General features: G+C 55.7%; 3 protein-coding genes across 3 annotated transcripts; 2 read left to right on the plus strand and 1 right to left on the minus strand.

Annotated features, from left to right (window-relative positions):
- Positions 1 to 2,281: 2,281 nt before the first annotated feature.
- On the plus strand, positions 2,282 to 48,284 carry CNNM1 (cyclin and CBS domain divalent metal cation transport mediator 1). Its single transcript, XM_075000404.1, has 12 exons — positions 2,282 to 3,785; positions 26,682 to 26,825; positions 28,196 to 28,336; positions 28,822 to 28,991; positions 29,896 to 29,995; positions 30,512 to 30,559; positions 40,433 to 40,596; positions 44,867 to 45,047; positions 45,207 to 45,317; positions 45,468 to 45,584; positions 46,132 to 46,259; positions 46,817 to 48,284. The coding sequence occupies exons 1-11, from the start codon at positions 2,282 to 2,284 to the stop codon at positions 46,209 to 46,211; spliced, it is 2,760 nt and encodes a 919-aa protein (XP_074856505.1). The 3' UTR covers positions 46,212 to 46,259; positions 46,817 to 48,284.
- GOT1 (glutamic-oxaloacetic transaminase 1) lies at positions 47,988 to 54,873 on the minus strand. Its single transcript, XM_074999365.1, has 9 exons — positions 54,411 to 54,873; positions 52,483 to 52,664; positions 51,193 to 51,316; positions 50,825 to 50,937; positions 50,505 to 50,609; positions 49,653 to 49,803; positions 49,361 to 49,526; positions 49,122 to 49,264; positions 47,988 to 48,676 (listed from the first exon to the last, which is right to left on the minus strand). The coding sequence occupies exons 1-9, from the start codon at positions 54,526 to 54,528 to the stop codon at positions 48,537 to 48,539; spliced, it is 1,242 nt and encodes a 413-aa protein (XP_074855466.1). The 5' UTR covers positions 54,529 to 54,873; the 3' UTR covers positions 47,988 to 48,536.
- Positions 54,874 to 119,726: 64,853 nt separating this feature from the next.
- NKX2-3 (NK2 homeobox 3) lies at positions 119,727 to 122,908 on the plus strand. The gene is made up of 2 exons (XM_075000000.1): positions 119,727 to 120,089; positions 121,885 to 122,908. The coding sequence occupies exons 1-2, from the start codon at positions 119,756 to 119,758 to the stop codon at positions 122,520 to 122,522; spliced, it is 972 nt and encodes a 323-aa protein (XP_074856101.1). The 5' UTR covers positions 119,727 to 119,755; the 3' UTR covers positions 122,523 to 122,908.
- The last annotated feature ends 1,470 nt before the right edge of the window (positions 122,909 to 124,378 follow it).

Genomic DNA, 124,378 nt, shown 5'->3' on the forward strand with positions numbered 1-124,378 from the left:
GAATAGTTGCGGAACTTGCAAATCATCCCCTCTAAGGATCACCTGGCAGCTGTGGCCAGGAAGAGGCCTGGAGCGGCTCCACTGGAGACCAGCTTTCAGGGAGCTGGAAGTGGAAAACCACTGGGGGCGGGGGTCAGTGCTGGTGCAGGAGCCCAAGGGTGCTATGCACGTGGATCTGCACAGATCCCACGGGTCCAGGATCCAGCAGATTTGGGCTTTACAAGGGGAGGAACTCCCTTACAATAGGAAGCTGTGGAAGGGGAAAGGACAGGGCTGTTAGAAAACCTCATGGAGATTTCCATCCCCAAAACTCCCCCACAGGGATGTGGTGACTGAGCCCCTTGCCATTTGTGCACCATGAAAGCACCGCAGCACTAAAAGCTAGATTTACCAGCCAGGGACCTAGAAACGAGGATATGCAGCAATTCGTCAAACTTCTGCAGCAATCCCATTTCCTATGCTCCTTTCTATTAATTTCCTCCCTTACGAGTAACTAACGTTATTAAATGCTAATGCTACATCTCTACTGAGGATTTAAATAATCAGGAAATAGAGCAGTTACGGTTCCTCCAGCATCATTACATTGGCCGAGTACATACCTGGGTGCAGAACAGGTAACTGTGTTGTGAGGAAGAGCTCCAGCTCCTCTAGAACTTTAACTATACAGCTGACCATTCCGACTAGAAACAAGGGTGAACTGTCTCCAACTGGTTTTCAGCTGAAGTCACTGCTTGGCCGTGATGGATATAGAAAGCTGAACAATTAGAGGGTTCATTGTAACACCTGCTGCACCAGAGCAGTATGGGCCTAGAACAGCGGGGAGGTGGCTGGAGTGTTCCTGGGGGGGCACCCCGGAAAGCAGCAGCTGCCGGTGCTCTGGAGCCCTGGGGGAAGTGGCCACTTGTGGCCGCTCGCAAATACTTGAATTGGTAAACCTTAGGTTCGCGAATGGTGAGACCCTACTGTACCTTAAAGATGGTTACATGGAGGAGGGAGAAAAATTGTTCTGCTTGGGCCCTGAGGACAGGACAAGTAGCAACGGGCTTAAACTGCAGCAGGGGAGGTTTAGGTTGGACATTAGGAAAAACTTTCTCACTGTCAGGGTGGTCAAACAGTGGAATAAATTGTCTGGGAAGGTTGTGGAATCTCCATCACTGGAGATATTTAAGAGCAGGTTAGATAGATGTCTGTCACGGATGGTTTAGACAGTACTTGGTCCTGCCACTGGGGCAGGGGGCTGGACTCGATGGCCTCTCAAGGTCCCTTCCAGTTCTAATGTTCTATGAGCCACCAGTGGTGTGTGACTGGAGGCCTGGCCAGATGGGTCTGGTCTTGGGGAAGAATCAGAGGATCACAGAACTAGAAAGAACAATCAAGCCCAGTCCCCTGTAGTCAGGGCAGGACCAAGCACCATCTAGACCAGCCCCGACAGGTGTTTGTCTGACCTGCTCTTAAATGTCTCCAATGACAGAGATTCCACAAGCTCCCTAGGCAGTTTGTTCAGGAGCTAACCACCCTGAGAGGTAGGACATTTTTCCTAATGCCCAACCTAAGCCCCCCTTGCTGCAATTTAAGCCCACTGCTCCTTGTCCTGAGCCCAGAAGCCAAGGAGAACAGTTTCCCCCCTCCCTCCGTGTAAGAATACAGACACTTGAAAACCATTGTCCCCGCTGAGCCCCCTCCTGAGGGAACAATCCCAGGTCTGTCACTCTTCCCTCACAGGTCCCGTTTTCCAGACCTTTACTCATTTCCGTAGCTCTTCTCCGGACCCAGGCAACACTGCATGCGGGAGGGGAGCACACCTCCACCTCCACGCTTCACCCCTCTTCTCAAGCACCAGGCCCCAGGTGCACCAGCCCTGGCCGCGGTTCAGACACAGCCCAGAAAGGAGCCCCAGGAACGCTGCACACACCAGCCAGCCCGGACACCCGCCGCCCGAGCCCGGCAGAGAACGGGGTGACTGTCTGCTGGGAGGGAGCCAAGGGCCCCCACTCGCTCCCGCCTGGGGCCCCCCGCGGCTTGGCCCGTTGCTCACCGGGGTCGCAGCGATCGGGGCCCTGGGGCCGCTCCCGCCTTCGCAGACACTTGGACACAGTCCCGAGGGGGCAGGCGCGGGCTGGGGCCTCCCCGGCAGCGCTGGCCCAGGGACCGGCACCGGCGGGACGCCAGGAGGGGCCGGACGCGGGCTCCCCCCCCCGGCGCACGTGGGCCGGGCCGGGGCTCCCCCCCGCTGCAGCAGCCTGCGCGCTCGGGGGGCGCTGCGGCGCGGCGCGGCGGAGCCATGGCGGTGCGGGCGGCTGCGGCTGCGGCTGCGGCGGGCGGCTGGGGCCGGGGCCGCGGGGCTGTGCTGCTCTTCCTCTTCTCGCTGTCGCGCCGCCCGCCCGCCGGCGCCGCCTGGCTGCTGGGGCTGCGGCCCGAGGACACGGCCCCGGGCAGGGTCTCGCTGGAGGCCGGCGCGCTGGCGGCGGTGGAGGGGGCCAGCTTCCTGCTGCGCCTCTACTTCCCGCCGCCGCCCCAGGGGAACCGCAGCCTCGGCCCCCCCGGCGCGGAGCTCCAGCCCCGCCTGGTCTTCATCGAGGAGCCGCCGGCGGGGGCCGGGGCTGGGGGCGCGGCCGGGGAGCGCTGCCCGCAGCAGAGCGCCTGGGCCTCGGACGTGGAGGTGCTGGGCCCGCTGCAGCCGGGCGGCTCGGCCGGCTCCGCCCTGGTGCGGGTGCGGGTGCGGGAGCCGCGCAAGGGCGAGCCGGGCGCCGGGCCGCGGGGGCGGCTCTTCTCGCTCTGCGCCTGGGACGGGCGCGCCTGGCACCACCACGGCGCCGCGGGCGGCTTCCTGCTGCGGGTGCGGCGGGCGGTGCGGGAGCCGTGGCTCGGGCCGCTGCCGGCGGCGGGCTGGCTGCGGGCGCTGGGCGCGCTGCTGCTGCTGGCGCTCTCGGCCCTGTTCAGCGGCCTGCGCCTGGCGCTGCTCTCGCTGGACCCGCTGGAGCTGCGCGTCCTGCGCAACAGCGGCTCGGCCGCCGAGCAGGAGCAGGCGCGCCGCGTGCAGGAGGTGCGCGCCCGCGGCGGCACCGACCTGCTCTGCACGCTGCTGCTGGGCCAGGCCGGGGCCAACGCGGCGCTGGCCGGCTGGCTGTGCGCCTCGCTGCCCGGGCAGGGAGCGGCGGCGGGCGGCGGGGGGCAGGGCGTGCCCTGGCTGCCCGTCCTGCTGTGCACCGGCGCCGTGCTGCTGGGCGGCGAGGTGCTGCCCTACGCCGTGTGCTCCCGCCACGGGCTGGCCATCGCCTCGCACACGCTGTGCGTCACCCGCCTGCTGATGGCCGCCGCCGCCCCGCTCTGCTACCCGCTGAGCCGCGCGCTGGACTGGGCGCTGCGCCAGGAGCTCAGCACCTTCTCCACCCGCGAGCGCCTCCTGGAGACGCTGCGCGCGGCCGAGCCGCACGGCGACCTGGTGCGGGAGGAGCTGGCCATGGTGCAGGGCGCGCTGGAGCTGCGCACCAAGGCGGTGGAGGACGTGCTCACGCCCCTGGCCGACTGCTTCATGCTGCGCTCCGACGCGGTCCTCGACTTCGCCACCGTCTCCGAGATCCTGCGCTCGGGCTACACCCGCATCCCGGTCTACGAGGGCGGGCGGCGGGACAACATCGTGGACCTGCTCTTCGTGAAGGACCTGGCCTTCGTGGACCCGGACGACTGCACCCCGCTGCAGACCGTCACCCGGTTCTACCGCCGCCCGCTGCACTGGGTCTTCAACGACAGCCGCCTGGACACGCTGCTGGAGGAGTTCAAGAAAGGTGAGTCCCCCCCCCGCCCCCCCCGGCCTGGCCGGCTCCGCTCCCTGCGCCTGGGCGCTCGGGCCCACCTGCCCCTGCCTCCCCGGGGCGCCCGCGCCGCATCCCGCTCCCCCTGGCGGCACAGGCCGGGCGCTCCCCGCTCCTCTCCCGGCCGGCGGGGCTGCCGGGGCAGGGCGCGGCGGGCAGCGCTGGAGCTGGCCCGTCTGAGCCCCTGGGATCCTAGCGAGCCAGCTGCGGAGCAGGACCTGCCCGGGGGGAGCGGCTTCCTCGTTCGGCCAGTCTGCGCCCGCAGAGGGGGGCTGGGCCGGCCGGCCCCTGGCTGGGAGCTGCGGCGGCGGAGCTCTGCCTGCCGGGCACCTCCGCACTCAGCAGCGTCGGCTCCTCGCCCCAGGCCTGAGGGCGGCCGGAGCGCAGCCCTGGATGTGCCGCTCACTTGGGCGGCCCCTGCTGGTGGGACCGGGGCACCTGAGGACCCAGACCGCCGTCCCCGCTGCCAGGTGCGGGACGGGCTAGGAACCCTCAGAGGGGGCGTTTAGCCCCTGGTGCTCTCAGTCAGTGCAACAGAGCATCCCGGTGCTGTAGGTGAGATGCCCGAGGGCCCCCGGGTTGTTCCTCCTGGGGAAGACTGACAGGCGTAGAATTAAAAGCTACCTTAATCTGAAATCAATGATAACATTCAGCACAGACAAGTGAAAGTACTTAGGACAAAAATCAAATGCACAAATACAATTGAAAGTAATTAGCTAGATCAGGGGTCTGCGACCCAAAGAGCAGGAAGAGCCATTTTTTCAATTTCATTTGCAAAATCAGTACCTGAAGAGCCTCAGTGCAACGTGGGTGAGTAGGAAAATATGAAACTGTCCGTTAACAAATAACAACCTGTACTTATCACCCCTATTTTAAGAACAGTGCACACACATTGATTTGGGCCAGTTAGAAAGTTGTTACCCCATCCCTAGGCTTAACCCTCCTCAGCCCCCAAATCTGTCCCTCTTGCCCAAGCTTTAACCCCATCCCGCCAACCTACCCCCCATCCCCAGGCTTAACCCCTCTCAGCCCTGTGGCCACCCTCCTGCTGCCTCCTCCTCCTTCTCGGCAGAGCTGTGCAGCTCCGGCCCGGGCAGGCTCTGCCTCCCCTTCCCCGACGTCTCCTTTGGGCTTAGTGCTTCCCCCACTTGTAGTGCAGGCAGCTCCTTGCCCTGATGTGGCTTTGTTCTCTGGGGCTCCTTGTCACAGCTGACTGTCAGCAGCTCCAGAGCCTGCCGCTACTTAAACAAAAAACAAAAACAAAAACCCACTAAATTCAGTTGGTTTAATGGCAGGCAACTGAATTTAGTTTCTCTGCTTAAGTGGCAGCAGTCTCTGGAGCCACAAGAAGGGTCAGTGGCTGCAGCGCTTGGAGCTGCAAGAGGCTCCTTAAAGAGCAGCAGGTTTCCAACCCCTGAGCTAGATGCTGCTACTACAGAAGAGGCTGTGGGGGTTCTAGTGGAGCCCAGCTGGCTATATACCAGCAATGTGGTGCTCTTGCCAACAGCAAAAAAAGTCATGTTCAAGAGAGTCTTTGCAGGAGTGTTGTAAGATGCAGGTCATTGCTGTGTTCTGGTTGGCACTCAAGAGGTCCCAGCTGGACAGCTGTGTCCAATTCTGGGTACCAACTTGAGGAAAAATGTGGATAAATTGGAGAGAGTCCAGAGAAGAGCCACAGAAAAGAGAAAAGGTTCAGAAAGCCTGACGTGAGGAAAGGGTGAAAAGGCCACGCTTAGTCTTGAGAAAAAAGACGGGGGGGAGGGGCTCTGTTACAAGCTCTTATAAAGAGGACAGGGATCAATTGTCCTTGAGGTCCCCTGAAAGTCAGGAATGAAGGGGCTCAATCTGCAGCAAGAGAGATTTAGGTTAGGGATTAGGAAAATTGTTAATTATAAACAACTCTGAACAAACTAGAAGAATTTAGCCTACCCCACAAATCTACTGTGAAGTGGTTGGAATAGGTAGTACTCAGGTAGTAGTTTTCAGTGGTATGCAGTCAAGCAGGAAGGGCACGTTGAGTGGGGTCCACCCAGGGATCTTTCCAGGTCTCATTCTATCTCGTTTCTTCATAAGTGATGTGAGTAATGGCAGAGAGAATACAGGCGCTAAGTGTGTGGACTATACCGAGCTCAGAGGGGACTGCAGGTGCTTTGGAGGACAGGATTAGAATTCAAATCACCTTGACAAAATGGAGAAATCGTCTGAGATAGGTAGGATGAAATTCAATTAGGACAAATGCAAGGAAGGAATAATGAGTTGCACGCATACAAAGTGGGAAATGACTGTCTGGGAAAGGTTAATGAGCTGCTTCCCCTTGAATGGTCTGGTAGAATATGAGCTGGCTACTTATGCCAAACGGTTTTATTTTGTGTTTAGCTGTGACACTGAGTTCCTTTCCTGAAGAAGAGCTCTGTTATTAGGGACTGGGGCACAGGTGGCCTGGCCTGGTGGCCTAGCTGAGGTCTGTCCACCAATGACAGGTGTCTCAGACCAAATCCTGTAACCAAGGGTCAGGGTCAGTCTGGGGACAGGATCAGATCAGAGCTGGTACAATATTAGAATTAGAAGGCAGCAGTCAGGCAGGCAGGAGTTAGTGACCAGGAGAAGACTTGAAGTCTGATGGTGCAGCCCAAATCTCTGTGATTGCCCAGACAACTCTCTGAAGCAACCCCAGGGTTAAATAGGGGAACGTGGCCAATCAAAGGGCTCCAGGTTACTGTCACTCTGGGCTTCCTGGATGATACTTCCTGCAGCACTTACTCTTCACAGTGCTTCTGGGCTGTACTGCGGCATGGCCTCCTGGTAGCATTAAGGGAATATCAGCTTGCTGCAGCTCTGCAGATATGGGACCTATACCCTGGGCCCTTTCATTGAGGTAGCCCAAAACCTTGTGTATCTTACCAGTTTGCTAAAAGACATTGCTTCACTCACTTTGTTTGCCTAGCGAGGATTAGTGCAGAAAAGGGTCTGCAGGTTACAGAGGATCCCAAGCTAAATACAAGGCCCAAATACTGTAATACTGTGCCCAAAAAACCCTACTATCATTCTGGGATGTTTTAGCAGGAGTGTTGTAAGCAAAACGTGAGACGTAATTCTTGTGCTCTCCCCAGCACCGATCAGGCCTCAGTTGGAGTACTGTGTCCAGTTCTGGGCTCACATTTTGGGAAGGGTGTGGAGAAAGTGCAGAAAAGAGCAACAGACATTAGTAAAGGTCTCAAAAACTTGGCCTCAGAGGAAAGATTGAAGAATTGGGTTTGTTCAGTGTGGAGAAGAAAAGGCTGAGACGTAATCGTATAGAGGTGGTTTCTGAGCCTTTAGCTGTCATCTTTGAGAAGTCCTGGAAGTCAGGAGAGATTCTAGAAGACCAGGAAAGGGCAAACACAGTGCCCATCTACAAAAAGGGAAAAAAGAACAACCCAGGAAACTATAGACCAGTCAGTTTAACTTCTGTGCCGGGAAAGAGAATGGAGCAAATAATTAAGGAATTCATCTGCAAATATCTGGATGAAAGTAAGGTGTTAGGTAACAGCCAGAATGGATTTGTAAAGAACAAATCATAGCAGACCAATCTGATAGCTTTCGTCGACAGTCTTGTGGATAAGGGAGAGGCGGTGGATGAAATATACCTAGACTTTAATAAGGCATTTGACATGGTCTCGCATGATCCTCTTATCAATAAACTAAGCAAATACAACTTAGATGGGGCCACTATAAGGTGGGTGCATAACTGGCTGGATAAGAGAGTAGATATTAATAGTTCGCAGTCATGCTGGAAAGGCATAACAGGTGGGGTTCCACAAAGGTCTGTTTTGGGACTGGTTCTATTCAATGTCTAAATCGTTGATGAAGATATTGTCACAGAAAGTACACGTATTAAGTTTGCAGATGATACCAAGTTGGGAGGAGTTGCAACTGCTTTGGAGGATAGGGTCAAAATTCAAAATAATCTGGACAAACTGGAGGAATGGTCTGAGGTAAACAGGATGAAGTATAATAAGGACAAATGCAAAGTACTCCACTTAGGAAAAAAAAACAATCAGCTTTGTATATACAGAATGGGAAGCGACGGTCTGTGATGAAGTGGGGGATACCTGTGTGTGTGTGAGTGGCTCACAGAGGGTGTGGGGCTCCTGCTGAGGGTAACCCTGACAACCAGGTAACACCTTTGTACTGCAGACAAAGGAGGAGGTGGAGCCTGAGGGGTTTGAATTGGAACTGGGAGTTGGGAAGCAGTTAGTCGGGGCTGGGAGAGAGAGAGAGACAAAGGAGGGGGCAAGGCCCCAGCTCTGGGGGCCTCTCGGGGCCTCCTCTCCCCAACATGGATTGAACTGGCTGTCTCTGCCTGCTGTACTGACTCCTGTGTATGATGCTGTGTCCTGTTGGCTAATAAACCTGCTGTTTTCCTGCTGAGTGAGAGACTCTCCTGCCTGCGGACAGGGTGCAGAGCTTGGGGGACCCCAGAACCCCATCACACGGTCTAGGAAGGATAAATGTGGAAAGGGATTTAGGGGTCATAAAGGACCACAAGCTAAATATGAGTCAATAGTGTGATGCTGTTGCAAAAAAAGCAAACATGATTCTGGGATGTATTAACAGGAATGTTGTGAGCAAGACACAAGAAATCATTCTTCCGCTCTACTCAGTGCTCATTAGGCCTTAGCTGGAATATTGTGTCCAGTTCTGGGCACCACATTTCAAGAAAGATGTGGAGATCCAGAGAAGAGCACCAAGAATGATGAAGGGTCTAGAGAACATGAGCTATGAGGGAAGACTGAAAGAACTGGGCTTGTTTAGTTTAGAAAAGAGAAGACTTGGAGGGGACATGATAGTGATTTTCAAGTACCTCAAAGAAGGTTACAAGGAGGAGGGAGAAAAAAAATTTCTCTCCTTGGCCTCTGAGGACAGGACAAGGAGCAATGCAGCAAGGGAGGTTTAGATTGGACATTAGGAAAAAGTTCCCAACTGTCAGGGTGGTCAAACAGTAGAATAAATTGCCTAGGGAGGTTGTGGAATCTCCATCACTGGAGATATTTAAGAACAGGTTAGATAGACACCTATTCGGGATGATCTAGATGGGGGTTGGTCCTGCCAAGAGGGCAGGGAACTGGACTGTATGACATCTGGAGGTCTTTCAGTTCTAGTGTTCTGTGATTCTATGAGATATATATTTAAAAAAAGAAAAAACTTGGTTAACATGCATGAAGAAAATGGTGGTTGTAGCCTCATATGATGAGGCTCTTGCGTCTGAAAGCACAAAAGCTTGCTGAGGAAAAGCTACCTGCAAGAAGAAGCCTGCACGGGGGAAGAGCTGGCTGGGGATTTTGCGCACCATTGCTCTCTCGTATCCTGCAAGTGAGAGAGCTGGGAGGGTCAGCACTTCTGTGGGGAGGGGACTGCGTAGGAGCGGTAGCGTCTGGTGCCTGTATTTTTTTTTTTTTTGAACATCTTCCCTTGGTGAGAGTCTGGTAGGTGGGAGTATGCTGGGATGGGAATGGATTGAGATCACCAGCTCCTTCTGCACAGGCCTGGAGCAACTAACCATTGTGACCGTTTTGGTTGGCTACCACCTTGGGCACCTGCTCAGTCTTTGGTATGGGTATTGGTTTGGAAATCTGATGCCTTCCTAAAGCTGCAGGGTTTATAGTGTGGCTGCAAGTGTTTATTTTCTGTTAACAGAAAGAACACATGCTCTAATTCTTGAATGTTCAAACAGCCATTCCAGCTGTATCCCAGTTACAGACAAGTTGTATGATCTCTTCCCGAAGTAACATTACCGTATTATTTTAAATAAGCTGCTTCGTTGCTGTTTGAACACCGAGTCAGAAATCTGGGGCTGCTCTTGAATAATTCACAGCATAAAAGTAGTAATTGGCCAAAAAGAAAAAAGTGTCTCTATTAGTCCCAAATGCTGTTAAGTAGCACCTAATGCTCTTTGTAAGGGATTGGTGGTTTTTGGCTGAGTGTGAATGTCATTAACAACGAGCTTGTGGCCAAGAGAAATAACATTTTCTCACCCAAAGAGTTGTAGGAGACCAGATGGCCCTGAGTGTCTGGAAGTAGGTCTTGGCAAACGTGAAGTTCTTGAAAGTTGGATTTTGCTAAGATTTATTCCTGATGAAACATAGCTGCTGGTTTGATGTAGCCAACTCAATTTTTTTTGGTTGCAGTAGTGTTGTGTTATTACTCATTCACCAGAGAGTACAGTGGCCTCATATGTGATAAAGGGAAAGAGTCTTTGAGCCAAAGTGCTGACAACATTTTAAACACACTACAACTGATAAACAGGCACATTTAATAATTTTTTCTAAAGCGTTAAACTTCGTATGATGAGCAGTGCTGCTTGCTGTGGTGTTACGACCTTTCCTTATGCTGAACGGGGCCTGTGACTCTGCCATCTGAAGTCTTGCAAGACATGTCTGGGATTTTCCATTATAAAATAACTCCTTGCTCTTCTGTGTGAAACTGACAATATTGCATGTCAGCTGGAAGATTTAATAGCCTTGGATTTGAGGAGGGGACTTACATTGACCACACGTTCTGCAGGTCCATTATTGTTAGGGGACCAGTGTTCTGGCTGCTTTCCACCTAGCTAGGAGGCCGTCCCTGTACTGAAGCAAACTCAGCCTGACAGATAAGATAGCCTTTGGGTGTATTTGTTTCCTGGGCTGTTTGGTTGTTTGAATTTGAATTTCAGTTACTGATGGATCTCAGTTACTTGTGGCTGAATTTGATTGTGAGGCTTGTTGTCTGAATTTGAATTTCATTTTACTAGGCTGATTGTCTGTGTGAATTTGAGTTTCTGAATCTGAATTTCAGTTTGCTAGGCTGATTGTCTGTGTGAATTTGAATTCTAGTTACTGTAGCCGTTCATTTGTGTATGTGAGTGAGCCCCTCCCCCTGTGACTCACCAGTGGGAGGAGGGATCAAAGGAGAGAAGGCTTCAAAGGGCTATAATTGCAGAGAAAAAAAAGAGGGTCAGGGCAAAACTGAGAGGCAAGATCAAATCAATATCTTAGATGCCTATTTACAAATACAAAAAGTATGGGTAATAAGCAGGAAGAACTGGAAGTGCTAACGAATAAATACAACTATGACATTGTTGGCGTCACGGAAACTTGGTGGGATAATATACATGATTGGAATGTTGGTATGGAAGGGTACAGCTTGCTCAGGAAGGATGGACAGGGGAAAAAGGGAGGAGGTGTTGCTTTATATATTAAAAATATCCACATTTGGCCTGAGGTGGAGATAGAAGTAGGAGATGGACGTGTTGAGAGTCTCTGGGTTAGACAAAGAGGGGTGGAAAAACCAAGGGTGATGTCCTGCTAGGAGTCTATGATAGACCACTTACACAGGTGGAAGAGGCTTATTTTAAACAACTAACAAAATCATCCAGGGCCCAGGATTTGGTGGTGATGGGGGACTTCAACTATCCAGGTATGTGTTGGGAAACTAACACAGTGACAAACAGACTATCTAATCAGTTCTTGGACTGCATTGGAGACAACTTTTTATTTCAGAAGGTTGAAAAACCTACCGGGGAGGAGCTGGCCTAGATTTGATTTTAACAGATAGGAAGTAATTGAGAGGAGAAGGAACTGATTGAGAATCTGAAAGTGGAAGGCAGCATGGGCGAAAGTGAACATGAAATCGTAGCGTTCACAATTTTAAGGAAGGGTACAAGGGAGAACCACAAAACAGAAACAATGGATTTCAGGAAGGTGGATTTTGGTAAACTCAGAGAGCTGGTAGGTAGGTTCCCGTGGGAATCATAGAATGCTAGGCCTGGAAGGGACCTTGAGAGGTCATCCAGTCCAGCCCCCTGCCCTCATGGCAGGACCAAGTGCTGTCTAGACCACCCCGATAGATATTTATCTAACCTGTTCTTAAATATCTCCAGAGATGGAGATTCCACAACCTCCCTAGGCAATTTATTCCAGTGTTTGACCACCCTGAATTATAGTGATTGACCACCCTGAAGCAAGACTGAGGGGAAAAACAATGGAGGAGAGTTGGCAGTTTTTCAAAGGGACATTATTAAGAGCCCAAAAGCAAAGTATTCCACTGCGTAGGAAAGGTGGAAAATATGGCAAAAAACTGCCTTGGCTTAACCAGGAGACCTTGCGTGATCTCAAAATAAAAAAGGAATCATATAAAAAATGGAAACTTGGACAAATTACAAATGGTGAATATAGGCAAACACAGGAATGCAGGGGCAAGATTAGAAAGGCAAAGGCACAAAATAAGCTCAAATTAGCTACAGGCATAATGAGAAACAAGAAGGCTTTTTATAAATAAATTAAAAGCAAGAGAAAGACCAAGGATAGGGTAGGCCCATTGCTCAGTGAGGAGGGAGAAACAGTAACAGGAAACTTGGAAATGGCAGAGATGCTTAATGACTTCTTTGTTTCAGTCTTCACTGAGAAGTCTGAAGAAGGAATGCCTAACATAGTGAATGCTAGTGGGAAAGGGGTAGGTTTAGAAGATAAAATAAAAAAAGAACAAGTTAAAAATCACTTAGGAAAGTTAGATGTCTACTAGTCACCAGGGCCTGATGAAATGCATCCTAGAATACTTAAGGAGCTGATGGAGGAGGTATCTGAGCCATTAGCTATCATCTTTGGAAAAATCATGGGAGACAGGAGAGATTCCAGAAGACTGGAAAAAGGCAAATATAGTGCCCATTTATAGAAAGGGGAATAAGAACAATGCAGGAAACTACAGACCAGTCAGTTTAACTTCTGTGCCAGGAAAGATAATGCAACAAGTAATTAAGGAATGCATTAACAGGTATGTTGTGAACAAGACACGAGAAGTCATTCTTCCGCTCTACTCTGCGCTGGTTAGGCCTCAGCTGGAGTATTATGTCCAGGTCTGGGCACTGCGGTTCAAGAAAGATGTGGAAAAATTAGAGAGGGTCCAGAAAAGAGCAGCAAGAATGATTAAAGGTCTAGAGAACGTGACCTATGAAGAAAGGCTCAAAGAATTGGGCTTGTTTAATTTGGAAAAGAGAAGACTGAAGTGGGACATGATAGCGGTTTTCAGGTATCTAAAAGGGCGTCATAAGGAGGAGGGATAAAACTTTTTCTTCTTGGCCTCTGAGGATAGAACAAGAGGCAACGGGCTTAAACTGCAGCAAGGGAGGTTTAGATTGGACATTAGGAAAAAGTTCCTAACTGTCAGAGTGGTCAAACAGTGGAATAAATTGCCTGGGGAGGTTGTGGAATCTCCATCGCTGGAGATATTTAAGAACAGGTTAGATGAGTGTCTATCAGGGATGGTCTAGTCAGTAGTTGGTCCTGCCATGAGGGCAGGGGACTGGACTCGATGACCTCTCAAGATCTCTTCCAGTCGTAGTATTCCGTGATTCTCTGAAGCCATCTTTATGTGCAGTAAGAAAAGCAAATATGGTAGGCAGCTATCGTGGCTTAGTAGGGAAATACTTGGTGAGCTTAATCTCAAAAAGGATGCGTATAAGAAGTGGAAACGTGGACAGATGACTAAGGAGGGGTATAAACATATAGCTGGAGAGTGGCAGCGGGTAACCAGGAAAGCAAAAGCACAGTTGGAACTGCAGCTAGCAAGGAATGTGAAGGGCAACAAGGAGGGTTTCTACAGGCGTGTTAACAATAAGACAGTTATCAGGGAGGGTGTGGGGCCCTTACTGGATGAGGCAGGTAACCTGGTGACAGATGATGTGAGAAAGGTGGAAGTACTCAATCCTTTTTTTGCCTCAGTCTTCACGGACAAGGTCAGCTCCCTGACTACGGCACTAGGCAATGCAGTATGGGAAGGAGCTGGGCAGCCCTTGGTGAGGAAAGAATGGGTTAAGAGCTAGTTAGAAAAGCTAGATGCACACAAATCCGTGGGTCCGGATTTAATGCATCCAAGGGGTACTGAGGGAATTGGCAGATGTCATTGCAGAGCCTTTGGCTATTATCTTTGAAAACTCGTGGACATCGGGAGAGGTCTCAGATAACTGGAAAAAGGCAAACGTAGTGCCCATCTTTAAAAAAGGAAAGAAGGACAATTCAGAGAACTATAGACTGGTCAGCCTTACCTCAGTCCCTGGAAAAATCATGGAGGGGATCCTCAAGGAATCCATTTTGGAGCACTTGGAAGAGGGGAAAATGATCAAAAATAGTCAACATGGATTAATGAAAGGCAAGTCCTGCCTGCCCAGTCTGATTAGTTTGTATGAGGAGGTAACAGGCTCTGTGGACATGGGGAGGTCAATGGATGTGATATACCTTGACTTTAGCAAAGCTTTTGATACAGTCTCTTACAACGTTCTTGCCCATAAGTTAAGGAGTATGGGTTGGATACGTGGGCTGTAAGACAGATAGAAAACTGGCTAGACGAATGGGCCCAATGGGTAGTGGTCAATGGCTCAATGTCTGCTTGGAGGTCAGTTTCAAGTGGAGTGCACTAAGGATCAGTTCTAGGGCCAGTACTGTTCAACATCTCTATTACTGAGCTGGACGAGGGGATGGATGGCACCCTCAGCAAGTTTGCAGTGACACTAAGCTAGGAGGACAGGTAGGTACATTGGAGGGTAGGGACAGGGTCCAGAGTGACCTAGACAAATTGGAGGATTGGGCCAAAAGAAATCTGATGAGATTCAATAAGGAGAAGTGCAGAGTCCTGCACTTGGGACCGAAGAATCTCAGGCATTGTTACAGGCTGGGGACCAACTGGCTAAGTAGCAGTGCAGCAGAAAAGGACCTGGGGGTTAGAGTGGATGAGAGACTGGATATGAGTCAACAGTGTGTCCTTGTAGCCAAGAAGGCTAATGGCATATTGGGGTGTGCCAGGAGAAGCATTTCCAACAGATCTAGAGAAGTGATTATTCCCCCTCTACTCAGCACTGGTGAAGCCACATCTGGAGTACTGCATCCAGTTCTGGCCCCCCCGAGTACAGAAAGGATGTAGAGGTATTGGAGAGGGGTCAGCGGACGGCAGCAAAAATGATTAGGGGCCTGGAGCACATGACCTGTGAGGAGAGGCTGAGGGATTTGGGCTCATGTAGTTTTCAGAAGAGAAGACGGGTGATTTGATAGCAGCCTTCAACTTCCTGAAAGGAGGCTCTAAAGAGGATGGAGAGAGACTGTTCACTAGACTTCAGCAATGGAATTGCCTGTTGATAATCAGATTAAAAATACTATTCATGGTAGTCCCCGAAGCCAGTCACAAACTATCCAGTTCATAGAACCACAGAATCCTAGGGCTGGAAAAGACTTCAGGAAGTTGAGTCCAGCCCCCTGCCCAAATCAGGGCCAACCCTAACTAAATCATCCCAGCCAGGACTTTGTTAAGCCAGAACTTAAACACCTCTGCGGATGGAGATTCCACCACATCTCTTGGTAATGCACTCCAGTGCTTCACCACCCTACTGGTGAAACAGTTTTTTCCCCTATATCTAACCTACACCTCTCCCTCTGTAACTTTAGACCATTGCTCCTTGTTCTGCCATCTGTCACCACTGTGACAATATTACTTATTTTTTCAATGTTATTTATTTTGATGTTCAAATGTCTAAATAAGTAATGTTGGTCAGAAATCATGTTCACACAGCCACCGCACTGGGAAACGGAGCATTCTCATTTGCAGCCACGGTTCACTGCCACAGCATTGCACAGGAGCGGGTAATAGCTGGAAGGTTTGTGAACAAACCTTCCTTTTCGAATAGTAACAGAGCAGCACTTTAAATACTAACAAAATAACGTATTAGGTGATGAGCTTTTGTGGGACAGACCCACTTCTTCAGATCATAGCCTTACCAGAACACACTCAATATTTAAGGCACAGAGAACCAAAAATAGTAATTAAGGTTGACAAATCAGAAGAATATCATCAAGGTGAGCAAATCATAAAGCAGAGGGGCAAAAGGGGGAAGGGAGTCAAGAATTAGATAAAGCCAAGTGTGCATAAGAGCCCCTATAATGATCTAGAAAATTCCCATCCTGATTCAAACCATGTGTTAATGTGTCAAATTTGAATAGAAAAGGGAGTTCAGCAGCCTCTCTTTCCAAACTGCTGTGAAAATTCCTCTTCAGTAAAGCACAGACTTTCAGGTCATGAACAGGCTGGCCCACTCCATTAAAGTGCTGGCTGACAGGTTTGTGAATCAGGAGTGTTTTTGTCTGTTTTATGCCCATTAATTCTTTGTCTAAGAGAGTTTGAAGTCTGTCCAATAGACAAAGCATCTGGGCATTGTTGGCACATGATGGCATATATAATGTTAGTTGAGGAACATGAGAATGTACCCGTGATTCTGTGCATAACCTGGTTAGGACCAGTGATGGTATCTCCAGAATTGATATGTGGACAAAGTTGGCAACGGGCCTTGTTGCAATGAAAAGTTCCAGGACTGGTATTCCTGTGGTATAGACTGTGGCTGTTGGTGAGGATCCTCATAAGGTTGGGAGGTTGTCTGTCTGTAGGAGAGAACAGGCATGTCACCTAGGGCCTTCTGGAGTGTGGCATCCTGATTAAGAATAGGTTGTAGGTCTTTAATAATGCATTGCAGTGGTTTGAGGTGGGGGCTGTAGGTCATGACCAGTGGTATTCTGTTCCTGGCTTTTTTGGGCCTATCTTGGATTAGCTGATCTCTGGGTATTCATCTGGCCCTGTCAATTTGTTTTTTTTATTTATTTCCTTTTTGACTTTGAAAGGATGGGAGCCGGTGAAAGTCGTTTGCAGAGCTGGATTAATTATTTTGAGGGAAAAGCCCTCTTATATCAAATTATCCTGTGTGGCTGTGTGAACAGTTTGGGTTTGGTTTTTTGTTGCTGGTGGTGGTGGTGGTGGTGATGGTGGGTGTTTGTTTTTGTTTTTTTTTAAATTTTTTTTTTGTGAAAAAACACACAAACACACACCATGGAGTGTAGGCAAGCCCGAGGCAGCAATGACCACAAGAGAGTTGCATTCAACATACTAGGGGAGGGAGGGAACCAACAAGTGACACAGTGGTTCAGAACTTTACATCCTGAAGGGGGATTTCAATAGAATGAAAAAGCCAGACAGAAAGGCCTGAAGTTAACCAGTAAAACCCTGAGCTATGGCTGGGATGCTATTATAAAACGAAATCCAGTTGTCTCAGCGGGCATGTGTGCTGCTGACCAAAAAGGGAACCAGGAATCAAGCCATCTGCTATACATTTTGGAGAGTTTGTCTGTTTGATCAAGAACTCCTCATAAATGGATACCGCTAGGACCACTAAATTTGGTATACCACTTCCTCTTATCATAACTTAAAGCGTAAGGAATTGGTTGTGCCAGGAAAGCAGGATATGCCTGAAATGGGATTGCTTCTCATAAACCCAAGCAGAAAAAAGACAATCTCCAGATCAAGTACAGTTCTCAAAACTGATATAACTGAGTGAGTGTTGAAAGAGACTGAACCAAGAGGAGCCAGGAAAAGAGGATGAACCTGGCATAGGCTTGCTTCTCAGTAACACTTACAGAAAAGAGATAAAACTGAGACATGTGGAGTAGTGCTCTGTCTTGGCTAAATCAGTGCTCTAAGTTTGAAAACTAGAAGAAAATGTTTTGGAAACCAAATTGTCTATAGCTCTTTTTTGTTAAAATATAGTGAATGATAAATGTTTACAGGGAAGAACAAATACACTTGATTAAATTCCCATTTAAAATAATTAAACATGGACAAATTTTAACAATCCCTTTTTCCAAAAAATCTGAAATAAAATTTAACTTAATAAAAATAACTTTTTTGAAAAACATCATTATTTAAATAAATCAGGTACATTTTCCTTTTATTGAAAAAAAAATTTGAAACAAAACAAACCTTAACTGAGTTAAGGACCCAGGTTACGCTGGGAACATCTGCTAGTAAACCAACAGAGCTAAATAGCAGGTTCAAGAGATACTGGAGCCAAACAGAAATGCTTCAACATATGGAAGTGAACCCAAGTGACGCTATGAAAGAGGAGCCTAAAGTATGTCCGGCAGTATGTCAGCTTGTGGAGGCTAAGGTGCCATTCAGAGAACAAAGAGATTACCATAGAAGAGCAAATAAATGTTTCAAACATATCAAAAGCAGGAGGCCTACAAACGAATCAGTGCATCTGCTGGGTCACTGGGTGAAACAGCCCAATTAAGGCAGACACAGACATTGCTGAGGGATGGAATAATTTCCTTGCAGAAGTCTTCATCACAGGGGAAGTTGCAGCCTCAGCTGTTTTATGGTAGGGAAGACGATGTTCTTGCAGAGACTGTGATATCAGTAGAAGAGGGGCTTGAAATGTAGTAGGTCCACTGGCCCAAATCATCCAGCCAAAGATTCTGAAGGAGCCTAAGTATGAATGGCTAAACTGCTGACTAAAAGCAGTCCCTGTGCCAGGGGCTTTGAGGTTAGTAAGCGTTGAATCTGTACTTGAAAAACAGGCTCTGGGGCTAATCCAAGGGGGTGGAGACCCCTAACCTTTACAGTTTTAACTGGCAAACTAATGAAACATCATTGAAGCCAGAATAATAAAACACTTCAAAGATTGTGATACAACAGGGCCTGAAAGCACAGTTGTGGCCATAGAAAACTCATTAATCTGTTACAATTTTCTACACATCAGTAGAGTTGTGGGTGGATAAGGGCCACCTGACATAACACACTTGTTCTTTGCAAAAGCCTTCAGCAATATCCTGCAACAACAGGCAACCTGAGAAGCTAAGTCCAGATGGGGTGTGTGGGAAAGTATTCAGACAATGGCTAGGTGACAGCAAACAAAGAATAGGAGCAGAGGTATCGCTTAGAAGGGTGGGAGAGCTGTAGCCCCCCAGAGTTTGAACTTTTGAATGTCACACTCTAGGATGCACCTGTCTCTGCCTGGGCCCCTACCGCTGACAGGCAGGATTGAGGAGAATACCACCTGCGCCCCAAACTCCCTCACCTGTGCCCCCAGAGCCCTGCAGTCACTCTTGACCTGCTCAGCATCTGCCTCTACGCAGATCCTGGTGTGGCTTTGCAGGAGCTGTGGCTTGCAATTCCCACTCACTGGTATCCAGCTGGGGGGACCCTCCAGTGCGAAAGGTGCCTGCCGGTGGAATCTCTCAGGCGGCAGGTGGGCGAGCTACAGGAGGTGGTGGCCAGGTTGAGGAGTATCTGACTCCACGAGCAGTTCCTGGGCAGTATTCATGTGGAGACAGCTGAGGTAACTGTCCCAGTACACAGGACAGCTGATAAACCACTGGTGGAGGAGGAGGTAGATCAGGGTGGACACTGGCAGCTGGTTACTTCTGGCAGCAGGCAGTGTTCCACCCCTGCTCAGAACCCTCCCACCGTGGTACTGGGAAACCGTTACGCTGCACTTGATACAGGAGACAAAGAATCGCCCCACACGGCAGAGGAGAAGCCTCGTACCCCCAAGGCTGGGAAGTCTGCTGCCACCACTGCGAGGAGGAAATGTAGAGTAGTGGTGGTCGGGGACTCTCTAGCTCTCTCACACTCTTGCTCCTGCATTCTTGTGTTGTTTGCCTATATTCACCCTTTGTAATTTGTCCTTGTTTCCATTTTTTATACGATTCCTTTTTCATTTTGAGATCATGCAAGATCTCCTGGTTAAGCCAAGGCAGTCTTTTGCCATGTTTTCTATCTTTCCTACGCAGCGGGATAGCTTGCTTTTGGGCCCTTAATAATGTCCCTTTGAAAAACTGCCAACTCTTCTCAGCTGTTTTTTCCCCTCAGTTTTGCTTCCCATGGGACTTTACCTACCAGCTCCCTGAGTTTACGAAAATCTGCCCTCCTGAAATCCATTCTCTATTTTGCTCTTTTCTGTTCTACCCTTCCTTGGAATTGTGAACTCTATGATTTCATGATCACTTTCACCCAAGCATCCTTCCACTTTCAAATTCTCAACCAATTCCTCCCTATTTGTTAAAATCAAATCTAGAACAGCTTCCCCCCGGTAGCTTTTTCAACCTTTTGGAATTAAAAATTGTCTCCAATGCAGTCCAAGAACTTACTGGATATTCTGTGCCGCGCTGTATCGGTTTCCCAATGTATATCTCGATAGCTGAAGTCCCCCATAACCACTAAATCCTGGGCCCTATATGACTTGGTTAGTTGTTTAAAAAAAGCCTCATCCACCTCTTCCACCTGGGTAGGCGGCCTGTAGTAGGCTCCTAGCAGGACATCACCCTAGTTTTTTACCCCCTTAGTCTAACCCAGAGACTCAACACGTCCATCTCCTACGTCCATCTCCACTTCAGTCCAAGTGTGTACATTTTTAATATATAAGGCAACACCTCCCCCATTTCTTCCCTGTCTGTCCTTCTTAAGAAGGCTGTACCCTTCAATACCAACATTCCAATCACGTGTATTATCCCACCAAGTTTCTGTGATGCCAACGATGTCATAGTTGTATTTATTTATTAGCACTTCCAGTTCTTTCTGCTTATTACCCATACTTCTTGCATTTGTATACAGGCATCTAAGATATTGATTTGATCTTGCCTCCCTGTTTTGCCCTGACCCTCTTTTTACTCTGACATTGTTGCCCATGCTGCCTCCCATTTCTGACCCATCACCCAGGTTTCCATGTTCTCCACTTGCCTGTGGGCTTTGCTCCCCTGTCACCGTTGAACCTAGTTTAAAGCCCTCCTCACTAGGTTAGCCAGTCTATGTCCAAATACGGTCTTTCCCCTCCTCGAAAGGTGAACACCATTTCTGCGTAGCAGTCCTTCCTGGAATAGCATCCTGTGGTCAAGGAAGCCAAAGCCTTCCTGGCGACACCATCTTCGAAGCCAGGCATTCACCTCTAGGATGCACCTGTCTCTGCCTGGGCCCCGACCACGGACAGGCAGGATTGAGGAGAATACCACCTGCGGCCCAAACTCCCTCACCCGTGCCCCAGAGCCCTGAAGTCACTCCTGACCTGCTCAGCGCCACACCTCACAGTATCATTAGTGCCCACATGCATGAGAAGAATGGGACAGCGGTCAGAGGGCCGGATAATCCTCGACAACACCTCTGTAACGTCTCGGATACGGGCCGCTGGCAGGCAGCACACCTCCCGAGATGAAATGTCAGGGTGACAGATGGGCACCTCCGCCCCCCTCAGAAGAGAGTCCCCGACCACCACTACTCTACATTTCCTCCTTGCAATGGTGGCAGCAGACTTCCCAGCCTTGGGGGTACGAGGCTTCTCCTCTGCTGTGCAGGGCGATTCTTTGTCTCCTGTATCAAGTGCAGCGTAACGGTTTCCCAGTACCACGGTGGGAGGGTTCTGAGCAGGGGTGGAACACTGCCTGCTGCCAGAAGTAACCAGCTGCCAGTGTCCACCCTGATCTATCTCCTCCTCCACCAGTGGTTTATCAGCTGTCCTGTGTACTGGGAGAGTTACCTCAGCTGTCTCCACATGAATACTATCCAGGAACTGCTCGTGGAGTCAGATACTCCTCAACCTGGCTACCTCCTACTGTAGCTCGCCCACCTGCCGCCTGAGAGATTCCACCAGCAGGCACCTTTCACACTGGATGGTCCCCCCATCCTGGATATCAGTGAGTGGGAATTGCAAGCCACAGTCCCTGAAAAGCCACACCAGGAGTTCAAATTCAAACAGTTAAGCACGCTCGCTCGCTCGCTCGCTCGCTCGCTCACTCACTCACTCTCACTCCAAAAGTCAGCACTCTCACCTAGTGGCTTCTTCAGCGGCAGGATCACTTGCTCTCCCTCTTAAACTCCCCTGTCTGCAGCTCCCTATCCGCTTCACTCCCCTGGTCACTTTTGCCTCTGGCTTTTAAAGCCTGCTGGCCTAGGTCAGGCCCATCCCCCTGCGGGTCACACAGGGGAAGGCTGATCAAAGGCAATCAAGGCAATTTAAACTACTCTGACACTGTGCAGGGTCTAAATTGGCTATATCAAATGAGGAAAGGAGCCAGGAGGTCACTGCGACAACACAATGGAGAGTGCTGTGTAGGTGTGATCAGAAAAGCTACTGAGATGTTGTGGTGCAGAAGGACTGGGATGGGGAATAACACAGAAAACAGTCATGTCCTTTAATTATTAATAGCCTCAAGCAGCTATTGTGTGCAGGACTTGTCACTCCTGAAAAACATATATTGCAAAATTAGAGAGGCTTCAGAGAGCAGCAACTAAAGTTCTTAGGCGCTGAGAAGACTCTTATAAATGAAATGAGTATTTGGGGACATCACAAAAGTTCATAAAATAAGGAAACAAAAAAGCAGTCCAGTAGCACTTTAAAGACTAACAAAATAGTTTATTAGATGATGAGCGTTCGTGGGACAGACCCACTTCTTCAGACCCACGAAAGCTCACCACCTAATAAATTGTTTTGTTAGTCTTTAAAGTGCTACTGGACTGCTTTTTTGTTTTGGTAGTATGGCTATCTCCCTGTTACTGTAAAATGAGTGTAACTCAGAAGAGAGTCTGTGCGACTGATAATACAGGAGCAAGGGGACAGTCACTGTAGTTAACAGCAAACTCAAAGCAGATAAAAAGAAATACTTTTTCACACTTTTTTTACTGTCACATGAAGTCACTGAAATTTAACAAGTGTAAATCTGAGGTTGTCAATAGATTGGGAGAAGAAGAAGAAGGAAGAGAGTTCTGGCAGCTGATGCTAAGCCATTTTGGAAGAGACGCAAAGTTTTGTGTGTCAGGGATTAAGCTAGTCTCTTATCTGTCAGGAATGAGGAGGCACCTGCCCCAGAGAAGGGAGCTGATCTCATATCTGCCTAGTGAAGTTTCTTGCACCTCTCTCTTGGGCCGTGGCTCTGGCCTCTCTCGGAGGCAGGATGCTGGACTAGACAGACCTCTGGTTTAACCTGGTCTGTGGTTCCTGAGAGCTTCTCCTCTGCATGGCACTCTTTCTTTTGGTTTGGAGCTGATGGGTTCCCCAGCTCAGGACCCTGGCATGGGGCTTTGTCAGTGTCAGCCTGTGCTCTAGTCTAAGCAGTCTGTGCCAAGCACCTGCTTCAGTAAGAAGGAATAGCCTCTTGTTCCTCTGCTTCAGCTGTGTCTGAAGGTCACTGAGACCAGATCTCCTCCAGGAGAGCTCTGCGCTTCCTTTGCCTTTGACCGCTCACCCATTTGAGAGGGGAGCAGTAAAAGAAGCACAGGAACATAAAAGTGCCTAGACCAGGGGTTAGCAACCTTTCCCAGGCGGAGCGCTGAAATTTGACCTTTTGACCTCTATGTACAGTGCAAGTGCTGGTGATACTTTTGAAAGTCACTAGTAGTCCTACTCACAACAGCTGCATTAATAAATAAACTCAGATGCAGAGTTTTACTGGTTAAAGGCTGAACTATGAAAACACATCGTAAGTTGGAAGGTGGAGAAGAATAGTTAGCAGGATCAACTGTGGCTGAGAAGGAGACTTGTGTCTTTCATTTCTTACAATGTAAGCTGAGATTTGTCTTTGAATCCTAGGAACACGACCCTTTCTGGCTGCCCAGGGGTTTACAAAAGGTCATCCCTGTGGGACCTCATATCCCTACAGCCCCTGTTCCCAGGCAGGTTCAGGAGAACACCGGATGCCTGTATCTCTGCAAAGTCTGCTGGTCAGCCAGCCTTGCCCTCTCCAGGGACAATGCCACTGGAAGGAAGCTTCTACACTGGGCACATGGTGGAAGGCTGGGGCCCACCCACGTATGGGAACAGCTGAAGGTTGGGGAGCAATGGGTAGGGAGGAGCAACCCTTGAATGGGGGGATGCCTCCTGGTTGGTGCTAAGAGGGGTCACAGCTGAGCTTTGCAGAGGTGCTGACAGCCCGTGAACCAACTTGTAACGCTGCATACAATGCTGCAGCCTCCCCACCCACAGTCCCACGGCCTATGGCAGGAGTCAGCAGCCCTTCCTCTCCCCCGCACCCAAAACCTGTCTTGTGCAATCTGAACCTATGGAAATTTCAGTTATATTCCTATGAAAAATATGTCTTGGCGTGTGTAAGAAAATCAGCATGCCTGTCCCTCTCTAGACTGCTATTTTTCAGAAATAATTTGACTATATTGCTACCACTTATCTCTTCAGTGGGTTGTTCAGGGTTGTGCTCTGTAAATAACACACACGATAAAAGTGAAAACCCCTGCGTGCCTCAGCATGAATGATAGGCCATTGTCATGGTTACTGCTCAGTTGTGTGTATTTTATGCTGCTAGACCCACAAGCAGAAAGAACTCAAGTTTTTTGTCTGCCATTGGGAAGCGTGAGGTCTAAAGAAGAGACATCATTCTGCACTCAGCAACGTACAAGCTCTGGATCCCAGGCGGGCCTTGCAATTTGAGTAGGCTTACCATATTTGAATGTTCAAAAAAGAGGACACCCCTGAGAAGGAGTGTATCTCTATCAGTATCTGCCAAATCAGGTTGTATTAATAATCCATTCATCTGTCTGGGCTGTTGGCAGTGAACATTAAATACTGAGTAGAGATCAAGAGAGAAAATGTTTCAGATTGCCAACACAATCCTGCATCCTGAAACTGACAGCAAAATGTCACTACAAGTCCAAAGCCGGATCCTGCCAAGCCTGGCCCAAGCACAGGCCTGACACACGAGAGGAGTTCCACTGAAACACACAGAAGTGTTCACCTTGCTCATCCGTGCTCGGAGAAGCACTGCTCTCCTGCTGGCAACCGCTCCAGGGTGTAAGAGAATGAAACCCTTCCGTAGTTCACGCTCAGTCTCGTTTCAGCAGCCTGGTAAACGTCACAGCAGGTACATTTCCCAGAAGCCCCCTCTCCCGGGGAACTGGTGCTTTTGGGCAGACTGTCCTTCCAGCTGAGTTGTTTTGCTCCCTTTAGAACAGTTTTGCCCGAGTGGCATGGGGTGCTGGTGGCCGGGGGAGATTCCGGTACCTGCCTGAGGACAGCTACTGCTAACCTGTGAGGGCACTGCAGGAAGCTGCAGTCCTCAGGCTGCTAGCCAGCTGAAACATCTCTCCACATCTCCGGCTGCAGGAGGAGGTGAAGCACCTGTGGGGGCTGCTGCAAAAGCCCCAGCTCTGTGCATGGAAATACAAGGGAGTGTGCACAAAGTGCTGAAAGCTTTAATTGTCTTCAAACCTGTGTAAACGCTCGGTGCACGCGCCCTTGCATTTTTCTGCGCAGAGCTGGGGTTTTACAGCAAGGGGCTGGAGGAAATACGAGTGAGGCCCCAGCTACATAGGGGGACAGAAGGGCTGAGCCCCCTCCTGTGGCATTGAAAATAGGCTCATGTGTGACTCTTGGTACAGATGCCAGGGTTGCCAGCTCTGGGTCTGGCTTCCCTGGGGAAACATGGACACTGGCTGTTCCTTTCCCCTTCCCTCTTACTGGAGAGAGAAGAAGGTGCCTGTTGGACACAAGGGACCGTTGGGTGCAGTTGCATATGCAGCTCCCCCAGCCAGGTCAGAATGCTGCACAACATTGGTGTTTCCAAAATACTCCGCCCTGCGGTTCAGCTGCTGGGCTGGGCTGGGCTGGGTAGCACAGCCTGTCCCCTGGCCAGGTAACACCACCGTGCTTTCTGCTGGGGGTGGGGGGCAACCACGGGTTGTTGTCGTGTGCACACATGAGAGGTGGGGGGGGCGTTATGTGATGTGGGGTGAGAGGTGGCAGAGCGGTACAGTGGTAGCCTTGCACACTGAGCACATTAGAGACCTGGTGCATCTCCAGTAGGCCCCTGACCCTCCTGCGGTGTGCTAGTGAGTTACTGGCCTCTCTCCATTCCCAGCGCTGGCCAGCTGGCATCCACCCAAGGGTGTGCACACTACCCATCTTTTCCTTGCAGCCAGGTTCAGTGGTCTGGGGCTTCCCTTTGCCAGTGGGTCACTGTGTGGTCACCTCTGACTGGGCAGCACTTTATGTCATGCCGCTTCTGGAAGTAGCCAGCATGTGCGGCTCTTTGAGGGCGGTTTCTGGCCAATGGGACCTGTGGAGCCAGTGGTCAGCCCAGGGGCAGCATGCAGAGCCTCTCTGGGACCCACAGGGACATGCTGGCCACTTCTGGGAGCCGTGCGGACCCTGCTTTAACCCTGCTGTGGTGCTGTTGTGCTGACAGCAGCTGCCCACCCAGTTGAAAACCAGACACCAGGCAGCCCCACTGGCCAGTACGGGAGCTGCGGCCTCTGCCAAAGGCCTTTCCCTCAGGCCTGGCGAAAGCCTCTTCTCCCCATGCCCCCCCACCCCCCATGAGGGATTTCAGGCCTTGCTTCCTAGCTGCATATCTAGTCGCAGGTATAAAGCAAACCCCAGGAGCCGACTCCCCAGTGAGAGGGATCCCTGGGTGGTATCCCTGTATGCTGTGTGGGGTGGGTCACAGCTGCACCTGCCTGTCAGCGGAGGGTCCAGGGGCTGAGAGGACTGAGACAGCCATTGCAGGAGTATTCACTCAGGCAGCTGGGGGTCGGTTCTCACCAGCTCTGGGGCTCAGTGCCCAGTAGCTCATGTGCAGTTTTTTGAAAACTTGGGCCCTAATGTTGGAGCCAATATCCAGAGTAGGAGCAAGAAAGAGACGTCAGCAGCGCCCACAGGAAAGCAGCCCCTGGTGCCGGGGCAGTACCGGAGCAGGGGAGCCAGATGCCAGCATGTTCTGTGTGAATCTTTCCGCTTTCGCTGTGCACTTTATTCTCCTCCCTCGTCCTCTGCCTCCAGCTGCTTTCCTTGGGGGCTCCACGGCCCAGCACTGCAACAGGACAAGTGACACGCAGGACATGATCCCCAGGCCCTCTCCAGGTCACACCCCCACATCCAGCTCCTAGTGGGTGCGAAGGTGCGGGACAGCCAGCAGCCTCTGGTGCTCAGTGCAGCAGCTCTGCCCCTGCTGGGAGCACCCTTCTCTCTGGCAGCGAACCGTGCCTCAGCCCCGTCTCCGCCCCATGGCAAGGGTATCTCAGTGCTGCTCTGTGCCCTTTCGACAGGTAAATCGCACCTCGCCATCGTGCAGCGGGTGAACAATGAAGGGGAAGGAGACCCATTCTACGAGGTGATGGGGATCATCACGCTGGAGGATGTCATCGAAGAGATCATCAAGTCCGAGATTCTGGATGAGACAGACCTGTACAGTCAGTGTCATGGGCCAGACATTGTGACAAGGGGCCTAGCTAGCCAGGTCTGACAGACAGACAGGCAGACAGACAGACAGCTTGCCCCAGGAACAGAGCCAGCTGAGCTACCAGGAATTAATTTCCTGACACCGAAGGGAGTTTAGCTGCCCTGTGCTGCCGCTCCCTGAAGCATATGCAGCTGGCAGGGCGTGCCCGGGCTGCTGCAGCTCCCTGTACTGGGTTTGCAGTAGGTCTGGCCCCTGCTCAGGAGGGACCCTGACCTGTTCTGCTCACACTGATGCTGCAGGTTGGGATTTGCGTTTGCACCTGGTGTCTTCCTCACTGCACATGTGTGGAGTGACTCAGGACAGCCAATCAGCACCATCGGTGGAAAATTTAAGAAAGTGGGGGGTGGAGGAAGCTCCCTGGCCCCTCCTCCACTGCTCACACCCACCTGCTGCCAGAAGCCATCCCTCCCTCCCCCCACCTGAGCAGCAAAGTGGGAGCTGGCCGGGGGGTACCAGGGAGCCAAACACACCAGAGGGCAGAATCTCTTCTTAGAACTGGTGGGGAAGGTCATCACTCCCCCTGCAGATTAACACAGGCCAGCAGGGCATGTGCTCAGAGGCTGCCCGCTAGACAGTGGGGGGCCCAGAAGAACGGGCACCCACACAGCCCGCCAAAGCCATGGGGTTGCTGGGGTGCCCTGGCAGTAGTCATGCAGGGGAGGGAAGCCCCAAGCCATGGCATAACCTGCACTGGGCAGGAAGGGGAAAGTCCCGGCAGAAGCCTCAGAGTTGAAGCCCAGTGTAAAGAAGACGTCAGTTTAACCATACGGCATGGGGCCCCCGAAATCCTGAGGCCAGCCCTGCTCCACGGGGTCCCCGTGTGTCCCTACAACACTGCGCTTGTGTCAGGAAGCAAGCCCAGCCTGAGCCCTGCTGCACATGCTGCATGTCACAGGCTTGGGTCCCTCTAAGTGCTGACGGACCCGGTGGGTGCTTCTGAGCACAGACTGGGGGTGCCAAGGGAAAGTCCAAGGGCGGGGATCTGGCAGAGGAATTGTCTCCTCAAGAGTAGAGTCCTCATTGCTTAGATCTGGTAGTACTGGCCTGGCCAAGGCGCTAGCAAACAGCCTGAAGGGAACAATCCAGTCCTGGAAGCTGGGTGCTGGTGATGGACTGGAGGGGACCAAACAGCCCTAGCTCTTCTGGCTGGCCCCAGGAGTCAGGAGGCAGCAGCCAAGCTCCAAACTCAGCTGCTCAGATGCATGGGGTGAGCACAGTGCAAATACTCAGCTGCGCTGGTGTGGTGGGGTCAGTTTTGTTCCACGTGGACCAGGGACCCCACTGTCCACGTACGTAACATCTGCCACTCTCTGCCTGCAGCCGACAACCGAAAGAAGGAGAGGGTGCCTCACCAAGGCAGGAAGCCACATGACTTCTCCATCTTCAGGGTCTCAGACAGCGAGATGAAGGTGAAGATCTCCCCTCAGCTGCTGCTGGCTGCACACCGCTTCATGGCATCAGGTACCTGCGTGCCCTGGCACCTCGGGGGCCAATGCCCAGTACCCCCAGCCCAGGTGCCCTGGGGGCTCTCCACCAGCAGGGGCCCATGCTTGTTGTCTCCTGGATTTCTCCCAGTTCATTCCCCACCCAAGGCATGGTTCTCCTTTCACAGACTCCCCAGTTCCTGGGGGTTGCCTCTGGCTCCCAGTGCTGGCCCAGGGCACTGGGGGCCTGGGGAATGGGTCACCACACACAGCTCACTGGAAGGCGCCATCTTCTGCGTGAGCTGCCACCTTGCTGCTGCCCCTGGCCAGCTGCCTGGGTGACGTGACAATCCAAGGTCACTTCAGCAGCAGCGTCAGAGGAAATGCCGGTGTCCCAGCCAACATCTCCTGACGTGGTGGACTGAGCACACGGGTCCTGGTCAGCCCTGCCCTGCGGGAGTCACGTGGGACCGGCAGAGTTCCACAGGCGTCGCATAACCCCAGCTCCTCTCTCCACCCCAGAGATAGAGCCCTTCAAATCCCCTGGCCTCTCCGAGAAGATCCTGCTGCGGCTCCTCAAGCACCTCAACGTCATCCAGGAGCTGAAGTACAACCAGACGAACAGGCGGGCCGCCGAGCACTACCTCTACCAGCGCAACCGGCCTGCGGACTACTTTGTCCTGATCCTACAGGTGCATCCAGCAGGGCTATTTCCCACCTCGGGCAGCACGAGTTGGAGCTCTGCGGGGGTGTCCCTTGGTGGGTCTCACCTGGCTGCAGGTCCTTGGGTGTTCCCAGCTCAGGGTCCAAGGGAGGAGCGGAGCGGTGTGGGGCTGGCCAGAGGTGGAGTAATATAGTGCATTGAGCCTGCCACCCGAGTGCTCACCACCATCTCTGGCATAGGCCTGCAGTATGGCCTTTAGCTCTGTGCAATGGGCCTGCAAGTTCCCAGCTCCGAGAGGGGCTGGGTGTGGAGAAGTGAAGTCTGGGGCAGGGCATGGAGGACACAGCAGGAGCTCTGCAAGCTCAGCAGGGATGGGTGGAGCAGCAGGGTGCTTCTCTCTCCCCAGCTGAATTGTGCTGCCCTGGGGTGTCGCAGCTAGAAGGAGCCCAGGGAATGTCACTGAGCAGGAGTAACTAATACTGTTATTGCTGCTCAGCTGGGATCACTGCAGGCAAGGGGTGAGAAACTTCCCCTCAGTCACCCTAACAGCTGTACCAGAACCCCTCACTCCTTACCCGCAGCCCCTGCCCTTGGCTCCCCTCCACAGCTCCTTGCAGGGCCTTCACTCCTGACCGCAGCCCCTGGCGCTCCAGCCTTGCTGCCTGAAGAGTATTTTTGGCCCTTGTTGTTTCTAACCTGTGCTCTGGCCCCTTTGTGTGCTGGCTCCTCCTGGCCCTGCGAGGGGTGGGAGCACAGGGGACTGGAATATTTTTTAAGTTGGAGAGCTGGGAGCCGCTGCACCCAACTGCAAACCGTGTATAATGGAAACCCCTTGACGTCGGGGGTGCTGCAGCTTCCCCCAGCCCGGTTCCAGCAGCTATGCCGGGGCCCAAGTGGGCCCGGTGACACTGAGCACAGTTACCCTCTTGCAGGGCAAAGTGGAAGTGGAGGTGGGAAAGGAGGGGCTGCGGTTTGAGAACGGAGCCTTCACCTACTACGGCGTCCCAGCCATCATGGCTGCTGTCAGCTCAGGTAACGCAGCGCTGGCCAGTCCGCAGCCTGGACTGCGGGGCCTTCCCGGCCCTGGCCTGGGGATGCGGGGTGAGCAGGCAGGGCCTGGCAGGGGTTGGGGGCTATCCCCATTCAGTGAGATTCCAGGAGTGGCGCCCCAGCCTCACAGCCAAGCCCAGGCCTAAGCCTCTGTTCAGGGTCCCTTCCATGTCTGGGAGCAGCAGGGGCTCGCGCACTGAGTGGGAGCTGGCCGCGTGCACACTGACCTTACGCCTGTGCAGTGAAGAAGCCCCAAGGCCGGCACTGGGCAGCTCTGCTTGGGGCCAGGTCGTTGGGGGCAGGACCATATCTGCAGGGGAACCCCCTCCAGAGAGCAGAGGGACAGAGCAGAAAAGGGCCATGTCAGGGTGGGTGGGGAGGCCCTCAGGCAAAGGGAGTGCTGCTCAGGTACCTGGCAGCTGGCACGGCCTCTCCTGCCTCTGTCCCCGTGGCAACACTTCCCCCACCACTCACATTTTCTTTCACATGTGATTTCAGATAACGACGTGCGGAAAGTGGGCAGCCTGGCCGGATCCTCCTTCCTGTGTAGGTACCTGCCACACCCACCCCTCTGCCACCGAGCAGTGCCTGGGTGCACTGCCAGCGCAGTCCCCCCAAGCGGGTGAGCTGCAAGCCCCTCGTTCACTCCCCCGGATGCCCTGGCTGGGCTGGTGTGAGCCATCTGCTAGCAGAATCGGGCTTGGTACACACTGCGCAGAGCCATGTTCCCTTCCACCAGAGCCTCGGTTCTGCAAACCGAGCCAAGCCCATCCCTGCACCCAGGACCAGGCGGGGGCCCAAGCGGAGGAAGAAGAACAGAGGTGGCTGGGGCTGGGATGCAGAAAAGGAGCTAGTGGAGGGAAAGCTGCTGTTCTGAGCAGCTCCAACTGGGGTTCCGGTTTCTCCAACTTTGCATGTCCTAAAGCAAGCGGCTTGGCCGTGCTCCTGGGCCCAGGGCTGCCAGGCAGGATCTGGGGCCTTAACATTGAGAGAAAAGGTTGGAGGCATTTGAGACGTGCATTCAAACGAGCAGGGCAAGAGCCTGTGCAGCGCCTGGTGTTTTCTCTCACCTTGCTCAGAGTGGAGTGAGACATTGTATAACCTTCCTACTGCCCCCACCCAAGTCACCCTGGTTGGAGAGTGAGAAAACGCCCATTTGAATGTACGATGGGTGAGAGGCCCTCTGTACCACGAGGAGTGCCTGCGGGAGCGGTGTTGAGACAGGGCACCAGGCCCTGCATTCAGCTCTGAATGTGCTGGACATGGCTTCTGACCATTAGTTCAGATTGGGAAAAGACCGTTACGTACTGTGAGATGCTTAAGTGCTTTTAGAACAATACTGACTGTTTGTTGGCTTACATAAAAGCCTGCTCATTTTTTTTAAATATGTTTGGGAGAAGTTGCTGGTAACAGTTTTCAGTTTTTCACACCTGAAAATTGAACACTGGGTGTTGTCAAAGACCTGGAGGGTGCCTGCCAAAATTTCACTGAAAAATTCTCATTTTATCAGAGCCATTTTCTGTCCCTGAGCTATAATTTGGGTGAAAAAAATTGCACAACCCTCAGTTCCCCAGTTGCATGCCCAGGGCCTGACTCACAACACAGAGGTGCGTTAGCGACTGCAGGACGAGGGTCCTGGCCATCCAGAGGGGCGCTGTGGGAATGATGCCGTGTGATGGAGTGGGGGGAGGGCCTGTGTGAGTCAGGCTGGATGTCTGAGGCAAGCAGCAGCTCCCAGTGGCTAAGGATGACCCTGGGGCTACAACTGGCAGGTAACACCTCTGCCCTGAACAAAGAGGAGGGAGGAGCCGAGCTGGGTTTTGAATCGGGGGCGGCAGTTAGGAAGCTGGGGAAAGAGGAGCTGGAAGGCAGCCAGCCTGAGGAGGGGGAAAGCTACACTCCAGAGGGGCACCCTTCGGGGTCTTCTCCCCAGGACGGGTTGGAAGGACTGTCTCTGGCTGCTGTGCTGTCGCTTCTGTGAGAAACTGGGCATCTGTTGCCTAATAAACCTGCTGTTGTACCTGCTGAGTGAGAGTCACTCCTGCCAGCAGATGGGGTGCAGTGCAGGGGGACTCCTGAACCCCATCACATGCCACCAGACTGCCCAAGGTGCAAGGCTTCTCTGCCATCTCTGGGCAGGCGTCTCCCCTGCCTGGCCACAACAGGACCTTTCTGGGAGTGTTTTAAAATCCCCTTTTGCCAAGCAGCCTAGCTGGGAGAGGGGCTGGTTCCTTACTTCACAGTGCTGTTCTGTCAGACCCTGTGCAGGGCTTAGCTTCGAACATACGGCAGTGTCTGAGGGCCTGATTCTGGTGCCTTGCCCTTGGCTTCTGTAGCAGCTAGGGCAGGACCTCAGTGAGCAGGTACGGGGGCCATACTGTTATTTCTGCTGCTGGCATGCCTGGCACACCAGTGCAGAACGGGGGTGCCGCACAGGTGTGTCCACAGCCGCTCACGGTCAGGTCTCCAGGCTGTACTGAGGTGGACAGGTGTCAGATGTAGGCTGACCTAGCGATAGTTCGGGTTCCCTGGCAGCTCTTCGGGGGCGTGGGTGTGTGCTGTTAAAGCCAGGCTGTACTGAGGTGGACAGGTGTCAGATGTAGGCTGACCTAGCGATAGTTCGGGCTCCCTGGCAGCTCTTCGGGGGCGTGGGTGTGTGCTGTTAAAGCCAGGCTGTACTGAGGTGGACAGGTGTCAGATGTAGGCTGACCTAGCGATAGTTTGGGCTCCCTGGCAGCTCTTCGGGGGCGTGGGTGTGTGCTGTTAAAGCCAGGCTGTACTGAGGTGGACAGGTGTCAGATGTAGGCTGACCTAGCGATAGTTCGGGCTCCCTGGCAGCTCTTCGGGGGCGTGGGTGTGTGCTGTTAAAGCCAGGCTGTACTGAGGTGGACAGGTGTCAGATGTAGGCTGACCTAGCGATAGTTCGGGCTCCCTGGCAGCTCTTCGGGGGCGTGGGTGTGTGCTGTTAAAGCCAGGCTGTACTGAGGTGGACAGGTGTCAGATGTAGGCTGACCTAGCGATAGTTCGGGCTCCCTGGCAGCTCTTCGGGGGCGTGGGTGTGTGCTGTTAAAGCCAGGCTGTACTGAGGTGGACAGGTGTCAGATGTAGGCTGACCTAGCGATAGTTCGGGCTCCCTGGCAGCTCTTCGGGGCGTGGGTGTGTGCTGTTAAAGCCAGGCTGTACTGAGGTGGACAGGTGTCAGATGTAGGCTGACCTAGCGATAGTTCGGGCTCCCTGGCAGCTCTTCGGGGCGTGGGTGTGTGCTGTTAAAGCCAGGCTGTACTGAGGTGGACAGGTGTCAGATGTAGGCTGACCTAGCGATAGTTCGGGCTCCCTGGCAGCTCTTCGGGGGCGTGGGTGTGTGCTGTTAAAGCCAGGCTGTCATTGCAGAAGAGCCAAGCACCTGGCTGCAGCTGCTGAACAGTTCTGGCTTGGCCCTGGGAAGGCAGATCTTCCCTGCTCTGTGCTTCAGGCATGTGAAAAGCCCACTCCTCAGAGACACGGCTGGGCTGACTCAATGCCCAACACAGGCGGCTTGGGCGAAAGAGGACCCCTCTGGCGCCCGCCTCTCGCTAGCAGGTGAATCCCTCCCTGCGCACTGCAGCACAGCTGTTGGAGCAGTGGGAGTGGAACATCTTCCCAGTATTAGGACTGTGCCTGTCCCGCTCCTGGGTGCTGGCCCGACGTGCCTCGTGCAGCTAGTGTTGTAATCAGAGACCCACTACCGAACGCCGCCCAGTCATGTGTGTGCCAAGCCCCAGGAGGCCCAGGGAACTCTCCTTCCTTGGGGCTAGTTGTAGGCTCAAAGCCCCACTGAGAGCCTGACCTCCGGGGAAGGGGAGGTGTGGGAAGAGCAAGGGCCTGGAGGCAGTGGTGAGCGGTTCCCAGGGAGGCAGACTTCAGGGAGTTTGTTAGGATCAGGCATTTCTTAGGGGATGTTCTGGCCTGAATTTAAAAAACAGGGACATTTGCATCGATGGGTATCAGGCATCCTCACAGCTCTCGCTGGTTTCTGTGCCACATTCCACGCGGTGATGAAACAAACAGGCTCATCTCCCTCCAGCACCACCTTACAGCCCTGATCCTGCATCTCTGCTTCTCTCTTGGTGGTCACTCGATCACGAGCAGGCCATCTTCACGTCCCCCTCCTGTTTGTGGCTTTGTTGGTGGTTGTCCAGCCCCACGCTGGAGGCACAGGTCTGGTCACAGAAGGGGCAGGTGCTGGCAGCTGTTGGAGGGGCACAGGGCAGTTTTGGACACTCTGCTTCTCCACTCTTCATCTGCACTGCTCCTGCTTAGACATTTGCTTAGCTCTGCTGCACAACTTCAAGCAGGTGTTGGCAGAGATGCGGCCTGGCCTGTCTGTGCTGCAACCACTGCAGGGAGGGGAAAGTCAGGGGAATTATTTTTCAAGCACCTAAATCCACAATTGCCCTTCTACTTGCAACAGACCCTCCCTCCTCCCAGGCATGCACTGTCCAGCAGGCGTGTGCTCGCAGCGCCACCTCGTGGCCATCTCAGGGGCAGCGCCTGGGGCAGCGATAGAAGCAGGATACACCTGACTCCCCTAGTTTCCTTTTCCCGGGAACATGCGTCTGATATTCCCGGTGTGTTTGTTCAGGTGCCACCCAGTCAGGGGCTGGGCTGTGCACATGCACAGGAGCCAGGAGATTTTGTCCCCCAACAGCTTGCCCAAGGGTCAGCCTGACCCCCTGGAGCCGCACCTCTGTGGCTCCCTCCGCCCCCCACTTCCTCCGTGGCGTCGGGGATTCCTGGAAGCCCCTGTGCTCGTGTTCACAAGTGCTGCAGCTTCCTACTTGGCCGCTCTTTACAGCTTTCAGTCGACAGTTTAGTGTTCTAGTGGACAACTTAAAGCTGACTGTTACCTTCCCCTTCCATGTTTGGCACCAGGGCAGTTCTGGGTCTCCAGGCTTCACAGCCTGGGACAAGGGTGTGCCCAGAAGTGACCCCCACACACTTTCTGCTTGACGTGTGTAAGAGAGGGGCATCGGGAGAATCGCTGTGAGATCTGCACCTTATGGTCTTGCTCATGGAGCCAGCACTCCAGCCACAGCCAGCCCACGCATGGACAATTCAGCACTGGCTCATTCAGCGCATGCACAGGCCCCATCCAAAGGCTTGTGGCAACGGATGGGCTCCTCTCATGGCTCACAGCGTCAGTACCACTCACAATCACTGGTGCTGCAGAAGAAGAGGAGGCCGGGCACATGAGCAAGGCAAGCGACAAGCCTAGGGTGAGACCCTAGTCGGGCCACCCCGCAACAGCCCTGATGGCTAAACCTGGGGAAAACTCCATGAGCTGAAGACCCAACCCGCAGCCAGAGCTCCGGCGCTGGCAAGAGAGACCTGTGTGCCCTTGATGCTTTGTATCGGAGGGGTAGCCGTGTTAGTCTGGATCTGTAACAGCAATGAAGGGTCCTGTGGCACCTTATAGACTAACAGAAAAGTTTTGAGCATGAGCTTTCGTGAGCACAGACTCACTTCATCAGATGCTCTGTGCTCACGAAAGCTCATGCTCAAAACTTTTCTGTTAGTCTATAAGGTGCCACAGGACCCTTCGTTGCTCTTAATGCTTTGGGCTTTTCTGGCAGCCCAGGACCTAACCCACAGTCCAGCACCCTTTTTCTCAACAGCATGTGCCCCGTCTGGAGCCCCTTTGAGAGGCAAGCCAGCCATGGTGGCCCAGTACTCCCTGTTTCTGACACTCTGCTCCCAGCACTGCAGAGGGACTGGAGGAGTGAATCGTCGCACCCGGGGCTCGGTGCCTGGAAGCATGGATCCTCCATGTCCTCCTGCATTGACACTTGGAGCCAGAGTCCAGTTCCGGTAGGTCCCATTGTAACAGGAGCAGGCGGGCAAGATCCTCATGTGACCGACGCTGCTACGCAGCACCACGGCCAGCCCCGGAGCAGCCCCCACCCAGCAGCCCTGTTGGGCTCCCTGGGGATCAGCCATGTCTGTTCCCCCATTGACACCAACAGCCTTGGCGGTGGCTCCTAGTGCGGAGCCTCTGCCCCCCTCAGCCCCAATGCTGTAGCCTCCACCCTGCACCTAAAGACACTGGTCCTGGCACCGCCGCCACACGTGGCTCCACCACTGGGTTCAGCTCTGGCTCTGGCACCACCAAGGCTGGCGTCTCCAGCACCAGCACTGACAGCACCACCATTGTCCCTCCCGGCACAGGCACCACCTCCAGCACCGCTGGCGCCAGGGCACCGCAGGACAAGCAGTCTTCACGGCGGGGGCTGTTCTCCTGCTAAGTGAGAGACTCTCCTGCCTGCGGACAGGGTGCAGAGCTTGGGGGACCCCAGAACCCCATCACACACCTCCAGCACCGCTAGCGCCAGGGCACCGCAGGACAAGCAGTCTTCACGGCGGGGGCTGTGCGGGAGACGTGGAAAAGGGACCCTGAGGAGCAGCCGCCCCTGGGGGGCACCTCCTCATTGTCTTCCCCTGGTGAGGCACAGGTGGTTCGACGCCTGCCCCGGCCCAGCAAGACAAAGTCCTGCAGCAGCTCCTCGGCAGAGATGCGCACGGGCTCAGCATCATTGCACCAGCAGCTAATTCAGGCAATACGGGCGCTCCTGTTGCTGCGGGGTGGAGGCTCCTCTGGAAAACAGGAGAAGGTTTTACTCCCACTGTTTCTTAGTTCCAAAAGACAAGGGCAGTCCCATGCTGTCCTCCCACTCTAGACCACATGGCTTCCCTGGCATCCGAAGACCTGGCCTGCAGCCCTCGCCTGGAGGGACCCACACTCCACATCTCCATTTATCAACCTCACGGAAGCACCTGAGATTCCAAGTAAGCAACAAGCACCGTCAGTTCACGGTGCCGCTTCTTGGCCATCTTCAGACCCTCGTGCGTTCACAAGAGGCATGTCATTTGCCACCTTCCTTCGTAGGCATCCGGGGCAGGTCTTTCCTTTCCTGCATGACTGGCTCATCCAGGAGTCACACAGAGGCCCGCATGATCCTTGTCAGAGCCACTTTCGAAAATCTAGGCCTCCTCCTCAGAGAGTCCAAACCCGCGCTCTCCCTGGCTCAGAGAACAGCGTTCATTGGGCAGTTCTGGACACAGCCCAGGCAAGGGCCTGCCTTCCTGTGGCAGCAACTGCCATGACTGCAATTGTTAGAAGTTTCCCACTACCACGACTGGGAATTGTCTCACGCTACTAGGCCACCTGGCTTCATGCACATAGGTGGTGTGGCATGCAGGACTCAGACTTCCTCAGTTACGACTGGCATCAGCCTACTGCCCTTCCTGGGGATACCTGACTCCTTCATTTGGTGGCTCAACCAGCAGTGAGTGCGCTCCAGCGTCCCCTTAGTGAAACCACAGCCATCACAAACCACAGTGATGGATGCGTCAGGCTCAGGATCGGGAGCCTACTTCAGAGACCTCAGAACACAAGGCCTTGGGCGTGTCCTGGTGCAGTTTGTGAACTCTTGGCCTCCCTGGGATTCTGTTATTGTCTTTTCCTTATTATCCTCCTACCTCATCAGTGGCTCCTTCAGCAGATCCTCTTCATCTGTCCTCTAGCCTTCTGCAGGGACTCCCTAGGGCTCGGTCCATGACCCCCTCCTCATTTGGCCCTCTGCTTTATGGTGGGATAATCTCAGGCACAGGACGACTCCAGTTTCCAGGTCTGGATGGTCTCTACCACTGCACTCCTGCCTGGTGCTCTTCTCCAGACAAGCACCTCAGCCTGTTGCTGACATTTCACCTGCATGTCTGCAGAAGCCAGCAATTCAACTTCCAGGTGGCTAAACCAGAGCATCTGACCTCCTTCGCTGCCGCTGCCGCAGCCGCAGCACAGCCCCCCACCTGCCCCAGCCTGGGTGTCAGCTTTGCCTGAGCCTCCCGAAGCCTCCAGACCCCTTAAGTCTAAGCAGCACAGATTCCTTCTGCACCATCCCTCTAGGACAGGGCCTTTCACGTGGCTAAAACACTCGCCACCGGGCTGCTCAGCTACAGCAGCAGTGTCTCTGGTCTCGGCAAGACCCGTTGGGTGCTGCTCGCCCTCGGCTCTGCCCCCATCCCCCTCTCTTTGCTCCCTTCGCGCGCTGGGTTTGCATGAGACATCAGCTGCTTGCCTTTACTTTCAAGGCCCTTTGTGGCTCTCCACTCCTGACCTAAGGGCTTTCCTTCGCTGCCAAAGGTCGACTCCTCCCTCCCTGGCTGCCCCTCACTGGTGACATAGGCCACCTGCAGATATACACAGAGCCAGCTCTGCTTTCCTGCAGACTGTCCTTTGCTGGGACACCCACAGAAAGCCTGAGAAGGCTCAGATTGGTAAGAGTGGGCCTGTCTCATTGGTTCCTCATACATCTATACGCTGCTGTTTCAGACTTGGATTGGGAGCTCCTGGGTGTAGGGCAGGGCTGTCCCGGTGGCACAGGGCAACCCCGCCGCCCTGGTACCAGCCCCCAGTCCACATCTTCCTGCCCTGCTCCACCCCTCCCACCCCATTGCACCCTTTGCTGAAGGCCCCTCCCTGAGCTACGCAACCCAGGTTACCTGGGGGGGCTCAGGGAGGTGGCAGGAGGGGATTGCAGCCACTGTTCCCTCTAATTTTTTTCTTCCATGTGCCAAATGAATTGTTCCATTCACAAAGGCAAGTGCGGCTGTGCACTGCCAGCAACAACGCACGCTGCTGGCTCGTCAGCTGGGCAGCCTTGGAACCGCAGCTTGTGGGAAGCACTGGTGGGGCCCCCTGCCCTCAGCACAGCTGCGAGAGCCAGAACGAGCCGGCAGCCTGCACTGCTCCATCACGCCGTGTCGCAGCAGCAGCGGGCAGAGGAGGGCCCCGGCCCCCGCCTGCAGCTCACACTGAGTGCAGTGCTGCGGAGACAAGGCTGTGCAGGGGTGGGTGCCACCTCTCCCCTGGTTTTGCTCTGCCCCATGGTCTGGTGCGTCTCCCCGAGTGCTTCGTGCTACTCTGAGCCGCGCAGATGCACGTGAAGGCGCAGTCCCTGCAGGCAGGAGGTGCAGGTAATGCAGGGCAGGCACATTCCTCCCCCACCCCCGCCCTCCCCGGGAGTGTTGCCAGGGTGTGGGGCCCCAAGAGAAGCGCAGAGCTACTACCCAACGGACTCTTCAGCCCCACACGCCCTGTGCAGCGGCAGAGAAGGCAGGCCCCAGGGAGCAGCGGAGCAGGGCTGGCTGCTGCTCTCCACCTCGGCTGGGGTTACAGCTCGGACTTCTCTTCTGTCTCAGTCAGTCTCTTGTCTCTCTTCTCCCCCCAACTGCCCCCCGCACGCCCCCCCTTTGGTTCTGGCCTGACCCATCACTGTCTCCATAGTGCCTGTCTCAGGGTCCCGGTCCTTCGCCGCCAGCAGAGGGGAATCCCTAGCTGGCTCCCCAGGTAACTGCATGGCTTTCCCACGGTGGCCGGCAGGAATGGAGACTTCTGCATGGGCACAGATGCACACTGGCTGGCTCTGCACGTGGCGCCTCGGGGAGCACCTGCTGGGGCAGACGACACAGGAAGGGGGCCGACATGCCCAATATGTGACGCTGCATATGTAGTGCTGGGGGGGTCTGTGCCAACAGAGGTGCACCTGCCAGACACGGGCAAAATGGACCAAGCCGCTGCCAGCCACAAGGGCCCCCCCGGGGCAGCATTGTGCACTGACCTGCTCTGCACGTGCAATTCAGGGATGGGCTGGCAGGCACACTGCTCCCCTGGCATGTGCACAAGTGTTTGCACCACAGCACATGCTCAACGCTTCGTGTTCCACACACTCTGCTAGGGCCCTAGTGACATCAAGGGTGAGGGGAGTGCGGAGTCACCAGTGCAAACCTGCAGCAAACGAGCAGGCTGGGCTTGGGACAGAGGCAGATGGGGCACAGCCTTGGGGGCCAGAGGGCTGGGGCCTGGGCTGTGTTTGGGGTGCTGGAAGTTTTAGCGCCTGGCTGGTTTTTGCTGATGGCTGGCGGGTGAAAGGTACAGGAGCAGCCATGGACACGCCTGAAGGTCACGCAGTTTTATTCCTGTAATTCCCAGGCAGGAAAGGGAAGGGGGTGTGTAGCACCAGCAGCGGTCAGAGAGCCAGGTGCACGCGCACACGCTGCCTTGGTCTCTGACAGAGCCACTCGCCCGGTGAGATCCATCACGCTTCTCCAAGGCCTTTTGCCTGTGCCGCACTTGGCTGTGTGCTGCCCCCTCTCACGGACCGGGGAGGGAGGGGGTTGCTGTGTTCAGGAGAGAAGCAGCCACCAGTGCCCCCAGCTGTCAGAGCATCTGCCTGGAGCTGAGAAGCCCAGCTGGGCCAGAGCTCAGAAAGCCGTTGGCGCGCACCCCAGGTCCCTTAGTGCTGCACGGTCCCAAAGGCTAGAAAGCTGCGTGACCCAGTGAGTAAATGGACTCTCACCCTCTGTCTCCATCTCCCACTCCAGTAAACCGATCGCCCTCTCGCTGCAGCGGGCTGAACCGCTCCGAGTCCCCCAACCGGGAACGCAACGACTGCGGCGGCAGCGCCACCCAGCTGTACAGCGGCAGCAACAACCTCTACACGCCCGACTACTCCGTGCACATCCTCTGTGACGTACAGTTCATCAAGGTACCCGTGGGCCACGCGGACGGTTCTGTGCCCTAGGCGGCCGGGGGCATCACTGCCCCTGCCCCAGCACGAGGGAGCCGTATCTGTGCCCAGCAGGGGCACCGTGTTCCATGCCCTCCTGTCTGCCCAGTCCCCACCAGGCGCTAGCCCAGCTGAGCACCTGCCCCGCTCTGGCTCCCAGCACTGTGTGGCAAGCCCCTGCCTCCAGGGAAGCAACCCCTGAGTCGATGCTCTCCCACACCAAGGTAAACCCAAAGTGAAGGGTATCTAGCCAGGCTTGACTCAGGTCCAGACACAACCAAGTGGTACGACTGAAAGCTCCAGGCTACAGGTAAAGTAAAAGATGCTGGGGTGGCCTGGTGCCCAATGAGCAGTGTCCCCATAGGCCAGTCTGGGCACTGCAGTGTGCAGAGTAGCAGGAAGGTCAGTCTGTCCACCTCTGAATTTCTCTAGTCCTGTTGTGGCGGCAAGAACCTTAATTTCTGTATGGACTTTCCCTGGCTTGGTGGGGGCTACCCAGCCCGTCCTCATGGGACCCTCAGAGGGCAGGTGGAGAAACCCAGGCCCATCCACTCCACTGGCTCCCCCCTCAGGCAGAACCGGTTCTCCTCAGTTCTCCTGCCCAGCTTCCTTGGGGCTGTTGGCTGCTGCTGCAGCCACTGCTCTGGGTCTCCCTCCTTCAGACTCTCATCAGTTGTGGGGGCTTCTCACCAGCTCATTGGCAGACCCCTGGCCCCTCTGGGAGCCCCTACCCCCTTCTCAGCTCCTTGTACTCAGCTGTGGTCCAGCTGCTAATCAGCATTGACTGACGAATCTTGCATTAAAGCCACCATTACCAGGCCTGTATCATGCGGGCTACACCACACCCTGCCAGGCCTGCTGATGAGGGAGGCCAGGGGCAGCTGCCCCAGAGCCCAGTGATTCAAAGGGGCCAGGAGCTCTGTGCTTAATGAATCGCCACTGGAGCACTGGTCTGCTCAACTTTGGGGGTGACGGGGAGGGGCCATCGTCGCAGTCCCACGGGTGGTGCTAAGGGCTGGCTGCCCCCAGTCCTGCCCCTTCTGGGGGCACAGAGTCAGCCCTCCCCACACACACACTCTGTGCCTGGGAGCCACCCAGAAGCTGTTGTCCCCCCAGCGCAGGACAGGAACCCATATTCTATACGTTCCTCTCCTAAAGGATTTCTCACCCTTCAGTTCGTCCACATAGCTGACCCAACAGGTAGCAGCTAAAGGTAAAACTTTCCAGTAGTTGCGCATGTGGTATTCACGCACCTAACATGCATAGATACGAGCAGCACTCGCACAACAACTTTCCATACCCCCAGCGCCAGACCAGCTGTGTTCAGATTACCTCTTTAATACAGAGAGGCAGCCGTGTTAGTCTGCACTCCAGCAAAACAAAGCTGCAGAAACGTAACACTTCAAAGACTAAAAATGATTTATTCAGTGATGAGCTTTTGTGGGACAGACCCACTTCTTCAGATCAGTTTCATGTCCAGTACAGACTGACATATATAAGTAGAGAGGACCCCTCCCCCCAAAAAAACAAAGAAGGTAATTGAGGTAATTGACGTCTTTGTTCATACCAGGTGTTCGAGTACATACTGAAACTCAAACTCAGAAATCTCTCGCTCTAATCTGTTGTTAAATACTTTGTGTTCCAGGACACACATTCTCAGGCCTTTAACAGAATGGCCCCTCCATTGAAGTGTTCACTGACTGGCTTATGTGTATTGAGTTTCTTGATGTCTGCCCTGTCTCCATTTATTCTTTAGCAAAGATTTTGCCCAGTCTGTCCAGTGTACATAGTGTCGGGGCATTGTTGGCACATAATAGCATATATAATGTTGCTGGAAGTAGAGGAGAATGAGCCTTTGATCTTGTAACTAATGTGGTTGGGTCCAGTGATGGTATCCCCAGAATAAATATGTGGACAAAGTTGGCAGCGGGGTTTGTTGCAAGGAGAAGTTCCAGGATTAGTATTACTGTGGTGTAGCCTGTGACTGCTGGTGAGAATCTCTCTCAGGTTAGGAGAGCTCTAGGTGATAGGCCTGTCCTTTCATATAGGCAACCTCCTAACCTGAGAAAGATTCTCACCAGATCAAATGCACAACATGTGCCAAAGAATAAATGGACACTGAGCAGCCATCAAGAAACTCAATACACATAAGACGGTCAGTAAACACTGCAATGGAGGGGCCATTCTGTTAAAGTCCTGAGAATGTGTGTCCTGGAACACAAAGAATTTAACAACAGATTACAGCGAGAGATTTCTGGCTTAGAGTACATATTCTAATTTGACACATTAACACGTGTTGTGAACAGAGACTTCAATTACCTCACGCATTACAAGGACTGCTTCCCTTCCTTTGATGCTCATAATTATCTCAGACAGGATAATTAACATCCCCCACCTCTCACCCCCTTCCTTCTATCCTATTTCATTTGTCAGGTTTTATTGCAATTTCTTCACCCCCCCATCTTCTGTACTTATAAATGTCGGTCTGGATTGGAAATGAAATTGATCTGATGAAGTGGGTCTGTCCCACGAAAGCTCGTCACTGAATAAATCATTTTGTTAAAGTGCTACATTTCTGCTGCTCTCTTTAATACAATATTTTAAATGTCACGTAACGGAACATGTACACACACCCTGCAGTACCCATGCTAACTAGCTAATTCTTAGCTTTTGGCAGAGACAACATCCAGCTTGTTCAGTGTGACCTTGGGAGGATGGTCAGACACACGTACAACACACCCTCCTGGGCATGCCTGCCTCACCGCGTTCCCCTCTCCCCAGCTGGCTGCACCGGGCGCTGACCAGAGGGAAGTGAGAGAAAGGAGCAGAAGCAGGGTGCTGATGGAAGTCCAGCTGCCCCATCAGAAGGCATAAGCGGAGCCTTTCTGGTTCCTATCTCCCACCCGGGGTGCTGGACCCAGTTCTGCAGCCTCCAGAGATGACTTGTGTTAGGGGCCTGATCCCTTCCACTTCCCTGCGCCGGCTCACCTGAAGAGAGAACAGCAATGCCCAGGGTCCAGAGATGCAAACAAGTCAATGTTTACTGGGGTTAGCTTCCGACAAGCAGGTGTATCGTAACATTGTCAGCTGCACCTTAACCACTACACTGAGATGTAACTGACCAATCCTAACATGACTGGCTAGCCAGTTACATCCCAGTACCCAGCAAACTGATTATACAGCCAACAGAACAATCCAAGAACCGAACAGAGACCGCATAGCTAAGCGGGGACCATCCTGCTAAAGCAATAAAGCAGCCAGGATTTCACAGCTCCACCTCTCAATAAGGGGCTCCTTGCCAGACAGCCAGCGATCAGCCTCAATACTCTGCCCATCTCAAAGGCTCGGCCCTTTCTCTGGCTTCCCTTCCTACCAGCCCAAATCACCTTGTTCCAATGCATCGGATCTGGGGTGTGCAAGGACTGGGCCATATGGTGCCCAGGTGATGGATGTCCCTGCTGTTTAGGCAAAGGCCTTGGCTTAGGAACAGGGCCTCAGACTGGCAGTGAGAGAAACCCCTACATTTGGCGCTGTCTCTGCCTCTGCCAGCCACCCGCTGCCTTCCCGTAGTAAATAGCCCTATGCTAAAGACCTGCAAGGGAAGCAGGGGAGGGGAAACCAAGGTGGGGAGCAGCACAGCCCCAGGCAGGGCGGGCTAGGCCACTGGGGACCAGAGCTATTTGCTGTCTCAGTGTGACATGCCCCTAGTGCAGGGGTGAGCCGCAAGGCCTAGGCCCTATGGAAGCCGTCCAGACAAGGATGAAGTAGAACATCCCAGGGCATGGCTGGATGTTCTCCCCAGACAGAGGGGAGCGTCACCCCCAGACAGGTAGCAGTGCTCCTCCAGGAGCCAGGCAGCTGGTCCTGCCCCTGCAAGCTCAGTAGCAGGGCCAACGGGCACTGCAGGCCCCAGGGAAGTGGTGGGAGGCCAGCAGGGCTTAAGGTAGTTAGCCCTGTAGCGCTGGTCAGACTGTGGTGCTGGGCCCCCACTTCCTGCAGAGCCACGCTGCGAGGCCGAGCAGCCCTGCAGCAGTGTTTCAGAGAGGGTCTGGAGCTCTGAATGCTACAGCTACTTCAACAGCAGCGGTGGCTGGAGCTCCAGGCTCTGGGGCAAGTGCCCCCTTCTCGCCCCACCACCAGGCCTGAAGCTCAGGTCACATCCTGCTGCCCTACCTACCATGAAGCACAGGGGCACAGAGCATCCCCACAGCCCTGAACTTACCAGCTGAGCTCCCTGTCCTGTGCCCAGGTCACCCGGCAGCAGTACCAGAATGCACTGGCCGCCAGCCGCATGGACAGCTCACCCCAGTCCCCCGACGTGGAGGCTTTCAATGACAGTGACTCCACCAAGGCCCCAACTGCCCAGGGCACCCCACAGACCCCGAAGGAGAACCCCACCCTACCCTTGAACGAGAGGAGCAGCGTCGTTTGTAAGTCACCCTTGGCCGCGCGAGGGCCGGGCCCCCAGGCAGGCCTGGGCACCCCCTCCCTGCATGCACACAACCCTTTGTTCTCAGAGTCTGGCTCGTGCCATGTATTCACAGCAGGGCCCTGACACCCTCCTGCTCTCTGGGGCATGTATCCTGCAGGCAGCCGGTCAGACGGGCTCCGGAGCCCCAGCGACGCTGCGTTCCTGCGCATGGAGGGAATCCCCTTCATCAGGGAGGAGGCAGCGGACGAGGAGAACAGGAAGCAGCCAGGTGAGTCCCAGGGTGGCATCAGACCCACAGGTCCCACAAGGAAATGGGGGGCGGGGGGTGGGTTGGAAATTGGAAGACACGCCCACGCCCCCCCAACTGCCCTACACAACCCAGGGTGGAAAAAGGATAATGAGGCTTTCTCCTTGGTAGCCAGTGAAAGCTGTACCATCACCCTGGAGCCAGAGAGCCCGAACCCAGAGCCAGTGAGCAGCACGTCCCCCGGGGGCACTGAGGAGCCCCTGGGCAAGAAGCTCTTAAGGACACTGAGTGAGTGAAGCCCCCTAGCAGCCCCAGGGGAAGGGCAGCAAGGCAGAGGGGCTGTACGTGGGGGGTGCAGAGGGGCACAGGGCCCCTGCAGCAATGTACAGGGACCCATATGGACAGGGCAACTGGGGCCCAAGACAGCTGAGGAGCTGCAGGTACCAGCTCCATACCCCATAGTCACTACTGAGTGAAAACTTGGACCTAGGCGCTTGCTAGGAAGGGAAAGGCGCCTCCTTTACATTTGCCCCCATCAGCAAAGCTCAGCTCTGCCCACCCAGCCCTCTGGGGTCCCTCCTGCCCAGCTCCGGGCTCCCTTCTTGCTACACTGCTTGTGGCTGGGCCCAGACAAGCGCAGAGGCTGATGGAGCAGCAGTGGGTGTCCATGGACAGCTGGGCCCCCTCTTCCCCAGCCAGGAGCAAGGAGTACCGCTCCCTGCAATGGTGCGCACACTGGTGGGGGGGCTCCGGAGGCCTGGCCTGTCCCCTTTGGCTGGGACGGTGCTGTCCAGAGGCCCACGGGGCGCTGATCACGGATGGCTGCTGTTTGCAGGTGGGCGGAAGAGGAGGCAGTCCCCAGAGGGAGAGACATCGCCAGAAACAAATTCTAACCGAGCACTGTTAATTACCTGAGGGACACCGTGGCTGGAGCCCCGCACTGGAGTCCCATGTAGCCTGGAGGTGTGAATGTCCCCCTTGGTGCTGCTCCCCACCCCCTGCCCCCACAGTGACAGCAAGAGGCAGCTCAGCCCAGGGCTGCACTTGAAAAAGTGGCCTGGAGCTGCCATTAACCCTCATAGCTCCCCTGACCTCTCTGCCCCACAGGAGCTGGGGCTTTCTGCTCTCCTGGGCTGAGCAGGCTAAGGCCTGGCTGTCCCTGGCAGGGCTGTAGCTTGTCTCTGTAGGCGCTAAGGTTGTCTCCAAAGCAGCTTGGGAGAGGGGGTGGTGTACTGAAGTGTTCAGACCAGTCAGTCTGAGACAATTCCAGGGGTGAAGGGGGCATAGAGGAGCTGTCTTCCCCCCTGCATGCGCACACACGCCAGGCCCACCTCTGTCCCTCCAAGAGGCTGCACTCAGCCAGCTTGTAGCTGCAGCCTGGGAGGGCTCCAGCCACATTCCTGCTTAGGGAGCCCCCAGGGGCTGAGTGCAGGCCCTGAACTCAGCCCACAGACACAACCCCTTGGAGCCCGTTTGGGGGAGGAGAGAATCCTGGCATTACACAGATGCCTTTCTTTCAGGTCTGCAGCATGACAGCCTCCTGCAGCTCATCCTGTGCAATGGGAAGTGCAGCTGACCTGCCACCTCTCACCTGCCCTCCCTCCAGGATGTGCATGGAGCCACAGGCGAGGAAGACAAAGGCCCCGGCTGAGACTGAAGCCATGGACTTGTCAGGAAGTCAGGCACCTGGCCAGCCATTGCCAGGCAGTTCCTGAGGCTTAAGGGTTGGCCCAGCTCCAGCTGCCGAGAGCATCATGTAGTACTGACAGCAGGCCCCAGGCCCCTTCCAAATCCAGCCCCACAACACTGGGCACTGCAGCCAGTGAGACAGGGCTCCTGCCCCAAGAAGTATCCTTGCTCTGGGCAGTACCCACCCCTTCCACCACACACCGTGTGACATGGTGCCCCACATCTTTGTGTGGTGAGCGTTAAAACGTGTGCTCGCATGCCAACATCACCCCCTGAGCAGTGAACTGCCAGTCCTGCAGCCACTCTGCCGGCCAGGCACCTGCCAGCTGTGGGCTTGAGCCCCTGCCCACTGCTGAGCATATCCACCCTCTCCTAGGGGAAGGGAAACTCAGAGCTGTTCTTAAACCACGTTGGCCCCGGTGAGGCCCTGCTCAGAGCCCAGCCCTAGCACAGCACACTACAGAGACCCTGCTAGGGTGGTGAAATGCAGTGTAGATATTTAACATTAAAAGCCATCACTCAGAGCTCTGAGCTGCTGTCTCGGCCAGCACAGACTGGAATTGTGCCTGGCTCTCTTCCCCCTGGAGATCGCTGGGCAGGGGTGAGTCACTGCTGCTTGGAACATCCATCTCTCAAAGAACAGTAATGAGAAAACGAGAACTTTTTTTTTTTTTGCTGTAAGGATGAGATTGTGAACAGAAAGAGAAAGTAGCCCTGAGACACCAGCAGAGGGTGAACCCCTGGACAAGTCTCTTCTTTGGCATAAGATGAAGTCAAACTGTAAGGCTTTTATCTAGCAAGGGGGATGGCCTGCTATGGCTTAGGAGGCCACAGGGTTGGACAAAGGTGGTGTCCCCTCTCCACCCACTCAGCACTCAAAGGCTAGAGCTTATTTCAGTAGTTAAAGAATCTAGACCCATGTCCCCTCTGCCACCAGCATGTCAGTGCCCGTTTAGAGTTACTCAGATTGCAGAAGGTGCACACAGATTCCAGCCAGCAGGATAAGCTCCCAGCAGGTCGTCATCTGGAGATGGAGGTTTATTTTCTTTCAGTGACACAAAGCAGCAAATTATCACAGTCTGACACTCTGCTTGTGTGAGGCACAGCCAGCAATAGCCTCACTCCCTGAAATATTACACTGCTCTTAACCCCCCTGATAGAGCAAAGGAGTTCCAGAGTTTGGGCATCTATACCACAATCGACTGCACCTGTACACAGCAGCTGACTGGACCAAACTGTTTTGGTTATAGTGGGTCTATTTGGTTGCACAGAAATAGGCAGCTCTGAGTGTCTGGGTCCCAGCACACACGACTGCTGTCAGCAAAGTGAGAGCCAAGATGGCTTACTTTGCCACCACCCCCAGAAGGGCACTGGCCAGTATAACAATAGGGCTTTCAGAGATGCAGACAGACTGACATCCTTGATACAGCCACTGTTCCCAATGCTTATTAAACCCTAACAGAGATGATAGAGATGTGTTACGAGCAGAGCACAAAGATTACACACTACTACTTTGGTGGATTCAGGTACAAGTTTGGTAGTTTGAGTTCTTCACTGGAACTTGGTGACAGCTTCGTGGATGGAGCGGGCCACATAGTCCAGGTTCTTCGTGGTCAGACCACACATGTTGATACGTCCACTGGCCATCAGGTAGATGTGCTTCTCTTTGATCATGTACTCCACTTGCTTAGCTGGGGGAACATTCAAGAGAAGTCAGGTCAGCCATGTGGGAAACCTGGAAACCCCAGAGCGCAAGTAAGTGCTGCATCTCATCTTTTAGAATGGAGAGAAAGAAGTAGGACACGGCCAATGAAATAGAGTATACAACTGCTACAGAGCCAGCCTCTCGCAGCAGAAGATGCAATAGAAAGGACAACAGGCGTTCTGGCTGTGGGGTGAGGGCTGGCTCACAGCAGGTGATGCTGCAGACAGCAAGCCAGGACTGCTGACAGCTAAAAGTTCACAAGTGCTCTCCACTCACATTTGCCTACTACTTAGAGGCCCAAGACTGCACTACAGAAGGACACTGGAGAAATTCTTCAGGGAAGCTAGATGGGGTTTCTGCAGTCTCTACCCACTCAACTGTAGACCTCCGAGTTCACCTCCTACAATGGCATCCAGTCTACTGGTACTTACGGTTCAGTCCTGTGAAACTGAACATGCCAATCTGCTCAGTGATATGATTCCAGGTGCCTGGGGTCCCAAGAGCCTGGAGACGGGCTCTGAGCTCTGACCGCATTAGCAAGACCCGATCTGCCATAGTCTTCACGTTGTCCTTCCTATGCAGAGGAGAGAGCGAGCCAGCAGCAAAATTTAACCTCATCCATCCATGCCCTGGTATGACAGCTCCTCCCTTCACCACCAGCAGCTCTTACCACTCACTGAAGAGCTGCGGAGAGGTGAGGGTGACAGCCACGATGCGTGCTCCTTGTGAGGGAGGATTAGACCAGATGGCACGGACAATCTTCTCCATCTGGGAAAGGACACGCTGCACATTGTCAGCATCCTTCCCCACCACAGTCAGGTTCCCCACTCGCTCATCTAGAGAGACAGACATGGGAGGCATTAGATGTTAAACGCAACCCCACATCCCTTCAGGCTTCACCCACCACTCCCAGGGTTGCTGGCCCCATCTGCTGGGTTAGCTGCTCCCTGATGGACACTCACTATAGAGCCCAAAGTTCTTGGAGAAGGACTGAGCACAGAAGAGTTCGAAGCCCTCAGAGACAAAGTACCGCACGGCCCAGGCATCTCTGTCCAGGCAGCCGGAGGCAAAGCCCTGATAGGCCGAGTCAAAGAATGGGAACAGGAACTGGCGCTGCAGACAGGAAAACAGTTAGAGGAGAGAGCCACCCCACGCCGTGGATCCCTTGTTCCCACGTCCACCCAGCACCCAAGCAGGGTGGGCAGATCTGCTGGAAAGGCGGGAGCTCCAGGCCTTTAAGATTCATAGTGAATTGAGCCCAGTATGAGAACCCCTTCAAGCCTGACAGCAGGATGGCCATTAGGACTTGGACGAAGAGGGAGAGTTAGAGAAAAGCCAGGGAGCATGTCAGCTCACAACCCAGCAGACAAGAAGATCACTGTGAGGAAACAGCAACAGCTGCCTCCTACACCGCCTGGGAGGTGTCCCCTTTACCTAGCTAATGCGTTCTTTGCGGGACAAGCACGTGCTGTGACATTTCAGAAACTGTTTGTAGGCACCCAGGAGAAAGTATCCAGAAAGTCTGCAGGTCCCAACCATAGCCTGAGATTAAAGGGAAGTTGGCAGCACAAGCAGAACTGGATATACATCCAGTGATGTTCAAGAGCAGAGTTCTGCTGTTCCCAGCCCCTCCTCATTCTTACCTAAGCCTACACTCACCAGCCTGTCCTCAGGTGAGCAGCCCCTTTCTCCTACTCTTCTCTCAGCTTTGCCTTGCCCCTCCCTACCACAAATAGATTCTGGAATCCTGTTCATGCTCTGGCTGACTCAAGTGTGCCGGCCCCTGTCACCATCAATCCCCTCTATTCCAATACCTTCATGACAGCAGCAATCTGCTTCCACTGCTCTGGGGTGGGGTCTGTGCCAGTTGGATTGTGCGCACAGGCATGGAGAATGAAGATGGAGAACTCTGGTGCACTCTAAAGAAAAAGCAGTTCTCAGTCACATGCACTCTCAGCAGACAGCCCACGTGCAGTTAGCCACGAGCTCCCTTGGTCACTTGCCTGGACTCTACCACAGAGATCTGGCTTTAGTCCAGTCCAGTCCCCAGTAGGCAGGAAATAGCGGGCTCTGGTACAGAAGGGCCCGGCCAATCCAAAGGCACCAGCTGCCCTAGTTCTGGAGATTTCCTTACCTCCATGTCCTCCAGGAGCCCCTCCAGGTCTAGTCCCCTCTTGGCAGCATCCCAGTAGCGATAGGTCCGGATGTCCTTAAAGCCAGCATTCATGAACACAGAGTTGTGGTTCTCTGAGGAGAGAGGACAGGAATCTGTCTGCGCTGGAGAGCTGCCCCGGAGCCAGCCAGCCCTGACTCAGGCTGCATTCCACCAGACTGCCCATGCAGGGCTGGGGGTGAACCTCTCCCTTGTTTGTAGGAGACTCCTCCCCACAAGTCATGACTTCCTGCACTCCTGCGTGAGCAGTCTGCTGCACTGCTCCCACCTTATCCACTTGTTCTGCAGGCTCCAGTGAGGCATAAGCCTGTACAAGCTACAGAACTCACCCCAGGAAGGGACAGAGATGTAGACAGGAGTTGCTGTGTTATTGGTTCCATTATACCAGCGGCTCAGGAACTCGGCTCCAATGCGCAGCGCCCCAGTCCCACCCAGGCACTGAACACCTCCTACCTGAAAGACAGACAGGGAATCACCCAGAGCCTGCCACCAACAGATGGCACCAATTCCCGGATCAACCCAGGAACTGAGCACTCCTCCTCAATCTCCACAGCCCAGAACAGCATCTCCTAGCCAACAGAGCAGCAGCTCCTCTGCAACCCTGGGGCAGGCTACTGTTCTGCAGCTACTGCTCTCTGCGTAGCTCCTTACACGACCCCATGTCATGGAGTCTGAGCATCTGCTTCCAGGTGTATCAGGACTTTGATGCTGTAGCCACATGGGTCAGTACTGACCATGGAACGCACTAACACACCTAAATAACCACATGTTGCAACATCTATTCTCAGCTCCCTCCTGTTACCCCCCTCAAAAATCTCTTCTTATGCCCTTTGGGCCTCGGCAGGTTCCAGCTGCTTGTCATACCCATTGACTCTTCTGTCATGGGGTTCCGGGACCCCCAAGCACTGCACCCCATCTGCAGCCAGAAGTGATGCTCGCTCAGCAGGTAGAGTAAGACGTTTATTAGTCAGAGAGACAGCTCAGTATAGAGATGTCAGTAGAGCAGGCAGAGTAAGTCACTCCAACCCATCTTGGGGATAAGAGCCCAAAGGGTGCCCACATCTTGGGTCTAGTCTCCCCTGGGCACAGGCTGGCTCCTTTCCAGCCCTCTCCCAGCTTCCAAACACCCCTCAGATTCAAACCCAACTGGGTTCCTCCCCACTCTTTGTTCAGGGACAAAACCCTTAGGTTACAGGCAGCAGGGGATCACCCTGTTAGCTGCTTGGTCTGTCACTCACATGTCCACCACCCATCACATCTTCCCATTAGAGTCCAAGGGCAGTTGTCTGGCCAGTTCTGGAACTAGCCAACAGCAGTTAGCAAGACCTGAATTATTTGCCTTGCCTCCCCCTCCCCACAGGGGCAGGAGAGTGCTTTCTGTCTATCTAGTATTCAGCCTCCAGACGGAAACCCAAAACCTACATGTTCAGAGAAGTCTGAAAATTCACACCAACAGCTCCATGCAACTAGAATGCACACTGCAAATGGAGCTGAATGTCAAACCAGTCATGGCAAACTCTGCAATCCTAACAAGATCCCCCCCACCTGCAGGACCTTTTCAGAGATCCCATTCATCAGTATGCCTCAGCAGAGTGGCTCCCGTACCCCACCGAGCTTACACGATTCTCCTTGATAGCACGGCTGTCCTCCCCAAGTGCAATCCTTGAGGCATTGGCCCGGAACTCAGGCAGGCCAAGAATCGGTAGATATTCATGGTTCAAGCTGACATCATTGGCGATCTTCTGCTCAACCTTCTTCACTACTGGCAGGACCCAGGGCTGCCCCTCATCTGTGCGATATGCTAGGAGACACAGAAGGATCAGTTGACACTCCACAGGCCAGGTAGCAAGATCATTTTACAATTCACAGACATGGTTGTGGGTTGGTGAGGAGGACTGCTATGCTGTTCCCTAGAGGGAACAGACTCAGAATGACAAAGACTGAATTTGTACAAAGATTAGGACACTGTCTCTTTGACACTGGCTCCTGGACATAGGATGTTAAGGACTGAAAATAGTTACCTTCAACACCTGTTCAGTCACCCTGACAGGAGAGAAGACACCTGTTCTCACCCAGAAAGGTTTCCCATGAAGGAGTCACCACTGGCATTCAGTGATAGTGGCAGAGAGTAGAGCTTACTGAACAAGGTGGGCAGACTGACAACCATTCTGCCCTCAGTGTGGCAGCACTGCTGGATTCCAAGGGTCAGGACTGAGTAAGTGATGCCTACCCAGCAACTGTCATTCTGGGCCATTCCAACTCTTGACTAGAAGACAACAAGAAGTCTTTAAAGCCTTATGTCGCAGCACCTCTCTGTGCTGAATGTTATCAGTCTCAGCAAAGACATTTCCCCATGTGCAAAGGGTCAAGATCATGTTTTGGTTTGCACAACAAGGCAACTGACTCAAGGTCACAGAGCACCAGGGCAGTGCTAGAACGAAACCAGTCCACCGGATTCCACATACCCCTCCCCTCAAGTCACCAGATCTCCACCCCCTAAGGGCCTGAGCGCCAGCTTAGCTGCAGCATTCGGGTGCAGCTCAGCACACAGGAACAGCAGCCTCCAGCCCCAAGCTCTGCCAAAGAGGAAGCGCACACAGAGCGCGCCCTCAAGCAGAAGCCTAGGCACTGGGACCTACAAGTGAGCAGGGGAGCCTCCAAGTACAGCTGGAGTTCAGAGACCCCCTGTGGAGAAGAGGAAGAAACTCAGGGAGGACGGGTCACCCCCTTCTGGAGCCGCACCAACCCTCGGGTGCCCTGAGGCCCCCGCCACACCCGGAGACCAAGGTCACACCTCCCACGTGCCCCAGGGCTGAGATCAGACACCCGGGAACACACTAGGCCGAGTGACCCCATCCCGCGCCCCGCTCCCCACCACCCCCGGCCCGGCCCGGCCCGGCCCCCGCTCCCCGCTCCCCGCACCCCCGGCCCCGGCCCCGGCCCCGGCCCCGGCCCCCGCGCCCCCCCACCCCCGGCCCGGCCCGGCCCCCGCTCCCCGCACCCCCCCACCCCCGGCCCGGCCCGGCCCCCGCTCCCCGCACCCCCCCACCCCCGGCCCGGCCCGGCCCCCGCTCCCCGCACCCCCCCACCCCCGGCCCGGCCCGGCCCCCGCTCCCCGCACCCCCCCACCCCCGGCCCGGCCCGGCCCCCGCTCCCCGCACCCCCCCCACCCCCGGCCCGGCCCGGCCCCCGCTCCCCGCACCCCCCCACCCCCGGCCCGGCCCGGCCCCCGCGCCCCCCCAACCCCGGCCCGGCCCGGCCCGGCCCGGCCCCCGCGCCCCGCTCCCGACCCCCGCTCCCCGCGCCCCACCACCCCCGGCCCGGCCCGGCCCCCGCGCCCCCCCAACCCCGGCCCGGCCCCCGCGCCCCGCTCCCGGCCCCCGCGCCCCACCACCCCCGGCCCGGCCCCCGCGCCCCGCTCCCGGCCCCCGCGCCCCACCACCCCCGGCCCGGCCCCCGCGCCCCGCTCCCGGCCCCCGCACCCCCCCACCCCCGGCCCGGCCCCCGCGCCCCGCTCCCCACCACCCCCGGCCCGGCCCCCGCTCACCGCCCACGCCCAGGTTGACCTTCCGCGGGTCCGTGTCCTCTCGGAAGTCGGCCGTGAGCTGGAAGACGGCGACGGGCGGCGCGCGCGGGACGGCGGCGAAGAGGGACCCGGCGGCCATGGTCCCGCGCTGCTGTGGCGCCGTCAGCGGGGGCCGCTCGGCCGAGGAGACTCTCACCTTCACCGGCACCCGGGGAGCGGGGCTGGGCGCAGCCAATCACAGACCGCCCAGCGGGAGGCGGGAGAGGAAGGGGGAGGAACCCGGCACAGCCAATCACATGGCCTGGGGGCGGCGAGGAGCCGGGACACCCCACGGTCGCGGACCGGAGGGGGGGGGCCGCGTCAGTGCGGACCCGCAGGAGCGGCGCGGGGTGCTGGGCTGCCGCAGACGGAGAGGCCGGTGTGAGCCCCAGCGCTCGTGGGCGCCGACGCGCTTCGGCAGGTGCAGGGCACGTTGTGCTCCGACACTCCTCAGTCTAGAAGGCGCCGCGGGCCCCCTCGCTGCTTTCGAACACCCATGAGAGAGGCCCAGGCCCGCCGCCCCCGGGCACCCATCGACAGCGCGAGAGATGCGCGGGGTCCGCACAGCCTATCACAGAGCGGCAGCTGCGGGCTGACCCCGCCCATGCCCAATCCCTGGGCGGGCGGGCGGCCGTTAGGAAGTACGTCACAGTGACGTGCGGCGGAGGGCCCGGAGCGCCGCAGGGGCTGCAGTGGCGGGGGCGGGGGCGGGGCCGGGAGTTGCCCACGTGGCTATAGGTCGCGCGCCGCGGGGGGAGGGGGGCCGGTCGCGGGGCCCTGGCCCGGCGCTGCCGTTGTATCGGCTCTTCGCGGGACACCCCACGCAGGTCCGGGCAGGCCCGTTAGGGACGGCGTGGGCGAGCCGCGCTCGTGGCAGGGGGACGGCGTGGGCGAGCCGCGCTCGTGGCAGGGGGACGGCGTGGGCGAGCCGCGCTCGTGGCAGGGTCCCTGCAGTGCCTGGGGGCCCGAGGTGCAGGACTTCGGCCCGCTCGCTCGCCCGCCTCTGGAGCTTTAGTGTCAGCTGCGGCCCCCGGAGTCTGACTCCAGGGGGAGCTCGGTGGTTTGAGCGTTGGCTGCCTAAACCCAGAGTTGCCAGGTCAGGCCCTGAGGGGCCATTTAGGGATCTGGGGCAAATAGGTTTAAAGGAGAGGGAGAGGGAGAGGGTGAGGGTGGTGCTCGGCCTGCGGTCCCTTCCAGGCCTCTTTTTATATTTTTTAATTTCCGCCTCCGTAAGAGGGTGGCTTGTGGGGGTTCTCCCCCTGCAAGCCTGGGGGAGGGCGTAGAGGCTGTGCTCTGCAGCGGGTCCTGTAAGTGTTCAGGCCAGCCCCAAACTGGGCGAGCTTCCTTCCTTTTATCCTGCCTCCAGGCCTGACACTGGCTGCAGGTGAAATGGGGTAGGACTAATGGGGCCAGCAGGCTCCATTTAGCCCCTGCACTGCCAGGCCTTCCTCTTACTCCCGTACAGTCTCTAACATGCTCTCAAGGCCAATTTTTCTTATTTTGTCAAGCTGCAATTTAGGATTATTATCAAGGGAAACATTTTTCATTGAGTTAGGACCATATGCTATTGATTGCCATTTGCTGGTTAAAAATAAATCTAATTTTATCAGGCCTTGTTACTATAGTGTTGGCAGGGGAAACGTTATATTTTGTTCTCATAGAAACATTGTTTTGTATATGAATGCGCACTGATGTTCCCATGAGGTTCAATATTGTATTTAGCATTGTTAGTGAATCCTCCTTAATTTTCTCATGAAATTCAGCATTGTTTTGTTACTGAAATCCTGTTCATGTTCTATATGACTGAATAACTCTACCTCCCTGTAACTTACATTCTGTTAATAATCTATTGGTACTTTACCTCCTGCTCAATAGGGAATTAGCAGAGTGGAATGTCATATGAGCAGTAGAAATTCAGTTTGAGCTGGAGGAATGGATAAAGGGAGTATGAGAAACTCTCCCCTGGTTTGTTGGGAGGGGTGGTGAACAAAGGAGGAGAGAGGTATAAGTATTGCTCGCTGCTTGTTACAAGGTGTGCAGGCTTTGAGGAGAGATCCCCCTGCACCTTACTTGGCATGCCAAATAAAGATTCTTCTTCCACTCTCGGTGTGTTATTGGGCCAGCGTTGCACACCGGGCACGAACTGCCACTGTGCCACCTTAAGAAGGAGGCAACAATAGAATCATAGAAGAGTAGGACTGGAAGGGACCTCGAGAGGCCATTGAGTCCAGCCCCCTGCCCTTATGGCAGGAACAAGCACTTGCTAGACCATCCCTGAAAGCCATCTATCTAACCCCTTCTTAAATAGCTCCAGTGATGGAGATTCTACCACCTCCCTTGGCCATTCGTTCCAGTGTTTGATCACCCTGACAGTTAGGAACTTTTTCCTAATGTCCAACCTGAACCTCCCCTGCTGCAATTTAAGTCCATTGCCTCTTGTTCTATCCTCAGAGGCAAGGAAGAACAAGTTCCCTCCCTCTGCCTTATGACACCCTTTTAGATACCTGAAGACTGCTATCATGTCCCCCCTCAATCTTCTCTTTTCCAAACTAAACAAGCCCAATTCTTTCAGCCTTTCTTCATACGTCATGTTCTCTAGACCTTTGATCATTCTCATTGCTCTCCTCTGGACCCTCTCCAATTTCTCCACATCCTTCCTGAACTGCGCTACCCAGAACTGGACACAATACTCCAGCTGTGGCCTAACCAGCACAGAGTAGAGCGGGAGAATGACTTCTCGTGTCTTGTTCATGACACACCTGTTAATGCATCCTAGAATCATATTTGCTTTTTTTGCAACAGCATCACACTGTTGACTCGTATTTAGCTTGTGGTCCACTATAACCCCTAGATTCCTTTCTGCTGTACTCATTCCTAGGCAGTCCTTTCCCATTCTGTATGTGTGACACTGATTGTTCCTTCCTAAGTGGATAACTTTGCATTTGTCCTTATTAAACTTCATCCTGTTTACCTCAGCCCATTTCTCCAGTTTATCCAGATCCTTTTGAATTATGACCCTGTCCTCCAACGTAGTTGCAACCCCTCCCAGTTTGGTATCATCTGCAAACTTAATAAGTGTACTTTCTATGTCAATATCTAAATCGTTAATGAAGATATTGAACAGAACCGGTCCTAAAACAGACCCCTGCGGAACCCCACTAGTTATACTTTTCCAGCAGGATTGAAAACCATTAATAACTACTCTCTGAGTACGGTTATCCAGCCAGTTGTTCACCCACCTCATAGTAGCCCCATCTAAGTTGTATTTGCGTAGTTTATTGATAAGTATATTATGTGAGACCATGTCAAATGCTTTACTGAAGTATAGGTATACCACATCCACCGCTTCTCCCTTATCCATGGTATGCTGGTCTGCACACCAGACCCCCTACCAGGGAAAGCCCCTCACCCAAAGACCTCATAATCCAAATACTGTAACAAGCTAAGGAGGGCTGAGAGGCTAAAAGGAATACCGTGAGTTTCAGTAGATAATATTTTCCCTCACCCATCCACTGCAAGAGGTCCCAGTGTTTGTATCCTGGGAAAGCAAAGAGGCGCTAATCTGGGAGTGCAGGACTGGTACATCAGGTTGAATAAATCATACTGCGGGGTAAAATGTGGAAGAAGACCTGGATGTTAGTGGGAGAAGGAATACAAGGAAGTGGCAAGGTTGGTATAACTGCCAGCCTGCAGGTGGAGGGGTTGTGACAGTAAGAGATATCTGAGAAGTAGATGCAGACAGAGAGGTTTTGAGTTGAGACAGTTTTAAATGTGCAGTGGCCAGAGGGCCAAGCCATGGAGATCTCTTGGTAACAAACACAGAACTTGGTGCTTCAGTCAGCTCTGCATAGCCACGTGCCTCAGTGCAGGAATGGCACCATAATAGCCTCAGTTCATGATGCCCCGCTGACATCAAAAGAAATGAAGTCTTTTAGCACTTCTGCAATGAGCCCAGTTGGCCTCTGGATGCCACTGTTGAGCCATGCTCGCATTATACTAACATAACATATACTATCAAAACAAAAAAGCAGTCAGGTAGCACTTTAAAGACAGAATAAGCTCTCGTGGGACAGACCCACTTCTTCAGGCCACAGCCATACCAGAACAGACTCAATATTGAAGGCACAGAGAACGAAAAATAGTAATCAAGGTTGAAAAATCAGAAAAAAATGATCAAGATGAGCAAATCAGAGAGTGGGGGGCAGAAGGTGGGGGGGGGTCAAGAATTAGATTAAGGCAACTATGCAAATGAGCCCCTATAATGAGCCAGAAAGTTCTCATCCCAGTGCCGAATTTGAATAAAAAAGAGAGTTCAGCTGCCTCTCTTTCAAGACTGTTGTGAAAATTCCTCTTCAGTAAGACACAAACTTTTAAGTTATTAACAGACTGGCCACTCCATTAAAATGTCGGCTGACTGGTTTGTGGATCAGGAGTGTTTTTATGTCTGTTTTGTGCCCATTAACTCTTTCAGATTCGACACATTAACACGTGGTTTGAACTGGGATGCGAATTTTGTGGGTCATTATAGGAGCTCTTTTGCGTACTTGGCTTAATCTAATTCTTGACTCCTCCCCACCCCTCTTCTCTCTGATTTGCTCACTTTGATCATTTTTTTTCTGATTTGTCAACTTTGATTACTATTTTTGGTTCTCTGTGCCTTTAAATATTGAGTCTGTTCTGGTATGGCTAGTAGTAATAGGCATCCTTCAGTCTACATAGACTATGGATCACACCCTTCATAGTTCCATTTGGGATCATCATTTGCAGCGTCGACTGTGACTGTGAAGGCCCACACGAGAGTGACAGTCCTTGCTGCATCTGTTGCATGTGTAGTGGGTGTCTGGCAGGTCCTTACTGTGCTTTCTGTGGGCTCGCTTCTCCTCTGCTAGCTGTCTGATCCTCAACTCACCCTTCTGAAGGCCCTTGTGTGGTTCCTGCCTCCATCTGCTGTGACCGTCTGCCAGCTCCTCCCAGCTGTCGGGCTCGATGTCTACCTCCCTGAGGTCCCTCTTGCAAACATCTTTGTAGTGCAATTGGGGGCGTCCAGGAGGTCTTTTGCCAGAGGCTAGCTCACCATACAGGATGTCTTTTGGGATCCTTCCATCATTCATCCTGTGGATGTGGCCAAGCCAGTGGAGCCGCTGCTACCTGAGGAGGGTGTGCACGGTTGGGATTCCAGCTTGCTCAAGGATGGTGTTGTTGGACACTCTGTCCTTCCACAATATTCCAAGGATGCGCCTGAGGCAGCGCAAGTGGAAGACATTCAGCCTCTTTTCCTGGCGGGCGTACAGGGTCCAAGACTCGCTGCCGTAAAGGAGGGTGCTGAGGATGCAGGCTCTGTAGACTTGCATTTTGGTGTGGGTGTACAACTTGATGTTATTCCACATTCTCTTGTTGAGTCTGGGCAAAGTTGTGGCTGCTTTTCCGATCCTCCTATTTAGCTCAGTCTCCAATGACAGGGTGTCAGTGATGGTGGACCTGAGGTAAACGAACTCGTGGACGACCTCTAACGTATATTTGTCAGTGCTGATTGATGGAGGTTCAGCAACATCCTGACCAAGCATGTTTGTCTTCTTTAGGCTGATGGAAAGCCTGAAGTCCTTGCATGCTTTGGAGAACTGATCCAGCAGTTTCTGAAGCTGATCTTCTGTGTGTGACACTACAGCAGCGTCATCTGCTAACAGCATATCTCTGATGAGGACTTCCCGCACCTTAGACTTAGCTTTCAGCCTTGCAAGATTAAACAGTTTCCCATCAGATCTTGTGTGCAAAAAGATGCCCTCTGTTGAGGATCCAAAGGCATGCTTCAGGAGGAGTGCAAAGAAGATCCCGAACAATGTTGGAGCAAGCACGCATCCTTGTTTGACGCCGCTCCTGATGCTGAAAACATCAGATAATGTGCCATCATATTGGATGGTTCCTCTCATGTCTTCGTGGAAAGACTGGATCATCTTGAGTAACCGTGGAGGACAGCCTATCTTGTGGAGCAGTTTGAACAGACCATCCCTGCTGACCAAGTCGAAGGCCTTGGTCAGGTCGATGAAGGCTATGTAGAGTGGCTTCCTCTGCTCCCTGCATTTCTCCTGCAGCTGCCTCAGAGAGAAGACAATGTCGACAGTAGACCTCTCTGCGTGGAATCCACACTGTGATTTGGGATACACCCTCTCAGCAATCTTCTGGAGTCTGCTGAGGATGACGCAAGTGAACGGTTTACCAGTGATGCGTGGGAGGGAGATTCCACGATAATTGTTGCAGTCGCTTCTGTCTCTTTTGTTCTTATACAAGGTTATGATGTTAGCATCACGCATATCCTGTGGAACCTCTCCCTCTCTCCAGCACAGGCACAGTAGCTCATGTAGGGGTTCCAGGTGAGTGTCTGTGGCACACTTGATTACCTCTGGTGGGAAACCATCCTGGCCTGGGGCCTTTCCTACTGCAATGCTGTCGATGGCTTTCTTCAGTTCATCCACAGTTGGTTCCTGATCCAGTTCGTCCATTACTGGTAGGAGCTCGACGGCATTGAGGGCTGTATCAACCACAATGTTCTCGCATGAGTACAGCTCAGAGTAGTGCTCGACCCAGCGCTCCATCTGTTTGGCTTTGTCTGGTATGGCTACGGTCTGAAGAAGTGGGTTTGTCCCATGAAAGCTCATCACCTAATAAATTACTTTGTTAGTCTTTAAAGTGCTACTTTGCTGCTTTTTTGTTTTGTCTAAGAGAGTTTGAAGTCTGTCCAATATACAAAGCATCTGGGCATGGTTGGCACATGATGGCATATATAATGTTAGTTGAGGAACATGAGAATGTGCCATGCTCTGTGACTGCTATTTTGTTTTGGTAGGGAGGCAGCATGCATGCTGCAAGTGTCCTGCCTGCCCTGAAGACACACACAGCCCTCTGAGGTTGCCAGCCTCATTTGCCGCAAGCACCAAATTCTCTTTAAAAAATAAAACACACCTGACTGAAAAGAAAACCAGAACCAGTTTGGCCAACTTGGGGGATTTTGAAGGAAGCTCCATGACACATTTGAGAACGGGCCATCTCTTTCTGCCTCAGCTATGGGATCCCTTCTGTTTACCTCCGAGGTGCTGTGTGGCTGGTCATTAAGTGCTCCTTGGGTGGGCTGGCCAGGCAAGTAAGGTAAAGTGTTCAGCTCCTTATGTTTAGATGTTCCCTCCCCAGGCGTACTTGAAGGTGTTTTGAGGAAATTGAGGAAGTGGGTCTTACCCATAAAAGCACATTAACTAATATATTTGTTATTCTTTAAGGTGCTACAGGACTGCTTATTATTTGTGAAGCTACAGACACACAGCTATTCCTAAGAGACTATTGAAGGTGTTTTCATCGATTCATAGAACAATAGAGCTGGAAGAGACCTAAAAAAGCCATCGAGTCCAGCCCCCTGCTCTAAGCAGGACCAAACCCATTGTTTAAGTTCTGCATCTCTTTGCCTTTGATTGCACTGATCTCTGAAAACTGACTCTCCTTCATATTCTTCTGACTACATTGAGGTGAGGTTGCATGAATTCAGTCAATTATTAGAGCACCAGACTTGATCTCTGCTAGAAGCAGCATGCAAACTAAAGCAGGAGTGAAGAAAATACTGGGTCCTGAGTTCCAGGGAAAATCTTTCTGGATGGCATGGTGGAGATCCAAGCAGAAAGCAAGATATAAGCTGTAGAGTAGATATAGCCATAGGCTGATACTTTGGCTGGTTACAAAGGCCTGATCTACCTAGCTAAGTCACTCAAGGATGTGACACGCTCATGTCCCCACCCTCACCCTGTGATGGAGTCGGGGGAGTGTATGTGTGAGTCAGGCTGGGTGTGAGAGACAAGCAGAGCAGTTCCCAGTGGCTAAGGATGACCCTGGGGCTACAACTGGCAGGTAACACCTCTGCCCTGAACAAAGGGGAGGGAGGAGCCGAGCTGGTTTTTGAATCGGGGGCGGCAGTTAGAGGCTAGGGGAAAGGGAGAGCTGGAAGGCAGCCAGCCTGAGGAGGGGGAAGCTACACCCCAGAGGGGCACCCCTCGGGGTCTTCTCCCCAGGACGGGTTGGAAGGACTGTCTCTGGCTGCTGTACTGTCACTTCTGTGAGAAACTGGACATCTGTTGCCTAATAAACCTTCTGTTGTACCTGCTGAGTGAGAGTCACTCCTGCCAGCGGATGGGCTGCAGTGCAGGGGGACCCCTGAACCCCATCACAAACAGTCCAAACCATTTTGGGGTGAGGAGGTCCCAAGGGGGCCCCCAAACCAGGGCCTTGGCCCCCCATTTTCTCTCTCTCCCAGCCCAGGCCAACTGCCTTCCAACTTCCAGTTCCAATTCAAATTGCCAAGCTCCACCTCCCCCTTTGTCCTGTTTCCCAGGGAACAAAGGTGTCACCTGTGAGCTCATATTGCCTCTATGCACTGATGCTGCCCAGCGAAATTTAGGGAACCTTCAGGGAAGGACAGGGCATCGGGAAGTGCCTGCAATCTAGCCATAGGAATAAGATCCCCACACACCTCACTTTGTCACAGTGACCCAAGAGATGCATAACTCAACTGGTTACTGCACAACTGTGGAGCATAAAACATTGTGAAAGAACATGGAATCCATGCCTGATTCTGTCATCACAGAACCTGGGAGATCTTCACCGCCCAGAAAAGAGAAGCCACATTAGAAACCCTGGACCAAAGCAACAATCTACCAGACTCCCGAGTCCTATCTGTACACACTGCAGAGTGGTGCCTGCATGGATGAGAAGAGCCCACCATGAGTGAGAGGCTGGATTATCCCACCACATGCTAACTGGCTGCAGTTCATGCCCTCTGCCCTGGAGAAAACATGAATGGGATGGAAAGGGGCAGCCAGGCAATAGCATTAGGCCTAACCCCCAAATCTGCACGTGATTTTACCTCATCCCTAATGGCCAAAACTTCCACTCGCCTGAGAAAGAACTTCAGGGTTGGAATGAACACGGGTTGCTAGTCCCCACCCAGAGCCTTTCGTCCTCACTGTGCTGGGCAGGCATTAGTTCATGTGTCTGATGAACGGCCCCTTACCTCTGAGCAAGGGTCAGAGCTGAATGAGAGGAGTGAAAGGGAACATAGATGTAGATCATGGAAGCCAAAGTCATGTTCACACCTGCTTTTGAAGAGTGTATCCCAGTTGCTGGGATATTATAAAGAGGAAAATCTGCCCTAAGCCTGAGCAAGAGCAGCAGGTTCTCAAAGCCCTAACACTGTGATCAAAGACTTGGGGAACAGCTGAGGCTGGCCTGGGCCAGCTAAATCAGACTGCTTGGGCTCAGGCTGGTGTCTATTAAATTGTATTGTAGAAGTTCTGACCTAGGCTGGAGCCCAGGGTCTGAGATGCTGCAGAGAGAGCAGGTCTCAGAGCCCAGGCATCTACACTGCAAAGAAGCCCAGGCCCCATCAGGTGTCCTGGGTGCTGTGACTCAGTGCTGCAGGGTTTTATTGTAATGTAGACAGAGCCTTAATGACTAACTCTCCTGATCATTTGCTTTCCAGACTGACCTGAGGCAGCTGCAGTGGGCTGGTGGATCTATTTCACACTGAGGAAGAATGCAGGGGTGCTGGCATCTTCAGCCAGTCGGGTTATACCAGCTTCTTGGGCATGTTCCACATGGATGGAGCCCAGGTGCCCCAGTGCCTGACTGTGCCGTACAGCTCATGTGTACATGGTGGAGTGGATGGATAATGGCCATGGGCAGGAGAGCCTGACTGCACAAGATTAGGGCCCACTTTTTATTCCATTTTCTGACCAGCTGTAGCAGAGAGAGGTAGTGCTTTAGCCTGCTGAACTCTGGAGTGCCTGCAGGGACCTCCTGCATATGCGGGCTGGCTGCTCCTCTTTGGGAGCTCATAAGAACATAAGAACAGCCATACTGCGTCAGACCAAAGGTCCATCTAGCCCAGTATCCTGTCTGCTGACAGTAGCCAATGCCAGGTGCCCCAGAGGAGGTGAACCGAAGACAATGAACAAGCGATTTGTCTCCTGCCATCCATCTCCCACCTTCGACAAAAAGCTAGGCACCATCCCTTACCCCTTGCTAATAGCCATCTATGGACCTAACCTCCACATATTTATCGAGCTCTTTTTTAAACTCTGTTAGAGTCCTGGCCTTCACAGCTGTGATGGGGTTCCCATGCACTGCAGCCCGTCTGCTAGCAGGAGTGACTCTCACTCAGCAGGTACAACAGGAGGTTTATTAGGCAACAGATGCCCAGTTTCTCACAGAAGCGACAGTACAGCAGTCAGAGACAGTCCTTCTAACCCGTCCTGGGGAGAGGAGCTCGACGGGTGCCCCTCTGGGATGTAGCTTTCCCCCTCCTCAGGCTGGCTGCCTTCCAGCTCCTCTTCCTCTAGCCTCTAACTGCCGCCCCTGATTCCAAAACAGCTCGGCTCCACCCTCCTCTTTGTTCAGGGCTGAGGTGTTACCTGCCAGCCTAGGTTATAGCCCCAGGGTCATCCTTAGCCGCTGGGAGCTGCTTTGCTTGTCTCAGACATCCAGCCTGAGTCTCACACATGCACTCCCCCCCGACTCCATCACATCTCTCCCCCTTTCCAGATCAAACTGAGCGGGGTCACTAAGCCAGTGATCTGGGGCAGTTCGGGGCCCTCCCTGCGCGACAGGGCATCAGCTATAGTGTTCTTGTTCCCCTTGACATGGACCACCTCCATGTCGTAGTCCTGCAGGAGCAGACTCCACCAGAGGAGCTTGGCGTTGGCCCCTTTCATATGATGCAGCCAGGTCAGGGGTGAGTGATCGGTGTACACGGTGAAACGCCGTCCAAACAGGTACGGCTGCAGCTTCCCCAGCACCCACACCATGGCCAGACATTCCTTCTCTATGGCCGTGTAGTTCTGCTCCCGGGGCAGCAGCTTCTTGCTCAGGTACACGATGGGGTGTTTCTCCCCCTTCTCATTCACCTGCATTAGTACAGCGCCCAGCCCCACATCTGAGGCATTGGTGAACACCAGGAAGGGTTTGTCGAAGTCTGGACTTGCCAGCACTGGGGCCCTGACCAGAGCCTCCTTCAGTGCTCAGAGGGCCTCTTGGCACTGCTCGGTCCAGACCACCTTGTCAGGCTTTCCCTTTTTACACAGCTCCGTGAGGGGGGCGGCGATGGAGCTAAAGTGGGGCACAAACCTCCGGTAGTACCCCGCCATCCCAATGAAGGCCTGGACCTGTTTCTTAGTCTGGGGTGTTGGCCAATCTCTGACAGCCTCCACTTTAGCTGGCTCTGGCTTTAAGCAGCCGCTGACCACCTTGTGGCCCAGGTAGGTCACCTCAGCCATTCCCACCTTGCACTTCCCTGCCTTGATAGTCAGACCGGCCTTCTGGAGTCGGTCCAGCACCTGCTTGACCTGGGACACATGGTCCTCCCACGTCTGGCTGAAGATGCAAACGTCGTCCATGTCAGCCAGGGCAAAGCTCTCCATCCCTTTCAGTAGCTGGTCCACCAGACGCTGGAAGGTAGTGGGTGCCCCCTTGAGGCCGAAGGGCAGGACCAGGAACTCGTAGAGCCCCACAGCGGTGATGAAAGCCGACTTGAGCCGGGCATCTTCGTCTAATGGCACTTGCCAGTACCCCTTGGTGAGGTCTATGGTGGTAAGGTAATGGGCTCCCCCCAGCTTGTCTGAAAGGTCATTAGGCCTGGGCATGGGGTAGGCGTCTGATACAGTGATGGCGTTAAGCTTGCGATAGTCCACACAAAACCGAACAGACCCATCTTTTTTAGGGACTAACACCACGGGAGAGGCCCAGGGGCTGGAGGAGGGTTGGATCACCCCTGGAGCCAGCATGTCTTCAACCTCCCGCTCTATGTCCTGAGCCGTCTTCCCTGTGGCTGTGAATGGCACACACTTGATAGGGGCGTGGGTGCCTGTCTCTATTCGGTGGACAGCCAGGTCAGTGCGTCCGGGTCTGTCAGAAAACAGCTGTTGGTGTGAATGCAGCACCTCCTTGATCTTCGTCTGCTGGGCAGGGGTCAGCTGGTCTGAGAGGGGAATACGGTCCAGCAAGGAGCCGGCTCCAGTCCCTGTGAGCAAATCCACCAAGGGATCATCCCCCTGCCCCTCCCAGTGCCTGCACACGGCCAGCACCAAGTTCTCTCTGTCCTGGTAAGGTTTCATCATGTTCACATGATAGACCCGGTGGCTGTGGGCCCGGTTCGACAGTTCTACTACATAGTTCACCTCATTCAGCTGTTTGACGACCTTGAAGGGCCCATCCCAGGCCGCTTGCAGCTTGTTCTGCCGCACAGGTACAAGAACCATCACTTGGTCCCTGGTGGCATAGGCTCAGGCCCTGGCGTTACGGTCATACCAGACCTTTTGCTTCCTTTGGGCCATGGAGAGGTTCTCCCTGGCCAGGCCCATGAGCTCGGTGAGTTTTTCCCGGAAGGTCAGTACATACTGTACCACTGACTCCCCTTCAGGAGAGGCCATCCCCTCCCACTCTTCTCTGAGCAAGTCCAAGGGTCCCCGTACCCTCCTTCCATACAGCAGCTCAAACAGGGAGAACCCCGTGGATTCCTGGGGCACCTCCCTGTATGCAAACAGCAGGTGGGGTAAGTACTTGTCCCAGTCATGGGGGTATTGATTCATGAAGGTTCTCAGCATCTGCTTCAGAGTCCCATTGAACCTCTCCACCTCTCCACCATTGGTCTGCGGGTGGTAGGCTGTGGCCCAGGTGTGCTGGACCCCACACTTGTCCCACAAGCTTTGCAGTAGGGCCGACATGAAGTTGGACCCCTGATCTGTGAGGACCTCCTTGGGGAACCCCACTCTGCTGAAAATGGACAGCAGTGCATCTGCCACGGTGTCAGCGTCGATAGAGGTCAAGGCCACTGCTTCTGGGTATCGCGTGGCAAAATCTACCACCACCAAAATATATTTCTTTCCCGAACACGTTGCCTTGCTGAAGGGTCCCACTATGTCCATAGCCACTTTCTGGAAAGGCTCCTCTATGATGGGCAGTGGCCTCAGGGCAGCTTTCCCCTTGTCCCAGGTCTTCCCCACCCTCTAACAGGGATTGCAGGACAGGCAATATAGACGGACCACTGCAAAGATCCCTGGCCAAAAAAAGTTCTGTAACAACCTTCTCCTGGTGCAGTGGATCCCCTGGTGTCCTCCGAGCGGGATATCATGGGCTAGGTACAGCAGCCTGCGCCGGTACTTTTGGGGAACCACCAGTTGGCTCTGGACCTTCCATGGCTCCGCTTTGCATCTGGGAACCCATTCCCAGTACAAGAATCCCTTCTCCCCCAGGAATCTCTCCCTGCAGCCCTCCCCCAGCTGGGGAGCTGGACTGAGACTGGCCAGTTCCCTCAGCTTCTGCAAGGAGGGGTCTCTGTGCTGCTCTGCCTGGAACTCCTCGGCTGGGGCAGGGTCGGAAGCCACTTCCTCTTCCCTGCCTGGCTCCAGCACCACTGGCCTGTGAGATCTGGTTTTTGGGGGCCCCCTTTCTCTCAGGGTTGGCCCCTGTGGCTTCTGTGGCTTTGGCTGGGCATGTACCCCTGAATCTGGGGAATGCACCCCTTGTTTTCTTTGGCTACGAGTCAAGACCAGGGCACGAGGGCATTCACCTGGCCAGTTCTCCAGGTCACCCCACATCAGTACATCCACTGGCAAATGGCTGTGCACACTCACCTCCTCAGGGCCTTCCTTATGCCCCCATTTCAGGTGCACCCTCGCCATGGGCACCTTGAAAGGGGTCCCGTCAATTCCTGTTACAGTCAGGTGGGAATTGGGTATCATGTGGCCTGGTGCCACCACCCCAGGTTGGGCCAGCATCACGTCAGCATCTGTGTCCCAGAACCCCGTGACCTTTCTCCCGTCTACCTCGAGGTGTGTGAGACACTCGCTCCACAGAGGCATTGCCGCCCCCACTCTGTAAACTGACCTCTGAGCATTTGGTCCGCCTGAGGAGCTGGTTTGTGGGGTGGACTCGGCCCAATCCGAGCACCCACTGTCAGCACCACCTGCCTTGGCCGCCAGCCCCTCTGACTTCTGGGACTCCACCCAGTTGACTCCATGACCCCCCAGCCTGCTCAATCTGTCTGGGAGCTTGGGGCACTGGGCTGATCTATGCCCCTTTCGCCAACAGCGATAACAGCCCACGTCTTGTTGTGTCCCTCAGGCCGGCTGCTCTCTCCAGGCTCTGTTTGGCTCTCGGTGGGGTGGGTGACCAGCCCCTCTTTCCTGGGCTCGCCCAAGAGGTGGTCCCCTCTGTCGTACGGTCAGAAACCGGTCTCTCTGAGATTCTTGGTCTCTCGGGGACTCCCTCTCTTTCTGGGACTCCCTCTCTCTCCGGGACTCCCTCTCTTTGTGGGGCTCACTTTCAAACATGGCCCGGCTGTTTGTGAAGTCATCTGCCAGTTTCCCTGCATTGTGTGAATCCCCTGGCTTCTGGTCCATGAGCCACACCCTCAGGTCAGGTGAGCACATCTCGTAGAATCGCTCCACGACCGCCAGCTCAACCAGGTCCTTTACAGACTGGACTCCCATCCCGAACACCCACTTCTGTTAGTATTGCCTTAGGCGGGAGGCTACATCTCCATAGGTTTCCTCTGGCCTCTTCTGCGCCTCCTGGAACCTCTTCTTGTACATCTCCGGAGTCAGCCCGAACTTATGCAGCAGGGCCTGTTTGACCCGTTCATAGTCCCCAGGCTGCAGCCCCTCCAGCTGGCTGAGCACCGCTGTGTCCTTCTGGCCCAGCAAGGGGGTGAGGTGCCGGAGCCACTCAGCTGGGGGAACCTCACGCAACTCACAGGCTCGCTCAAAGGCGGTAAGGAACTAGTCCATGTCCCCTGGGTCCTGACACTGGGCCAGCACACGCGTCTCCAAGTGACTGGCCACCCCGAGCCGCCTGGCCCTCTCCCCGCTTACCGCAGCTGGGGCCTCTTGGCGTCGCGCCTCTGCCATGGCTCGCTCATGCTCCCGCTCTCGCTCTCTCTCCTCCCGCTCTCGCTCTCTTTCTTCCCGCTGTCTCTCTTGTAGCTGGCGCTCGTGCTCACACTCTCTTTTCCGTTCCTGGCGCTCATGTTCCCTCTGCCATTCCTGGGCTTCCAGTTCCTTTAATTTCACCTCGAGCTCCAGCCGTCGCAGGTCTGCGGCGGGGGACTCTGCCTGCGATGGACTACCACTAGCTGAGCGCGACCTGGCGGGCACCGTGTCTGTCTGACAGCATTGAGCCCCCGCTCCTGTTGGAGAATCCGAAACACTTCCCGAGGCTGACCGCCCACTTTCTGCCGGGACAGGCTCTGGGCCCCCAGATCGGTCATTATCTTCCAGCTGGGCAATCAGCTAGGCTTTGGTCACCTTCCCCATGGTCCGGCCCCTCTCTCTGCACAGCCCGGCTAGCTCTGCCTTCAGGAGTCGGGTATAATCCATCTCCCCACTGTCTCCCGGGGTATCCACTCACCAGCAGCAGCTGCAGGAATTGCTCTGTTCCCCCTCTGGCTCTTGTAAGGCCCCTTCCTTCTCCTGCGCTCAGTCAGCCACTGCTGGGAGCTCATCCGTGGGTGCAATGCATCCCACTCCTGACACCAGTGTGATGGGGTTCAGGGGTCCCCCTGCACTGCACCCCATCCGCTGGCAGGAGTGACTCTCACTCAGCAGGTACAACAGGAGGTTTATTAGGCAACAGATGCCCAGTTTCACACAGAAGTATCAGTACAGCAGTCAGAGACAGTCCTTCCAACCCGTCCTGGGGAGAGGAGCTCGACTGGTGCCCCTCTGGGGTGTAGCTTTCCCCCTCCTCAGGCTGGCTGCCTTCCAGCTCCCTCTCCCCCTAGCCTCTAACTGCTGCCCCTGATTCAAAACCCAGCTCGGCTCCTCCCTCCTCTGTATTCAGGGCTGAGGTGTTACCTGCCAGCCTAGGTTATAGCCCCAGGGTCATCCTTAGCCACTGGGAGCTGCTCTGCTTGTCTCACACATCCATCCTGAGTCTCACACATGCACCCCCACCCACTCCATCACAACAGCGTCCTCTGGCAAGGAGTTCCACAGGTTGACTGTGCACTGTGTGAAGAAAAACTTTCTTTTATTCGTTTTGAACCTGCTACCCATTAATTTCATTTGGTGTCCTCTAGTTCTTATATTATAGGAACAAGTAAATAACTTTTCTGTATTCACTTTCTCCACACCATTCATGATTTTATATACCTCTATCATATCGCCCCTCAGTCTCCTCTTTTCTAGACTGAAAAGTCCCAGTCTCTCTAGGCTCTCCTCGTATGGGACCCGTTCCAAACCCTTAATCATTTTAGTTGCCCTTTTCTGAACCTTTTCTAATGCCAATATATCTTTTTTGAGGTGAGGAGACCACATCTGCATGCAGTACTCAAGATGTGGGCGTACCATAGTTTTATATAGGGGAAGTAAGATATTCTTTGTCTTATTTTCTATCCCTTTTTTAATTATTCCTAACATCCTTTTGCTTTACTAACTGCTGCTGCACACTGCGTGGATGTTTTCAGAGAACTATCCACTATAACTCCAAGATCCCGTTCCTGATCTGTTGTAGCTAAATTTGCCCCCCATCATATTATATGTATAATTAGGGTTATTTTTCCCAATGTGCATTACCTTACACTTACCCACATTAAATTTCATTTGCCATTTTGCTGCCCAATCACTCAGTTTGCTGAGATCTTTTTGAAGTTCTGCACAGTCTGCTTTGGTTTTGACTATCCTGAACAGTTTGGTGTCATCTGCAAACTTTGCCACCTCACTGCTTACCTCATTTTCTAGATCATTGATGAACAAGTTGAACAGGATCGGTCCCAGGACTGACCCTTGGGGAACGCCACTAGTTACCCCCTTCCATTGTGAAAATTTACCATTTATTCCTAACCTTTGTTTCCTGTCTTTTAACCAATTCCCAATCCATGAAAGGATCTTTCCTGTGGAGTTACTAACCAGTGAGATTGGGTGTTCCCAGTCCAAGCCTGGCTCTCACCCCTTCGCTTTCACAGTGCAGTCAGTCTGGTATGTTGCTCTGGGAATGGCTGCATGAACGAGCCAGGCAGGCACTCGAGGAGGGTTCCGGTCCCCTCGGTGGAGGCCTATGTGAAAGCTTGTTAGAAAGCCAGCTCTGGCCCTTTCCTTTCATCTCCTCAGTTGCACAAAGCTACAGCCACAGACCTGTCAAGACACAAGGTAGAAACTGGGCCTGAGGCGCCTCACCCCCCGCCCCCCCAGCGCCCCAACCTCTCCTCTCCTCTAACTCTGATTGACATCCAGAAACTATCTGCCACTCAGCAGGGAGACTCACACACCTGAACTAGAGTGAAAAAGCCCCTTCTACCCCACCCAGCTTCAGGGCCACCTGCACGGTCCTCACCCTGGGAACCTATGTTTCTACAGAGAGTGTGGGAGACCAGCACAGGCAGGAAGGGTCCTTCCTAGGGTTGGCCTTAAGCAAGTTCACTAATAGCTGCTGCCTCAAGACAGAAACTCCTCCCTAACTCATTCCACTTCCCCAGTAGCCAAGCCTCCTCCTCCATCCTCTCCAGTGCATCGGGCCTGGGCCCAGCTGCTGCAGTGGAAAAGCCTGATCCAGGAGCATGAATTCCACAGGCAAGCTGGCTCTAGCGCACTCAGCTCTATGCCAGCCAGGCAGGGGAATTAACCCATTAGCTTAGCTCTTGCCCGACACCTGCGGCAAGTCCCCAGCTGTGACTTTGCATTTCCTTTGCTGGCTGCCCTTGGTTTTCACCTGGCTATGAGCTAGGCAGCCTCCTCTCCCCTCAGCGTCTGCACTTAAGCCACTGCAGCTCATTGATCAGTGGCTCACTGCCTGCTCCCCATAGCACTGTGCTGCACCCAGAGCATTAGAGCATGTGTCCTGCCCCAAAATGCTTCCACGCTGACTAGACCAGACCCCAACAGGCTGGGGATGAGCCAGGACCACTGAGCAGAGTGCTGGGAGTGGGATGGGGTTATTTTCCCAGCATTCCACTGAACACAGCTGTTTTCCCGGAGCAGGATCCAGACAGAGGATGGTAAAATGTTTTCATTCCAAATGCTCAGGGTCAGGTCATGGATTGTCTAAATGGGTTTTGTTGCTGTAATTATCAGATTAGTGGATCTCTGGAAGCATGTTTAAGGGACAGCAGCATTAACCCTTTCGTGCCCTCCCCACTCTGCCTGCCCCAAGACAGCTGGGGCAGCAGCTTTGCAGGGGAAGAGGAAAGGCAGGGAGTGTGGAACAGAGCAAATATCAGGCCCAGGCGTCATGGTTTGCTCATGACTCCAGACACCCAAAGGAAATATGTGCACCCACATTCCACGTCGCCCGACATGGAGAGGGCCGTGGCTGCAAGAGGCCAGTGCAGGTCTGGCCTGTGCATGCAGAAACATGAATGCTTTGGGGGCGGGGGACTAGGACCTCGTTATATAGCTCTGGTGTAGCAGCACTTGGCCTTTTGCCTTCTGTTCCAGGCTGCTCAGAACCAGCAAGGCAAAGGGAGCCCAGAGAAGACCAGTATCATAGGGCTGGTGAGGAATGAGCGATGCAACCTGTCAGAGACTCGGGAGGAGTGGACGAGGCCTGATAAGCCAGCAGAGAGGGGCACGTGTAGGTGGTGCAGGAGCTTGGACCAGCCCTGTACCCTGGAGGGGAGAGGAACAGAATCACAGGGCTGGAAGGGATCTCAGGAGGTCATCTAGTCCAGCCCCCTGCTTCAAGCAGGATCAACCCCCACTAAGTCATCCCAGCCAGGACCTTGTCCAGCCAGGACTTAAAAAACCTCAAGAGATGGAGAATCCACCACCTCTCTAGGCAACGCATTCCAGTGCTTCACCACCCTCCTGGTGAAGTAGTTTTTCCTACAATCTAACCGACACCTCTCCCTCTTCAACTTCAGACCATTACTCCTTGTTCTGCCATCTGACACTACTGAGAACAGTTTCTCACCCTCCACTTTAGAGCTCCCCTTCAGGAAGTTGAAGGCTGTTATTAAATCACCTCTAAGTCTTCTCTTCTGTAAACTAAACAAGCCCAAATCCCTCAGCCTCTCCTCACAGGTCTTGTGCTCCAGACCCTTAATCATTTTTGTTGCCCTTCGCTGAACCTGCTCCAGCAAATCCACATCATTTTTATACTGGGGGGCCCAAAACTGGACACAATATTCCAGATGTGACCTCACCAGTGCAGAATAAAGAGGAAGAACTACCTCTCTAGATCTGCTCGAAATGCTCCTCCTAGTGTGCCATTAGCCTTCTTGGCTACAAGGGCACACTACTCACATCCAGCCTTTCATCTCCCATAACCCCTAGGTCCCTTTCCATCGTACTGCTGCTGAGCCAGTCGGTCCCCAGCCTGAAACAATGTTTGGGATTCTTCAGCCCCAAGAGCAGGACTCTACACTTATCCTTACTGAACTGCATCAGATTTCTTTTGGCCCAGTCCTCCAATTTATCCAGGGCCCTCCGGATTCTCTCTCTACCCTCCAATGAATCTACCTCTCCCGCTAGTTTTGTGTCGTCTGCAAACTTGCTGAGGGTGCAATCCAGTCCCTCATCCAGGTCATTAATACAGATGTTGAATACCACCGGCCCCAGAACCGAGCCTTGCAGCACTCTGCTTGAAACAGACCACCATCCAGCTATTGAGCCATCGACCGCTACCTGTTGGGCCTGACCATCAAGCCAGCTTTCTATTCATCTTATAGTCCAAGGATCCAATCCATATTTCCTTAACTTATGGACAAGAATGTTGTGGGAGACCACATCAAAAGCCTTGCTGAAGTCAAGGTATATCACATCCACTGACTTCCCCATGTCCACAGAGCTTGTTACCTCGTCATAGAAGCTAATCAGATTAGTCAGGCAGGAACCTCAGGACTGCCCCACACAGGTGAGAGGCAGGGTGGGCTTAGGCCAACCCCACACATGGGGAGGCAGGGGTAGCCTCAGGCAGGCCCCTGGGGAAGGAGGACCTCAGCCTGGTCACAGCAGGAGGCAGGGAGGGCTTGAGCTGGCCCCATGCTGAGGTTGGACTCAGGCCAGCCTGGGGCTGTTAGATTTTCCCTGGGGGAAAAGTACGGTTCTCCATCTCCCAGGCTGCCCTTTGCTCAGCCATGCAGGGAGCCCTCTGAAGAGGAGTCTGAGCTGCCTGCTCACTGGTCGGTCTCAGCATGGAGTGTGGGGGGCCAGGGATGATGGGAGGGGAGCCCCAGAGCCCATTGCAGGACTGGTTGCTGAAGCAGAGTTGGTCTCAGTTCCACCTCAGGAAGCAGGGACTAGCCAGGGGTCTAGCTGCTGTGCTGCCCCACTGCTCAGGGAATCTGCCACACGCACACCTGCTCCAGGACAAGACCCAGAAACCTGGCGTGAGCGAAGCTCCCAGCCAATGTGTTTACATTCCTCTGTCGGCAGCTGCTTTCCCTGGGTGGGGGAAGGTGGGTGGCGGGCGGGTGAGGCTCTCCCGTGCTGGAATTCTTCCTTCGCCTCGTGCGCCTTCCTGCCAGGCAGGCGGGGCAGGGAGGGAACAGGACCAGGGCCCAGAACCAGGCCACACTCTGAGCAGGTTCAATTCACTGGCTTCACGTGTAAATCTTGTCACACACCCCCGCCCCAGCCCATGCCCAGGAAGAGGGAGCTGGAGGGCAAAGACACCCCTGCAGCTGGGGACTCTCCGACGAGCTCTTGAGCTGTTCTGGCTCCACTCAGCTCTTTGCCCCAGTTGCCAGCTTTTGGCAGAGACCAGACAAGCCCGCTTCTGCCACTGCCAGCTTCCTGCCAGCTGCCATGTGTCATGGGGTTCAGGGGACCCAGGCGCTGCACCCGTCTGCAGGCAGGAGTGACACTCACTCGGCAGGAGAACAGCGGGTTTATTAGCCAACGGGACACAGCGTCATACAGAGGGGTCAGTGCAGCCGGCAGAGAAAGCCAGTCCCATCCATGTTGAGGAGAGGAGGCCCCGAGGGGCCCCCAGAGCCGGGGCCTTGCCCCCTCCTTTGTCTCTCTCTCTCTCTCTCCCAGCCCAGACTTTCCCAGTTCCAATTCAAACCCCTCAGGCTCCACCTCCCACTTTGTCTGCAGCCCAGAGGTGTCACCTGGGTGCCAGGGTACCCTCAGCAGGAGCCCCCCACCCTCTGTGAGCCCCCCCACCACATCCCCCCAACTCCATCACACCATGACCCACACCCTCGCCAGGGCTGGGCTTGGCAGCGCCGTCTTGCTGGGCCCGATGGGGAGCTCTCAGAAGCTCAGCGGCCCAGCAATGCTGGCTTCCCATTGCTACCAGAGCTGGTTCTGCGCCCCAGTCCCAGCTTCAAAGCCCTCCAGGACTGGGGACCCTCTACCTAAAAGAGCCCCCCACCCCTGGCTGCTGCCCCCAAGGCAATGGAGCTGGCGACGAGGCCTTTCCGTGAGTGTGCCTAGTGCAGTGCTTTGCCCCAGCCAGTCAGGCTGCACTTGGGCCTCGCCACCTTCAGTGCGACGGGCAAGAGTCAGCTCTCCCCAGCTGCCTCTCCTGGGGTGCAGGAGAACCACGGAGCCGGCAGCTGAGCAAAGCCTGGCCCTGAGGCCGCCACAGTTTCTCTTTCGAGTCAGTGAACCCAGAGCACTGGCAGGCCAGTGCGGCACGGATGGGTAGGCAGCGCTGGTGAGAGGAGAAAGCCCAGGCCCGGGGAGGGGAGGGAACTGGAGACACGGCAGGTGTGACAGGAAGAGCAGAGGCAGGTAGAGGACGGAGGCCTGGATCTCTGCTTTGTCTCTTAGCTGGTGGTACTGGTGGTGTTGACTCCCCACCTCAGACAGAGACAGCCAGTCCTCTGCAGGGGGCACAGTCAGGGGTCCTCCCCCTGGCTCTGTTCAACAGCACCCACAGGCTGTACTATGGTGCCAGGTGGTACAGGAGATGGATGGGGCAGGCAGGGACTGTGCAGTGTCCCTGCTGCACTAGCCTATGGACCCTCTCACACTTACACCACACTGGCAACACCCCTGCGTGCCATCCTGTAGCCACACCCCCGTTCTCCCAGCCTGGCAGCCCAGCCCTGCCAGAGCCCCTCAAGCCCAACACACACCCCACCCCGCTCTCCCCACACAGACCTAGTGGAGCCCCTCCATGCAGCAACGGCCCCCTCGCCCAGGCCGGTACTGCTGCAGCTCCTGTGGGGCCAGTGGTTTGTGTCCTGCTCCCACATGTTGCAGTCCCAGGAGTGCACCTGCTCAGCATATCAGTGGTGACCGGGAAGGCCCCTGGCCACACAGCTGATGGGTGGGGTAACCACTTTGCCCTGTGGCAAATATGGGACACCAGCCTCCAAGCATAGGGGGCTGCTGCCCCATGGCAGGGTTACTCAGCAATGGGGGCTGCTACCCCATGGTGAGGCACCAGGGAATGGGACAGCCGCCCCCACAGAGGAGCTTCCCCATAGCAGGAGCTGCCTCCCTGGGGCGTGGGATGCCAGGAAAAGAGGCAGCTGCCCTGTGGAGAGGCTCCTGGCAGTGGGCGCTGCCCCTTCTACGTGTGTGTGATGGAGTGGGGGATACCTGTGTGTGTGTGTGTGGCTCACAGAGGGTGTGGGGCTCCTGCTGAGGGTAACCTTGATGACCAAGTAACACCTTTGTACTGGAGACAGAGGAGAAGGTGGAGCCTGAGGGGTTTGAATTGGAACTGGGAGTTAGGAAGCAGTTAGTCGGGGCTGGGAGAAAGAGAGAGACAAAGAAGGGGGCCAGGCCCCAGCTCTGGGGGCCCCTCGGGGCCTCCTTTCCCCAACATGAATTGGACTGGCTGTCTCTGCCTGCTGTACTGACTCCTCTGTACGATGCTGTGTGCTGTCGGCTAATAAACCCGCTGTTCTCCTGCTAAGTGAAAGACTCTCCTGCCTGCGGACAGGGTGCAGAGCTTGGGGGACCCCAGAACCCCATCACACTGGTGTCAGGAGTGGGATGTTCTGCACCCTGAGGATGGAGCATCCAGCAGTAAGTGACTGGGTGTGATGGAGTGGGGGATACCTGTGTGTGTGTGTGTGGCTCACAGAGGGTGTGGGGCTCCTGCTGAAGGTAACCCTGACAACCAGGTAACACCTTTGTACTGCAGACAAAGGAGGAGGTGGAGCCTGAGGGGTTTGAATTGGAACTGGGAGTTGGAAGCAGTTAGTCTGGGCTGGGAGAGAGAGAGAGACAAAGGAGGGGGCAAGGCCCCAGCTCTGGGGGCCCCTCGGGGCCTCCTCTCCCCAACATGGATTGGACTGGCTGTCTCTGCCGGCTGTACTGACTCCTCTGTACGATGCTGTGTCCTGTCGGCTAATAAACCTGCTGTTTTCCTGCTGAGTGAGAGACTCTCCTGCCTGCGGACAGGGTGCAGAGCTTGGGGGACCCCAAAACCCCATCACACTGGTGTCAGAAGTGGGATGTTCTGCACCCCGAGGATGGAGCATCCAGCAGTAAGTGACCGGGGCCCCGGAAGAAGAAGAGGGGCCTGCGAGACCCAGGTGTGCTGACGGGCAGTGAGGTGCAGTTCCCCAAGGCGGAGGGGCCTGCGGCCGAACCCAAGCAACTGCGGTTGTGGTCCTCGAGAGGGGGTGTCACACCCGAGGAGGGGTTACTCCTGGGAATCTGTTGGAGTTGGTCCCAGAAGGTGGAGGGGCCGAGAGCCCAACCCCCAGGAACAAGTGACCCCTGAGGAGGCTGACGCTGAATGAGTCCTTCCCAAGACAGGGTGCTCATGGTCCCTGAGAGCGGGTGTCACACTGAAGAAGGGGTTCCGCTGGGCGTCTGTTGGAGTCAGTCCCAGAGGGCGGAGGGGCCTACGGCCTAACCCCAGGGAGCTTGTGACCCGCAAGGAGCCTGGCAGTGTGATGGGGTCCTGGGGTCCCCCAAGCTCTGCACCCTGTCCGCAGGCAGGAGAGTCTCTCACTCAGCAGGAAAACAGCGGGTTTATTAGCCGACAGGACACAGCATCGTACAGAGGAGTCAGTACATCAGGCAGAGACAGCCAGTCCAATCCATGTTGAGGACAGGAGGCCCCGAGGGGCCCCCAGAGCTGGGGCCTTGCCCCCTTCTTTGTCTCTCTCTCCCTCAGCCCAGACTAACTGCTTCCCAACTCCCAGTTCCAATTCAAACCCCTCAGGCTCCACCTCCTCCTTTGTCTGCAGTACAAAGGTGTTACCTGGTCATCAAGGTTACCCTCAGCAGGAGCCCCACACCCTCTGTGAGCCACACACACACACACAGGTATCCCCCACTCCATCACAGGCACACTGAAGGGATTCTTCCAGGAATCGTGGGATGCAGAGGGCATCAGCCTGAGAGCCTGCAACCACGCTCAGCAACTCCGCTGTGAAGTGGCAGCACCTGGAAACCGAATCGAGATTAAAGAAGCTGGACAAGGCAGCGTGGATGTGCAGTGGCAGAGCTGAGGGTTAAGGAAAATCCTGCAGAGGTGAGCCCGGATCGGGGCAGGGAACCCTGGACTGCATGGAGCTCTGAACCGAGTGGCCTGCCGCAGCTCAAGGAGGGAAGGAGCGATTCCAACCCATCATCTACTAGTGGCCAAGACAGACCTGCGAAGAGTTTTCCAGGCCTGGGCCGAGGAAGGTGCCTGTGTGTCTGTGCAGAAAAGCAGCTTGTCCACTGGGAATGGCAAGTTGTCTGTGAGAGAAGCTGCCTCACCTTCTGGGTGTGTGTCTCAGACCAGCCAGGGGGCTGGGACAAAGGAGAGAGTGTCTCACATTGTCTGTCTGTGTTGAACAGCAGCAGCAGCAGCCTGGGGAGAGAGCAGAGCCTGCGTTTGGAAAAGGTGCCAATGAGGAAACTAGCCCATTGTCTGAGGAAGATTCACCAGCCTGGGGAGGCTGGAGAGGGAACCACCAGAAAAGAGCATTCCAGGTGTGACTCTGAATGCAGCCATGGGGGCTGGAGCAGAGGAAATGGCTCTGGGATGGGCAGTGGTGTCCCTGCTAAGGACACTGGTCCTTGGTGCAAGAAAAGTGCTTCTGCTTCTGGGGAAGTGAATCCTTTGCCTGAACCTGTGGGGGCTCGAGATGGAGCCAAGATCCCAGAGCTGGATCTGAGGGCAGCTGAAGCCCAGATGGGAAGTGGGCCTACCTCTGTGTCTCTCAGGGGGGATGATGCTTTAACTTGGTCTAATCCAGTTAGTATCATCAGGGAATCCCAGAGACCAGACGATTCTGGTACTTGTTCTTTGCCTGATGCTGAGGTGTTACTGGGAGGGGGTGAGAGGACTCTGTCCTACCAGAGTCATCCTCTCGCCAGGACACAAGAACAGATGGGCAATGAAGTTATGCTGACTGATGAAGATAAAGGAGCTGGTAGCAGAAGGGAGGAAAGGGACCCTGACCTTCTGTCCGGTGGTACTGGCTGTCTGCCTGGAGGGGGATTATGTGGGAATCTGCCTGATGGGCCAGAAGTGATCCTGGGTGTAGGTGAAACCCAGGAGCTGGTTGTGGCTCAAGGGAGCAGTGCCCCTGTGGAGCCAGACAGGGGTGAGTTGTTGTTTGGGGGAGCTCTTGAGGAAGAGAATTTCCCTGAAACTTTTCCTGACCCGTCTGTGGGGACTGCAAAAAATGGGAGTGAGGTGGAGGAGAGTGAACAGGAAAGGTGCTTGTCTGTAAGCACCAGAGCAACCCTTTGCCTGGGGAGAAGTTTGTTTCAGCTCCTGATGGCCAGGACCTGCCTGAGTGTGAAACCACTGGCTGTGCTCTGCAAGAGTCCAAAGCAGGCAGGGTAAAAGTTTCTCAGGAATTGGAAGTTGATGCAAGTAAAGTGAAAACTATCAGGTAGTGTGAGCAGCCCTGTAAGAACCAAGTAAAACAGCTGCACAGTCAGTCTCTGTAGGATGCAGGAGAGCGCCAGCAATTCCCCATCTCCAGATGGTGGAAACACTTATATTCTTATACTGGACTCCACTTCTGATTCCATGGGGAGGCAGTAGTTGGAGGGGCAAGGACAAAGGAGCTGTGGTCCTGGTGGGCCAGTAAGGAATAAACAGGGATTCCTCCATGTGGATTCTGCGTCTGGGACTCACAAAACAACTCTCAGAAAGCAGTCTGGTTTGCAAATTTCCAGGCTGGCTGGGAGCGGGAAGTCTCCCTGAGATCATCAATGGCCCAGCTCTTGTTAGAAGAGGGCACAGCCAGAGAGATCAAATTTCCACCCCAGGGGGCAAGAGAGAAGATTAGAACTTGATGGTGCTAAGAAAGGCCTCAGCCATTTATCCCCAAAATACCAGATTCTCAAGGATGTTGCACAAAGGTTGTGGTCTACCAAAGAGCAACGTAAATGTGCAGTTGCAATGGGTTTGTTCTGTAACTCACGCTGACTGCTGTAACCAAGGGGTGCTGCTACCAAAAGCTGTAGAATTGTACCATGTGCTGAATGTTTGAAAAGAGCCATGTGACATGATGACATTGGTGTAGAAGCATGAATTGTATGTTGAAGGAGTCTGTAACTCTGAAATGTCACCATTGTTCCCTGTAACTAGTCTTGCAACCTCTCACATGAGGAGGAACATTCCAAACCTATTGTGTGGCATGGAAGGGGAAACTGAGGCACACAACCATTTTGGTGGTCTGGCTAAATGCCAAGGGTGGAAGCATTTGTACTTTCTTTTACTGGACTGTAACTGAATTCCAAACATTGGCTGGAGCAGCTGTATGGGTTGGTGGTCAGACAGGGCAGGGCCCAGACCAGAAGAGAACTATTTGATCTGTTGGTGCTGCAGCATCTGTATGGGCTCTGCCTGCCCGACTTGAGAACGTGGCTGATGGACCAGAGACAGAAGCAGGGAGACCAACCAACCTGAGGGAACTAAAGGGACTTGCCCGTCTGCATCACATGAAAAGGGCCAATACCAAGCTCCTGAGTTGGAGCCTCTCCCAGCAGGATTATAACATGGAGGTGGTGCACATCAAGGGGAGCACTGAGGGTACAGCCGATGCCCGATGACAAAGGGAGGGCCCCGAACTTCCCCAGGTCACTGGCTGAGTGACCCCGCTCAGTTCGGTCTGGAAGAGGGGAGAGATGTGATGGAGTGGGGGATACCTGTGTGTGTGTGTGGCTCACAGAGGGTGTGGGGCTCCTGCTGAGGGTAACCCTGATGACCAAGTAACACCTTTGTACTGGAGACAGAGGAGAAGGTGGAGCCTGAGGGGTTTGAATTGGAACTGGGAGTTAGGAAGCAGTTAGTCTGGGCTGAGGGAGAGAGAGACAAAGGAGGGGGCAAGGCCCCAGCTCTGGGGGCCCCTCGGGGCCTCCTCTCCTCAACATGGATTGGACTGGCTGTCTCTGCCTGCTGTACTGACTCCTCTGTACGATGCTGTGTCCTGTCGGCTAATAAACCCGCTGTTCTCCTGCTAAGTGAAAGACTCTCCTGCCTGCGGACAGGGTGCAGAGCTTGGGGGACCCCAGAACCCCATCACAGTGTGGGATGCCAGGGAATGAGGCAGCAGCCCCATGGCAGAGCTTGCCAACACCAGCGGGTGCTAATGTGGGGTGCTGGGAAATGGGGCAACTGCCCCAGGGAGGAGCTTCCTGCAGCAGGAGCTGCTGCCTTGAGGCACAGGCCACTACGGAACAGGGCAGCCACCCAACAGAGAAGCTCGCTAGCAGCCATGGCTACTATCCCAAGACACTGGGTGCTGGGGAAAGCGGCCCTGCAAAACAGGGGACAGTTTGCCTGTTTTCTTAAAAAAGTCAGGACGCCTGTGAGATGGCTTAACCAAGGGGCTGTCCTGGTAAAACAGGGCAGGTGGTCGCCCTGCTGATGGGGCCATTCCCTGGCCCTATTCTCCACATCAGGGCCTCACACCAGCTCTGAAAGAACCCTCAGGAAAGGCCGGATTTCGCAATTGCTGCCACACAGCCTCTCGGGGTGATGCTGAACAGCCACTCTCACCCAACTGAGCCAACCCACACGGGCTCAGCTCTCCCACGGCTGGCAGCCTGCAGAGTGGTAGCCTGCCTGGCCAACGGCTTCTGCCCAGGGACATCTCCCAGTGCTCTTACCTGCCTGCCAGGAGCACCCAGCACCACCCCATCCAGGTCTAAGCAGGCCCATAGGTGCCAGGGTGGGATGCGGCTGGTCTCTGCCCTGCCCGAACATGACAGAGCTCAGTTTCACTCCCCAACCCCCGCAAACTACCTGCGCCCTACACAGGACAGATGCGTAAGGAAAAGCAAACTGCCCTGGGCCACAGGTAGGACACCCCAGAAAACGAGCCTCCCTGGAACGTGTGGCTCATCACTGTGAAACGTTTCTTATAGCAGAGCATGCCTGGGCAGCTCCGGGGGAGGGGAAGCAACAGAAGAGGAGTTAGCTGGCCTGCGGCATGGAGACAGGGACCGCTTGGGGGGCACAGAATGGCCCTGGCCACATCCCCCAGAATCCAGATCTGACACAGATGAGGAGACACTAGTTCCAAGCCCCAGCAACCCCCACCTAACTCCACCCCGCCCCCCCGCTGCAGCTCTGGGGCAAGGGGGTGGAACAGGACATATGACATGGGAGGAAAGACGTGGGGAATAGGCTGGGCCACATACGGGTGCTTCCAGGGGGAGCCAGACCTTGCATGTGCCCATCTGGATCCCAGGGAGGAGAGCGCCAGAAGGAAGCTGTGAGCTCAATGTGAACTAGGGAAGGACAAGAATCTTATTGCTTCCTGGGAGCCCAGAGCTGCGACTGACCAGAAGGGGGGCCAGGCATCTCCCTACATATTATCTCTGTGACAGGGCAGCTCCCACGCCCAACCCACAGGCAGGCCCCCTAGCCAGGACCACGGAGAGCAAGCAATACAGCAGAACACCAACAATACAGGTACTTTGACACAGCTGCTCCAGGAAGCCTGACCTGGAGCTACAGGCAGGAGCTGCTAGTCAAACAGGTGGCTGTGGATGGAAAGACGTGATAACGCCCAAGTCAGGTGCAGGTGGAGGCAAGGCTTAAACTGGAAGGTCTCTGCTGCAGCCCAGGCTGGGATGGTGCCCCATTCTATGTCACCTCCAGCCCAGTCTGGGTTAATGCCAGTGTTCCCTGTAAACCAGGCGCTTGGATGGCCACCCAGGAGAGAGTCAGGTGCTGTCCAGCTAATTAGCAGAGCGCCCACAGCCGGTGGTGTGTGTTTATTGGTGGTGTGCATCCACACATGCCTCGGTGCACCCAACAAAATTATTCCAATTATACCTGTGTGTGTGTGTGTGGCTCACAGAGGGTGTGGGGCTCCTGCTGAGGGTAACCCTGATGACCAAGTAACACCTTTGTACTGGAGACAGAGGAGAAGGTGGAGCCTGAGGGGTTTGAATTGGAACTGGGAGTTAGGAAGCAGTTAGTCTGGGCTGAGGGAGAGAGAGACAAAGGAGGGGGCAAGGCCCCAGCTCTGGGGGCCCCTCGGGGCCTCCTCTCCTCAACATGGATTGGACTGGCTGTCTCTGCCTGCTGTACTGACTCCTCTGTACGATGCTGTGTCCTGTCGGCTAATAAACCCGCTGTTCTCCTGCTAAGTGAAAGACTCTCCTGCCTGCGGACAGGGTGCAGAGCTTGGGGGACCCCAGAACCCCATCACAGTGTGGGATGCCAGGGAATGAGGCAGCAGCCCCATGGCAGAGCTTGCCAACACCAGCGGGTGCTACTGTGGGGTGCTGGGAAATGGGGCAACTGCCCCAGGGAGGAGCTTCCTGCAGCAGGAGCTGCTGCCTTGAGGCACAGGCCACTACGGAACAGGGCAGCCACCCAACAGAGAAGCTCGCTAGCAGCCATGGCTACTATCCCAAGACACTGGGTGCTGGGGAAAGCGGCCCTGCAAAACAGGGGACAGTTTGCCTGTTTTCTTAAAAAAGTCAGGACGCCTGTGAGATGGCTTAACCAAGGGGCTGTCCTGGTAAAACAGGGCAGGTGGTCGCCCTGCTGATGGGGCCATTCCCTGGCCCTATTCTCCACATCAGGGCCTCACACCAGCTCTGAAAGAACCCTCAGGAAAGGCCGGATTTCGCAATTGCTGCCACACAGCCTCTCGGGGTGATGCTGAACAGCCACTCTCACCCAACTGAGCCAACCCACACGGGCTCAGCTCTCCCACGGCTGGCAGCCTGCAGAGTGGTAGCCTGCCTGGCCAACGGCTTCTGCCCAGGGACATCTCCCAGTGCTCTTACCTGCCTGCCAGGAGCACCCAGCACCACCCCATCCAGGTCTAAGCAGGCCCATAGGTGCCAGGGTGGGATGCGGCTGGTCTCTGCCCTGCCCGAACATGACAGAGCTCAGTTTCACTCCCCAACCCCCGCAAACTACCTGCGCCCTACACAGGACAGATGCGTAAGGAAAAGCAAACTGCCCTGGGCCACAGGTAGGACACCCCAGAAAACGAGCCTCCCTGGAACGTGTGGCTCATCACTGTGAAACGTTTCTTATAGCAGAGCATGCCTGGGCAGCTCCGGGGGAGGGGAAGCAACAGAAGAGGAGTTAGCTGGCCTGCGGCATGGAGACAGGGACCGCTTGGGGGGCACAGAATGGCCCTGGCCACATCCCCCAGAATCCAGATCTGACACAGATGAGGAGACACTAGTTCCAAGCCCCAGCAACCCCCACCTAACTCCACCCCGCCCCCCCGCTGCAGCTCTGGGGCAAGGGGGTGGAACAGGACATATGACATGGGAGGAAAGACGTGGGGAATAGGCTGGGCCACATACGGGTGCTTCCAGGGGGAGCCAGACCTTGCATGTGCCCATCTGGATCCCAGGGAGGAGAGCGCCAGAAGGAAGCTGTGAGCTCAATGTGAACTAGGGAAGGACAAGAATCTTATTGCTTCCTGGGAGCCCAGAGCTGCGACTGACCAGAAGGGGGGCCAGGCATCTCCCTACATATTATCTCTGTGACAGGGCAGCTCCCACGCCCAACCCACAGGCAGGCCCCCTAGCCAGGACCACGGAGAGCAAGCAATACAGCAGAACACCAACAATACAGGTACTTTGACACAGCTGCTCCAGGAAGCCTGACCTGGAGCTACAGGCAGGAGCTGCTAGTCAAACAGGTGGCTGTGGATGGAAAGACGTGATAACGCCCAAGTCAGGTGCAGGTGGAGGCAAGGCTTAAACTGGAAGGTCTCTGCTGCAGCCCAGGCTGGGATGGTGCCCCATTCTATGTCACCTCCAGCCCAGTCTGGGTTAATGCCAGTGTTCCCTGTAAACCAGGCGCTTGGATGGCCACCCAGGAGAGAGTCAGGTGCTGTCCAGCTAATTAGCAGAGCGCCCACAGCCGGTGGTGTGTGTTTATTGGTGGTGTGCATCCACACATGCCTCGGTGCACCCAACAAAATTATTCCAACCATGGATAGTAAAAATTAGAGGGCCCCCTGGTTACTGCCTGGGGTCCTGCTGTTTCACTGACCTAGCACCGGTGCTTAATGCCACACCATGTATCTGGCCCACCCACACACTGTGAGGCAGACCAGGGTGCCAAGCCACTTTGAGGAGCTGGGGACCCAGCAATCCAGGCACAAGGCAATTTTGCAGAAGGTCACACCAAGAGTCTGTGGTAGGGAAGGGAGCTGAGGCCCAGTCTCCCCAATCCTAGGCTGGGCCCTGGCCACTGGCCAGTCCTTCCTGCTCTTCCTAATGCAGCTTTGTTTTCTGCTTGGTTTACTGGGGTTTTATTCTGCACAGTATTGATATGATGGTGGGCCCATCACAGGCAACATCTACACCACAGCAGGAGCACAACCCCAGCCTGACCAGCCAGCCCAACCCCAGTGAGGGTCACCTAAGTTTCCAGAAACAGCCATGCACACTGTATCTTGGGCTCCTAAACCCACCTGGCCACAGCGCGAGCCCCTGAGCTATAATGCCCACCCTACTACTTCACATCAGCCTGAGCCCCACTAGAGCAGTCGGGCTGGAAGGGTCATGTCCAGATTTAGAATAGACAAACCATAGAAGTCCCAGCCGGACCCAGGGCCCCAGCGTACCAGGCACTGCATGAGACACAGAGCCCAGGGCTCCAGCGTGATGGGCACTGCTGTTTCCATGCTAACTTGAGTCCCACTCTGTGCTGGACTGTTGTGGAGCTGCCCTTGTTGTGGATCTTTTGAGATTTCCAGCAAGGAAAGTGTTATTGCTACCAGCAGGGGGAGCTCCAGCACCCCCAGTAACAGGAGACTGTCAGAGTAAGGGTGGGGCTGCCTGCCCCCCAAAGCAATGGCAGGCCACAGCCCCTCCACTGCTGGGGGCAGCCGCCAGCTCTGGATGGTCTCTGCTCCCCCGGCCTCAGATTCCAGCAAGCTAGGTGTCTACGAACAACTGGTTGTGTTAGAGCACAGGGCTGGAGGAGGGGAGAGACAGAATTCCCACTGGGTGTAAGCGGGTTGCACCCAGACGGGTACTTGCAATGGGCTGGCCTCACCTTCCCACGCCAGAATCCCTCCCCAGTTGCAATGTGAAAGCAACAAGCCGCCACCTTATCCTGTTCCAGCTCTCCTTACACCCCCATGAGGATCCCCAATACGCATCACAACAGACACCTGCAGTGCATCTCTAGTGGGAAAGAGCGTAGGTTTAGAAGATTAAACAAAAAAGAACAAGTTAAAAATTACTTGGAAAAACTAGATGTCAGCAAGTCACCAGGGCCTGATGAAACGCATCCTAGAATACTCAAGGAGCTGATAGAGGAGGTATAGGAACCTTTATCTATCATCTTTGAAAAGTCCTGGAAGTCAGGAGAGATTCCAGAAGACTGGAAAAGGGTAAATATAGTGCCCATGTATGAAAAGGGAAATAAGAAACAACCCAGGAAACTACAGACCAGTCAGTTTAACTTCTGTGCTAGGAAAGATAACGGAGCAGGTAATTACAGAATTCATCTGCAAACATCTGGAAGAAAATAAGGTGATATGTAACAGCCAGCATGGATTTGTAAAGAACAAATTATGTCAGACCAGTCTGATAGCTTTCTGTGATAAGATAACAAGTCTTGTGCATAAGGGAGAAGTGGTGAATGCAGTATACCTAGACTTTAGTAAGGCATTTGATATGGTCTAGCATGATCCTGTCAATAAACTAGGCAAACACAAATTAGATGGGGCCACTATAAGGTGGGTGCATAGCTGGCTGGATACTCATTCTCAGAGAGTAGTTCTTAATGGTTTGCAGTCATGCTGGAAGGGCATAACAAGTGGGGTGCCACAGGGGTCTGTTTTAGGACCAGTTCTATTAAATATCTTCATCAACAATTTAGATACTGGCATAGAAAGTACGCTCATTAAGTTTGCAGATGATACAAAGCTGGGAGGGGTTGCAACTTCTTTGGAGGAGAGGGTCATAATTCAAAATGATCTGGACTAACTGGAGAAATGGTCTGAGGTAAATATGATGAAGTTTAATAAGGACAAACGCAAAGTACTCCACTTAGAAAGGAACAATCAGCTTCATACATGCAGAATGGGAAGCAACTGTCTAGGAAGGAGAACTGCAGAGAGGGATTTTGGGGTCATAGTGGACTACAAGCTAAATGAGAGTCAATAGTGTGATACTGTTGCAAAAAAAGCAAACATGATTCTGGGATGCATCAACAGGAGTGTTGTGAGCAAGACATGAGAAGTCATTCTCCCGCTCTACTCAGCTTTGATTATGCCTCAGCTGGAGTATTGTGTCCAGTTCTGGGTGCTGCATTTCAAGAAAGATGTGGAGAAATTGGAGTTCCTGAGACAAGCAACAAGAATGGTTGAAGGTCTAGAGAACATGAGGGCAGATTGAAAGAACTGGGCTTGTAGTTTAGAAGAAGACCTAGAGAGGACGTGACAGTGGTTTTCAAGTACCTAAAAGAGGGTTACAAGGAGGAGGGAGAAAAATTGTTCTCCTTGGCCTCTGAAGACAAGGAGCTATGGGCTTAAACTGCAGCAAGGGAGGTTTGGGTTGGACATTAGGAAAAACTTTCTAACTGTCAGGGTGGTCAAACAGTGGAATAAATTGCCTGGGGAGGCTGTGGAATCTCCATCACAGGAGATATTAAAGAGTAGGTTGGATAGACACCTGTCAGGGATGCTCTAGACAGTGCTTGGTCCTGCCATGAGGGCAGGGGACTGGACTTGATAACCTCTTGAGGTCCCTTCCGGTTCTCCTGTTATCTGTCCATACCCCCTCCCCCACTCCTGATATCTGCCATAACCTCCCTTAGACTCACACCAGGGCAGGGCCCAGCTTGTTTGCCTTTTTGACTGGGTGCCCAGTACACTTGTGGTCACTATAAAATAATACATGGTCAGCCCCAAAGGGATAAGTGCAGGGGACAGGCCTGCGCCCTACAGTTTCACATCCACACTCCTCAGGCTCCATCTCTTGTCCCAGAACATCTCTCTGGCCATGTCTACACTTAGGAAAAACTTTGAAGTGGCTATGCTAATAGCCAAATTGGAGGACACTAAGGAGGCGCTGAAATGAATATTCAGCACCTCATTAGCATCCTGCCGGCCTTGGCACTTAGAAACTGCCGCGTTTTGCTCACACGCAGCTCGGCTACACGAGGTCCTTTTTGAAACAACCCCACAAACGTCGAAATCCCCTTACTCCTATCATCCCTCTGCAGCAACAGCTGATAGGAATAAGGGGATTTCAACAGTTGCAGGGTCCTTCGAAAAGGACCCCCTTGTAGCTGAGCCGCGCACAAGTGAAACGCGGCACTTTCGAAGTGCTGCAGCCGGCAGCGTGCTAATGAGGTGCTGAATACTCATTTCAGCACCTCATTAGTATCCTCTGATTTGGCCATTAGCATGGCCCTTTCCAAGTTTTGGCCAAGTGTGGCCACAGCCTCTGTTGGCTGGAGGAGGCAATGTGTTCCCTGTGCATGGTGGGTTTAGGGCACAGTGGCTCTCTGCCTGGTACCGTCATAGTCCGCTTGCGCTTTAGCAGCCACACCGCAGGAAGGATACGAGCCCAACAGATAAAGCTGCATCGTCGGATATGGTGCCCCCTGCCCTCGGGGTGTCTGCTGGGCCATGTGACGGAGTGGGTGGATGCTATCTTGTGACACTGCCCCTCTCACAGCTGGCAATGTACCATCCCCCCGAGTTCCTTCGCCCCTCCGCAGAGCCAGAAAATGGCTGTTCAAAGGGGAAGGGCGAAATGATTTCCCAGGAGCTGGCAGAAACTCCTTGTACCCTGGCCGTGCACACGTCACTAGGCAGGCAGCTGCAGCTTGTCTCCAAATCAAGTGCTTCACAGGGCTCGGCCTGGCCACTCCGTGGAGGCTGGCGAGTACAAGCTCAGACTTGGTGCAAATGAGACCCTTATGGCAGCAGGGCCAGATGCCCTAGGCAGCCTGCGATGAGAACTCCAGCAGGGCTCCCCTGAGGCCAGCCGGGAGCTTCCTCCCAGCCATGTCCTGTGCTGCCTCCCCCACTGCAGACAGAGTCGGCATACACCCGCAAGGCGTTCACTGCACAGCAGTGCGCAGGCAGCGCCAGCTGGGACTGCACACACACGCATCTGGAGACTGGGAAAGAGGCTCCAGCCGCCCATGCACCGCAAGGCAATGTGGGCCGGGGGGTTTCTGGACCCTGGGATGAGGCAGATTTACTGAAAACGATTTAGTTACTATTAAAAGTAGTTTTTCACTATGTTTGGCTGGCGTCAGCCCGAGCACTTACTCACCCGGGAATTCAAACAAAGGCAGGCCTGGCGTCCAGCCAGGGGGTCGGGCGCTGGGTGGTCATGTCCATCCAGGCCGCAGACCCGCTTCTGGGTCACCCCCGGGTTTGTGACATGATGTCTCCATTTATTTATTGGCAATGTCTGAGCAGGAAATGCTAATGGTTTGGGTTTGTAGACAGCTGGAAGGGTGCGCAGGAGCTTCTGGGAAGGGGACTTTGCACGTGGGCGGGGCCTCTGGTGCAGCGCATGACTGACTGTGGAGCCCTGGTGCCCTGCAGCCTGGGGTCCCCAGCACGCACAGGCTCCATCCCCTCACTGAGGCCCCATCCTAGCACCCACTACTCCAGAAACTAGGGTGAGAAGGAGGTGCACCCAATGTGCCAGTGAGACAATCCACCGACTCCAGCGACAGCCTAGAGTGTTTGGCAGCAGTATGCATGAGGGGCAGGAGAAGGGCACTGCCATCTGGGTAATGTGTGATGGACACTTGGTGTGTGGGAGCAGGCCAGCCTGGGCGCCACACTAGCCCCATGGGACAGGGCAAGCTACTGCCGCACGGCCTCCCCTCCTGCTCCGGGGGTCGAGAGGTGCCGCTGCAGTTTGGCTTTGGAGTGGGCTGTTCCTGTGTTTGCTGATAAGAGAGGAGGTGAAGCTTGACCCAGGAAACCAGACAAGATCCCCAGAGATAAACTCCCTGCAGCAAGACAAAGGGATTGACCTTTCTGCAGCTTGAGCCACTGCATTCCCACAACCACAGCAACAATCTGCCCTGGGGAAAGTGCAGCGCACCCTTCCAAGGCCCTCCCAGGGCCAATAGTCACCAGGAGTCAGAACAGAATAAACGAGCCCGCTGCCCAGAATAACTGTGCAGAAGCTATCCGCTGGGTTTCTAACCGGGTGGCCCACTGAAATCAAGGTGGGGCAGAGTTTTGCCTCAGTACCAATGGCCTGGTGTAACCTGGGGGGATTATTTGTCCAGCAAGACCCACGTGCTCAGTGCTGCGCAAGAGCAGTGAGTACAAGCACCTGCTCACACTCGCACAGCATGCCCCCCTGCAGGCCAAAGCACCACGAAACCCTGCATCCGCCCTGGCAGCCGCTCACAAGCCACATGCTGGCTGGGCAGTGAATTGTCTTGCCTCATCTTTACTTGGACATTTCTCTTCCAAAGATCTCGGCATGAATGCGGCTTGTTTAAAAGCCACGTGTCCCCCTGAGCTTCTCAGAGACTCCCCTGTGGCTCTGCAATCCCTGCATTGCTCCCTTGGCCGAGCGGAGGGGAGCCAGCCTGCTCCTGACAAGGCTCAGAGAGCTGGAACATGCACAGAACAATGCCAGGCTGGGCTCTTTAATCTCACGCTCACACCCTGTGCTGCAGCCCACTTGGAGCAGAGCACCGGAAATGATGTGGCAGCAGCACCATCGATAGGAAACCCTGCTCAGAAAAACAAAATGCCCCTAAAACAGCCAGTCAATCCCTGGCCTCAGTCACAGCCTGGCCAAACACACTCAGGCCCAGGTGCCAAGTCACATAAAACATCCGGCTGACCAGAGCCTTAAGACAAGCGACTGCACAGCCCTGAGCCCCAGAGGGGACCAATGGGACATCAGTGGTGGTGCCCCACCGTCAAATCAAACTGGAGGAGGAAAGCGGTGAGGTAATCCACGGCCCAGGCCAGCTGCCTGAGACCTGACTCCATGTCCAGCTGTTCCACAGACTTCCCAGGGGCCAAGCCACTTTGCCTCTCTAAGCCAGGTTTGCAATGAATGTTGGCACCTACAGAGGCACATGGGAGCTCTGGGTCTCTCAGCAGCACCTTGGCAGGATAAGGCCCTACTGCCCACTGATTCCAGGCAGCTCAGCTGCTCCAAAGTCCCACCAGGCACCTGTCTGCACTGCAGGTGCCTAAATACCCTGGAAAAGCTGGCAGTGTGGGAACTCTCACCCCGCCCTGCCTCACAGGGTGCGTGCAGCTAAGTCTGCCAGAGGCCGGGGGGGTGGTCAGGCTCTGTGAGTCACCCAAGTAGCCAGTGTACTCAGGGCTGAACGGTTTTGGGGTTAATGTTGGACTTGGCACTGACGCCCATGGGCATGAGACCTGCCCGAGCCAGTGGCGAACGCCTCCAAGTGCTGTTCTTCTACGGAGAGCGAAAAGGCAAGATGGCTACTCCCAGCCCATCATTTCTTTTAACTGGAACACTCTGAAAATGGCTGGTCCATGCAGGAGTCCGGACAAGAAAACTGTCCTCAGGCCCAGGCTGAGCTGCTCAGAGAGAGGGAATGCAGCCCTGGACAAAGAGCCAGCACATGGCCTATGTGCTTAAGAGGGACTGGAGTGACAGGCAGGCCTGAGCGCTGCAGTGGCGCAGTCCCCAGCCCCGTCTGGCTCTGGGCTGTGCAGACTCTATGACAGGCCTGGCCTGGCAATGCCTAGATCCCGTGGCACACAGCAGCCTCCAGCAAGCCCTGGCAGGACGCTGCCGACGTGCTACAGGCCAGCACGTGGCTATGCAGAGCAGAGCAGTGACAAAGCAGACACGCACAAGAGACCAGCTAGTCTGTGCTTTACACATCCCGGCCCTACAAACCCTGTCAGCCTAAGGGCCAGGTTCAGCTGCCTGTGCTCAGAGCTGGGTGCTCTGCCCTGCAAGCTGTTCCACCCAGGCACTTTGACTGCAAAGCCCCATCAGCATCTTTGCACTGACTCTCCTGAGCCCTGGATCAGGCCCCGAGTGCAGCTCTGCCCCACTGGAGTAAAAGGAGTGGTTGCACCTCACAGGCAGCCGTGCTCATATCAGCAGCAGCAGAGACAGTTCCCCTGCTCTGCTGGGCAGGGACACCGATCCTTGTTTTCCTGGGATACACCCAAAACAGGGATTATTTTTACGCCTCTTGTCTCTCTCCAAGTGGGTCCTCCCTCAGCAGCTCTCTCTCCATTGGGAACTCCCATCTCCACCACCACAGGGCTCTACTCTACATGCACTGAATTGCCTCTCTTTCCATGTGCCCCCTGAACCTCCATTTAACAAGAGGCTGAGAGCAGGCAACACCCCAGCGCCTTCCAGCTGCCAGAAGGAAATGCTGATGGAAGAGGAAGAGGGGCCAAGTGGTTCCGGCCAGGGACATCAGAGCCAGGGAAGTGTCCCGGAACAGCTGCAAGACAGAGAAAGCGCAGGGGGTACAAGGCGCTACACGGCCCCCCCAGGCTTGTGTGATAGGATGGCTGAGGTGTACATCAGGACCTCCTTCCACAGGACCTATGGGGAAAGTGACTGGCGGGTGGGGTACAGGTGCTGCAGAGCCCCTGGTAGAGAACTGCAGCTGCAGCAAAGGGGATAGGCCTGCTCCAAGATCCCGCCCTGGCACCCACACAACAGAGACAAGGCAACGAGGAAGGGGTGCTTCCAGCAGACACAGCGAGGCAGGGTGGAGAATACAGTGAAAAGGCCAAATGCTCGAGTTCTGCCTAGCCCAGCTTCTCCTCACAGTCAATGCAGCCAGCAGGTCTGATCGCAGCACCACCCGCCCTGCATTGCCGCTGGCCTGGGAGAAGGGCCTGCTGGGAACATCCCTGAGAGGTTGGCAATAATGCCGCACACTTCACAGAATCAGCATGGCCAATTGCAGAAGACAACAGTTTGGAGCGCGTGGAGGGAGACCCAGTGCTCCACAGTCCAGAACTGGGGTCCAGCATCCCAGAACCCAGCGCCCCAGGACCCAAACCTGACCTGCTCCCCGATTCACTTTTCACCCAGTCCGTGGGAGACTGTCTCCGTAAATGGGGCATTCTGTCAATGACCTAAAGGTACGTGTGTTACAGAGGAGGAATTATCGCACCGTTCTGGAAAGGGAAGCAGCCAAGCTGGCTTTTATATTCAAATTCGGCACATTAACACATGGTTTAAATCGTGATGGGAACTTTCTGAGTCACTATAGGGGCTTGTCTGCATACTTGGCTCAATCTAATTCTTGACCTTCCCCCCCACCCCTCCACTCTCTGATTTGCTCACCTTGATTATCTTTTTCTCATTTGTCCTCCTTGCTTACTGTTTTTGGTTCTCTGTGCCTTAAATATTGAGTCTGTTCTGGTCTGGCTATGGTCTGAAGAAGTGGGTCTGTCCCACGAAAGCTCACCTAATAAACCATTTTGCTAGTCTTTTAAGTGCTACTTGACTGCTTTTTGTTTCAATAGTGTATAGACTAGCACGGCTTCCTCTTTGTTACTGTCTCAATAAAGAGTGAGTAGAAGGGAAGCCGAGTGCTCAGGATCTGGCCCAGGAGCGTGCAAGCCAGCTGGAGAATCTGGAAGGCTACTCCAAGTGCAGAGCAGTAAAGCGGCAGTACTTTGGTAAAGCTGAACGTGAGGATCAAGGACTGGCCCATGTGGCTCCCCCAGTGATCTAGACCCTAAGTGCAGGAAGGAGCCCAACTCACAGCACCTCACAGAGCCTGTCACAGCTGCGGGGATACAAGGAGGGCAGTGTGAATGTAGCCAATGGAGAGAGGGCGCAAGGAAGGGCTCTGCAAATCAACCAGGGAAGAGGCCAGTGGAAAGACAGCCGGGCAAACCATAAATGTGAGGCGGTGACTTTAACAATGATCTGACAATGACTGAGCTTCTAAATTGCTTTCACAAAATCTGCCTCAAAAAGGACAGGAAGAAAAGAGCCTGGAGAGCTGAGTCCACCCTGGCCAAACCAGGTCCTCACAGAAAGCTGCTAGCAAAGACCGGGAAGCAGAAGCCACTCCCATGGCAATTCAGGCGAGTTGCACCTTGGGGTGTTGCTGACAATGCCAGTCAGCCACTGCCAGTGACCTTGAGGATGCAGGGGCAGCCCGTGGGCTGAGAGAAATGTACTGATCTAGGGGACTCATGGTGGGGGAGCAGGAGCCAGGCACTGACTGTCTGGAGAGTCTCGCTGGGTTCCCCAGGAAAACAATTGCCCAAGTCTGAAGCAAAGGGTCTCTGTAAACATCTGGAGGATAATGAGCGCGTCAGCTGTAAGCAGGATGGGGCTTGTAAATAACAGCCCTGGCCAAGCAAAACAACCCCTTGAGGACTGTTTGGACTAGAATGACAAGATTAGTGAGGGAAGGGGACTGGCAGGGTACCGTGACAGGAGGCTTTGCAGCCCTGGGCTGCGCCTGCCCTGGGTGGGCATTACCGAGTCCGGGACCCATCCCGAGGTACAATTCAATTGGCAGCGTCGATTGTGCATGTGCAAAATTGTTTTCCCACCACTCGGTAAGGGTGAACACCTGTGTGTGCAATGCACGTCCTTCCAACAGCCTAAGAGCTGCATCCGCTGGGCCACCAGTGCTCAGAACACCCTGCACCGGCCTGGTCTCCATCTCCTTGGGCTTACTAGCATTCCAGCATTTGCCTGCTCACCAGTGTGACAATTCAGCACATACCAGTGTTAGAATCTGTACTCGCAGAACCCACAGGGGTACAGTCAGTTACTGGCACATGCAGCATGCTGTACTCTATAAAAGACAAGTGCAGATGGAAGGATTTTTACCTGGGATTTGCACCTCCAAAGCTGAAGTCTGCATGATCTTGCATGTGCGTGTACGGAAGACAGTTAGAGGCCCGGCTGAAAGGTTATCTGTTAACCAGAAAAAGCCTGGCCCTCCTGTCTTTAGCCCTCAGTAAAGTTTGCAGACGTGCAGCAGTCATTTACTGCAATAATATGTCTGCATTTCCGTGCTACAGTATGGTTATAGTTAAAAGCACCACATAAGGACAAATGATTGTTATTCCATGTCTACCTGATAATAGTATCCCATGGAGTCTTACTTGAAAATACAGTTTAAATGGGTTTGGGAGAGGAGACATCCATATGGACTGAAAATTGCCTGAAGTGTCATAAACAAGGAGTTGCAAGAAATTAACGCTAAAGATAGCTGTTAGCTGTACTAGCCTTACATTTGTGAGTCACTTTGCTTAGTGCTGAACTACGTTCTGATTAAAAACCTAACACAATACAGTATCAAGCACCTGTAAAATGGATTATTAATGATTTCTACCTAAAAGCAGTTGTCCATGAATAGTACTGAATGGGGACGTTTTTAGAGGGGTCCCACAGAGATTAGTGCAAGGCCAGATACTATTAAACGTGTTTATTAAGGGCCTGGAAATAAATATAAAGACGCTGCTGCTAACATTTGCAGCTGCCACAATTATTGACAGACTGGTAAATAGTGTGGAGGACAGTTTGGTTATACAGAGCAAACTGCATTGCTGGGGAGGCTGGGCTCATCCAGACAAAATGAACTTTAACGCAGCTAAATACGCAGGAGCAAGGAGTGCAGGCCGTCCCTGCAGCTCACATGGCCAAAGGCAGAAGATGAATGAGTGTCTGGGGGCTGAAGCCTGACTAACTTCAATCAGAAATCTGGTGCACGTTGTTAGCAGGTAAGCTGATTAACCACTGGAGCCAATTACCAAACATGGCTGTTGTCTCTTGTTGCAGACCCAGCCTGGCCACCTTTTCTGGATCAGGCATCAGCCAAACACCAGCGACCAGACTCAGCACCAAGGAACTGCTGAAATAGAACAGCCAGTGACAGAGAAGAGGTCAGAGCAGGTGATCTACTGGGCCCTTCTGACATTAAGCTCTCTGAAGGGGCATGTTTATGAAACGAGAGCACGTTGCATTTCTAATCAGAATACAAGAATTCACCCAGCACTTCCCCTTCTCACAGCCCCAGGCGAACATTAAATCAGGCAGGCTGCCCTTGTTATCACCATTTTGTAAACCAAAGAAATAAACCACAGTGAATACAAAGCCTCCGTGGGACACTGAAACAGGAAACCAACAGGAGCCAGCCACACCCTCGAGACACCACAAAACAAAGCCACAAACAAAAAGCTTATTTTGTTTTGGGCTTCACCTCAAATCCGAGGTCCAGGCACCATGTAAGTAGGCTACATAGGCATGGAGTACTGGCGTGATAGCCCCTGTCTGAGACACTTAGGGAGCTGCACACAAAGTCCATGCAGGTCCGAGCACCGCAACACTGTACCATACAGTTGTGAAGAAATGGAAGGACATCAGAAGAGCAGGGAGACTGAGGCTGAATGACAGAAAAACTTCCTAACAGAGAGATTTCTGACTGTAAACGGTATCCAAAGAGACGTGGGAGAAGCCCATCCTGGAGGGTATTTACAACTGGACAAAACACCAACTGTCTTACAAGGAGCAACTCTGTATTGGCCGGAGGCCTGGACTGAACACAGCCAAAGTGATCTGCTCCATCTCAAATGTATCGGGGGTAGCCAAGTTAGTCTGAGTCCGCAAAAACAACAAGAAGTCCTGTGGCACCTTATGGACTAACAGATATTTTGGAGCATGAGCTTTCGTGGGCAAAGACCCGCTGCGGCAGATGCCTCTGATGAAGCGGGTCTTTGCTCATGAAAGCTCATGCTCCAGAATGTCTGTTAGTCTGTAAGGTGCCACAATACTTCTTGCTGTTTTCTCAAACTTTTGTGATTCATTTACGCATTGTCATGGAGTCTATGGACTCGTCCCATTCTGCTCTGTAGCCAGATCCTTGCCAGACTATGTCAAAGCCAGTTACAGAGGTCTTGAAAAAATTCTGAGCTTTGCATTGACGTACACCTTCTGCCAGGTGGAAACATTGGGCACGCGGGCCGGGTTAATACATACAGGTTCTTTTTTAGCAACTGGCTTGAGCCCCATCCAGGAAGATGGGGAAATTACACACCGCCCTGGGTACCTTTGTGTCAGTAATTTCAGCTCTACTGGGCTGCAATAAGAAGTTCTCAAATGAGCTTTAATCAGCTCTGTTATTACACAGCCGCAAGAGGGACTGGCAAAGGCTATCTAGGGCCCTTAGGCAGAACCTATGCCACCAGGTCAACTCCTCCCTGCACCCTCTGTGTTCTGTCTTGAGCTTTGGCCCCCCCAGCCTTTGCTTAACAAGTCCAGCTCAGCTGAGGACTTGTTGAGTACAGTTCTGCTGTCCCTGATTCGCACAAGAGCACACCCCTTTTCCCTGGCAATCACAACGTGGCTCGTGCTGTGCACCCACGCAGGGTGGGCGTTGGTGAGAACAAGGTCGGGGCACCCACCACAGTGCTGGGTGTCAGGGCACAGCACAGGCACATGCTGTATACTGAAAACACCCTTTGGAAGTTGTCTGCTTGGCTGAACTCACCTGAACCCATTGGGCCCAGTTACATTTCAGGGTCATATAAACTACTTCAAGTGGGATTCTGTCCATGTGGCAGTGCTGCTGTGTGATCCCTGCCTATCCAAACTAATGTCCTGCAGCCCGGGGGGTGAAGAGGAAGAGCAGTGTGACTAAAGGAACAGTCTTCGAAGTCCCTGGAATTGTCACATACTGTGTGTTGTCACATGGAGCCGAGAACACCGGAGAAAGGTGCCACGGCTCCTGCTTAACGAAAGGCAAAGAGACCTGCTTGTCCTCTGTGTCACAAAGGTTAGGAGCTGGCTCCCTTTGGGGAGGCTGGCTACCCACATTGCCAGAGAAGGGCCCGGCCTTAGGGCCAGGCAAGCAAGGCCCCACGCCTTCAAGGGCCCCCACACCACTTGACGGTAGTATCCAGCCCCTCACGCCACCCCAACAATCAGGTCCCGTACCACGTTGGGCCCTGCCCACCTGCTGGGCCATCTCTGCCCAGAGAAAGGGAAAGAAGGTCCCAGTTCTCCCTGACTGACCTTCTAGGCTTCCTGGGACAGAGGTTATGGGTCTGATTGTGGTGATTAGCCAGGGTCCCAACAGTCCTCTGCTTGCAGCGCTAATGTTTGCTGTGACTCTTTAGCTTTACAGTTCAGTCTGGTTTCTGTTGCCTTCATGGGAGCAGCCCAGGCCCTTAATCTGTGGCCTGCTTCTCTGTGAGTAACTCGCAGTCTCATTCCTGCTGTTTCAGTCATCACATGGTGGCCTCTTGCCCAGGAAACTCCCAGTTTTTCCCTTTTAAGATGCTGCATTAGCCCAACCAGTCTCAGCGATTGACACGAAAATGCAAACAGGCCTGACATGTCACTCAGCCAAAGGAGAGAGCTCCTAGAGCTAGCATGACAGACAAGTGAAGTCATGTCCAACTCCGAGCGCAGGGCGCGAGCAGCACCCGCTCACTGGCAGCAGCCTGTGTGAGAGGAACAGCCCCACACAGGCGGAGGAGCAATGAACAAAGGGAGGGGGAGCAAAGGAACACTCAAACATGGCGAAGATACTGAACTTTTCAAAACTCTGCCTCCCACCACGCAGAACAAAGAGAAGCGAGGCAGCCCCTGGCTAGCAGACAGGTAGGGGAAGGCATGGGAAATGTAACCACATGTGCACCACCCAGCACTGAGGAATAAAGGCAACAGCTTCACCCCACTGACTGTTCATTTAGAAATTGGCTGGCCATTCGGGAGACACTGGTAGACCAGAGAGGAGCAAACAGCAGCGCTACCGCTGTCTAATGCAGCTAATTCCTGGCACTTGTACGACAAGGGAACAAATATACACCGGGGGTGGGGGGAGGGGAAGTGGTGACTCTACCTAGAGACGCAAAACACTTGTCAGAAGCAATGGTTTTTAACGTAATTGTTTGAAGGGTGGGTGGGCTGTGTGGGCCTGCCTATACTACAGCATAAAGTTGATTTTAAGGCACTTAGCTCAATTTTACAATGTGACAGTCTTCACAGCAAATAGCATGAGGTTGATTTTAAAGGGTGCTAAGGTCGACAGTCTCCCATCGACCAGCTGATGCGGCGTAGCGCCAAGTTTGAATTTAAAAGTTGAATTAATGCTAGTGTGGAAACAGCATCACTTTAAATCCCTTTTATTGGCCTCCAGAGGTGCCCTACAGATATCCCACAATGCCCCACAGCTGTCCATTCTGGCCACTTTCACCTCTGCTGCTCTCCAGGTGTGTGGGAAGTAGAAAACAGGAAGCATGGTTAGAATTAGTGCATGACATTAGCACGTCTCACCCCGTGCCCTTGCTGGGGCTTATGTTCAGTTGTGGTGTCCTGTCTTGCACTTCTCAGGGCCAGAGAGGGTGTATTTTATACATACATACAACACCCTAGCACAAGGGGTCTCATGAGGGACCCTGACTGAGTCTGTTCTGTGCTAATAGACTATAAATTAATGGCAGCTCTGCTTGCTGCAAAGAATACCAGGCAAACTTTTTAAAATTTGGATTTTAGAGATGCATTCACTGCTGTCTTCTGGCACCTCATCTGAGAAATTAATTCAGACTAATGTGCTAATGAACACAATGACATGGCATGACAGCTGGGTAACTGCTCTAAACTAAGAGTGTTTAGAGATGGAAAATACCACAAATAAAAAATATTCAGTAATGAATATTCAGCTATTTATCAAGTTAGGCTAAAGCTGAGAAAAAAATCATTGAATAATACTCATCTTGTTCAGAGGTGCATGTTAGGTACAATCCCCATTCATAAACCAGGAAAGTGAAGTTGTAACCAACACTAATGACGTAGGGCTCATCCAAACAGAGCGGCAGAGGTTCAAAACACTGGCAAAAATAAGAATTGGCTTGGGAACATTGTGGTTAATGAAGCTGAGAAGAAATAATTCAAACACAGATAAGCAATTAGAATGTGAAACCTGAGCCATCAAGCATTATTATTAACAACCTGGGTCAGAATTTTCTGACTAATAATTTTTCTTACTTAAAATTAGATTTCATTAATTATTAATACAAACAAAATTTTCAATTATACATTTAAGTTTTTCAACTCAGAGTTTTGAAACAAAAGTTTTATTGCTCATCAGAATTTTTTGTTTCACTTTTCAAACCAAAAAGCTTTTCAAAATTTAAAAATGGATTTTTGCCCTTTCTGTCATAGAATACAACCGAGTGAGTAAGCACCCTGCTTTAGTTTGGTTTGGGTTTTGATTTGGTTGTCCATTTTATTCATTGTCACTTTTCTAAAATTACTCAGCTTTTGAATAGTTGCAAAGCAGCAAAAGACAAAAAAAAAATCATTCATGCTGCTGCACTTCATATAAAAAGGAAAGGGAGGGAAGGCAGTTAGAAAAAAAAACCCCAAAATTCAGAATTTCAAAATGTTTTTGAGTTTTTAAAATGTAATCAGAATTAAACATTGATATTGAGATAATATTTTATGGGAACTGAAAGAAAATGAAAAATGAGATGTAATTGTAAAATTTCCCCATGAAAATAAGAAAAAATCATATTAAAAGGAGAGAGATTTGGGGAGGGAATCATTGAGCAACGCAGATTATTAAGGGTGGGGGACAACCAACTAGCCCCCCCCGACTTAGTGGCCACTGCCAGCAGGGCCAGCATATACTGCGAAGTGTTCAGATCTGCCCCCCCCCAGGAGGTGCACCACATGAAAGGACAAATAACGTAAGGACAAAGACATGAAACAGGCAAGTCATAACCATTCTGTTGGCCAAGTCCTTTCAACAGCAATTTTGCCACCAATTTCAATGGAGGGCCACCCCTGGGGTGTTGACAAAGTAGAACCCCAGGAGGAACCCGGAGTGCTCAAGTTATGGAAAGAGATAAATCTGACGAGTCTGGCTAAGTAGCAGCTTTGGCAGCTAATGGTCTGGAAATGGCTGAAGGGCTTCACAACCCAAGGGGAGGCAATTCTTTGGGGTGTCAAGGAAGCTTAGCTAGGAGTTGAATGGGATAAAATGTATTCAGGGAGAATTAGGCTGAATATGAGGAAAAGCTCCCCCACAGCAAGATGTGCCTGGCTTGTGGGAAACCTGCACCATAGGACATTTAAACCTAAACACACGGCCCTGGCTGCTGGCTGCTGGTGATCTCATAGGTCTGCTTCGTCTCTGGTTTCCTGGGTAAATGCGTGAGTGTGAGCCCTGGAGACATGCACAGCTATGAACCCAATGGCACGTGCCCCCTCCTCATCCATGGGATGAGCCATGCTGGACTGGGGGTGAAATGTGGAACCAGCCTTATGCCACGATGCCTCAGAAGCAGCTGGTGTGTTTCTGTGTGCGCATGATCCTGTGGTGCTGAGGGTCGTGGGAAGGAGACTAGCGCTGCCTTACTCCAAGAGTGGCACATGGTGAAGGAAGGCCTGGGGACCATCCTGCTGCCTGTCTTCGGGCTGGGCCTGCCGTCTCCTTCACACAGGCGCCACTGTACGGCGAGTGGGGTCTTGCGTGCACGCGGCAGAAGGTAGAAGAGGGCAAGAAGGAGATTTCCTGTCCCAGTAAATTCATCTTTGAGATTCCTTGGCAGCTGGGCTCCCTCGTCTGCGCCACCAACCCTTCCGAGAGCCAAGCTGTGTGTGCAGTGGGACAGGGCGCGGGGCTGGCTCCTAATGGGCGACTGCCACTGCAGAGCTGCTGAACAATAGTCAGTATTTGTTATTTATTCTCGAAATAAATCAGTGGGCCCTGGAAAGTGGCCGTTTAGATTAGACCTTCCCCAAACCCCGGCTGGGCCTTGAGCTGCTGTCAGGGCTACAGAGAAACAGCAGCAAACTCTCACGCAAATGGCCTATAAAAAAGGCCCTGTCAGAGGCACCTTGACCTGAGGCTCTCTCTGGTGCTGGGCTCCACAGCAGCCCTCCCCTCTCATGGCTGCGGTCTCCTTGCATGATGTATTTCCCCTGCCTTTTTTAGAGCTGCATTATGTTAGCTCCAGGAAACAGCCTCTTCCTTCTTATAAACATAGCCCTGGGTTACTGACCAGCAGCCCTGCTACTCCGCAGCCACTCTCCCTCCATCCATCACACCTCGCTGTCACCCTGGTAACATATCTCTTGGACCGGTCCGGCTCCAGAGCTGGGAGAGGAGGGGGTCACATACACAGAGCACGATTCCAGCCTGCTGACTAATTCCCTGGAAGCCCTGAGACTGCACAATGAGAAAGCCTTTCCGATGGCTCTGCAAAGGGCACCCACAGGTCAGCACAAGGACATGGCTTGTACTTTCCAGCCTGTCAGCAAGGCGTGTGCATTGTGTGTACGTGTGCGAGCTGTGGACGTTTGGCTGCACATGTGCTGCATGTGCACGGGGTCGAGTAGCGAGGCAGGTTGGTCAAAGTGTGTTTGGCCCTACCCGCCCACAGAAGGGCATCGGGCACCATGAGCCATTGCTCTGTGGTCTCCCAATACTACTGCCCCAGTTTGTGTAAATGCGAAGCCTGGGTGCTGAGGGACGAGCAGCATCTCCCAGGCAGCCCCAGCAGATGTTGGTGATCTCAGCAGGATGGGATGGGGGAGCAGCCAGAGAGGGGGCTGCTGCCTTTGCCTGGTGCTGCTGAATCCAGACTGGACATGCTGGGAAGGAGACAGACCCTGACAAGAGAGACTTGTGGTCTGTAACTACAGGATTCCTTTGCAAGTGTCCTTCACCTGGTGCCTGTGACCAACCTGCACAGGGCCGGGTTGTTGTGGTGAGCTGCCTGTGTTACTGGTTTAAGAGGTGCAGATCTGCCTCTGGCCCAATTTCTTTTTCCATCTTACTGGTTAAGTATGTCTGTACACCTTCTGCCATGTTCGCAACACCATGACCACACGTCCTCTCCCGGGCCACTCACCTGTCGAGTGAGTATTTACGGCCTGCATGGCCCGAGAGCCTAGGAGCCCTAGACACAGACCCACATGCCTGTCCTCCTTGGTAACTGCTTACACAGAGCACCCTGTGCACAGGCACATAGCAGTTACAAAGCAGCCCTTAGACACCCCGGGGCTGTCAGAGGCACAACCAGCGATTGTGCAGTAACAACAGGTGGGACGAGGTCTCTGGTTTCCTTCTAGCTGTTCAGGGGCCTATATACCATGAGTCCAGGGTTCCAGTTCAGTCCCTATTCCACAAGTATCCGCACCATGCAACCTCCTTCCCTTGGCAGCAGTCTTGGTAGAATGAGCATGCCCTGGACAGCCTCTAAAAGAGACACTTCCAGAACAAACGGAGGCACTTTGACAGAACAGCAGAGGGAGCCCAGCTACCCCACAACTCACTGAGGTTGTTCCCTGCCCCATGCTCTGTTCCTTCACACCTCTCCTATCTGAGCCACTTACTGTTGTATGTTCCAAGCCTTCAGCAGCACCTGATATCTCTCTCTTTAAGTCACACAATTGCTCTTCAGTGGAGCTGTAGCTGAGAAGGGCATGTGGCTAACCCATGGGAACCGTACTCTGCACACAACACAGCAGCGTGCTTGAAATTCATTCTTTACCTGTTCCTAGGATAAAGCTGGGAGCAACGACAACAGCAGCGTCTACCCAGAGCAAAACAAAGGCAAAGCCTCACAAACCATGTCCTGTTACTCATTTAGAACTCCCCTGGGGCCAGCAGTGCAGTGACTCCTGGGCTGAAGCTGGGCCTTGCCATTTAAATTTGGCAAAATGAGTTCTCCAGCCAGTGGGAAACTCGAGAGCTCTGGTGAGAGCCTTGACACCAGACACACTGAAAACCAGGCAGGAGAGGGCCGTGTGAGGGTTATTTCTGTACGAATGCTGAGCAATGGGCGAGAGGAACTAGAGAGCTCAGCGCTAGAGCTCCTCTGAATCCGCTAATACGAAACTCGATTGTACGTTTATCACAAAGTGCTGGTAACCGGTTCTGGTTCACCACACATACCTGAGCCTGAGCAGCAGGAGCCCCACACACTCCCCTCTCCAGCCCCAAGCTGGAGGGATTGTGGTAATAAATAAACACTGCACTTGGAACACACATAACGAGCAGTCCTGCAGCAACCTTAAAGACTAACACACTCATTAGGGTTCATGAGTAAGACCCACTTCTTCAGAATCTCCTCCCCAACATACCCGGAATCTAAGGAAGTGGGTCTGTGACAATGTGGGGTGCATGAGGATTTTATTCACCACCTGCCTACGTTACAAATGTCAGGTGTCATTTGGTTGCCTACGTTACAAAATGGCACGAAGGCCCACCATATTCATGGGAGACGTCATCACACTGAAACGCCCATCACCAACTAGGCACTGACGCTGAGCCTAAGAAAACTGAGGCTCCTACCTCAGGTTACTGCAGAATAGTAGTCCAGAGAGGTGGCTGTGTTAGTCTGTATCTTCACGAAACAAAAGAAGCAGTCCTGTAGCACCCTAAAGCCTAACAAATGATTATTCGGTGATGAGCTTTCATGGGACAGACCCACTTCATCAGATCAGTCTCATTTCCAATCCAGACGGACATTTATAAGTACAGAGGACCAAAAAAAAAATTGCAATAAAAACTGACAAATCACATACACAGGACTGAAGGAGGGGGGTGAGGGATGGGGACTGTTGTGTCCTGCTTGAGATAATAATGAGCATCAAAGGAAGGGAAGCAGTCCTTGTAACGCCTGAGGTAATTGGTGTCACTGTTCATACCAAGTGTTAATGTGTGGAATTTGAATATGAATTCCAATTCAGAACTTTCTCTCTGTAATCTGTTTTTAAAGTCTTTTTGTTCTAAGACACAAATTCTCAGGTCTTTAACAGAACAGCCCACTCCATTGAAGTGTTCACTGACCAGCTTATGTGTATTGAGATTCCTAATGTCTGCTCTGTGTTCATTCATTCTTTGGTGAAGATTTTGCCCAGTCTGTCCAATGTATATTGTACTGGGGCATTATTGGCACATAATGACATATATATATATATAATGTTGTTCAAAGCACAGGAGAATGTGCCCTTGATCTTGTAACTAACATGGTTAGGTCCAGAGGGACAGCTGTGTTAGTCTTTATTCTATCAAAAAAAAAAATAAGCAGCCATGTAGCACTTTAAAGACTAACAAAATAATTTATTAGGTGACAAGCTTTCCTCTGACACACCATGATCTGAAGAAGTGGGTCTGTCCCACAAAAGCTCATCACCTAATAAATTATTTCATTAGTTATTAAAGTGCTACATTACTGCTTTTTTGTTTTGATAGTTAGGTCCAGTGATGGTATCCCCAGAATAAATACGTGGACAAAGTTGGCAGCAGGGTTTGTTGCAAGGAGAGGTTCCAGAATTAGAATTACTGTGGTGTAGCCTGTGATTACTAGTGAGAATGTTTCCTAGGTTAAGAGGTTGTCTAGAGGAAAGGACAGGCCCTAAACTCTTCTGGAGTGTAGCATCATGATCTAGAATAGGTTGTAGGTTTTTAATGATGCATTGCAGGGGTTTGAGTTGGAGGCTATAGGTGATGACAAGTTGTGTTCTGTTATTGATCTTCTTTGGCCTGTCTTGAAGTAGCTGGTTTCTGGGTATTCATCTGGCCCAGTTAATCTGTTTTTTTAACTTCTCCCAGTGGATAATTAAGTTTTATGAATGCTTGTCGAGGCGAGACTTAAACCATAGAACAATAGAGCTGGAAGAGACCTAAAAAAGCCATCAAGTTCAGCCCCCTGCTCTAAGCAGGACCAAACTCATCAGATCAGCCCCGCCGGGGCTTTGTCGAGGCGAGACTTAAACACCTCTAGGGATGGAGACTCCACTACTTCCCTGGGGAGACCATTCCAATGCTTCACCACCCTCCGAGTGAAAAAGTTTTTCCTAATGTTCAACCTGGACCTTTCCAACCCCAACTTGAGACCATTGTTCCGTGTTCTGCCATCCGTGACCCCTGTGAACAGCCTCTCTCCAGCCTCTTTGCAGCCTCCGTTCAGTAAGTTGAAGGCTGTTATCAAGTCCCCCCTCAGTCTTCTCTTCTTCAGACTAAACAGTCCCAATTCCCTCAACCTTTCTTCATAGGCCATATACTCCAGCCCCCTAATTATTTTGGTCGCCCTCCACTGGACCCTCTCCAGTGTATCCACATCCTTCCTATAACTGGGGGCCCAGAACTGGACACAGTAGTCCAGATGCGGCCTCACCAAAGCCGAATAAAGAGGAATAATCACTTCTCTGGATCTACTGGCAACGCTCCTCTTGATGCAACCTAATATGCCTTGGTAGAGGTCTTGGAGTTTTCGGTCTCTGTCGGTAGGATCAGAGCAGATGTGATTGTATCGAAGGGTTTGACTGTAAATGATGGATCATATGGTGTGAGCTGGATGGAAGCTGGAGGCATGTAGATAAGTGTAGAAGTCAGTGGACTTCCGGTAGAGAGTGGCGTTGATGTGGCCATCAGTGATTTGTACTGTGGTGTCCACTAAATGTATTTCTCGAGTGGCACAGTTAAGGCTGAGATTGATGGCAGGGTGCAGGTTGTTAAAATCTCTGTGGAACTCTTCCAGAGTCTCTTTACCTTGTGTCCAAATGATAAATATGTCATAGATGTAGCATAAGTAAAGGAGGGGTAATGGGATGAGAGGTAAGGAATCATTGTTCTAAGTCGCCCATAAAAATGTTGCCATACTGTGGGGCCACGCGAGTGACCATAGCAGAGCCACTTATTTGGAGGTATAAGTTGTCCCCAAGTTGGAAATAATTGTGGGTGAGAACCAGCACAAATATTGGAGCTTCTACATGGACACCGGGAGGTGTTTTAGCGACTAAGAGGCAAGCTGGGTTTGCATGTTTATGTCAATGTTGCATGTAACCAACCCAAATCTGTATCAATAAAAAACAATTTCTGTTAACAAAGTTTTGTAGTGTACACAGAGACTAGAGGCCTAAATGCAGTTTAGGCCACATACACACTATATTCATATTCAACGCATTAACATGTGGCTTGAGCTGGGACAGAAATTAGCTGGCCCATTATAAGGACTCTTTTACATACTTTGCTTTATCTAACTCTTGACTTCCCCCGCCAGCCTTACCGCCTCTTGGCTCTCTGATTTGCCCACCTTGATTGCAATTTTTCTGATTTGAGAACCTTGGTAACTTTTTGGTTCTCTGTGCCTCATGGTTTCTCTGCAAAGGGGAGGTTGACTTGTCTTTAAAATCTGTACTTGTGGCTCAATTGGCTTGAAAACTGGTATAGTTGTTCAGGAGCTGGGGTAGAGATTGGTGCATTCGTGTCACAGCACCAGCAGTCACAGAAGTGCAGGATCTGTGCTATGCCCCAGCTTGCAAACAGGGTCTGGGAGGAACCTGTTCAGTGACCATGACCCCCAAGGTGTCCCACTGGTGGGCTCCAGCACTCCCACTTCACCCAAACAGCTCTGCCCAGCGAGTCCAGCAGAAAGAGGCAGGCAGCCTTTTTGGAGCAGAGCGTAATTTATTAGTACCCAGGACCTCAATCCCAGGAAGTCTTTAGGTTCACACAGCATGAGCCATTGTCCAAGCCAGTGCTCCACCTTGCCAAGCTGCTGAGGAATCTGGTTCTGGATCTCACCCTCTTTGCCAAGGCCAGATGGGAGCTGCGCAGACTCTCCAAAAGCCACTGTTACCCTCTTTGGCCCCTCAGCTGTCCTGACGGCTTTTTTGTTTTGATAGTATATAGACTAGCACGGCTTTCTCCCTGTTACTTACTGGGAAGGTGTGAAAATGCGTTTCCCACTTGGCGCCCTCCCCAGCACAACCCGCAGCCAGGGGGAATCTTCCCACAAAGCCAGCTGAGCTCACAGGCCTGAGCTGCCCATTGACAATCCAGTCATTCCACCTCACCCAGTTGGGTGGCCCAACACCTCCTCTCTTGCTACACCCCAAGAGCAAGTTTAACTCTTCTGCCACCACTAGGCAGCATTGCAAAGTACAGAGGGAAACATCAGCATCATACATAGGTTACAGAAAATTCCCACTTGGTCGTAGCAAGTTAAACAATGCAAAGTGTGACCTTGCAGGCATGGCAACAAAGCAGCCCAGCACTTAGCAGGAATTTGATTAAGCAACAGAAGTGATGAGGCTGAACTGCTGAGCCGCTCCCCAAAGCAAGTGGAACTTATCTGCTTTGTTTCCAAACTGGGGCCTCAGCCACCACCCACCCCCATTGCTGAGCACAGCTGCTGTCACCTCACATGCATGTAGGTCAGAGGGCAGGCATCTGAGGAGCGTTTCTATGAGCCAAAACCTCTTGAGAGAATAAGGGGTAAACAGTGTCCCATGAAAGTTTATGCTCCAAAACATCTGTTAGTCTACAAGGTGCCACAGGACTTCTTGTTGTTCTCAAAGCTACAGACTAACAGGGCCACCTCTGTGACACAGCCACACCAAGGACACTCTCCAGGGACACACCTCACTCAGACGAACCCACTTCCAGGAGAAAGCAAAAGGCAGCGAGCAGGCCTGGCACGCGCCAGCCAGCCCAATCGCAGTCGCGCTTCCAGCACCACAGACACAGCAGGAAGATGAACCCAAGCGACCAGACAGGGAGGTCTTGGGAAAGGAAGCATTAAGCTGCAGGGACAGCAAGAATTCAATCCGTGATGTATACACATGGCAAACTCTGACAGCGTTAAGCCTCAGTTTTTATTAAGCAATAAAAGGCTCACCAGACCTGTTAAAATTTAATTGGCTTAATTTTAATTGGTGTGTTCTTTACAGGGGATAGAAACCCAGGGCCCAATCCTGCCACTTTCTTGTGAGCAGCCCCTGTGGGACTGAGTGGTATGAAGGCCTCTGCATTTAAGTGGTGCATGGGCCTCATGCTGCTCTGGGACAAATTGCAGCCCTAGTTCTTAACCTCTGAACAGACATCAGTGTGCAGCAGTAGCCTCTCAAAACACGGACAAAGGGCTCCCATGAATGGCTGTGGGTTTTCAACCTGCGTGTGTGTTTGTATCTGGTGGTGTCTGCCAGCAGGGGCCCAGCCGCAGTGTTCCCCCCTCCCAAGCAGTAAAATGTGATTGATTGGAGACTTTCCTTCACAGTTTTACTCTCCTTTAACAGTCCATAATTCCAAGGCTGTACTGTGCAGTGGGGGGGCTCTGGGAAGCCTGGCTGTATACTGTGCATATAAGATGCTCTATTAAAACCAAGCAGCATCAGCACTTTGGCATATACATTTCCTGTCCTGCATTGGCTCAGACACTGGGTGACCTTTGTCCACTCCTGCGATTTGATTCCCAGGTCATCTTGATACATCAGGTCTGCCTGAGTTTCAGATGTCCCAGTCTGCACTGGAATACCCTTGTATTTAATCTTGTACATATGTCTCCCTTCGGAGTTTCAATCTATCGAACCTGCCCGTCTATTGATCTGATGCCCTGTGTTTCTGGCATGTACTGCTCTGGTGCTGTAAAATGCTAGGTTCTTGCTTCAATTCATGGTGCTCAGAACCCCTTCAGATCAGTCCCTGAAGCCTAGGACTGATGCTCACCAGGTTCCCAGACACTCACCCTCAGCAAACTCTGTTTTCTGGCTAACATTTCATTTTGAGGTGTAGTCTCAAGCCATTTGTCACCGCAAATGTCTCTTAACAAAAAATAAATTACTCAAGCAGGGAAGGGAGGAAAATTCGCCCCAAAGGACCAGAGACAAACGGGAGTGTTTTCCTGGTGTTCACGCTCAATCAAATAGAAAAGGAAACATTCATAGTAACAGTTTTCCCAAAGAAATGCACAAGTTCTGGTCCCTTGGGGCAAATCCAGGCCCTTCCTCCCTGCCTGTGCAGTGGGTTCCCACGGTGGTAGAACCACTGTGGTTACTTGGCACACCTGGTGGCTAGAGGCTGGGGGCTCTTGGAGTAACTGCTCCTTCTGGTGCATAGCCTGGCTAAATGCAAGCTCCCTGGCTGGCTACGAGCAAGGAGCAAGACAGCAGAGTCAGGGGAGGCCCAGGGAGGGGATGGAGCCGGTACTACTGGGCCAATCTTTCCATCTCCCCTTCCACCCAGGGGGTTTCTTCAGGCTCCAGCAGCTTCCCTGGAGCAGCCCCACAACTGCTCTGGGGCCGCACTGCTGCCTGGGGCACCTGGCTGCTGGGGCAGGGCTGTCCCTGAAGGGTTGGGGGTTCCACTGACTTTACAGGTGCACCCCGACCTCCGCAACGCTGAGTGCATGTACCGATTTCGCTGCAGCTCAGTCAGAGAACCCAACTTGCACTGACCCCGCGCCGCGCCGCGCCGCGCCCCGCCCCAGGCCGTGTGCGGAGTGGGAGCAGATCCCTTTTCTCCGCTGGGTACTTCTCCTTACCCGGGAGGTGTGACAAGGCCTTCCCGCCTGGCCGCTCCCCTGCGCGCGCTGCAGCCCGGCCAAAGGAGAAGGGGAACGCGTCCCCCTCCGCTGCTCCCCGCCCGCAGCTAGTCGGGCCAAGGGCCCCGCTTGCCGGTTCCCCGGGGCGGGGGAAGTTCTGCACATGGAGACAAGGGAATCGGTTCCGTCTGCAGTTTGGCCCGAGCCGGCGCGGCGCGCGGGAGTAGCTGCAAAGGGGGCCGGGACGCTCAGGCTCTTCCGCACCGCACCGCACCGCCCGCGGACCGGCTGTGCCCAGCCCCAGCCCCAGCTCCGGGCTCCGGCTGCGGCCCCGGGCCGGGGGACGGCCGAGGCCGGACGCAGGCGGGTTCCGCGCCTTGGCCCATCTCTGGCCGCGCGGGGTGACACCCGACAGGACCCCGCCGAGGACCGAGGGGCCAGGTCTCCGCAGGCGATCGCCTCTCCGCAGAGCCGGCAGCTCCCCGCGCCGCTGGAGGTCTGGCGGCCCCTGCCCGCCAGGGAGCGGAGCGCATCAGGCCCACGCCTGGCAGCCTGGCGGGGGGCTCCTCGCACCCCCAGGCCGTGGTGCAGCCCCCGCCGTGCGGGCACGGGCCACTTCCCAGCAGGCAAGAGACCGGCCCGGAGCAGCGCCTCTGCCCAGAACCACGCCGGGCCCTGGAGACGCGCTGCACCTGCGTCCCTGGTGCCCATCGGAGCCTCCTTCGCGGCTGCCGCCCCCGCAGCAGCGGGAAGCCGGCGAGCAAGTGCCAGCGGCGCAGCGGCGCAGGGAGCCCGGTCCCCGCGGTTCCCACAGAAACCCGCGGCCAGAGCCCCGGGAAGGCCCCGTTTGGCAGCGGGGACCCAGGCGGGCACAGAGAACGCGGTGACACCGGCATGGGCTGTGCGGAGCCGGGGACCGCGCCCGGGCCAGCGCAGGGAGCCGGCGGGATGGGGCAGGAGCGGAGCTGCGGTGGGGGGCCTGGGCCCGGCGTCTCCCGCAGTCTGTGCCCCGAGCGGCCACGCTGCGCAAGGGCTGGGACACTGCGAGGGCCAGGCCGGCCCTGGAGGCTCCCGAGCACCCAGCGCCCGCGCCTCCGACCCGCCCGCCCGTCTCAGCTGCGGCGGGGTCAGGGGCCCCCGGGGCGGGAGCCGCGGCCAGGAGGGACGGAGCCCTAACACCCGCGGCGGGCAGAGATCACAGGCTGGGCCTGAGCCGGAGACACGGGGGATTAACGTGTTTGTTTGTCTCCAGCCATTAGCGCGGAGCCGCCGGCCGCTAATGGAGCAATTAGCACCTCCGGAGAAAGCCCAGCTCCCCGCGCCCCAAACGCGCACGGCGCAGGAAGGGGAGCGGTGCCCGCCCGGCGCCGGCGCCTGCTGCGGGGAGGGGCCCGGGCTGGGGCCGGCTCTTGGCTCCGGGCGCAGGACCCGCAGCTCCGCGCCATCCATTACGCTAATCCCCTGTCCAAACAGAGCGGGGCGCGCGGAAGGCAGCGGGCGCCGCTAAATAACCAGCGACCGCGCGGCCCCCCCGGCCGGAGCCGGGAACCTCCCGCGTCCTCGCACCCAGCCACCGCCAGCAGCGGGACGTCGCTTCCCTTCGGCCGTGGCCCCCGCGTCCCGGCCCCTCCCCTCCCCGCAGCACCCCCGGCGACGCTCAGCCGCAGCTCCGAGCCAGGGCGCCCCGGGAAAGGCCCCGCTTGCCCGGCCCAGCGCGCAGGCACCCGGCGCCCAGGCTGGGGCCTGTGGGTGAATTGCGCCGGGCCCAGCCCCACGGCTCGGGGAGAGGGCCCGGCCGCGGTCCCCGTGTCCGGCCGCAGTAGGCCAGCGAGGGGCTGCGGAGGAAGCACATCGGGGAGGGGTCCCCACGTGTGCGGTGCCCGGGCCAGGCCAGGCTTACCGGCCCGCAAGCGCCCCAGCTCCCCTCGGCTCCCGGGCCTGGTCCTTCACCCGCTGCCCCGGGTCCCACCCCCCGGGCCTCCCTGCGGCGCTGAGCGGCTTTGGGAGCCAGACCCGCCCGGGCGCAATGAGCGCGGCAGGATGCGGCTCAGTCTGGGACTCCGACCGAGGCTGCTGGCCAGAGTCGGGCTCGTGTGACTCCCCGGCGCCGCCCCAGCCCCAGCCCCAGCCCCAGCCCCAGCCCCAGCCCCGCGGCGCGCCGCGCTCCCTTTCCCTTATTTGGGCGCCGCGGGGAATCAGTTCCGAAGCGCCAACGACTTCTGGGAAACAAAGGGCTGGGGCCACCGGGGCTTCCCGGGGCCTGGCGCGCCGGGGGGCCGCACGCCCGAACGGGGGACGTCTCAGTGCCGCGGCCTCGGGACAGGGGAGAACCACGCCGCGGAGCCGGCAAACCCGCCCTGCGCTCTTCTCCCGCCTCCGCCGGCCGGCACCAGCCCGGGGGAGGTGCGTAGCAGCCTGGCTTGTCCGAGCCCCGACACTGACCCCCGGCGAGAGCAGCCGGACCCCGGGGAGCAGCTGGGTGGAGCTCAACAAACCGGCTTCCCTTGGAGACCCGGGCAGGGCGGCTCAACCCGCCTCCTTCCTGTTTCGCTTGGCTCATGCACGTCCCCGGGGACCGCACAGCCCCCTGTACAGTCCCATATATAGCCCGCAGTGCACAGCCCGCCCCGGGACCGCACAGCCCAGTGTACAGCCCGCACAGCCCCGTGTACAACCCTGTGTACAGCCCGCCTCGGGACCGCACAGCCCAGTGTACAGCCCGCCCAGGACCGCACAGCCCCATATACAGCCCGCCCAGTCCCGGGAACCGCATAGCCCCCTGTACACCCCTGTGCACAGCTCGCCCCGGGGACCGCACAGCCCCGTGTACAGTCCCATATATAGCCCGCACAGCCCCGTGTACAGCCCGCCCCAGGGACAGCACAGCCCCGTGTACAGCCAGCACAGCCCCGGGAACCGCACAGCCCCGTGTACAGCCCGCCCCAGGACCGCATAGCCCCATGTACAGCCCCGTGTACAGCACAGTCCCGTGTACAGCCTGCGCCAGGACCGCACAGCCCCGTGTACAGCCCGCCCAGTCCCGGGAATCGCACAGCCCCGTGCACAGCTCGCCCCAGGACCGCAGAGCCCCGTGTACAGCCCCGTGTACAGCACAGCCCCGTATACAGCGTGCGCCAGGACCGCACAGTCCCGTGTACAGCCAGCCCCAGGGACAGCACAGCCCCGTGTACAGCCAGCACAGCCCAGGGAACCACACAGCCCCGTGTACAGCCCCGTGTACAGCCCGCCCCAGACCGCACAGCCCCGCGTACAGCCCCGTGTACAGCCCGCCCTGGGACCGCACAGCCCAGTGTACAGCCCCGTGTACAGCCCGCCCCGGACCGCACAGCCCCGTGTACAGCCCCGTGTACAGCCCGCCTCGGGGGGTCCCTACAGCCCGCCTTCCCAAGTGCGGCCTCGGGGAGCTATTCCCGTTCCCCCCCCGCGGGTCCGTGCAGCCCCCCCCCCCCACACAAGGGCTGTGCGGGCGCCCCAGTGCCGCGTGGCGCCCCGCACGCGTTGCAGGCTGCCCTGCAGGGAAGGCTGTGGGCCGGTCACTCCCTGGAGCCAGGCCCCGCGGCGCTCCAGCCGGGCCCTGCCTGGCCTCCCGGCCGCCAGCTGCTGCCGTGTAGGGTTAATAAAAGCAGCGATCGCGGGCTCCATCCAGGCGGCCCGCACCCGCCGAAGCTAACCAGCTGGTGCCGCGGGACGTGGGGCCCTGCCGAGCCGGACCCACTGACCGCCGGACAGGGTGTTAAAGGGTTTCCACGTGACAACGCTGCCCCCTGCCAGGAGCGTGTGCGTGCCGGTATTTACCCGCTGGGGGCGGGGTGTGGTGCTGTGCCGGGCACCCGGCAGGAGCGTGTCCCTGTCGGTATTTACCCGCTGGGGGCGGGGTGTGGTGCTGTGCCGGCACCCGCCAGGAGCGTGTGCGTGCCGGTATTTACCCGCTGGGGGCGGGGTGTGGTGCTGTGCCGGCACCCGCCAGGAGCGTGTGCGTGTCGGTATTTACCCGCTGGGGGCGGGGTGTGGTGCTGTGCCGGCACCCGCCAGGAGCGTGTGCGTGTCGGTATTTACCCGCTGGGGGCGGGGTGTGGTGCTGTGCCGGGCACCCGCCAGGAGCGTGTGCGTGTCGGTATTTACCCGCTGGGGGCGGGGTGTGGTGCTGTGCCGGCACCCGCCAGGAGCGTGTGCGTGTCGGTATTTACCCGCTGGGGGCGGGGTGTGGTGCTGTGCCGGGCACCCGCCAGGAGCGTGTGCGTGCCGGTATTTACCCGCTGGGGGCGGGGTGTGGTGCTGTGCCGGCACCCGCCAGGAGCGTGTCCCTGTCGGTATTTACCCGCTGGGGGCGGGGTGTGGTGCTGTGCCGGCACCCACCAGGAGCGTGTGCGTGTCGGTATTTACCCGCTGGGGGCGGGGTGTGGTGCTGTGCCGGCACCCACCAGGAGCGTGTGCGTGCCGGTATTTACCCGCTCCGGGGCGGGGTGTGGTGCTGTGCCGGCACCCGCCAGGAGCGTGTGCGTGTCGGTATTTACCCGCTGGGGGCGGGGTGTGGTGCTGTGCTGGCACCCACCAGGAGCGTGTGCGTGTCGGTATTTACCCGCTGGGGGCGGGGTGTGGTGCTGTGCCGGCACCCGCCAGGAGCGTGTGCGTGCCGGTATTTACCCGCTCGGGGTCGGGGTGTGGTGCTGTGCCGGCACCCGCCAGGAGCGTGTGCGTGCCGGTATTTACCCGCTGGGGGCGGGGTGTGGTGCTGTGCCGGCACCCGCCAGGAGCGTGTGCGTGCCGGTATTTACCCGCTCGGGGTCGGGGTGTGGTGCTGTGCCGGCACCCACCAGGAGCGTGTGCGTGTCGGTATTTACCCGCTGGGGGCGGGGTGTGGTGCTGTGCCGGCACCCACCAGGAGCGTGTGCGTGCCGGTATTTACCCGCTCGGGGGCGGGGTGTGGTGCTGTGCCGGCACCCGCCAGGAGCGTGTGCGTGCCGGTATTTACCCGCTGGGGGCGGGGTGTGGTGCTGTGCCGGCACCCGCCAGGAGCGTGTGCGTGCCGGTATTTACCCGCTCGGGGTCGGGGTGTGGTGCTGTGCCGGCACCCACCAGGAGCGTGTGCGTGTCGGTATTTACCCGCTGGGGGCGGGGTGTGGTGCTGTGCCGGCACCCGCCAGGAGCGTGTGCGTGCCGGTATTTACCCGCCCGGGGGCGGGGTGTGGTGCTGTGCCGGGCACGCAGCAAGGGAACCTCTCTCGTCCCGCACTCACACGGCCAGGCGGTAGATCCTGAGACAGAAACGCTCCAACGCCACCAGGTCACCGAGCCCCCCGCCCTGGGTCAGGCCTCGGGGCCTGCGGCGGGGGACGTAAGCCAAGGGGGGCGCACGGGGCTGGGGCGCTGCCAGCAGCAGGTGGTAAAACGCCGCTCAGCGGCCCTAGGCCAGGGCCTCCCCAGGCTGGAACCGCGTCCGCCCAGCCGCAGCAGGCCCGGAGGGCTGATTTCGGCTAAACCCGATACAATCAGGGCGACTGACGTGCGCGGCGGCTCGGGGGAGCCGGGGAGTCCCTGGGCTGCGCCCCACCCTTTCCCCGGCTTGACGCTGCCTGGCTGGGGTGCGGGGGGGATTAACGCCTCGGGTCTCCCAGCAGCGGAGCGAGCGGCCGGGAGCCGCCAGATTCCTGCAGGAGTCAGGGCTCGATCCCCGTGCCGCAGCCCGCCCCTTTGAAGGGGCGCGGACCCCACAGCCCCAGCCGTCCCGGGCAGGCTCGGGACCAGGGCAGGCGGACCCCACAGCCCCAGCCGCCCCCGGCAGGGCGCATCACCAGTGCCGCTGGGCCATGGCTCAGGCCCGGGTCCAGGCCCTTTCCGGGAACTGGCGCCTGGTCTGTCCCTGGGCCGGGCTGGAGGGAAAGCGCCAGGGCGAGCAGAGGCCGGACGGTGCCATGGATCCAGGCCGCAGGAGAGACTGGCTCCCGCAGGCAGAGCCCCAGCACTAGCGCAGCCCCTGGCGCGCCGAGCTGCGCCACGGCGGAGGAATGACCCCGCTGTGCCTGGGTCCCTGGCCAGGGCTCCGCATTGCTCCCCGGGCACCGGGGTAGCTGCGCGCCGCGCTGAGGGACTCCCGGCCCCGCAGCGCCCTGGGACCGCACTTGGGAGCCGCGGGGAAACCCGCGGAAGATTCCGGGGACAGAACCCGGCGGCCCAGGGGGCCCGCGGATCCCCACACCGAGACCGCCGGAGAGGGGCCCGATTCTGCGCCCAGGCCTGTCCGCCTCCCCGCCCGCAGGGCACCGCCTTGGACCCGCTCCCGGCGCCCTGGCCTTTCCAGTGGCCTCTGAAGCGCGGGGGCAGCTGCGGCCGGTGCACCGGGAGCGGGTCCCTTCTCGGGCCTGCACGGGAATCTGCCCGATCAGAACGGCGCAGCGGGGACACCGGAGCCTCCCTGGCCCTGGCCGGATTCCCGGCGAGATCCTGGCCCGGGGTCGGAGATGGGGTTTCACCCCTCTCGGCTCCGGACTCCGCTCCCAGCAGCCGCAGCCTTCCCGCCGCGGCAGGAGCAAACGTGACCGGGCGGCGGGGCCCGATCCCGGAGGAGGCGGCCGAGGCAGGAGGCGCGGCTACGGGTGCACATCGGGGGGCCCTGCCGCTGCCCCGAGGGGGGTGACGATCCGGGCAGAGGAGCGAAGACAAACGCCCGGTGAACGCGCGAGTCTCTGCGGCCCAGCCGGGAGCGGCCGTCGCTCCCCGGCGGCGCGAGGCGAGCCCGGACCCCGGCCGTATCGAGTGGACCGCCGAGGTGCGCCGGTTGTTCCCCTCTCCCGGCCGGGCGGTGGGGCACAGCCCCCGGCCCGCCCCGGCCCCGGCCCCGGCCCGCAGCGAGCAGTTACCGATCGATGCCCGCGCGCCAGTGTCCGCCGGAAGGTCAATGACAAACCGAACAAACCCCGCGTCCGACTCGCCCCGAAATCCGCTTTAACGTTTCCGTGCAGCCCCCCGGCCGCGGCCCCGGCACGGAAGGCCCCAACCCTGCGGAACCAGCCCCCGGGCCGGGCCGGGCCTCCTCCTCCTCCTCCCCGAGCGCCCGGGTGAGCCGTCCGCAGAGCCAGCGGTACTCACGCGCGTCCGGGTCCCCGTCCGGGTCCGGCTCCGGGCCCAGTTCTGCCCCGCCGCGGAGCTGCTTTCCGCCTCGCCGGTGCGCGTCCCGCGGGCCTGCGGAGCGACAGAGCTGTGGGTTAAAAGGAAATAACCCGGCGCGGTGGGTCCTCGGGTGTGTTTCCCCTTCGCTGCGCCCTTCAGAGGCGGCCCAGCTCCCCACACACCGGCGCCCCGCGCGGGGTCCGGTCCGCAGACTCCCACCTGGCCGCCAGGAAGAGCCGCCTTCTGCTGTCGGCAGCGGCGGGCCGCCTGGGCAGCGGGGCCCTGGTCGCCGTGCTCGGCCTGTCCTCCCCAGCCGGCTCCAAAGGGCGCCAGGATCGGGCCGGCGGCGGCCACAGGAGGGCCTGCCGGGTCCGCCTTGCAGCGCCGCGCTCTCCCCTTGCCGCCGGCGGACCCGGAGACGCAGGCGGACTGCTGGGCCCTGGGCCGCTCGGCCTTCCCCGGCAGAGCGCGGGGCGGTCGCGACCCCTCCGGGGCGCTGCAGCTGACCCCCGGGAGCGGACCTTGGACCCCGGCTGGTGCTGGCTGTCCTGCCCGCTCCGGGCTGCGGCGGGCGGGCGGGCTCCGGGCCGCTCCTGAGCTCGGTGCAGTGCAGAGGCTGCACTAGGCCGCTGGCGAGGCCGGACTAGCGCGTGTGAACCAGCTGAGCTCCATAAGGTCAATGGGGTCTGGCCGAGGCACAGGCCCGGGGGCCGCCAGGGGAGTTTGCCACTAACTTCTCTGGGGCCGGGATCTCACCCCCAGGCTGCCGGGGGAACCTCCGCCTATAGTCCACCCGCAGGCCCGGCTCCCCAGGGCTTTTGCAGGTGAGCCCGCAGCGCCGGGCGCCTTCATCAGGGGCAGGCCCAGGAGAGGACCCCAGGGGAGGGAGAAAGGCTGGGGGCAGGCCCGGGCCTGGGCAGGACCCCCCGCCCGCCCGCTGGAGCCACTCACTGAGACTTCTGACTACTTTCCAGTCGGCCCGTAGGCCGGGCAGGCGCAGCCCGCTGCGGAGACCCGCGCGCACCGCCCTCGGTTCCGGGGTGTCTGGGCCGCCCCGGGCCCGCCGCCAGCTGTGTGATGTGCCTTCCTACCGACGTGTGCCTAGCACTGACTTGCTTTGTCCAGGCCCCGCTGGGGTGCGCACCGCTGGGGCTCCCGGGCCCCGACCCGTCGGGTGGGAGCAGGCCGGGGCTGGCGCGTTCCCGGGAGCAGCCTCCCCAGAGCCTCGCCCCAAGACATTGCTATTTGTGGAAGGGCAGCCGCAGCCGGGGCCCGGGCTCGGGGGCCGGCTCAGCCACCCCACCCTCCAATGGGGAAGCTGCCCACAGCCCCCGGCCCCTCCTCGCCGTGACGTGCTGGCCCGGGGCAGAGGAGGCTCCTGAGCCCTTGGCTGGTCCCCGCAGAGCTGTAACAAAACGCAGACCCCCAGCGCCGGCCTAATGGAGGCCACTTAGCCCGGAGCAGGCGCGGCCCCGCTTTCTCGGCGCGCGACTGCCGGCTCCCCTCCCCGGGCGCGGCGCCCCCCAGCAGGCGGGAGCGCCGCCGGGCCCTGCAGGGCGCTGCGCCACCCCCGGGCGTGCTGGGTGCTGGCGCTGCCTGGATGATGTTACCGAGCCCCGTCACCTCCACCCCCTTCTCTGTCAAAGACATCCTCAGCCTGGAGCAGCCGGAGCCGCGCTATGGGGCGCGCCTGGAGCAGCACCTCCACTCGGCGGCCTGCCTGCTGGCGGCCGCGGACGCCGCCCGCTTCTCGGAGGCGGAGGAGGAGGAGGAGGAGGAGGAGAAGCTGTCCTATCTGAGCTCCATGGCCGCGGCCGGCAGCCAAGGCGAGGTGGGGCTCTCCCCGGACAACTACGTGCAGGCGGTGCTGCGGGCGTCGTGTGAGCCCACCGACCCGGGCCAGGCGCTGGAGCCGGCGGGGGACCAGGACCCCAGTGAGTATGGGGGAGACCCGGCGAGGGACCCCGCAGCTTCCCCACCCGCCTCGTGTCCCCCAGCGGGGCTCGCCCGCCGCGCTCCGCCGCCGCCCGCAGCAGGAGCGAAGCCGGGGTCTGCCCCGCGCCGCGCGGGTCTTTCTCCGAGCTCCCCTCCCCGGCGGGCAGCTCCGTGCGCGGGCGGGCTGTGCGGCTGGAACAATAACCCGCGGGACCCGGCCCGGCCCGGCAGCCCCGCGCGGCACAAACCCCCGCCGCTGTCACTCGCCGCGCCTGCGGAGCTGAACTGGCCCGAATCCGACCTGCCGCCCGCTGGCGGTGCCAGGAACTCGCCCCCCGGCCGCGGGGAGCGAGCCGGACCCAGGGCCCGCTCCTGCAGCAGGAGGCCTCTGGGCGGGGCAGAACTGCCCGGGCGCAGAGGCGGTCGGGCCGGGCCCGGCGTGGGAGGAGAACGGGGAACTCATCTGGCGGCCCCCGGTGGGCGAGGGGACGCGGGCGGCCCCGGGGAGAGCAGGCCCCAGCCCGGGCCCCGGGGGTGTCGGGATGTCGGCCTATGAGACTCGTCTCCTGCCCCACGCCTGAGCTCGGCACGCGGCGGCTGAGCCGGGGCCGGCAGCGCTTAGCCTGCAGCGCAGCCTGCTCCGAGGGGCCTGGCTCTGCCGGGAGCTGCGTCCCCCTTCCCGTCCCCACTGTCCCACCTGCCCCGGAGACCAGGGCCCAGACCCCCTGGGCAGAGCCGGGCCGCAGACAGGGATGCCAGGCTGGGTCCCCTCTGTCCCCTGCACCTGCGCACGGGCCTCCTTGATCGGACGGCGCTGCCGTGGCCGAGCGGCCGGGCTTGCAGCGCTCCCTGTTACAGACAGGTAACAGCCGGCTTCCACGGCTGTCAGCACAGCCTCCCGCCACGGATCCTGCACAGCCCGGATTAAACCCAGAGCCACCGGGGCCCACGGCAGCGCACACACGCACAGCCGCCGAGAGCCTGCTGGAACACCCTGACCGCACACACGGCCCCTGTGCCGACGGGGTTGTACACAGTCTGCCTGTGCCTGCAACACCCTGACTGCACACAGCCCCTGTGTCGATAGGAACACCCTGACCACACACACAGCCCCTGTGCCGATAGGAACACCCTGACCACACACACAGCCCCTGTGCCGATAGGAACACCCTGACCGCACACACAGCCCCTGTGCCGACAGCGGTGTACACACTGCCTGTGCCTACAACACCCTGACTCCACACAGCCCCTGTGCCGATAGGAACACCCTGACCACACACACAGCCCCTGTGCCGACAGCGGTGTACACACTGCCTGTGCCTACAACACCCTGACTGCACACAGCCCCTGTACCGATAGGAACACCCTGACCACACACACAGCCCCTGTGCCGACAGCGGTGTACACACTCTGCATGTGCCTACAACACCCTGACTGCACACAGCCCCCGTGCCGATAGGAACACCCTTACCACACACACAGCCCCTGTGCCGATAGGAACACCCTGACCGCACACACAGCCCCTGTGCCGATAGGAACACTCTGACACCCGCCGCGCCTACAGCAGTGCGCACACCCTGCCCTGTGCCTGCAGCCGCAACCGCACACAGCCGCCTGGGGCCCAGCCAACACGGCTCCGGTAGGCGCTGTCAGTAGCGCACCGCCCGGGCGCCCTGCTTTAGCCAAGCGCCCAGAGGCTCGGCCCGGCCCCGGGTGCCGTCCTGCGCGAACCGCTCGTCGGCGAGGACCGCGGCGCCCGCCCCAGGCGCAGGCCCTAACCCTTCCTCTCCCCAGCAGAGCAGCCGCCGGGCGCCGCGGAGAAGCCGGGGGAGGCGGAGAGGCCGAAGCCCCGCAGCCGCAGGAAGCCGCGCGTGCTCTTCTCGCAGGCGCAGGTCTTCGAGCTGGAGCGGCGCTTCAAGCAGCAGCGCTACCTGTCGGCGCCGGAGCGCGAGCACCTGGCCAGCAGCCTCAAGCTCACCTCCACGCAGGTGAAGATCTGGTTCCAGAACCGGCGCTACAAGTGCAAGCGGCAGCGGCAGGACAAGTCGCTGGAGCTGGGCCCCGCGCCGCAGCCGCAGCCGCAGCCGCCCCGCCGGGTGGCCGTGCCAGTGCTGGTGCGCGACGGCAAGCCCTGCCTGGGGGGCTCGCCGGGCTACGGCGCGCCCTACAACGCGCCCTACTCTTACAACGGCTTCCCCGCCTACGGCTACGGCAACTCGGCCGCCTACAACGCCGGCTACGGCTGCAGCTACCCGGCGGGCGGCTCGGGCGCGCAGCCCGCCTGCAGCCAGGGAGCGGCCGTGGGCGCCGGCGCGGGGCCCTTCGGCAACATGGGCAGCGTGGGCTTCGGCGGCGCGGCCCAGCCGCTGCACCAGGGGCCCGGGGGGCCCTCCTGCGGCCAGGGCGCTCTGCAGGGCATCCGGGCCTGGTAGCCGCGCGGGCGGCGGACACTCTGGGCCAGGCGGGGCCTGAGGGCCCCGGGGAAGGACAGGGAGACGCCCCAGGCTGCTGGCAGGCAGCTCTCCGCGCCGCTTGCCTAGGGCGGTAGCCTCGGGCAGCGGCCAGCGACGCGCCCAGCCCCGCTCCAGGCCGGGCACTGTGGGCCGCTCAGCCCGGCGGCCCCGTGCGGGAGGGGACCAGGTGCGGCGGCTGTGGGGCCGCGGGACTGAAGGGGCTGGGCCCAGACCCGTCCGGCCCCGCGCCGTCCAAGCAGCTTCGCTTGTCAAACGCCAAAGTGCCGGGCCCCGGCGGGAGCCAGGCCCTGTATCCGCTGTCCCGCTGTAGCGCCAGCCCCGCCGCGGCCGGGGAATAAACCAGGTGCAATAGGTGTCGCCTCCTGTCAGAGCCTCGGGGTCCCGGGAGGGCGCTGGGGTGGAGCCCGGCCCCCTGGAGTCCTTGGCCTCGGCTTCGCCCCGCGCACGGCCCCCGCGCTCCGCTGCGCCCAGGACTGCGGCTGCAGCGCCGGGCTCGGCCCTGGCTTGGCGGCGGGCCGCGCGTGGGGAGCGGCCGAGCTGGGAGCCCCGTCCCCGTCCCCCTCCCTCCGGCGCTGTAATCCCGTGTCCCGCGGGGGCCGGGAGCGGCCGGCGCGGCGCTTGTGAGCGTGCCAGGCGCTGAATGGGGCCGGGCCGGGCCATTGTGGCCGGCGGGCGGCGCTGAAAGGAGCCGCCGGGGAAGGTGGGAGAATAGCGCTTATTGGATTCGGGAACAAAAGGTGGGGCAGGCGGGCCAGGGACAAAGGGGCCCCGGCGCCGAGATTGACGGGTCGCTCGGCGCCCCGCTGGGGCCCGGGCCCGGCGCTTTATGCGCTCGGGATGAGAAACGTGCTGGGTTTTGTTCGTCAGGCTGGGAGCGGAGGGGGGCCGCGGGCCGCGCTGATTAGGGGCGGCCGGGCCGGGCCGCTCAATGCCGGGTCATTATTGCTACAAGTTTAGCGATTTCGCTGGGGCAAAGGGGGAGGGGCGGCAGGGAGCGGGGCGCAGGGGGTGGGGGTTAGAGGGGGCTGGGGCGGCAGGGAGCGGGACGCAGGGAGTGGGGGCCCGAGTGGGGTGGGGCGGCAGGGAGCGGGACGCAGGGAGTGAGGGTCAGAGGGGGCTGGGGCGGCAGGGAGCGGGACGCAGGGAGTGAGGGTCAGAGGGGTCTGGGGCGGCAGGGAGCGGGACGCAGGGAGTGAGGGTCAGAGGGGTCTGGGGCGTCAGGGAGCGGGGCGCAGGGGGTGGGGGTCAGAGGGGGCTGGGGCGGCGGAGCGGGACGCAGGGAGTGGGGGCCCGAGTGGTGTGGGGGCGGCAGGGAGCAGGACGCAGGGAGTGAGGGTCAGAGGGGTCTGGGGCGGCAGGGAGCGGGGCGCAGGGGGTGGGGGTTAGAGGGGGCTGGGGCGGCAGGGAGCGGGACGCAGGGAGTGGGGGCCCGAGTGGGGTGGGGCGGCAGGGAGCGGGACGCAGGGAGTGAGGGTCAGAGGGGGCTGGGGCGGCAGGGAGCGGGACGCAGGGAGTGAGGGTCAGAGGGGTCTGGGGCGGCAGGGAGCGGGGCGCAGGGGGTGGGGGTCAGAGGGGGCTGGGGCGGCGGAGCGGGACGCAGGGAGTGGGGGCCCGAGTGGTGTGGGGGCGGCAGGGAGCAGGACGCAGGGAGTGAGGGTCAGAGGGGGCTGGGGCGGTAGGGAGCGGGGCGCAGGAGCTGAGGGGCCCGAGTGGGGTGGGGCGGCAGGGAGCGGGACGCAGGGGCGAGGGAACCAGAGGGGTCTGGGGCGGCAGGGAGCGGGGCGCAGGGGCTGAGGGGCCCGAGTGGGGTGAGG

Source organism: Carettochelys insculpta, chromosome 7, assembly GCF_033958435.1.
Source record: "Carettochelys insculpta isolate YL-2023 chromosome 7, ASM3395843v1, whole genome shotgun sequence".
Taxonomy (NCBI): domain Eukaryota; kingdom Metazoa; phylum Chordata; order Testudines; family Carettochelyidae; genus Carettochelys; species Carettochelys insculpta.

Coding starts and splice junctions, on each gene's coding strand:
- GOT1 (XM_074999365.1), bottom strand. CDS start 54,528: ATGGCCGCCGGGTCCCTCTTCGCCGCCGTCCCGCGCGCGCCGCCCGTC. Junction 52,665..54,410: donor GGTCAACCTGGGCGTGGGCG/GTGAGCGGGGGC, acceptor TGTGTCTCCTAG/CATATCGCACAGATGAGGGG. Junction 48,677..49,121: donor CAGTTTCACAGGACTGAACC/GTAAGTACCAGT, acceptor ATGTTCCCCCAG/CTAAGCAAGTGGAGTACATG.
- NKX2-3 (XM_075000000.1), top strand. CDS start 119,756: ATGATGTTACCGAGCCCCGTCACCTCCACCCCCTTCTCTGTCAAAGAC. Junction 120,090..121,884: donor GGCGGGGGACCAGGACCCCA/GTGAGTATGGGG, acceptor TCCTCTCCCCAG/CAGAGCAGCCGCCGGGCGCC.
- CNNM1 (XM_075000404.1), top strand. CDS start 2,282: ATGGCGGTGCGGGCGGCTGCGGCTGCGGCTGCGGCGGGCGGCTGGGGC. Junction 3,786..26,681: donor GCTGGAGGAGTTCAAGAAAG/GTGAGTCCCCCC, acceptor CCCTTTCGACAG/GTAAATCGCACCTCGCCATC. Junction 30,560..40,432: donor GGCCGGATCCTCCTTCCTGT/GTAGGTACCTGC, acceptor CTCCCACTCCAG/TAAACCGATCGCCCTCTCGC.